Source organism: Cuculus canorus, chromosome Z (genome assembly GCF_017976375.1).
Source record: "Cuculus canorus isolate bCucCan1 chromosome Z, bCucCan1.pri, whole genome shotgun sequence".
In the NCBI taxonomy this organism is placed as follows: Eukaryota; Metazoa; Chordata; class Aves; order Cuculiformes; family Cuculidae; genus Cuculus; species Cuculus canorus.
Genome location: NC_071441.1, coordinates 24,774,187 through 24,897,033, shown reverse-complemented (window position 1 = coordinate 24,897,033; position 122,847 = coordinate 24,774,187). Strand labels below are relative to the sequence as shown.

Sequence of the window (122,847 nt, the reverse complement as noted above, 5' to 3'; positions counted from 1 at the left end):
ATACTGAGGGAGCTTAAGAAAACTCACTGAATTTTGCAACTTAAGGAATTATGTCTTAATTCTGTGACTGCTCTGCATCCTTTCTGGAGGGTGTGGGGTGGAATGGAGAGACTAAATCTTAAATTCATCTCAAGGGTTTTACCATGCTTGCATGGGAGAACATCTCCACAAGTAGTTTAGCGGCTCCCATACAAGTAGTCTGCAGCTATAACAGTACCATATCCCCCAAAATGTCACATTATCGTTCTTTGCATAATTTCTTCACCCTGATCAGAACTGATTGAACGGTTAGTGAGTTTTCATGCTTACCCACACTGCTGCTTTAGTCCTGCTCTGATGTGACTATCCGGTACAGCCTGTCACTGCTCGGTTTCAGCCAAGGAGCACCTCAAGGGCTCAGCGGAGAGGATTTGTATCAAGCTTTCCCATCTCAGGTAAGGGCATGGGAGTGGGAAATACCATATTTTAACTCTTTTAATTAAAAGTTCTCCATTTCTTACCTCAAATTTATGGACAGTCTTCCTAGAGAAACAATTACTCCAAGCTCGGCAAGCAGAAGCAAGGTGATTATGGATGCCCTTTTCCAAATAACCGTACACAGAAAATACAAATAAGAAAATAATCAAACTATTGTTGCTAAATTCCAAGACTTTTTCAGTACTAGTTGTCCCACAGGTTCTTGCAAGTTTGCCTAAATACACTGATAGTGTAGGAATACCAATACCTTCTTTAGAGAGGGAAATCAGTCAACCATCTATTTTTGCAAAACACAGCACAGGCTCTTGCTTGCCAGAGCTGAAAGACATCCACTTATGCCTGCATGTGTGTAGTAACCACTATAGCAACTATTCTAATTTTATTTTCGTTCCTTGGAAATAATGGTAATAAACCACGGAATCATGAAAGGATGGCATGTACTATATTCAGCTATTTTGAAGGCATGTGTGACGATAGAGAGAAATGTCTAGAAAAACACTTAACGAAGCAGACTATTAAGATGTCTTGCCGTTGAATATTAACATTCTAAATGCTGAGGCTTTCACAAGGCTTTACACAAATGAGTTGGAGAAGAAATAGAGCGCAGCTGCTGGAAAAAATAGAATGTGTTTAATTTCAGGGTGCTTTACAAATGCAATTGGTAAATCTTTATTTGTTGAAAAAACCTACAACAGAGGCAAAGCTACTGGTAGAACTCAATTATCCCAATTTCATGTCCATTGCTCTGTGAAGCAGACTACATTATTATGTAGATATCATATCACCACAGCACTGCCGAGAATAACAACTTTTTAATGTATTTTTATGTGTGCGTGTGTGTATATAGATGCACAGACCTATACAAATGCACACGTATATATAGTTTTATTGAAATGAAGCACCATTTTCGATAACCAGAATAGTGCTTTGATGTGCTTTTGGAGTCTGTACAACTAAACTGTATTTCTGTGTCTTTAAAAGACTGGCCAGACACACAGAGTTCCCAAACAATAATAATAAGACTATAACTCTGAAATACAGTATGATAAATAGTACTGTAAATAATGAAAGAAATACAAAGCTACAGACATCAGTACTCTCTTTTAAGGATAATACTCAATTTTCTCTCTCCCTTCAAAGAAAGATTTCACTTAAACACTGAAAACAGGGTAGGCATTCCTTTTCCCATTTTTTCTCCTGCTTCTTACACTCCATCTTCCCATTCCTTCCTCTCCAATGGAGAGTTTGTCTGCCTTTGCAAATACTCCTTGATTTAACTAAACTCTGAACAAATCTGTTAAGCTACCTAAGGGAAAAACACACTTACAAGATAGGAAGGCAAAGCACAAATCTCAGGGTGAAGTATATCCAGAGCCTAATATTTCATATCCACATGTACAAACACAGTCAGCATAAACACATACGCAGAATTAAGGCATGCAGCTTTCTACTGCCCTTGATTGAAACCTGACACATTGACAATAGCACGTTGTGAGAGAATGGGTTCGGAGTGACTGATTCCCAACTCAATCTTCAACAAATGTGCTTTTACAAACACCATAGGAATCCACTTGCTCTGAACGGTGAAGCCCTGGAGACTTGCATGCGTGGCAAAGAAAGGTGTGTGAGTGACAGATGGGTGTAAAGTGTGTGGAAAAGTGTTTAGCAGTGTCTTCTTCAGGAGCGTTCAGTATATTTAAAAGTAGCATTTCAGGTGAGGCGCAGAGCAGAACTATTCAGAATCACACAGTTAATCCAAATTTCACAGCAGTTCAGAGGAAGTCTGATATGCCATTATCTCAATTTTTTTAAGAATTAAAAAATAAAAATTCTATCAGCAAGTTTAAATACAGTATCGCATCCCAGAACGGTGTTAGAATATCGGCTCACAACACACTGATACATCATCTTCATGTGTCGTCAGCTAAAACAATAACACAGCTTCCCAAGATTATGCCCAAATAACTTCAGTCACAAGAAAAAAAAGAAAAAATATATCCCAGCTACTGTACTGCTGGAATTATAGTTTAAACATGAGAGTTAAGTGACAGTTGCTATAGTAGTCCTTTGGAGGTCATTTAAACTTTGTAAAAGATTTTCATGGTAACCCCTTGTAAATCTAAGAACCAGACAATTCAGAGGTAAGTTCATTAAACTAATAAAGAAGTGTATTTAAGTAAATTTAACTTCATTGTTAACCTTGCTTTTAGCAGATAGACCTCCAGTTCAAATTATTTTTTTGAAGCATTAGCAAATAGATGCAGCCCACATGGATTTGCTGTTAAAGAACAGAGAAATTAGCAATTCCCTGAGCATGTGATTACAGAAAAAAAGAAAAAAAGTTTTGTTTGATTCTGTGCAACATCTCTTCTTTCCACTGTCCAAAACTGCAGTGTTTGTGATACGGTTGACAAGACACTCTCCGTGATATTTGAAAAGTCATGGCATTCAGGGGAAGTCCCTGTTGACTGGGAGAAAGGCAACATTATGCCCCTTTTTGAAGAAGAAGGAAAGGAGGACCCTGGGAAATACCGACCTGACAGCGTCACCTCTGTGCCTGGGAAGATCATGGAACTACAAAGAAGTAATGCTAAAGAAGCTTAGAAGCAATGCTGAAGCACATGGAGGATGAGGAGGTGGTGTGAGACAGGCAGCACGGCTGCACAGAGGGCACGTCCTGCCTGACCAGCCTAGTGGCTCGCTGTGATGGGATGCCCACATCAGGGCTCCTGGGAAAGGCAAAGGATGTAGTGATCTATCTGAACTTCTGTAAAGCTGTTGACATGGTCCCCCCGCACAACATCCTTCTCTCTAAATGGGAGAGAGAGAGATTTGGTGGGTGGACTGTTCAGCAGAAAAGGAATAGTTTGGATGGTTGCATCCAGGGAGTAGTGGTCGACAGCTCGACGTCCAGATGGAGATCCATGACAAATAGTGTCCCTCGGGAGTTCTGTAGTGGGACAAATGCTATTTAATATTTTCATCAACTCTGTAGACAGTGAGACTGAGTACACCCTCAGTTTGTTAACTGACCCAGGCTCAGCCCAGCACCTTCTGTGGAGCTCCTGTGTGCTCTCATCAGCCTCAACGGATATTTTTAGGTTTTTTTAATCTAATTGCTGTTAAAGAAGAGAGTTGCCTGGTCATGCAGTCCAGCTGTGATCCAGGGAGGATTCCAATGGGGCTCACCAGCAATCTGTTGTGGGTAAAAGATCTCATTGCTTTGAGGAGCGCCCTTGAGAGGCATCTCAGTGTGAAGGGGAGATCAGTCACCCTGCAGCCACACCGCCCAGCAGGGCAAGCTGAAAGAAGGCTCACTTAGGTTGTCCTATTTATGGGATAAAAGCAGCTGACTTCAGTCAAATAGTAGACCAGGCTCTTTATTGGTGTTCACTGTGTGACCCGGCTGTGGGCGGGCCTTCCTCTGGAGCCTGAACCAAACTGCTGCTGCTGGATTGGTAAAGGGGAGGAAGGAAATGCATCCGTGTAGCTTAAGAAGCAGAGGAAGATGTAGCAAGGAAAGGCACAGTACGGTGCTTGTGTGTTGTGGAATAGAGGGTAGAGATGGATGATTATTGTCACCTGTGTGACATGGAGGGCTTAACTGGGGAGAGGGAAACTGTAAAGGCTGTCTCTGCTTTGAATCTATGGGTTTTAATATCCAACAGAGTTACTAATTTTTTCTGAAGCGATTGTGTACTCCTGGTCCCACTAGAGACCTTGAAGGGACACCACTTGTCACTTACGCATCTTCAGTGAATAAACCAGAGCAGGAAACTAATAAATCTGGTACCGGGTTCTCCTCAACTTTGTGCCTTGCTCGTGAAGTCATTCAGTGGCCACAGGAATGCTGGTTTGGGTTTTGATTATGCTTTTTTTCCACACACAGACTTATGGGGATGCGTATGGTACACTGGATGAAGTATTCTCCATTTTTGGAAGCACTTCCGTAGGTTTTAGTAATAGTGTCAGTTCTGTCTAGAGAGGCGTGATGGGATGGAGATGTGTTGGGACTTTTTGTTTTCTTCTCAGACTTGGTCTAATTTTACTCACTGCATTATAGTTGGGAAAGAGTTTGCTTCCAGCAGCCATCTTTGCGAGGCTGGGAGATGTTAGAAGGTTAGATGGACAGAACGAGTTCAGGAGAGAGATAATTTTTCAGCAGAGAGAGTACTTTTCTCTCAGCAATGTCAAATGCAGCATTCAGCTTGGTATTTTCTGCAAGGCAGCTGAGGGTGCACTCAGTCCCACTGTCACTGCTGAAAATACGAAGTACAGAAAAAGTACTGGTCCCTATAGAGACCGTGAGGGGACACCACTTGTCACTGGTCTCCATCTAGACACTGAGCTGTGTACCACTAGCTTCTAGATGAAAGCATCCTAACAGTGTCTTCTACTCCCTTAACACTTTCTCACCACATGGGAAGAAACAGTGGTGGGGCGTTTTTTTGGGGTGGGACATAACACACAGAGAGCACCAACATTCGCTCCTTGAAGTTGCCCCCTACAAAGGTCAGAGCCAGCAACCCCACCGAACCTTTAGCAACCACCAGAGTGAAGAAACCTGCAGCTCCCACTGCACAGACTGAAAATGGCCTGGGTGCTTCACCATTCTGTCTGTCCCAAAAGCTCCTACTCGTAACATAGGGAACGACGGCAACCCCTGCACCCTGGGGATGCTCTGGAGGGCAAGAGCAGAGGTGATGGGCAGCAATGGCTTCTGTCTGTGTTTCAGGCTCCATCATGGGGTGCCACCCCTATCTGCTCTGGCATCCTATAACCTTCTGCATCCCTGATACCCAGGCACCTTCAGCATCCCCTGTCTCCCTGGCTCAAGAACGGTTCAGCAAGCCTGTGCAACTGTCCCTGCCCTTGCCTGGGTGGTATTTGTTGCATAAACACAACGAACAGAGAATTTTCCAAAGACTTGTGGCCAGCTCTCCTGTTTGACGTCCTGTAAGCGAATCTCCTTTGTGATCGGCAGCCCTGTCCGATGGGCACAGCAGTTCGCTCTGTGCTTGCAGACTTGGGGGAGCACAGCTACGAATGCAGGCTCAGCGTGTGACCATGGAGAGTCCCCTCAGCACAGCACTGTTCCCACTCTGCTCTGCAGGTCTGCAGATGCCTGCATGCCTTTTCATGACCCGGATCAGCTCTAAGCAGGGGATGAGCACTGACATGCCACCACCAGCCACCACCAGGCTCATCCACAGCACAAGGTCTGACCAGGGCCCCCAGCCCGTGCAGTCCTTGCGACACCCCAGGGCCAACCACAGTGCCCACCATAGTGCCCTCTGAAGATACCAGGCATTCCACTCTTCCCAGTGCTCCTGCTGGCCGTTCTGAGTTTCCAGGAGATGCAGAGGCAATTTCCCCAGCTCACCTTCTCCAAAATGACTGTCCCCATGGGGCCATCTCTGGGCTGCAATCTCCCCAGGCAGCAACATTTTCAGCCGCTGTGCTGCAACCCACACCCAAGCCAACACGCACCCAGAATGCAGCAGAAGATCCATCTCTGAGAGTGACATCAAATTGCTCTCCCTATGCATGGAGCTGCTCACCATCAATGACAGCATCCCGCAGAGCTCCAGTGCAGTCCTGAGCTGCAAGCAGTTGGTCAACAATGGGATGGGGGAGATGGGGATGAGGTGGATGGAGTGTGGTGGTAGAGCTTGGCGAGTTAAATTCTTTCATAAGGTCTTTTTGCTTCTGTTCTACAGTTTTGTTTCTCTCTTGGGATTCTAATAATGTTCTATTAATATTGGCTTAAAAGTTGTTTGAAATATTAAAAAACATTAAGAAACTTTGAGTGCATTTTTGGCACAAAGGGGTTCAAGCAATGCTGTGTGAGCATCCTTCCCTTGCCTGGGTGATGCATGCCAAGGAAACAAAATTGACAGAATTTGCCATAGACTTTGGGTCACCTCTCCTGTTTGACTTTCTGATCCCCAGATTAATCTTATCCTGTGGAGGAACACCAACATGCCTCCACCAGCCACCACCACCGGGCTTGTCTGCAGTGCTGGGTCTCACAGAGGAACTGCTCTGCAGGATCCCTGGGTGTCTTTAACCCCCCTTCTGGCATTTAGGGGAAGTCCCTGTTGACTGGGAGAAAGACAACATTGTGCCTGTTTTTGAAAAGGGAAGAAAGGAGGACCTTGGGAAATACTGACAGTACAGCCTCACCTCTGTGAAGATTATTGAACTACAAAGAAGTTATGCTAAAGAAGCTTAGAAGCAATGCTGAAGCACATGGAGGTGGTCTGAGACAGGCAGCAGAGCTTCACAAAGCGCAAGTCCTGCCTGACCAACATAGTGGTTCCTGCTATGGGGTGCCCACATCAGTGCTCCCGGAAAAGGCAAAGGATGTAGTGATCCGTCTGAACCATTTTCTGCCATTGGTGCTTAAAATGAAGAATGATGCAAACATGCATTTTGTGTTAGTTTTTGAAGTGCTCAGAAGTTCATAGATATTTGCCTGACAGAATTGTTACAGATTTGTTGTCTAATTCTGCATTTCATACGTTGTAGAGCTGGCTAGGCAAGTGAACTGCATTTTACAAAGTGTTCAAGAGCATTGTTCTGAGAAGGAATTTCTGAAGACTTTTATAATTATGTCAGGTTGCAGTTATTTGCTTATGTTACCACTCGTTGTGCTTTTACTAGGGCTTTCTTCATAAATTATGATCAGGAGCAATTCATTGCCTCTGCAGTATTCACCATGTTTGCTGTAATAAAACAGAGTGTCAGTGTCTGGTGTAGCTCGTTTAGGCTACTGTTGACATGTGATTTTTTTTGTATACCTGGTAAGTCCCAAATTACAAACCAATTCACTGTTAACACAAAGGACCCTTTGTATATTTCTGACAATGTGAAGGAATAGAAGATTGTGCAGAAAAGTGCTATTTACACTTCACTGCTTCACGGTAGCTTTAGGATAATGATGTGTGGCACGCGGTTGGACTTCCAATGCCTTTTAGACCTTCTGAGGCCAAGATAGATCAGGTCCAGAAATGGGGTAATCTATGCCTCAGTGTTTCAAAAATGTGCAGGAAATATACAGACAAGTTCTGCCTTTATTCACACATTCCCATCTTCAACACAGGTTTGAGGGACTGAGAATCATGTCCAGAGTCTCAGTTTCTCCATCTTTGGTTGGTTTTTTGCTATCACACCTGCAGAAGAACAGATCTAGTCATAGCTGTAGACCCAAACAGCCTAGTAGAACAGGTCATGGGTTTTGCTGCTGAAAATATACCAGCAACTGCACAGGTACAGAAAGAAAAGAATCTCGATGTTAAGAGTGGATAGTAAAGGGCTTTTTTACTCCATTTGTTAGCTAATGACAGTACCTTTGGACACAGCAGAAAAGCTGGGACTCTTTTCATTATTAATCCAGAAGCATGAGGTGTTTGAAATAACTTCTACAAGCAGCAGACCAGCAAAATATATAAAAACATTACACACTACAGTGTGCTTCAACTTACAGTGTTTGTAATGCTTTCTTACTTTTCATTAAATCTTTGGTCTTCCTGCCAATAGAAATCTTGTTTTCCTGTACCTGTCTGCTGGACTTGGTATTTTTATAAGAGGAATGGCACAGTTGAGCTGTAGGCTGGTGTAGTTAGTACTGGGGCTGTAATAAATTATTCTCTCTTGAGCTGCTTATTCGAAGTTTGAATGTTGTAAGCTTCTGACACCTCTCCTCATGCTTGCTAAGCCTGCTAAGCTCCGATCAGTGCCTTAAATATTTATTTCAGCTTGACATCTTCCAGAGGGATGTTGCCTTGTTCTGTGGCATCAGAGATGAGAAATGCAATGACAACAAATAAAGAAAAAGAAATTAAGGTGGAGTTCAGTTAAAGTTCACATTTTAACACAAGTTTATATAATAGATACATATCAAGGCTTTTATGGGCCAAATCTGGGGTGCAGTGCCTTGCTTCATGGCAAAGGCATGTCTTTATGCAACCCACCCTCCTGTCATGCAGGCTTTTATAAAGAAAGTGGAAGTAGATTCTTCCACAGGCCATCTGAAATCCAGAAACAAATGAAACAGGTCTTCCTACTCACAAACAGGAGGACAGGTTATTGGTCAGCCAAAGGAAATATAATTCACCAATGTAACTGGTGGAAGGGTAACAAACCTAAATCCCATGTGATCTCCCCAAGCTAATAAATTAGATTTGTGTACATAATAGAAAAGTTGAAACTCTTCCTGCCTCACTTTATGCAGGAAGACTCTGGCTGTATTTTGAAGTGCTTCTGGAAACTCTCTAGTGCCCCTTTCTGCACCTCTACAATGTTTACAATTTATTTTTCCATTTCTCAACAGCCTTCCTCTTCCATGGCTCCTGTATGCTGTGATTAACAGCTTTGCCCCGGTGACAGTCAGCAGCAATGGTCTGTTCTGTGCAACTGTCCTCCTCTTCATCACGCTGCTCTTTGTCATCCTCTCCATCGCTTTCTGCAAGTGGAAGATGAATAAAATCCTGGGCTTTCTCATGTTTGGTCTTTATTTTGTGTTCCTGATTGTCAGTGTCCTTCTGGAGGACAAAGTGATCCAGTGTCTTGTCTCCATCTAGTGGAAAGTGCTGTTTCTCAAGAGAAAAAAAAAAAAAGAAAACCACAGACATACAGATTCGTTCAGAAGAAGATGTATATCAAAGTGAAACAGCGAAAAACCACAATGCATAACTTCTTGAGAATATACCGTGGATTTGTAAATTTCCTCTTCCTCAATTTTAAATATGAGAAAGAAAGAAAAGGGTACAACGGATGGATCTCGGAGCTCAAAATGACTGCTGCTGGACATGTGAAGGGCTGAGGCCAGTGGTGCAGAGGTTTTCTTTGTCTGCTGCAGTACATCCTCGCTGCTCAGTACTGGAGTTGCTGCACACGCACGGAAACAGAGAAAGTTACTGGATCTCCTATGCCTGCAGTACCTATCCACAGACTTCTTCTCTATAGTAGTATATACAGACACACAGTGCGCTCAGTTCTTAAAGCTCTCATCTTCTAAGGGGAATGCTAATATTAACTTTGTGGAGGCACCACCCCCCACACACCCTGGTATGGGATTTTCTGATAATCTGCTGAAACTCCTGAGTGGAAAGCATACAGCAAGTGCATGAGTCACAGACAGGAAAGAGCTTGCACATGTCCTCGTATAAGTGGATTTGTATGATATGATTTCAGCAAAGCCAGGGATTTCATCAGTGTTTTGATCCTCTGCATCACAGGCCTGTAGAGGCAATCAGCAGGATGTAAATGGTGGTTTATTACATCTTGCAAAACTCTTCAAATTCCAGAAGCTCTGGCGTTAGCACTAAAGTGGCTAAAGCACTTTGTAACTGGTGCAGAATTTTATTGCATTCACATGCAAAGACCAGAATGGGGATACTCCTTCTTCTCTAACAGCACCGCAGCATGCAGAGAGATCATACGACTAGTATGTGAACACACCATTTTTTTCTAATGCAGCAATACGAACAACAGTACCAATGGCTTTCAGATGCTGTTATCATTATGCATTTGCCTCTTCATGCCAGAAGAAAAAGGCTAATTTGCTAATGTGTAGTATTTCATGCAGAAAATAGAATTAGTTTTAAAGTGGCAGCCTAATTGCTGAAATAGATACTTATTTTACAGCCTAACTTTCACTATTACTTGGAGTGTAAGGACCTTCACAGCTACATATAGTCATTGCTGGAAGAGTTCCCCAGTTGATGTACAAAGCCGAGGCTGTTCATATTTGCTCTCATAAGTCTTGAAACTAGGTAGGAGAAACAAACAATTTAAATATAGAGGAGCTGCAGGAAATCTACACGAAAATTTTTCATTGTTCCTGGAAGTGTGAATGTCTAAAGAAGCCCAGGAAGGAGTGAAAACACGATATTCACTTACTGAAATACTGAGAGAAGCAGCTCCAGATCTAGAGCAAAAAGCTAGTGCTTCCTGCTAGTGCAGACTGACTCTCTACGTCTGTATGCCTCTGCTTATTTATTCAATTGATGTGGCTGTCCACATAATCTTCATGAAGCCTAAAGCGCAGTGGGTGACAAAGAAGCTTAATTAGATGTCATTTGATATTCGTAATGGCAATGAACCTACCGTGTAATTTCCACATATGCTACTCTCAAGTAGTTTATGGTCACTGTCACTCATGTTACTGTTGTGTGTGGATATGAAGGTCCACAAAGCAATAGGTTAAACATTTGGTTAATCTAAATAATGTAAAAAATAGGTGCTTAGAAATATTACTAATGTTTGGATGCTTTTAAGGGATTATTTCTCTGCTTGTCTTTTACTTTATTACATATTTTGCAAAAAAGGGGATATGCAATGCTTTTTCTAATTATAGTTCTTTCAGCAGTAGTCCCTTAAAATAGCATCTTGTGGTCAATATAACTTATGTTCTGAGTCAAATATGAGTCTATATCGGATGGATTTATTTAATTTGTAACAAAGAAATAATCCCTTCTCCAACAATTGACCTACTGACATCCAGAAGATTTCTGCTAGTAACTTGGTCAAGATACAGATTTTTATCTTAGGATCCCATATTTCATACACTTGCATAACAAACAGAATTGTCCTGGAAGCTATGTGTAAAGAGAAAAATGTCATTTGCTTGTATTTCTGAAAACCATTTTACCTCTTGTAAATAACAATGGGTAACTGAAACAGAGGCATGGTTATTTCCTTTGAGCAGGTGATACTTGTTTTCCTGCTATTCCTGGAAAGTTTGATGCAAGAACTTGCAGCAGGAAGCATATCTGCAGAAAGTGATTTTGAGATAAGCAAATGGGATAGTTTGCAGTCAACATTGTGCAGAAGAGTCCTACTTATGTAGGTTTCACTCTTGGTTGATGTTAAAATGATCCTTCTTGAATTTCTTGCAGTCAGTTACAGGAATATCAGTATTGAGATATCCATCGTTTCCATTGGGACTGGGGAGAATACCTTCCAGGTGGGAGTTATGCAGTTCAGTGCACCCATCCCATACAGAAGGCGTATATGGGTCACACTCCTGTAGTCCAGATAAGTCATCCTGTAGGTCTGCTGTGTGTTGCTAGCGTATGGCATCTCAGAACTTGTCTGCCTGGATGGGTGCAGCTAGTTTGTGTGTTCTCCTGCCCATGCTCCTTCCTGGCTGGACATAAGCCATGCCTTCTCCAGAAGCCATGTAATCACATCAAGTGTAGCACTGAGCCTGTGCTCCCAGCCAGACAGATGCAGGTCAGCCCCAGCCCAGAAGCCATGTAACCAGTTGGAGCACGGGTAGACCAGACACACAACTGGCCACGTCATTCGTACGTGAGCCATAAGTGGCCCAAGACAAGACTGAGTAAGAAATAATGTAAATTGAGATTAGTAAATAAACTGTACATTCATGTAGATTTATTGTAAATTCGCTGCTCGTCAAACACAAAACCAATCCAGACAATGAAATTGATATGTGTTTTTAAGGATCTAGCACTTTACTATTTTTTATTTTTACTTTTATTTTATGTCACATAGTTGTCTTAATGCAAAAATAAGCCATAAAAAACCCAGAAGACTAGTATGGGGTTTCTAAATAAGGGGATCATTAATTTTAAAGTAAAGAATCCATTTCATGTCTCTGTTTAAGGCATAATATAAATTACTATCAAATAAATGTACAGTAAAGCAAGATCTGGCTTTGCCTTAGTGAAGCTGTGAGTAAGTCAGGGGGTGTTCACTCATACTCTTGAGCTTCCCTGTGGTACTGCACAAAATGCTGCACACTGCCTTTGCAGCAGGGGCTCAGTCCTGCCATCCTTGTTCACCCCAGAAGAAGAAATATAATGCTTGCAGGATCAGGCCCAGTAAAGACATTAAATCAACGTATTACTCCAATGCTTTTTCCCAATGGTACCACAGTAAAGGAAGCCTGTCATATTTTAGAGAGCTTGTAAGAGGAGTGTTGCTTCTGTCACATCTGTTTTACAAAAGAGTTAATGTTTTGGGGTCAGGCTGTCCAATAGAAATGAATCATTTATTTTGAAACACACAAATACACACCCCGATCGAAATTAAGTAATGCCAAAGGGATTTTTCTTGGTTTTGTGTTTATTTCCATTATCAAGACCTTTGTTACACCATTTTACTTGTGCTGACTCTGGGAACTTGATTCACATAAGTAGAAATTATTTCTGTCACTTAAAGGTGACAAGATCAGGCCACTGTCTTGTCATGCAAAATTAATAGTAGCATGTTATAACTGACAATCAGATGCTATTTTTGCAATAAAGCTTTTTTTAGCTTGCTTATCTTTGTAGTTTTCATACTCTTTCATCTTTGATTTTCAACTTACTGCAAGAAAAATCTGAAGAAGTCCCCATCTTACTAATTTCAAAAAAAATAGATTGACATGGAAGCCAGTCCAGGCATGCCCCTGAAAATTCCAGGTTTTCTCCTTTGTCTTTGTTAAAAAGCCTATAGAAATTATACTAAGAAGGAAATTTTACATCTGATTTCTCCTGTTGAGGGTATCTGAAAGGAAACATGCAGAAAGATGACCTTTGTATCTGAATTGCAGGCCTAATACTGATGGATGATGACATTTTTGTAGTCTTCTTTCTTGGAAGGTTGCCTATTGGATTAATACCTAGCCTTCTGATTAACGTACAGCTAAGCCTGTTTTAAGGGATTAAAAAGGATGAATTCTCCCCTTAGGGACTAACTTCGATAGAAGTGCCTGGTCATCTGTCAGGCCCCTTTGTTTTCATAGGGATCTCTGGCAGCAAAGGCTAAAGAATTAGACTCAAAAGACATCTATCACAGCCTGAAGCCCCACACAAGCACAAAAATTATTGCAACAGGTCTTTCCTTTAGCATCCACTGAGCAATGGCCTGATGAATTTGCATGATGTATCTTCATCCATTGATTTTTATTCTTTTATTTTAAAGCCCAGAACCTCTTGCAGCAAGGGATGAGTAATCTAGCTCACAGAGAAACTATCCTGCATGCCATCAACAAGACTGATTTTGACAACAGTGGTAACGTGCCCAATCCACCCCAAATAAAAATAGACTTCCTGTTCCCTAACTTGCCCTGGCAGAGCCTCACAGAATTTCTATATTCTTCCCCATGTTTCTAACTGTAAATTTGATGTCATGGGTACATGCTGACAATGGGGTAAAGGTAAGAACATCAGTAACACTTAAAACAAGACATCTTCAACCCTTTAAGATAAAAATGACCTCCATCTAAAATAAACAAAATAGTCTCAGTGGTGCTCAGGACTCAGCACCTCACAAACTACATCTTAATAGTTCACTCTTTTTCTAGAAGCGAGCCCATCCCATTGAAACCTTTCTTAAGTATCCATTCAGCCAGTTAGGCATGAATATACTGCTGGGTCTCCTTATGGTTTTCACAAAATATTACTGTCAAATATTACTTTCCTGGATCACAAAATAAAGATGAATCATTTGCAGGCTGTACCAACCAAACCTTTCTCAAAGTGGGAGGAGGGTCTTTGCCCAGGAGCTTTCAGGGCTCATAGATAGGGCTTTAAACTAGATGTGAAGGGGAAGAGGGATGATATCAGACTAGTCTGCGACAAGCGGTGAGAGGACAGACAGCAGTTGGAGGGATGGGGTGCTGGTATGGGCACTCCACCTGCTGTCCAGGGTCATGCTGGGGATGCTGTGGCATGGCTGAAGTCTTGTGGAGATAAGTGTCAGGGAGGAAACTTCTCCAAAACACCTTAAAGATAATAAAGCGTCCACTAAGAAGGTGGTGCGACCAGCAGCCCAACTGAAGTGCCTCTATACAAACACACGAAGCTTGGGTAACAAGCACAAAGAGCTGGAAGCTACCATGCTACTAGAAAGCTGTGATCTAGTTGCCATCACTGAAATTTGATGGGACAAATCCCATGACTGGAGTATGGCTATCGATGGCTACAGTTTGGTCAGAAGGGACAGAACAGGAAGGAGGGGTGGAGGCATTGCCCTCTGTGTCAGGAAAGGGGTGGAATGTGAAGAGCTGTCATTGAAGAATAGCTACAAACATGTTGAAAGCTTGTGAGTCAAAACAAAAGACCGAGGAACCAATGGGAACCTTGTAGTAGGTGTATACTACAGGCCACCCAATTAGCAAGAGCCAACCAATGAAGCCTTCTTCCTCCAGCTACAGAAGACTTCACGCTTGCAAGCTCTCATGCTACTCGTGTACTTCAACTACCCTGACATATGCTGGAAAAGTGGCAGGGCAAGCTGTAGGCAATCCAGGAGACTCCTGGAGTACACTGAGGATAATTTCTTAGTCCCTCTGACAGAGACTCCTACCCGAGGCTATTACTGGACCCGATGGTCACTTATACAAGTGAGGTCACCAATGACATTAGGAGTGGAGACAGCCTGGGTTGCAGCGATCACACACTGGTGAAGTTTACGGTCCTGGGGGATATGGAGCAAGTGAGGAGTATAGTCAGGACCCTAAATTTCAAGAAAGCAGACTTCCAGCTCTTCAAGATGTTACTCGGTAGGACCCCCTAGGACATGGTCCTTGGGGACAAGAGAGTGGAACAGAGATGGAAAATATTTAAGGATGCTTTCCATGAAGCACAAGAGAGCTCAGTCCCCAGATGTAGGAAATCAGGCAGGAAAGGAAGAGGCCAGGGTGGCTGGGTCGAGACCTGCTGGTCAAACTGAAGAACAAGATGTAACTGCGCAGATGGTGCAAGCAGGGACTGGGAACCTGGGAAGAGTCTAGGGATGCTGCCCGGTTGTGTAGAGATGGTGTCAGGAAGGCCAAGGTGCAGCTGGAGCTGAACTGGGCAAGAGAAGTGAAGACTAGCAAGAAGGGCTTCTACAGGTACCTCAATCAGAAGAGGAAGGTTGAGGAGAACGTACCCCCACTGATGGTTGAAAATAGTGACCTTATACCAACAGACAAGGAGAAGACTGAGGTACTTAGCAACTTTTTTTGCCTCAGTCTTCACTGACAGATGCTCTCCTCACCCCTCCTGCATCATGGGACAACATGATGATGACCAGTGGGGTAAACCCCTCCCACTGTAGAGGAGGATCAGGTTCATGACCACCTGAGGAACCTGAACATACATAAGTCTATGGGACCTGATGAGATGCATCCCAGGGTCACAAGGGAATTGGCCGATGTGGTTGCCAACCACCCTTCATGATATTTGAAAAGTCATGGCAGTCAGGAGAAGTCCCTGGTGACTGGAAGAAGGGTAATGTTGTGCCCATTTTTAAAAGGGTAGAAAAGATGACCCTGGGATCTACAAACCTGTCAGTCTCACCTCTGTGCCTGGGAAGATCATGGAACAGATCCTCCTAGAAGCTGTGCTAAAGCACACGGAGTCCAGGGAGGTCATAAATGGCAGCCAGCACAGCTTGACCAGGGGCAAATCCTATATGACCAACTTGGTGGCTTTCTATGATGGGGTAACCGCAGCAGTACCGATGGATGTGATCTATCTAGACTTTTGTAAAGCCTTTGACACAGTCCCCCACAACATTCTTCTCTCTAAATTGCAGAGATATGGATTTGATGGGTGGACGGTACAGTGGATAAGAAATGGTTTGGACAGCCGCATTCAGAGAGTAGTGGTCAATGGCTCAATGTCCAGAGGGAGGTCCATGAGAAGTGGTGTCCCTCGGGGGTCCGTACTGGGACCAGTGCTCTTTAATATCTTCATCAATGACACAGACAGAGAGATCAAGTGCACTCTCAGCAAGTTTGCAGACAGCACTGAGCTGAGCGGTACAGTTGCCACACCGGAAGGATGGGATATCGTCCAGAGGGATCTGGACAAGCTGGAGAACTGGGCCTTTGTGAACCTCATGAGGTTCAACAAGGCCAAGTGCAAGGTCCTACACCTGGGTTGGGACAATCCCTGATTTCAATACAGGATGGGGGATGATGTGATTGAGAGCGAGCCTGCAGAGAAGGACTTGTGGTGCTGACATTAGCTGGCAATTTGCGCTCACAGCCCAGAAGGCCAACTGTATCCTGGACTCCAGTTCTCCAGAAAACGGAGAGAGCCTGATGTGAGCTGTCCTGCAGCACCTAAGCTGGCATTCAGCTGCAAATCTCTGTCAGTGATTTCAAGGCTGTTTCCACAGTCTAGGATTATTTTCTATGTACTTTTTTCATACTACTAAGATGCCATCACCCACCTGTTCAAGTTAAATGATAAGAAAATTGACAGTTCTTACTGCATTTCTGTCCCTTCCTTTTCTGGATCCAGCTGAGGTATTAAATGGGCTGAAATCTCCAGGGTTGCAAATGCTTCATAAGGCAGTTTAGATCCAACAAACAACTCCAGTAATGAAGCATACAGGGTCTTTTCTGTATTCTGTAAAATATTTTCAATATTTTGATCTACCATAAATTCTAGTCAGGTGGCAGGTGAAACTCTGTGACACATTTGCCATTGCCTTGCCTGTGCTATAGTTTTGATTGCTGCAGTAATCAGTGAGATATACAGACAATTTATTGTTTTACAAATGCCATATCTAAGCTTCCCAAAGGGAAGTAGTGGTAATAACAGATAACTTTCTCTAGGGGTAAATAAGCAATAAATAAGCTGTGATTAATTAAAATGGTAAGAATTATTTGCTTACCACTAAGGGTCAGCTTTATTAGAAAAAAGCCATAGAGCCTTGCAGCAAAACTTTATCCTTGCATCTAATTACTGACCAGGATAAAACATACATTTTTAAGATATCTTCATTATTCCTCACAATGGTAGATAATTTTCAGCTACAAAACAGCTCTTGTTACAGACTGAGGATAGACAGATACCCAGTTTAGTCCTCATTTTTCCCCCAGTATAAAAATAATTAATCAAAATATTTGTCACTTGTAAAAAGTAACAAAATCTTACATTTTACAACTGAACTGCGGTGTTCACAGCTACAAGGTGTATTCAAAGGCAGGCATTCATCATGGCTCAGTGGAAGACCAGCCTTTCGTATTTATGTCAGTAATGCCCAGCATTAAGATAACACACTCCTTAGGCAAAAGCAGATCCCTCTTGCAAAAGATGTAACACCTTTCACTTCAGGCAAAGCAGAGCACTCCCTGTGGATAGGTCTTTATATTATGAATTACAGTAAAATCTCTTATGCTTTGTATACTCGGGTCCAAGGTATGTTAGTGTACATAAGCATTTTTACGCTTCTGAGCACTGTGGCTACAAATCACCACCAGTATTAACAATTCAGAAGATATCATGTAGCTCTCTTGTATATATATTAGTTTTCAGCACCACAATCACTGGCAGTGGTTGCACAGAGAAAGAATTAAAGATTGAATAACCGTTAGTGCAAGTGCTAGCTGGAAGCAAAGCACAGCAATTTTATTCACTGCAGAGAGCAAAAGAGAAAGTAAAAGAGGAAAAATGCCAAGAAATGTGTAATTGGACAACCCCACATCAGGGTTACAAGAAAAAATACTGAGCAGCAAGGCCAAAGGGCAAGGCTGTTTGGCCACGTGGTCTCTGACTGCAAAAAGCCACAAGTGCTCTCACCAGCATGAGTTACAATACTGTGGGGGGTTTTGTTTCTTATGGTTTTTGTTCTTGCAGCACTTCTCTGTTCCTGTAGATGAGCTGAAACTGGTATTGGTATCACATATCACAGCTCTTTTCTGGCGCATTAGGCTTACCCTTTTCCTCAATTGAAGTACATAGTGTCATCCATCACAGTTTGGAAAGTGACACAACACAAACACAGAGCATGAAGTAAGAAGTGAGCGTTTATTAGACAGATAGCAGATATTGCCTCTTCTTTGCTGCATGTCTCACATTGTTCTTTATGAGGCATTGCTCTGTATCACTAACTCTCTCTCACTCTCTTGTGCCTTTGGAGAAAACATGTGCCACTTACTCAGTCTCCTCCTCATAATCTCAGCTGAGCAAATGCTTCCCGGTGCCAGGTTTGCTATTTGTCTTTAAACCTTTCATAAATGTACCTCATTTTGACAAGGGCACAACCCTACATGCAGTCTCTGGGAACTGACATCATGCTGCAGGTCAGAAACCAGGAGACTGGAGCCAGGGGGGACTTTTTTTTTCTCCTGAATGGATAAATCACTTCTAAACTTCTTGATGATCTGCCTCAGTTCTGTGCACGGATTGTGGTATCTGCTTCCATAGAAATAACAAAGACTCTTGACTTCTGGCTCAAAGGCGTAGCTCTTATTTCAAAACAGGGAATGGAATCATTGCACGTGTGTGAGCTAACACCAGAATGCCTCACTTTCGTACAGTTTAAAATGGTGTAGCATTTTGACACAAACTTCTTCACCATCTTGTGGAAAGCCTCACAATAACATATCGGGAGCCTGCCTGCCTGCCTTGCCTTCATAACTGGTCCTCAGATTTCTAATGCGCAGAACAACATCACTGAACTTGATGGGGATTTCCCTAATCAACTGCAAGCAGTGAGCCAGAACCTCATTTGAGAGGAGCATATAAGCAAGACCCTGCAGATATGGAATATGGTTACAACGGCATTTCAGGGGATTCACACAAGACACTGATGAATATACTAGAGCATTGGTGGTATGCTTTTAAACACGTCAGAACTCTGCCTCTTTACATGCCACCAGAGGCAGTAATTACACTGACTTTCAAAGGTGCAGCTGTACTTTAAAAACAGTCACAAAATCAATTCAGCTCCTCATGAGACTGCAGATTCATGAATACCAGGAAAACCACAAGTTAGTGAAACTGCAGACTGAGAAAGAACTTGGGACACATTGTATTGGCACTGCAAGTTACAGGGCAGAAGATATCTAAAAATATTCAGCTAAACACAAGCCAGCACTGTGCTCAGGTAGCCAAGAAAGCCAACAGCATCCTGGCCTGTGTCAGGAATGTTGTGGCCAGCAGGAGTAGGGAAGTGATTGCGCCCCTATACTCAGCATTGGTGAGGCCACACCTCAGATACTATGTTTGGTTTTGGGCCCCTCGGTACAGGAAGGACACTGAGGTGCTGGCTGGAGTGTGTCCAGAAAAGGGCAACGAAGCTGGTGAAGGAACAGGAGCATGAGCCTTATGAGGAGTGGCTGAGGGAACCGGGCTGTTTAGTCTGGAGAAGGCTGAGGGGAGACCTTATCACCCTCTACAACTACCTGAAATGTACTTCTCCGACATAACTAGTAATAGGATGAGATTAAATAGCCTCAAGTTGTGCAAGAGGAGGTTTAGATTGGGTATTAGGAAAAGATTCTTTACTGAACAAGTGGTGAAGCATCGGAACAGGCTGCCCATGGAAGTGGTGGAGTCACCACCCCTGGAGGCATTAAAAAAAACGTGTAGGTGTGGTACTGTGGGACATGATCTTCTAGTCATGGTGGTGTTGGTCTGACGATTGGTCTTGATCTTAAAAGTCTCTTCCATGATTCCATGAAAAAGGCATTCAGAGAAGGAATTCCTCCACCTCTGAACACAAGCCTGTGGAACTCTTTCCACGTGTAACTGCTCCAGATGCTGTAGCTGGTACGAGCCTGAATCAAAGTCCATTCACAACTTGAGCGTTCCTTTGCTTTCCTTCCTAAGCCCTCTGTTATTTGAACAAGACGGTTCTTGAGACAGCTTGTCTCAGAGGCCTGGCTTCTCCACCTGACTGTCTATCTTAGACAGCTTGCAGGTAATTATCTTCAAGGCTCTTTCCTCCATCAGGTTTGGTGAAAATAAGACAGAAGCTCTGAAGTTATCAGAGAAATGCAGTGGTAGGATAACATTCCCTTTGTTTCCATAGGAAACCATGTCTATAATCTCCAGATAGAGCGGACTGTGAGTGACAGGACACATGAGCCAATCCACTAGCTGTTTTTAACATCATGTCAACTACAGATAGTAACTCCAAGTGAGCAACATTCTTGAATTATAGCAATGCTTTCACACAACAGTTATTTCAAGTTCGATCACACCATCTTATGCAGATCTGTACATGCCTCAAAGGGGATATTTTAGGTGGAGTGGGAACAACTATGGAAAAAGGGAAGTAGGAGGGGAGGGGCAGGTGCAAGGCTACTATTATACAGCCATTATCTCCCTCCCTAAGTTGGGAGCACAGTCTTGGCTAATGAATGCTGAAGATTCACATTTGATTCTCCAGACATACTCACTCTGACAGTTTTCTGCATGTGTAAATACAGGCCACTTAGTTTTGGCCATTTCTTTTGCTCTACTTGCAAAAAATCAGTTTGCCAAGCAAAGTAATCTATCTCATTAAGTAATGGTCTTCTATCTACTGTAGTCTCCCTCCTCCTCTAAGAGTCAGAACTGTTGTTACTTGTGTGAGGGAGAAGTTACCCTTACTATACTTCAAGAATTTATACTGACAGCTGTATTCTTACCCAAAAACATAACATATGAAAAGGCAAATAGCATTTATTCCAAATGCAATTTAATGTTGCAAAATATTACACACTTTCCACAAACATTCTGTTACATTCTTCAATGGAGATGGAAAAACAAAAAAAAGAACACACCACGCCTTACACACTGTTTATTGAGATTTTAGTGACTGTGAATTGGGCAAGTGTTTGCTATCATTGAGAGCAAAACATACTTTCTTAAATAACATAGTTTAACATTGAACAAATTATGGATATTATATGCCAATATATGCAATCTTCATTATGTAATTGAACCTAAGGACTAGGAAACCCCTCACTTGCTGCTGGCAAGGTAAGATAGCATTCTGGGTCTTCAATGCATATGTATTAAAGACCTGAGGGTGCATATTCATCACTTTATAATCCAATCTAATACAGCTATTTGTGCGCATGTTGATTCATCTGTATGGAATTTGCACTGTGGGCAGTTCACAAACCTCTTTGTATGCCAGTCACCCACTACTTTGGGTACTAATGTTATCATTAACTGGAGCCTTAGTCCTAAGTGCAGTCTGTAAAGCTGTCAACCCGGTGAAAACTGCATTTTTTTTCTTTTTTGAAAAAAAATGTAGCTTTTGTCAGAACATATACGTTAATACTAATTTAATGTAAAGTGCAGTGGTTACCCCTAAAAGTGGTGGGCTGCTGCTACAGTGGAGTACTCCAACCCAGTTCTATATTGGAGCTTTGACTATCAGATAGTGATCTTTGTTCACAGAATCTCCCATGAAGAGTATGAAAGCTAGAGGTTAATTAATAAAAATGCAAGAGATTGTTCTTGGCCTGTACCTGCCACCTCTACAGTATTTGAATGCACTGCTGACATTTTTTTAAACTATAAAATTAATTCTTTGGGAGCAGTCAGAGGACAGCAGTTGACAGCAGCTTGATTGGAGCCCTCTGAGCTAGAGAGTTTGCTTTCAAACAAATATTAAGTAGGAGAGCTCCAGTTATTTTGAATAGCATATTACATTGCAGTTATTAATTTCCCAAGCTACTGAAAATAACTTACTTAACATAATAAAATAATTTAGCAAACAATATAAAAAAACCTCTTAATCAAAGTTGTGCCATGTCAGGCATCACCAACCTTAGCTGAGCTGTTTCCCACCAGCAAGCCTATCTTGATAAGGATCTAATCATGACTTTTTAATACCTTAGATGTGTTTGAAACTAAGTATTTCATAACCGGGGAGAGACGAAGGAAAAGGAAAAAGCAGCTGTGCTTCAAAGCATTACTGCACAAATTTTTTACAAACAAGTTCCATACAAAAACTATATGACTGTGTATCTAAAAATATATTTCTCTCAGCAAAACCTACTAGCAAGTGGTACCAATCTTTATTGTTCCACTGAACAGATTTTGCCGCCTTGTCAGTCTGACCATAGGTTACTTACCCACTTTGAAGTTCTCGAGAAGACAATCATATCTCCCAATAACAACTTCCCTTTAAGTGTAACAGCATACACCTTAGCTCTTGTTTTCTAAGCATACGTTTTCATACAAAAGTTATCTGAAAGGCTTTAAAATGCATGATAGTTAATTCATCCCAAAGTTCTTGCTAAAAGCCACTTTCCTAAATAAGATACTGTATAGATTACATTTTTCACATTGATAAAAACCAAGAACAATGTAAGACTTCTTATCAAGCAGAGAGGAAATTTCCTGGTCTATTACAAAGAAAAAGGAAATATCATTTGTATTAATAAAGGTGTACATCCTAATCCTTAACCCACTTACAACTGATATTAGGTGGAATCTAAGCAGACCCTATTTTCTCCAATATTGCATCCATTAGCAGCTACAATCACTAATATTTGAAAAACATGCCTGCATTTTGCATCATTTTTTAAACAGACTTTGCATAAATTGCTTGCAAGAACCATAGCCATTCCTGAACCTCAACCCTAAAAGTACAACCTTAGAATTAACTGCATCCAGATATATCTGATCTTTATAAAATATGTTGAAAGCAAACAGAAAATTTCTATCTACTATCCTTTGTAAGTATCGTAGACTCAGTGTCACATTTCATTGCTCACTGAAATCTAAGTCTTCAGACAGGTTTTTAAGTGGTTGTCTACTTTTTTCTAAGTATAACTTGCAGAGCACTGAAATACTGTTTATGTCACTTTGCAATGCATTGGTTAGAAGTAATGTCTCAACTTCAACATATAGCTAGGCATCTATGCGTTTTTATAGTTTAATCAAACTGTCAATCCATGCTGACCTGAGCTCCTACAGAAGTTAATGCTTGCACTTCTGTGTGAGCTCAAAGGCCAAATTCAAGACAAAATATGTCTGCAGAGGTAGAGAGGGATTCCTGTAACTTTTCTGTAAGAGAGAAATATGCAGCATACAAATGTCCACAAGTCAGCAGAAATACAGAAAAAAAAATCAACCCCCTGAAGTTGTATTTAGTTTTAGGGACTGAATCTTCTGTCAGCTGTTCCTGCATTTACACTGCCTAACTGCACTGATGCAGTTATACCGCTACAAACACTTGGCACTGGTTGTCTGTTGTACCAGGGGAAGTAACCACATACTCTGTGATTAATGAGAAGCACTGCCAGCCACCATGAAACACACTACGCTGAGAGAAGACTATGCACTGAGCACACCCTTGTGGCCATGTGCAACTACATCAAAATGAGTTGAGAAGGACACAGGATGGCATGTAGGCATCTTGGACAGGATTGTTTTGCAAAAAAAAGCCTTATGCCAAAAGTTACAAAATAAGTGAATCAAACACCAGAGGTGACCTACTGCAGAAATATCATTCCTTGACCCTGGTATCTGGAAAGGGCTTTTATCAAGAGAAATGCTATATTAAAAACAGTGCAAAACAGTCAACCAGAGAAGCTAGTGGTTACTTTAGTGTCCAAGAGCCTCCACCTTCCTGCTTTCTCCCTCTTTTCCAGATAAGGAAAGAACACACTTGCCTCTTCTTCCTATGACACCTGTAGTGCTGCATATCTTAGAAAGATCATAAAATATAACCCTATTCATTCATCATTATTTAAATACTGTCTGTGCTGTAATGTAAATCAAAACTCCATCCCACGGTCAACTTCATGCAATCTTCACAGGTGACTTCTTGTGTGCGTAGAGGAGGATGACGTAGGGAACCCCAATGAATGCCCATCTTTCACTGGGCCAGAACTTTATGACAGGACCCTGCTCAGGGATCTCAGAGGCAGCATCGAAGTAAGCAAAGCAGACACAGCCCAGGTATGCCGCAAGGCAAATCAAAATGTGCCTGAGAATAGACACCCACCCACCCCACAAAAAGAGAAAAAAATTAGTAACATGACTCCAGTAAAGCAATCAAATACATGACTATGCTTTAAAATCAGTCCGTCCTTCACTTTCTTCCTGAGTCTCCAATAGGGTTGCTGTGTGCCCTTTGCATGCAGGCAAAGAATACAGAGAAAAGTACAAAACTGTAGCTTATCCTTGGACTAAACTGGCTGCAGCTTCTTGGCCTCTCTGCATCTGACAGGTTTGTATAGTAATACTGAGATATGGCTCCTTGAGTCAGACAGCACAATTTGCTGGGTAGTAAAAGAGAAAAGGCATCAAATCTCTTCACTGCTCCCCCACTTCACCCTCTGTTGTTACCAGTGGAAGTTCAAGCTTCCATGATCACAGCTTCAGTTGAACAGTGCTGTGGGATATTTAGTAACCAGTAGGGTAATTAATTCAGTTACAGTTAATAAACTTACTGTCTAAGGAACCTTATCAAGCTAAAGACTCTCCTAAATCTGCCACCTTGGACAGTGTGAGACTTGCTCTGGGCTTACCAGGAGTTCTCGTGGACACCGGGCAGCATAGAAGGGTAAAGTGGCAGGGACGTACGATATTTCAATAAAACTGTGTCACTTGTACACACTTACCACACACAGTGCAAATAGGGGAAGTTAAACGAGGACCATATCTCACAAAACGCTTTGTCACTGATCCAGCAGAAAAGTGCTAGCATCCACCAAAGACCTAAAAAGAGACCGAGTTTGTACACACGCAGGTTTTCACACCTAAGGAGAAAAACACAAGAAAAGATGTTATAAAAAAAACAAAACTCGCTTTACAATGGCAGCTTGATGCTTTTTAGCTGTTTACATTTTAGGATAGGATTCATAGTGTCAAGCATGCATCTTTAAAATGGCTCCAACATAAATATCCTTAACAAAGGAACTTTACTTACAGTTAATACGGGTCTGGTGCAAAGCAGCAGAGAAGTGACAAAACAAACCTTCTGATCAGTAGCTGTGGTTTGGGTGTTGTCTTAAATACCAATGTGCAAATTGTGGGCATTCCCATATCTAGGGAGGGGTATCTAGGACAACTAGTGACTAGTTACACATGCTGTCTGGTAACTACCACGAGGCAGCAAGTGCTCGGATTTGTTTGTATTTATCACTATATAAAGTGTGGTATAAAAAGAACTGGTGGAGGTTTTCTTAATTGGTCAGTTGATTTCCACTCCCTTCAACAAATCAGTATTGTGCAGTGTAACACTTCCAGAGAACTAAGGTAAGAGCATCTACCCACAGGGCCCAAAGCAGCATGCTTTAGTAGATGGCACAGGCATCCACATCTCAGCCAGAATTCCTCATGTTGACTAAGCTAGAGTTCTCTCCTGCCACAATCCTGACTTGTTCATAGAGGTACACCAAAGAGAAAGAGAGCACAAAATTTTTGCTGTAGTTAGATGCGGTGTGATCTGCAGTTGACCATCACTGAATATAACAGCAGATGCCAGGATACGTGCATAGTATTCCCAGTGTTGCAGGTCACTCCAAAGCTGACAATTTTATTTCCATATATGATGCTTTGCTCTTTACCCACATCTCGGAACTATCCTAATAACTATGAAGATTTGCTTAAAAGAATAAAATCAGGAAAAAGGAGGCATTAATATAATCTTCAGGTCCCAAAAAGCTATTAAGTCAACATTTGCTGTTTACTTACACTTGCTGTTTTGGGGTTAGGCCTCTTGGTGCCAGTAAATGGAGCTCTGCTGTTACTGACACCGATAAAGTAAAGCTAGACTGAGATGTGACAGCCTGTGTGGACAAGGGAAGGCACGGCTCAGCTCTCCTGCCTTCTGCAATAACGAAGCTATGGTTTGCAATTTTGCCTCTTGACTTTTTTTTGTTCTTGTTGTCATTAAATCTTTGTGAATTTCCCAGGGATCCAAGAACCATTCAGTGCTCTTCAACAATTCTTGTTGCAACGAACTGCTCTTCTCAGATTACTGATGAGACCTCCCAAAGCACTTCCAAGCCTACTAGTGAGATGACAGAATAATTTGTTTAAAGTGACTTGTTTGAGCTACATCTCAACAGTAAACCAATCAGTCACATCTCTAGCCAGTATAACAAGAAATACTCAGCCTTCATCAGGGTTACACGCCCCTATCTTCTTTCACGTCCTAGAAAAAAAAAGCATCCCACAATCCCTTCCTCTGTCCCAAGGTCCTCAAGAGGAGTTCCTCTAATCCACACTCATTTTCCGTGTCTTACACCTCTGCCAAGAAGTTATTTGGAATGTTTCTATGCCTCTTCCTCTCCAGCAGAAGAATCAGATCACCAGCCAACCTTTCTCTCTGCTCCAACCCAGTCACTCCAAAAGACTTGACACTGAATCATCAGTTGTCTTCCACACAATTCTTGGCCTTATTCAGTGTATCTGGAATTTGAGCAATGCCTGGCAAATAGGTCCTTTAAAGGGACATCTTGTAACAGTCAGAAGCAATTAAAACGTGTATTCATGGGGGAGGGAGCTAGCGTAGGCAAATGTCTTTATTGTGTGCACTGCAGTAGTATTTATGTTCTCTGATCTTTATTGTATGACTGTCCTTGACAACTGACTAATACAGTATAACAGACCAAAAAGCTCTTTGTTCCTTCTGTCTTCCACACAAAATACTTGTCAGCCTGAAACTTGTTATTCTCATTTTACACTTTTACAGATTTCTAATTATTATAACATTTACCACTAAATGTCTCCATTGGCCACACACAGCCTACAAGCCACAGGCTACCTGCATTCGCTGTCAGAGAAGTAGTAAAGCCAGCTCTGCTCCCAAGCTAGAAATGTCACTACACCACCCTTCTTCAAATGTGAGATGATCTCAATCTACTTGCTTGGAGGAGGACAACCAGAGAGATTGACTGGAGTGATGGAAAAGCAGAACCGCCACTGGTACTGGAACTTTGCTACGACAGCCTAGCTAAGCATTCAGAAAAATTAAAAACACACAGAGAATGCACTGTTCAGGAAAACTTTTCTGAAAGTATGGCAGGAGCAGCAGTATACCTGGCTCTGGTGTACTACAAGCTAAAGAATTACTGCTTTTTCCACTGTAGGATAACTTTTTCACTCTTGAAACGCTACTTCAGTCAACATTTTAACAGGCATTTGGGACTAAGAAGCTCCTAGGGCTGAGCAGAAGGCACTTTTGTAGCTACTGGATTAATGACAGAAAAGCTATGAACTGCCTAATCTTGTTGACAGAGGATTTTCTCCAGTGTCCTTTGCACAAGTTGGTTTAAAGATCTGGCATTTCTTTTTTAAGCCATCTATAAATATCGACACATTCAGAATCATCTCATCTACCTTTATTATTCAAAAAGTGCTTCAACTGTGGGCTAAACTGTAATCTCCTCCACAGGAAAGCTATCACAATAGCGGTCTTCATTACAAAAGCACCTATATGAGTGCCACAAAAAATACTACTCCACATAGCATATAAAGCAAAATGGCTTTTTCTTAAGCCTGGATCATCTAATCCTTTTGGCAACCCCCCAAGACACGGTTAGAAAAGACAGGGCTTGCCCAGGATGGCTTCAGCACTGTCTGTGCTGCATACTGTAAAAAAAAAATGCTTGTTTCTTTGAAACAGTGTCTTTATCTTTAAAAATGCTAGAAGGAGCACAAAGTAAAGAAAGGCTATGGAGAGCTTTTAGTTCCCTATCAAGTTCCAGAGCACAGCTTCATGAACTCTTCCTTACACTCTTACAAAACACCCCAGTAAGAAATACAACCAAGATTTGGCACAGCTTCATCAGTAAAACTCTACTGGTAAATCCTCTTTACTTTGGAGGATTCATGCTTCTACCAAATGGCTAGGCAGCATGGACTCCTTCATAAAAGAAGAAAGAAAATCATTATTGGTCAAAAAACACCACTGTCTTAAGCATACTGGGTTTAATTCTCTCTCATTAATGCTACAGCAGATTTAGTCTTCAGCGAGACACAAAACTCATCTCAAGTGCAAGATGCTAAATTGCGTACTTAAACAAATATATGCATGGATCAATTCCGTACATTTGATAGGTAAAACTAATCTGCTGCTCTGGGTATTTGTGCATTCTGACAGAGGAAAGGGGGTGTGCATTGAGAACACTAAGGCTTTCCTGGACTTGTCTGAACGACATAAACAAACATATACAACTGCACCCCATTTAAGGCAGGAGGCTTGGCCTCAAACATCCAGCTCCTTTATTCGGTGTGCATGCCTGTTAATATCTGACTAGTTTGAATAGCAAAAGGGAAGAAGAGTTAATAGGCATGGTTCGAAGAGTTCAAGGCTGCAAAGGAAAACTGTAAGCTTACTTTAAGACACTTTCCCAACGCAAGATCAGGCACAGAAATTGTTTAGATTGTAATGACAGATTTGCTCAGTACCACTATCAGGTACTGCAAATTATTTTTATAAACTTAAGACTAGATGCTGCCAGGTGTACTGCAAAAGACTACTCTAAGGCAGAAAGAGGCAAGTACAATGAGGAGTGCACAGCCTGCTGATCTGTGCAATAATACTAGGTTTTCTGCCATCACCCATCATAGAGTCTTCAGTTCCTGCAGAGACTGTGCCTTGGATGGGCTGAGGAGACGCTTGATGAGGAGACAGGGAACTGCAAACCTCCCTGCCAGCCACTCCTTTTACCACAGTGAGGAGACATAAATGAAAAAAAAACAAACCAGTGCAACATGCAAGAGGTTCCCTGTAGATAGCTCCTTTGATAGTACTATTTGGAAGTGAGTGGGGAAATGCTCACAGGCACGTAAAACGCTAGGCTTTGAGATTTCTGATGCTGTTATTGTGACATGGCAGTTCTTACACTCCACATGGGCATGGGAACATCAATTCATCAGGATATGCTAACAGGCACAGCACAATATATAACTGCATAGGCACAAATAACCCTGGATAGACAGGTTTTTGAACAAGCCTCACATACCGCTATAGCTGCAGGGTGACAAGTGCCTGACTCAGGGCAACGTACAGGGTCTTTTGCAAAAATAAGACAAGGTTCTCAGGAGCCCTATGTGACATTTATAGATAGATTGCAAGGGGTGAGTAGATAACTCTGAAGCTGCTGAAGCTTTGCTATTTTGTTTAGCTTTTGAAAATGCTGTCACTGCCAAACAGCGCTATTACCATTGAAAGGAAAGGCAACCGACATAGGAGAATATATTAAAGTATGTCAAAACATTGGAACCAAAACTTGCAGTGTCACTTCTTGTTGCTGCATTATTTCAATTGCAAATTAATCAGAACACTGTTAAACGTTGTAAATGTAGAAAACAAGGACACATAAGCAGGGAATGTCCTGAAAAGCAGCAGATACCTAAAAATAAAAAACCTATACAGCTTTGCCCCCGACGACAGAAAGGATATCATTGGAGTAATCAATGCAAATCTAAATTTGACAAAACTGGGCCACCTCTCTCAGGAAATGGGAAGAGGGGCGTGCAATCTGGTGCCCCTTAAACCAACAGGGTGCGGAATGCTCCTGTACAATATACCCATACCCCACCTTTCAATGCCACAAGAGGCAGTGCCAGACTGGACCTGGCAACTGTCTCAGAAGTAATTCTTTTAGAAACAAATTTCGAACTGTAGGAACTAATACATGTGGGCCTTTACCAACGGCTGAAGCACCTCCCATATGAGGACAGGCTGAGAGAGTTGGGGTTGTTCAGCCTGGAGAAAGGAAGGCTCTGAGAAGACCTTATAGTGCCCTTCTGGTACCTGAAGAGGGCTACAAGAAAGCTGGGGAAGAGATTGCTTATAAAGGCATGTAGTGATTGGACTAGGGGGAATGGCTTTAAATTGGAGAGGGGCTAATTTACACTAGACATAAGGAGGAATTTCTTCACAATGACGGTGGTGAGGCACTGGTACAGGTTGCCCAGGGAAGTTGTGGATGCCCCATCCCTGGAAGTGTTCAAGGCCAGGTTGGATGGGGCCTTGGTAACATATCCCTCCCCCTCTTGAAGGTGCTGAAGAGAGCTGCTGCCTTGCTGAATCATGGGGTGGAGAGGGGCCACACGGAGGTCTGGTGGGTACTCCACATCAGCGTCCATATCAAAGCCCACCTGTGCAGCAAGGATGAGTAGGGGAGAATGAGCCATTATGACTCTGCCACTCGTTTGCCTGTCAGAATGACTAAACTGGCACCTGGTCATCCCCTCCCTTACCAGATTTCAGAACAAAGACTCAGAGGTTATCCTCAAAAGTATTAATAAGATTTGTGAATAGAAATCTACGTATGTTGCACTTGGGTGATTTAGACTATGAGTTTTTTGTGATGGAAACATCCTGATCTACGACCCTGGATTTTCTGGATTCCTACACATTGGTGGGGATTGCACTGATAGGAAGCAATCCACTGTATCCCTTGCCATCGGACAGCCACTGACAAAAGTAAAGGAGATGGGACCACTGGTACCCCAGATGTTATCACTCCAGAATGGACTATAAAAGAATGAGAGGACCAAGGCTTAATCAGAGCTCCCCCTCAGATGGTCTGAGATCCCCCACTGACATCAACAATCTATGAATACCGGATCATTTGCAGAAGCTTCACTCGCAGCAAATTCTTCAGGGAAACATCTGAAGACTTTATCACTGAACTCCATACCAGTCATATAGTCCCTCACAAATCCTTACAGGATGCTAATATTGGTCTATACCTAAGCTGATATTCCTGACTCAGAATTGTAACATTATAGGTAATAAACTAAATGTTTAAATACAGTTCTGGATCCTACTCTGTCTCCCTCAGGGTGTGACACTTGGGCAGCCTGGTCTAGTGGGACGTGTCCCTGCCCATGGAAGAGGGGTTGGAATTAGATGACCTTTAAGGTCCCTATCAACTCAAACCATTCAATGAATCTGTTCTATGATTCTATGTAGGACTGATAATAATGCCAATAACGATTTTGTGCAAGCTCCTGCAGAATCTGTAACACTCCCATCCTCAGCCCTGTTGCAAGATCTAATCTCATACTAGCATGGTGTCCAATGTTGGTATCAACAGACTTGTTACGGTGCCCAGAAGTAAAGCTCCCCAACACCCCCCTAGATGGAGGGTGTCTCCCGGAGGAGACAGCAAGGAGGCAGGGCATGCTAACATCCCTTAACCAACGTAGAGACACATGCACACGTCTAGTATTATGGGTCTGAGAGAATGGATTTGTGCGCCAACTTTGCTGAGTTGCAGAGGGGGCCCACAGCCAGAAGAAAAGAGGCAGCTTGACTGGAACATCACAGTATTAGCTGCTGCACAGACAGTGTGTGAAGAATACTTCAAGGTTTGGAAACAGGTAAAGGTGTAACTGGCCAAGAGTTCCTTTATCCCATGTCCCCCCACCCTTTGGAGACACCCCAAATCTAGGGTTTAGCTTAGATGGGACACTAGAAATATATCTCTGAAGTCTTTCAGCTCAAATGTCCACCAAGCAGGCAAACCATGAAAAAACCATGAAAACTTATGAAACACTAACTATTCAGTTAAGTTTCTCACAAGTTCATGCCTGGAAAATTGATATGTAGAGAGTTCATGTAAATTATTCAGTACCACAACCAGATCTCCATTTGCCCTGCCACTAGTTCCCTCTGCTTTCATCAAAATGAGATACCTCCACCGAGATTCTTCAGCTACTGACCATCTTGCCTACAACTAACTTGTGTGGTGTTTCCTGAGTTTCTTTGACCACAAAAACGAATGCTGCTCAGCAGGATGTCTAAGGAGAAAAGACTCAGGAACACCTTCCAAAGCATTTCTAGAATGGAGAAGTGACATGTATGGAGAAGCAGTGGTAGAACAGGGGTAAGGCATCAAACAGAACAATCTCTGTTCTAACAGGTGCAGTCACGATGCAGACATTTTGTACTACTCTTGCTTCTTCTGATGGATATTTACATATGCAATACCTAAGAGCCAATAGAAGATGTAAAATCCTTCTCAGACACTGGAAAAGATGGGGAAAGGACAAGTTCGTACGTACGCTGGTACCCATCTGGTCCTTTTCACAGCAGACAAAGATTAAAAAAAAAAAAAAAAAAAAAAAAGGCTCTGGACAGCTGCTGGTATCCATGGTAGGACTCATTAAAATGTTCAGGTAAGTGTCAGGTTTTTCTCTATTTGCACTCCGGTTTTATAGTTTCTAAGGCCCCGATAGAGCCATCCATTACAACGTAGTGATTAATCTTTATCTTTGTCAGTATGACTCTTATTATATTATCCACATCAGATGACAAAGTGGCTGAAGACTCACAGTACAACTTCGAGGGCTGAAACATCTTCCATGCAACTTGGACCTTGCTCCACACTTCCTCTATGACCACGCAATCACCTCACCCTTATGCAGACCATGCAGCAGAAATTATGTTAATAGAGCAAAACCCTTGCCGTGATTCCACAGTAAACAAATACATTTGAGTTAGATTAGGTTGTGTCAAAAGATATGTCACAAGAAGACAGATAATATCTGACCGAGTATAATGACCTGGCAAAAAAAAAAAAAAAAAAAATCCTTGCTAAAAATGTCTGAACTGGCAAAGTGAGTTTATGTTAAATCTGTACCTGCTCATGGGAGAAGCATTTCTGATCTGCTACCACCGGCACTGAACTCAAATCTAGTGTATAGATGTAGTGTATAGGCCACACAGTGCTCTAACAATCTCAGAAGGCAATGCTGCAGTCAGAAGAAATTCACTCACCTCTTCAACTCAGCAATGAGCAAAGCTGTGCAGGAAAAACCCAGAGTCATCAGTGAGATGTTGTTGATGGCGGGCTTAATGAAAGCAAGGCAGATAGTAACTCCAGACAAGACACCAACAGCTTTAAATTGGCTCCTGAATAGAATTTTTTGTGGCAGAAAAACTTTTAATTTCTAAACACAGAAATCTTAACACTGTTTTAATAATGTAACAAAATTTAGTTTCTCCAGCTGTGTTCAGGAGGTGCAATGACAATGTGCATGACATGTATGTGCATTTTGCACGCAGCTGTATGTATACAGAGTTAAACATATACATAAATCTTTGCTGTACTCTGGTCTTCTGAAGCAGCTGTGTGTATATGTAAACATTTATGCACACACATACTAAACAATGGTTTCAAAACCCAAAGGCCACACTTTGACCTTCCTACTCCCTCAGTAGCAAGTCTGTCTCGGCACACAGCACTGTACATGGTAGAAGCAGTGTTGTGTCAGCATTCTTCATGCTTTTAACATGGATTTTTAGGATATTTTGTTACCCAAATACCCAAATTTCCAGTCATGTTACAGTCTGGTTTATTTTCCTTCATCTCTTCTAAGCATTAATGATAATGAAAACTACAAGGTAAGTAACAACATTTCTTTTAACCAAATTCAACAGTCAGTGAGGGATTCCCTCACTTCATGAAGAATACAGTTTGGTGTATTCTCAGCATAAATGAAATCACAAGTGGGCCTTTACAGGGACAGCCTGACATCTTTTAAATTAAATACATGATAACTGTTGTTTGAACTTCAAGTCTGGCCTTTAAATCACACATTTCCAGTCTGTGGCAGGACTATAGCATACAGAGGATCATCACATTGCCCTTCAACTACTGGTCCTTAGCTTTATAAAACTAGATGCAGTCCAAGGACGGCTGTTCTGTCCTTAATTCTAAGTCTGAAGTAGGGTCTCAGTATACTTGTGCTGCATCACTCCCTGGCCACCAGTATCATCACTTGCATCTACCTCATTCCACTTGCCTTTTGCTATAAAGTTTTTCTTTCTGCTGGATTGCAACAAGTTACCTAAATAGGAAGTTCTGATCTGACATGAATGCCTTAATGACTAAAGATACCACAAATTGCTCATGGTAGAAAATAAACAATTTGCAGCACTGAAAATTCAGAGTGTGATGAGGATGAAGAAAGTGAAGACCACAGTGGTGACCACAGAATAGATAGAATATTAGAGGATTAGCTAGGCAAAGAAAAGAAAAAACAAGCCAAAAATATAAACCAAACCTGTTCTGAGTTAGTTTTTGTTGCCTAGAATGCCTTATTTCTGTGCACTTCAGAAATGCATCAAGACCTTAATATATAACTGGCTTGACAGGTTCTCAAGAGCATTCTGAGAAATTTAGGATAGGGAGCATCCTTCACCTCATCTTACTACCTTTATGAATCAGTTACAACCTGAGAGATTATTATTTATAGTTTTAATACCGAGTTAAATAGAAACAAGATTTCACCAAGAAAGTGTTACTATTCCTTTCAATACAGTTCAACCTCTTGGCCTATACTATGAACCTACCCAACACACTATCAGAAGGCAGTGATAAATGACATATAACAATCTCCTTCAACTTCTGAAGAATAATTTATGTGCAGTCACAGAAATTCTTCAAGATTCTGAACTCTTCCTCACTTGAACTAAATGTAAAGAAGTCATGCCATCACCCAAAACACTCCAGTAAAACCTGTTTGCTTGTTAAGCTGATGTCCTGTAACAGCGCTGTGTTGCAATACGCAGAATTACTGAATTCACACCAACATGACAAAGCCATTAGACTGCATAGACTGTACATGGTAACTCAAGAAACATGTTTCTCAGAGTAAGCTATCCTGAGGAATGGTCAATGTAGACACCATTCTCCCCACTACCATCTCACTCATCAACCTCAAATCATCCATCTCAAGGGAAAAAAAAACACAAAAAACTCCCAGATAATAACAATATAAGAAGGCAAGAAGCAGAAGTCTTAACAATTTTCAGAGGGAACAATATCGGTGCCGGCATTCAAGCCTGCCCATTACCTCAACTTCTCTACTGCATAAAATAACACGTACAAGATTATAGCAAAATCTTTTAGGGGGGGCAAACCACAGATTCTTTAAACTGGCTACAGCATGCTTTTTCTAATCCTCCATTAAAAATAAAAAAATACTCTTTTACAACAACAGGCTCTATAACAAAAACTTCACCTTTAATACTTAAACACCATCTTAGCATGAGCTGTCACTGTAGTGATCACTTGGTTCTCCCTGGAAGAAGCTGCCAGTGCTGAGGGCCAGCCGTGGCACTAAAACTGACAGTTATGGAAAGACACTTAAATACTTAAACACCATCCTTAACCACTGCCTTAAATATCTGGATGAAAATTCAGCTGACTTCCCTAAGTCCACTTATACATACACTTAAGAATATAGAACAGGAAGAGGGAAGAGGTTTTCTCTTACTTTACCTCAGCTGTGACTTACATAAAGTACTCATGTAAAGGTCTCCCTAGAAGCAACAAGACCCATCGAGAGCCAAGTCACCTCATCCCAAGATCTGAAGTTACAGGGCATAAACACCACCATCAGCAACTGCAGACTCAGGAATTCAGAACAAAATGGTCTGAGATACAAGCAACAGGAAGAGAATGGAGTGAGAAAAGATAGAGGCAACGGCGTTAAGGTTGGATGATAACTCAGTGACATTACGTGCAGATTCAGGTGTCAGCATTAAGAAGTTTCAAGAAACATGAAAATGTATATGTATGATCGTACAATTGATTACCTGTCATTTCGAAAAACTCTGGGCAGGTATCTCCTAGGGAACCACATGGCAAGAGCACACATCAGGACCCAGAGAATAGCCAGCTCATCCAGCATCTGTCCCAGGAAACTGAGAGTGGCATGAAAGTAAACAGATCCAATTCCTGAAAGAATCAACCAAAAGGCAGTAAGTATAGCTGCAGTATGGTACATACTGAAACACACTGCTTATGTTCAGAACTTCATAGCAAACATTGGATACCATTTGGTCTAGAAAAACGTTAAAAAAAAGGAAAATCAGAAAACAAATGACAGCTTCCTTAAGAAGGCAATCCAAATTATCAGCACCTCAAAAATTATGAAGCAAATACACTACCAAAGCAATAGCTAAATTGCCAGCTCCTACTAGAAGAGTAGATCTACGTAAAAAAAAAAAATCAGGTCGTAAATTTAAATGCAAAACTAATTAAGAAATAGAATCCAAATGCTCCTTCTGAATTTTCTCAATAGGACAAGAACGAGTAAGATAAAGATTAAAAGCAGCATCTGACGACTACTTTGCAGCATAGGTTTACAGGTGGAAAGAATCACACAGGGCTCTGATAATATCTTTAAAGTTCCCAGTGCCTCCAGGAATAAAAAACCTTAAGCATTTCACATCTAGAAGACAGCAGAGTCTTTGGGCCTCCTCACGACAGTGCAAAACTTGTCATCCTCTTCAGTTGTGCAGCGCACTTTCAGCTCTCATTTAAGCAACAACAGAGGAAGGAGATAGCACTGCTGTAGAGTAAGTCCAGGTATAAACAAAAGAAATTATGCAGAGGAAGGACAGGAAAGGAACAGGCCTAGGGTCAAAGTTCCCACCAACCTCAAACTGTAAAATGCATTTTCCTTTCAGAAACTGAAAGGCTGCTTCAGCTTCAAGCAAATACAAGCAAACTCCACTGTAGACATCAGGCTTGGTTTGTTTTGCAACAATCAATAGCAAGCAGGAAAAACCGATTTACTCTCTCAGTTCACAAAGAAGCAGGCAAAAACAGACTAAACAACTTACCAACCACAACCAGCAGAGTCCATATTAAATATATGCCACTGTTGAAGCAGGTTGCATACTGACGGAACAAGTACATACATATGGGTGGTAAAATAAAAAACAAAACGTTGCTTATCTAGGAGGAAAAGAAAAAAGCAGTAACAAAAGGACAGAAAATAAACAAACTGTAAATATTCATAGGATGTCTCAGACACATATAGGAAGCGTCACCTAGTGAAGACCCAGCTCAACAAATTATGCCCCTCAGCTTCTGCCACAGCTGAGCTGTTTTTGCAAAGCATTAACTTATTTTGTTTAACATCATTAAACTAAAGCTATGATAAACCGCATAAAAACTTTAAGCAGCAGAAAATGTGACTAGTCACATCTTTGAAATACCTTTCAATTCTAATCCCAGAGGAATTTTATTGAGAGCTTACAAATACTCCAGACTTGCAATTCAGGAACGCAAGCAGCTGAGAATCAGGACATCCTAGCGAGTGACCTGTCCTCTCAATGGCTGTCAAGACTAGCATGCAAACAGCACTGTAAGTATTGGCACTAGACAGGGCTAGTCAAGCTTTGTGGAAGTCAAATCATTGAGCAATAGCTGGAAGGTCTGAAACACAAAACTAAGCTAAAAGAGCTAAACCCCTTTCTCTGCAAGGTAAAGAAAGACTGAAGCTGTAAATCCTCTTACGCTTCATTTCTTCTCTTAGCTCTCCACTACAGAAACAACTGAATGTGATTGAAAACTAGTTATGGGAAAATGAAAAGGCTGGTAATTCAGACTATTGCTAGGTTGGGTTTTTTTCATTTAATAAGTCAGAGGTGAACAAAGACATATTTCCTCTTGTTTACTAACAATCCAATGTAAGATTCTCTAGTTAAAAGCTGAAAACGCTTTACTGGCAATTAGCAGGAGCTGTCATTGTAGTGATCACTTGGTTCTCCCTGGAAGGAGCTGCCAGTGCTGAGGGCCAGCCGTGGCACTAAAACTGACAGTTATGGAAAGACACTACTGCTGCTTCACAATGGGGCAGGCAACAGGATGAGTTCCCCAGTCTCAGCTTCCTCTTGTTTTCCTGTCCAGCCCAAGCACAAGACAAAAACATCCCTAGCAACAGTGGGATAAGAGCACTCCCTTGGGGCAGATTCTCTCTTTGCAGAGACTTAACCTTTTCGTGACACTAATGAAAATCTAGTGGAGAAAGGATTCACGACCAGTATATGAAGACAGAATTTGTTTGTTCAGCTACTGTTCGTTGTCCACCACTCAACAAGGCCTGAGAACAGAGCTTATGATGATTAAAATGAACACACCTCACTTAACATTTGCAGGGCTCATCAAAACATACTCCTAGGCTGGCATTGAAAATTACAATAATCACAGAAGCAGTTTCTCAGCACCATCCCTCATGCTAAAGGTACATCCCCACAGACAAGCTGAACTTCTTTCCAAAGTCCTGGCTTTTACATTGCATCAAAATATTTAGAAAGAGCTATCACCCACACAGTTAATAGCTTCAAATACTATGAACATCTCCAACAGCACTGTGGTAACAGCACACAGCACAAGCAAAGACTTGCTAACAAAGAGAGATCCTTGCAGTCATGCCACAACACTGACCAGTCACACCAGACAACAGTGTCACAGCAACCTCCCACTGGACTGTCCTTTCTAAACTGATGCAAGGGTTCAATCCTTTCCATGAGTTTTGCCATGTAGGATATCAGTCTCATAAAAAAAAATGAAAAACCTGTAGGGGCACCAACTGATGAGCAATGCTGTAGACCAAGCACCTCTTCAGTAGGAATAAAAGGACTCTTCTTATGGAAATCTTTCACCTCACCAAGGTGGCAAATACTGACTTGGACATTCACACATAAAGATGATGGAAGCTTGACAATAGGGGTACCTGGCAATGTCAGGATATCGCACAACCCTGGGGATACAAGGCAAAGACCAAAGAGTTTATTAATAAAGTAATATCCTATTTTAGCAGATTTTAAGAGACAGATCAATTTGCTTGATCCATGTAAAATAACCTACACATACAAACAAACAGGCCCACTCCAGCATCTTCCATTCATAAAAAAAACCAACCAGCTCCCTGCTGCACAGACCGTTACCAATACTGGGAATACAGCCATGGACCAGGATCCCAGTGTGCAAGATGCTAATACAAGCACAGACCAGGAAGGCTCCTTTCACCCCAAAACAGGCAAGAAGCATACACAGTCACTGGCAGCAGGGATGAGAGAATATGAACAAGTCCTTTGGGGACCTGGGAATGCTCTACACACTTTGGGCTTTCAGTGACAGTTAAGCCAAAGAACGGTGTCAACGGGGAAAAATAGATGATTATAAACAAAGTGGTGTGGAAGAAAACCTTTACATTTCTACAGCTAGAACTGAACAATGAAGAAAATCAGACTAGGTAGTCACAGTCAATTAAAATTTGGCCAGAAAGTCATTATTTTGCCTAAGAACAAGATGACAAAGGAAACACACCTACTCACTATACTAGTAGCAACACAGAGTTATACCAGTGATTAGACAACAGGGATAAGGTCCTGCCTGCAAATGCATAAAAACTGTTGCAACCTGGAGCTTGGCCATGACTTGTACCCTTTGCAACCACTAGAGTTTCGTAATATCTTAAAAGTTGAAATAATTTCAGTAATGAAATGCTTTTCTATTGAGTTATTGAAAAAAATGTTATACTCATGTATCTTTTTCATGCAACAGCTTAGTTCTGTTTCTTATACTCCACAAACAGTATTTTCAACAAGTATTTTCAAAGCAGGACTCTGGAACATTTTTTGAGACATGGTGCTTAAGTTCTCTTATTTTCAAGTACAATGTCAACTAGATCAACACTAGAACTGAATTGCTGGTTTTCAGCCTCTCAAATCAACCTGGCCCCCTATAAAGATCACATCCTTAAGATACACTGCAACTACTGACACTACCCTTTCCAAATAAGTGAGTGCAGCTATGCATTTGGCTCTTGTTTCAGAAAGTATGTTGCATGTGCAATTTTTTATATAATACACAATTGGCCTGCACAGTTTGATAATGTACAATTCAACTGCTGATACAGTTAAGACAAAAATTAATAACAGGAGTACAGCGAATTTCCTTTGGGATCTGCAAAGGGCAACGACTAAGAGGTACAGTTCTGGAAAAAGGTAAGCAGCCTATCAATAACAGTCCATCCTCTGGCTTTACACAGTTCTGGACCCTTAGTTTTAATTTCCAGCTACTTAACTGTGTGAAAGGAACAGGACATGGACCACAGGGAGTGCCGGCGGTTTGCTCAGATTCTGACCACATAACTTCATCCACACCTGGCCACAGTCATGACACAGGATGTTTCCTGCAGTCCTACCAAAGCTCAAGTACTTTTTACCATCTGGTGGGTTTCCCAGACAGGAGCTGCAGCATTCAACCAGCATCACAACACTTATTGCACTACCACTTTTTGAGGAGAAAGCAAAAATGGACTAAACAGCTGTTGGTGGGTTCAGACGCTTTGCATTGCTATATCCTGATCCATGAGCATGCCACTCACATATGCTAAAGGACTTCCGCAGCAAAAAAGATGATGTAAAGAGAGTATGAGCATTCTCTCACACTCTTTAAGTGTATTTGCTAGCTTTTAAAAACTTTCTTTTAAATTTGTAAGCCACTAAGGAACAGAGGAAGAGGAATAAAAATACTGACAATTCCCTCTTTAAATGGAAATTTGTTAAGAAACACTTATTATATGCACAACTGAACTCAATATACTGAACTGCGAAGTACTGACTTTGTAGCAATAGGAAAAAAACTTACCATTTTCAGATGTTCAAAACACAAACAACAGCTTTTTTGTAAACACCTCTGCACAGGATAAATTCTTTTGATCACATGGAGGCATGTGGTTCTGGAGTAGGGTTACACTGCATCAGGACACATTACTACATTTATTTCAGGAAAAAATATTCAAAACCAAAGGAAAAGCTAGTTTTCCTATGAATATCCTTTCAATTAGATTACAAAGTGCTTCATGGCTTCTTTACTGAAACAGTGTAAGACCTGAACACAAAATCACATTAATCTAGTTCATGTGTGTTTTAAAAAATTAGTCTGATCCATTTGTGCAAGACCTCTGCACAGATATTCCTCTGCTGATTTAATCCTGTTGAGCACTTTGGTTTGCTTTTTAACCAAAACAAGTTAAAATTATGATGAAGACAAACTCCCACCAGAATAAATAGAGGACTTTTTTAAAAGAAACTATTCTTCGGATAAGCTGTTCCAGCTTTGTGCTTACATGAATGTTGCGTGAGACCTCAACCACAACTCTGACCTCAGCCATGACACTTCAAAATGCGGATTAGCAAGGTTTTAATCTACGGTTTAAAGACCCAGATGCCAGATTCAGGTCTGCTGAAGAGTCCTTTCTGAAACTTCAAGACAGTTTGAGTCAGAGTCAGAACTGAACCATCTTAAAAGAGATAAGATGCAGACTCCACTTAAGGTGCCTGCTAGAGTAGGGCCAAAATTTCCCAGCTGTACTGTGAGCATCTGGCTTTTTGGAGACACAGTCGCAGAAGCTCAATCTACTGCAACCTATTTAATTTTCTGTGACTGTCTTAATTTTCAGAAGCTGCTAACAAAGAAGTCAAACCCCTACAATGATTTGATGCTGCTGAAGAGAAGCTAAGCATGACTACCTTCCACACAGCCACTTCTTTCTCCCCTTTTGGTGTGCGGATAACTGATTTGCACACAGTTGCTGCAATACAGTAGGTTTCAGGACAAACGTTTTGCTTTGCTTCTCTGTTAACCTGTCTGGAACCTGTTATTCACGCAGACATACCAGCAGCTCCAAGCACTTTGCAAGCTTCCTTACTACTGCTTATAAGCTCAGTCCAGTCAGAAGAATATCCATCCCCCAGCATGACTGGCTCCAAAACACACTTGCTGTCTTCAAGCAACTTGTTTATCCTGGCCTTTTCCTCCCTTTGTTTTTGTCACAGTGACATCAGACACAAAGAAAACAGTTTCCCAGACACACCCTCAAAGTTCTCCAACGACACAGACCAGCCACCACCCAGACGCTACAAGTGAAAACAACAGGTTAGTAAAGTACACCGGGTGGCATGGAATTACTCGCTCTATAGGTGCAGCATCCTCCATGATACAGCCCAGTGTATCATGAAGCCAGGCACCTTCTTCCACCGGACATTAGCAGTCAAAGAAACACTGCTTGAAAGGGAAAGATAGCTCAGACAAGGATGGAATTGGGGAGGAAAAAAAAAATAAAAGGCCATTTTAAAGTACAAAGAGGCAAAGCAGAAGCCCCGGCACCTCATTCATGCACACACCACCCACTGCAGAACAGAAAATAGACATGGTATTTCCAGCGTTCATTCCTGGCCGTGTTTTTCATGGAAAGGCAAACTACCAGAAAGCCTGATGCATTATCTCACTGTGGCGGATCTGTCTGTTGCTGCGATTCTTTACATAAAGAGGATGCAAGGAGCACTGCTACCCTTCCAGGGCGCCCGGTACGGGGCAGTCAGGCTCTGTTGCTGGGGCTATGTTATCACAACTTCTCTCCAGCTCCCCAGAGGTACTGGCGTGGCATGACAGGACTCGGGCATGAATCACATCTTACTGCAAAGAAGCAACAAATTGTTGCTTCTTCCACCTCCTCTCTGTAGATACCTTCTTAAGCGGATGTCTCTTCTCCCAAAACTACATTGGTGACTTCATCCTGCAACCTCGAGGCAAATCGTTCTCAAAAGCTTTGCCTCCTTGGAGCCAAACCTACCAGGAGGAAACCCAGCTTTGCCTCCAAACACTAAGGTGTTTATTCCCGCGTTCCATTACCGCCTCGCACGCCTTGGAGCGGGTGACACCTGTGCAGCCCCTTGCCAGGAGGGGGGACCGACCGCCTCCCGACGCCGGGAGAAGCAGCTGCTCCAGCAGTTCGATAGAAACGAGCGGGAGCTCCCCGGGCAGCGGGGAGAGCTCCCCCGCGAGAGGCAAAGGGTTAACGCAGTCCGCGTTCCGCCTCGGGGGTTCCTCCCCGCAGAGGCGAGAAGCAGCTGCTGTTACAAGAAGTGGAGTTGTTTGATCTAAGCTAAAGTAGACTGAAGAGCATGGAAAAGGTCCTCCTAGAAGCTATGCTGAAGCACAGGGAAGACAGGGAGGTGATTAGTGGCAGCCAGCACGGCTTCACCAGGGGCAAGTCCTGTACGACCAACCTGGTGGCTTTCCATGAAGGGGTAACCTCATCACCAACACGGGAAACTCTATGAGTGTAATATACCTGGCCTACTGTAAAGCCTTTGATACGGTCCCTCACAACATCCTTCTCTCTAAATTGGAGAGATATGGATTTGATGAGTGGATCGTTCAGTGGTTAAGAGACTGGTTGGATGGTCACAGAATGTAGTGGTGAATGGCGCGAAGTTCAGGTGGAGATTCATGACAAGTGTTGTCCCTCAGGGGTCCATATTGGAACCAGTGCTCTTTAATATCTTCATCAATGATACAGACAGTGAGATCGAGTGCACCCTCAGCAAGTCTGCAGATGACATCAAGCTGAGTGGTGCAGTTGCCACAAAGGATAGGATGTCATCCAGAGGGACCTGGACAGGCTGGAAAGGTGGGGCTGTGTGAACTTCATGAGGTTCAACAAAGCCAAGTGTAAGGTCCTACACCTGGATCAGGACAATCTGCAGTTTCAATACACAATGGGGGGTGACGTGATTGAGAGCAGCTCTGTGGAGATGGACCTGGGGTGCCGGTTGATGAGAAGCTCGACATGAGCCAGCAACGTGTGCGCTCGCAGCCCAGGAGCCCAACCATATCCTGGGCTGCATCAAAAGAAGCATGCCCAGCAGGGCAAGGGAGGTGATTCTACCTCTCTATTCCTCGTGAGAGACCTCATCTGGAGTATTGTGTCCAGTTCTGGAATCCTCAACATAAGGTGGCTATGGAGCTGTTGGAACAGGTCCAGAGGAGGGCTACAAACATGATCAGAGGGCCAGACTACCTCTGCTGTACGGACAGGCTGAGAGGGTTGGGTTTGCTCAGCCTGGAGAAGAGAAGGCTCAGAGGAGACCTTGGAGCGACCCCCCGGTACCTGAAGGGGCTACAAGAAAGCTGGGGAGGAACTGTTTATAAAGGCTTGTAAGGATAGGACCAGGGGAAATGGGTATAAACTGGAGAGGGGCAGATTTAGACTAGACATAAGGAGGAATTTCTGCACGAGGAGGGTGGTGAGGCACTGGCAGAGGTTGCCCAGGGAAGCTGTGGATGCCTCATCCCTGAGAGGTTCAAGGCCAGGTTGGATGGGCTCTTGGGCAGCCTGGTCTAGTGGGATGTCCCTGCCCATGGCAGGGGGGTTGGAACTGGATGGGCTTTAAGGTCCCTTCCAACCCAAACTATTCTATGATTCTATGAATTTTCATTTAAGTAATTGTATTTTTTGAAAGTTAGACAGAATGTCCCTCTGAATTTTTTTTTCAGGCAGCGTTTTTCCAGGCACTGTTCATTCTTTGGAGATGGCAACACCTTGTGTGAAGCACGACCCATGCTGAGATCTCTGTCCTCCTGTACTCCCGTTTGCAGTCTTTCCCCAGCTCCAGTGCAAGGTCAGGCAGAGCTGGCTCCAAACCTCCAAATCAGCAAGTTTTGACTGTTGTCACCTTCATGACAACATTAATATCAGACCCCGGAAAGTCACAGAATATACATAAGATTTCTGGGAAAACTTATACCCGCGGGTGTAAGCGGGGAATACACCCTGGAACCGCCCCTCGCCTCGCTGCACACGACGGACGGCGATCGCTTCTCGCGTCGCCCGGGCTTCGTGAAGGATGGTCGCTTTGTACAACTCCGAGACGGTCCTCAGCGAGTTCACCTGTCCGCATTTCGGTCGCAACCCACGCCCACCGTCCCTCCCACCCCGCCTCGGGCAGAGCCCCGAGACCCCGCCCGAGCCCTGCCCGTGCTGACGGCCACTCCCGTCTCGGCTTTCAGCCCTAGGACCAGCGTCCCCGCCCAGCTCGTCTCCATGACTGCTTCTCCTGGGAGCAAAGAGCACCGCCCCACCGCCAGCGCCGCCGCGGCCCTGCCGCATGCGCAGGGTCTCTTTTCTGCGGCCACATCACAGGCGGTAGAAGCGCGTACCCATCCGCCGGCCTTCGGGAGGGAGGGAGCCGGAGCCGCCCCGCCCCCCTGCTGGGGAAGCCTCTCGCCATTGGGCGCGGCGGTCACGTGGGGCGGGGCGCACGGCTCTCGCGGGAGCTCGCGGGTGTATGTGCGCGCTGAGGGCGGAAGTGCGGCCTTTTCCTGTGGCGGCGCGGATCGGCCAGGATGAAGGTGGGGCTGCCGGCGGGGGGGGACGACAGGGTCGCGCCCGGGAGGCGTCGGGCTCCCCGGCCGCAAATGGCCCCGGCGCTACATGTGGGGCCGCTGGCGAGGGGTGATGGGCCCTGGTGGGGGAGCTGGAGCGCAGCGGTGGCGCGGATGGGAGCGGATTGCTGGCGGGGCGACATGGCGGCCGCGCGAGCCCCGTCCCTTTAGTGGGGCCTTCTCTGCCCCCGGCCTATGGGGCTCCAGGTTCCGATCGCTCCTTCACTTAGAAGGCCTTTTGTGAACGCCGGTGCTGCCGGTTGCGGGGGCTTAGCGGGGAGGCACCGGCTGGGCCTGCGTTGGTCACAGAATCATAGAATAGTTTGGGTTGAAAGGGAGAGATCGTCTACTTCCAACTCCCCGTGTCCTGGGCAGGGACATGCCACTAAATCACACTGCCCAAGGCCCCATCCAACCTGACCTTGGAACACTTCCAGGGATGAGGCAGCCACAGTGTCTCACTATTCATACTGAAGAAATCCTTTGTGATGTCCAGTGTAAATCTGATATCAGGCCATGCGTGAGAGGGAAGTGCCAGAAGGCATCTTCGAGGCTCTGGGCTTTGCAGCGACCTCCAGAAAAACACGAGTAATAAGCTGCAGTAAGCGTTGGTCCTTTTGGGTTATTTGTGTAGTTATCTAAACCAGCATGTGTTGCAAAGGGCTTGCAGAAGAACAGGGATGCGGTTTCTGCTGTGCTTGCCTTGATTTGGTTGCCTGCAGTCTCTTTGAAAGTAATGGAGTTTCAGCGGGGATTGAGTCAGTTTTCTGTGTCCTGTAGCCCCGTGTGGCCAAGGACAGACCTGCCTGGCGTTCTGAGCTAAGGTAGAGACAAGTTATGGCTAGTGAGCATTTCATCATCAGATGAGGAATTTCAGCTTTGAAATGCTGAGGTGCAACTAGCACGTAAATGCTAATTTTCTGTTAAAACTTCTCATGGGAACTTCAGCCGAATCTAGTAACTTCTTGCGTTTTTTTTCTTCCCCTTCATTAGCTCAACATCTCTTTCCCAGCCACTGGCTGCCAGAAACTCATTGAAGTGGATGATGAACGCAAGTTGAGAACTTTCTATGAGAAACGGATGGCCACGGAGGTCGCAGCTGATTCTCTTGGCGAGGAGTGGAAGGTAAAAAATGTAGGAAGATGTGTCAGAGCTCTATTCAAGGAGCTTAAATTACACAATGTATCTACTATGCGGCTGTTGCCCTGGAGTTGGTTGTATAGTACACGTGTGGTAGGTATGTTGAACGTGGTTCATGCTAGGTAGAACTTGGTGGTTAGGGTAGCCTGTCCTACTTTTATTTGTCTAAATTCTTTCGATTTTTTTTTAAGCCTTGTGTCTACAGTTTGTTGCTGCTCCCTGCAGCATTTTTTTGTTTTTCATTTGGATGCCATCTTGATATTCAGGATAAGTGAATTGTGTACCATAGTACAGCTGATTCTTTGTTTACTGGGTGAGTCAGATTTGTTCAAATTGTGTTTAAACTGCTGCTAGAGCATAGGAAATAGCATGTAGGGCTTGGAATAGTTGTTGTGAACAGTCCAGCTGAATTTGGGAATATATGTCTTCTCTGCTGCCCCCTCCACAAGGAAGGTGATAAAAGACTTTACTTTTCCTTTTTTGCCCTCATATCTCTAGCCTAGTCTCTCGTGTTTATGCAGATTTCCAGTTTGGAATGATAACAGGCTCTTTTTTTCACATCTGTTAAGTAAAATTGGGACCAACACCATTTAGTGGCATTGGTTAAATAAGTTATTTGCATTGACAGTAACAGTGACTTTTCCCAAATCATGTGCACAGTACCTCATTGATTTAAACAGTGTGATGTGATATGTACTGCTTCTCCTTGAAGTAATGAACGCATGTGAGCAAGTAAGAAGTGGTATTTCTGTGTTTTCTTAGGGCTATGTTGTCCGGATCAGTGGTGGCAATGACAAACAAGGCTTCCCCATGAAGCAAGGTGTTCTGACTCATGGTCGTGTCCGCCTTCTGCTCAGTAAGGGCCACTCCTGCTATCGCCCCAGAAGAACTGGAGAGAGAAAACGCAAATCTGTTCGCGGTTGCATCGTTGATGCCAACCTGAGCGTTCTGAACCTGGTCATAGTGAAAAAGGGTAAGAGTCTGGGGGGAGCAAGCAATAGGTGGAAGGTGGGCATCTAGGAGGAGCCTACTTCTAGTGGCTGAGAAGTTTGGTAGAATGCAAAAGCAGTCATTAACTTCAGAGCATGAATGTGTCTTGAAATTCCCTCTTGAGAATTACATCTGTCACATTAAAACTGCACTGTCATTTTAAAATAGTCACTGCAGCACTTCTGTTGGTGCCAGCAATTGACCCATAATAAATCAGCAAAGTGCATCTAGCAAGTAGTGATGCTATTGCCAGGTGAACCCCGAGTTTTATCTAGTACTATCTTGAGGGTTTTTGCATTTTGAACTTAAAACTGAAATTCAATAACGAAGGAATTGTTAAGTAGGAGCAGGATTAATTGGCTTGTTTAAACTTATATTCTCAAAGGTGAAAAGGATATTCCTGGGCTGACAGACACAACTGTGCCTCGTCGTCTTGGTCCGAAGAGGGCTAGCAGAATCCGCAAGCTCTTCAACCTGTCGAAGGAGGATGATGTCCGCCAGTATGTTGTGAGGAAGCCTCTGAACAAAGAGGGTAAGTAAGTAAGGTCTCAGATTTTACAACTCTGGTTTCTTGTCATTGTCTGTGAAGAGGTGTCCAGTCTACTACAGTGAATGAAGCACGCTGTAATAGTAGATCCATGAGTTGACTGTCATGATATTTAAGCTTTGTCAGCTGTAACTGATGGATAAGAAGTGGTGTGTCTTCTTTTGCTTTTACCCCTCTCTTCCCTTTCCATCTGCTTTGGCACAGTTTATTTTTAAAAGTTTGATAGAATCTAGAGTGATGCTTACTGGTGGTTCTAAGAATAATCAAAAAATAATTGTTAATAGAAGAAGGTTAAGTATAAAGTGGAATATTTAAAAAACCACATTTTTGAGGTGGAGGAAAAAAGCAGTATATAGAGAACCTATTAAGACTTTCTTTTTCCTTGTTTTATTTGACAGTCTACAAAAAAAGCTGTTATTGGGAGAGCTCTTATTTTGCTTAACACCTGTCTCTAGCAGTGGGAGATTTTAGTTTTGGGATGTTCTGCATTTTATCAATGAACAGAAAGCATGAGGAATTGCAGCAGAAAGGCCATGATAAAGCTTGGGCATTAAAAACTCGTAGGGTTAAAGACTGCTGTTTTCTGCATCATAGGAACTATTCTGTCTATTAAAGAATGTGATCCTGGTAGACGTCATCCTGTTGCTTGTGACTGCTGAAGTTGGGATGATTGAGTAATGAAATTTCACAGATGTCTGTGGTGTCAAGTTCTGTTTGCTTACTATGGGCTGTATAGGTCTGGGTTTTGGCCTGATGTGTATCAGGCCTTTGCAGAGAGCTTTTCTAATACTGAAGGCATAATGCCTTGTTCTGAAAGCTAGATGATGACTTTCTGTATTCTTTAAACCTTTTAGGTCTAGGGAAGACAGGCATGCTGGGAAGCTAGGAATTTTCATGAAAATGCAGGGAGTTTAGAGAGGCATTGCACACATTGCTGGTAACAAGTCATATTAAGACACTAACTTGTTAATGGTACATCTGCCAGTAGCTGATAATTTTCCCTGCAAAAAGAGGTTGAACTCTAGAAATTGCTATACTATGTAGAACAGTAAATAACGGTAGTGTAACAGTAACTTAAGTTTGCCAGGTATTAGGCCTGAGACCTCTTTGGAAGATAATCTGCCACCTCTGCTGATGCCCAATGCTTTTTAGGCAAGAAACCCAGAACCAAGGCTCCTAAGATCCAGCGTCTAGTGACACCTCGAGTTCTGCAACATAAACGGAGACGTATTGCTCTGAAGAAGCAGCGCACTCAAAAGAATAAGGAGGAAGCAGCAGAATATGCAAAGCTCTTGGCCAAGAGAATGAAGGTGTGTTTGCCTTTGTAACTCAGCTTTATGGAGTAGCTCAGGCCCCCGAATCAAGGGATTTGATAAACTTGACTGTACACTTAAAGCTTTTCTGTACCTAGCTCATTCTGAATAGGAATGCATTTTTGCCAGTCTTAGATTAGTAGAAATGAACCAATCCAATTAATTTAACTGATTGTTGATTTCTTCAAAATCAGCTGTTGTGGCCTGTCAAGGCAAGCTTTTCAGTAGCAATTTAGTTCAGGTGAATTGTAGTTTAACTCATATGCCCCAAGCATTTGAGTGATTGCCTGAGAAAACAGGATTGCAGCATTGGACCTGGATGGAAGATAACATGGCAAGAAGCTATGTGTTTGGATGCATATACCTGAAACAGCAGCGGCTGCTGAAGCAGCACTCTTGGAATTCATTGCACAGTACTTGTATTTCATGACTTCAGACTTTTGAAACTGAGAATAGGTAGACTTCTAGTATGTTGCAAATTCTGCGTTGTATTTTTACTGTGATTCTGGATTAATCCTAATTTAAAGATATAGGTCTGTACAGGTTTGGATACTTACAGAATTGTGGTGATGTGGGAAGAAGGGACAATGTGTTTTGCTTAATTGACTCGGGGAATCCGTTGTTTCTGGTAGCTTCCTTGAAGTTGCATTTTCCTAGTTTGTTCCTTTGTAGAGTCTTTCAAGTGCTTGATGATGCATAACGTCTCAGTACTCACTTCATACTGATTTGTTTTTCAGGAAGCCAAGGAGAAACGCCAGGAGCAGATTGCAAAGAGGCGCCGTCTTTCTTCGTTGAGAGCATCTACATCTAAGTCTGAGTCAAGTCAGAAGTAAAGATCTGCTCAATACTAAAAATAAAACCCTTTTTGTGGTTAACTTTCAGTATGAGATTTCCTGGTGCGTATTGTTACTGGCCATCTCTCAGAATGCATAGTAGTTTAGACTGACTGTGTCTTGCAAAGCAAACGGGAATCACAAACACCGGACTTCATTCCGTTCTCTTTTGAGAAATATATATTCGTGTCTTTAGAGAGGAGTTCCAATTTATAATAACATTGTGTATGTATGTTGGGTTTTCAACAAGCAGGAGTTACTGTCCACAGGAACTAAACTTGAGCTAATCTTTAGGATCTGTGAGTAGAACTTACTAGGTACTGTTCAGTGGTTTGGTTTTTCCGAGTATGGGATAATGTTCCTGGACAAGGAATCATGTCACTTGTTTTTGATACTAATTGCAGGATTGGTAGAATGTAGTCTTCAGCTGGTTCTTTGCAGAATTGAGTGCAGTTAAGTCACTGCAACAGGGTCTCCACAGAAGCTTTCGTGGTGCCAAACCTGTGAGGAGTTCAGCGAGTGCCTGGATGATGCTTTTACGCATGTGGTTTAGTTTTACATAGTCAGACTTGATGATCCTTATGGGTTCCTTCAACTTGAGATATTGTATGATTCTATAAATATTTTGGCATTCTGTTCTTTCAAGTAGTACTTAATTCTGAGCATGAGTAAGACAGGCATTCAGATGTTTGATGTAGAAATTTCACTCAAGGATAAAAAACCTTACAATAGCCTTTATGTATTCAGACTGTAGTTTGTACAGATAGAGTACCAGATAAGGGTGATGTGAGTTCTGCTCCGGCATAGGAATACTTATCAGATGTTTAGTGGTCTGCAACTAAATAGATGTTGTAGTTGTTCTTCAGATCTATCTCAGTCTTTGAGATAAGTGCTTCCAGTATAAAAACTTTTTTATACAGTATAAAAACTATTTCCAGTATAAAAACTTCAATACTTTAAACTTTGTCAGAAGGTTAGAAGCTGCCTTTTTTTTTTTTCCTTCCTTCCTTCCCGTGTGCAGTGGGAGGGCTTTTTGAATCGGGACCCCATCTGACTGCCTAGAAGCAATTTTTTAACATACAGAATTTGGAATCTGGACTCTAGAAAATCAGGAATTGGGGAATATGGGATTTTCTGGCTGTAAATTGTGGGCAGAGAACTTTGGGATTGTGTTAGGGTGAAAGAATACTAATCTCTGGCAAGTGTAGAATTTGCTATGAAGGATACGTGTGCACTAGAAGCCTCAGACCAAGAGAACTGGCCAAAGCTACTACTCCAAGCTTCCTTTTAAGCTCTTTCACAGCATAACTGTTGAGGTAGAAGAACATTAGATTGATTTTTGAATGATAAATCAACTACGTAATGTGATAAGGCAAAGAGTTAGAAATAGTGAAGTGTGATGTTAGTTTTTTTCTCTTAGTAGCGAAGACAACTATATAGGCCCTAATTAGCCTGAGCTTCACTAAAATAAAAAGTGTACCTTTCACAAATCCATATATAATTTAATGTTAGTCTCTCAGCTGCAAAAAGTTATATGGAGAAAATATAGATATCATCATCTGGCAGTCAGTGTGCCTCATATGACATAAGCGCTTCACATGAGGGTGTTGGTTGACAGCTGGCTGCATGTGAGCCAGCACTGTGCTCAGGTGGTGAAGAACACAAACAGCATCCTGGTTTGTATCAGAAACGGTGTGGCCAGCAGGAGTAGAGAAGTCATTGTGCCGCTGTACTTGTTACTGTTGAGGCTGCACTGCAAATACTGTTCATTTTGGGGCATCTCACTAGAAGACATTGAGGTCCTGGAGCGTGTGCAATGAAGAGCAACAAAGCTGGTAAAGAGTCTGGAGCACAAGTCTTATGAGGAGCAGCTGAGGAAACTAGGGTTCTGATCTGGAGAAGAGGCTGAGGGGAGACCTTATTGCTCCACAAATACCTGAAAGGAGGTTGTAGGGAGGTGGGTGTTGATCTCTTCTCCCAAATGACAGATGGTAGGATCAGAGTAAATAGCCTCAAATTGTGCAAGGGGAGGTTTAGATTGGATGTTAGTAAAAATGTCTTTACTGTAAGAGTGGTGAAGCACTGGAACAGGCCGCCCAGAGACACAGAGGAGACACCATCCCTGGAGGTGTTAAAAAAATGTGTAGATGTGGCACTTTGTGACATGGTTTACTAGTCGTGGTGGTGGGTTGATGATTAAGTAGACTTCTTAATCTTAAGTCTTTTTCTAACCTTTATGGTATACCTGTGATCTATGATCTTTACGGTATACCTGCTTACTAAAAAACAACTTGCGTGCACGCAAAAGATGTAAATCTTTATTGTAAAGAACAGGTGGTGTCAAAAGGGTCTCATCGTTGAGCATGAGCTTAGCACTCACTAAATTCATGATACTGAGAATTTTTACAATAATCTGTGGTAAAGAAATACACACTACCAACGTATTCACACTGTCTAACTTTCTCTTGGATCTTAGTGACGGGTACTGGTGTGCAATTAAGAGGCGCTTTGCCTGGTCAAAGTAACAAGAGTCACTGCGATCAGCGTGTCGTGCATGAGACCTGTGTTCTTAAAAGGGTGCCCTACTGTATAGGCTGCTAATAAGTCTTTCTCTAAAGCAGTGCAACTAACATCCATTTCTGTTTATAGGTAAAAAAGGTGAGTTGTTTTTGCCAAGCTGTCAGTGAGGGTGTGTGGCCTTGTGTGAGCCAAGAAATATACAGCCCAATACACAGAAACAAAACTTCCCTGCACTGTTTTCCACCACTTGTTTGGTTCAGTCTTCCTTTGTTTCCTCTGCTATTTCCTTCTCCAGTCCTGTGTTTGTAAGTGCAAATTGGGGATGTTGTGAGTTGGAATCATGGATTGCAGAGCAGTCCAGGTTGGAAGGAGCCTTGGAAGATCATCTGCTTCAGCCTTTCAGAGAAAAAGTCTGGATGAGATTGTCCAGTCATGACTTGTAAACCTCCAGTGATGGGCAATCTACCACATCTCTGGGGAGGTTGTTCCAGCGAGTGATTGTTCTCACTGTAAAAAAATTTATATTGAAATTAAACTTATCCAGGTACAACTTGTACCCAGTATCCCTTGACTTCTCCATGTGGCTCTTTGTGAAGACAAGGCCTCCATTTTCTTTATATCTGCTGTTTTAAGTATGTGATGCAGTCTCCCAGGACTTCTTGGTGGTGAAAATTCTTACGTCCTTCACACTTTCCTCATTGGGCACTGTGTTCAGCCCTTTTGATTATCTTGTGGCCCTTCTTTAGACCTTTTCCAGTGTGTCCGTGTTTTTGGTTTTTTTTGAACTGTAGGGGCAGAGCTGGACCCAGTACTCCAGGTTTGATCTGGCGAGTGCTGAGTAAAGAGAGATAATGGCGTCCCTATCTCCACGAGTAATGCCCCTGCAGATGCCTCTCACGATCCAATTTGCCTTGGTTGCTGCAGTGGCACGCTGCTGCCTCTTGGCTCAGCTTGTCTGCCAGCCCCCCCCCCCCTCCCCCTCCCCCCCCCAGTGCCCTTTCAGCAAGGTGGCTCCCCAGCCCTCAGATCCTGTGCTGGGCTTTTTGGATATGTCATCCCAGCTGTATGACTTAGACATCATTGAACTTCATACAGTTCTTGCTCACCTACTTTTCCAGCCTGTCCAGGTCTTTCTGAAAGACATCGCTCCTTTCTGATGTGTCCATCTCGCTGCCTAGCTTAGTGACATCAGCAAGCTTGCTGAGGATGTTTTCAGTCCCATTGTCCAGCAATGACCTGTGTTGGAAGGTTCCCACAAGGATCATCATGTCCAACTCCTGTCCCGGCATAGGACAACCTCTGAATTCACACCGTGTGTCTGAGGGTGTTGCTCAAATGCTTCTTGTACATGGTCAGGCTTGATGCCATGACGGCTTCTCTGGGGAGCTTGTTCCAGTGCTCCACCACCCTCTGCATGAAGAGCCTTTTCCTAATTTCCAACCTAAGCCTCTCCTGGCAAATCTTCCTGCCATTCACTAGGACCTGTCATTGGTCACCAAGAGAAGAGACCAGCTCATCCTTCTGTTGAGAGGAAGCAGTAAGCTATGAGGTCTCCCCTCAAGTGTCTAGGCTGAAAAGACCAAGTGACTTCAGCTGCTCCTTCTATGGCTTCCCCTCTAGATCCTTTAAAAACACTGGCCCTCCTCTGGATACTCTCCAGTAGCTTGATATTCTTTTTACGCTGTGGTGCCCAGAACTGCACACAGTACTCAAGGAGGAGCCACACCACTACCACAGTAGAGCAGGACAATCACCTCCCTTGAGCAGCTAGCGACACCACAGAGACAATTGGCCCTCTTGGCTGCTTGGGCACACTGCTGGCTCATGTTCAACTTGCCATCAACCAGAATGCCCAGATCCCTTTCCATAGGGCTGCTCTCCAGCCTCTCGCTCCTTAGTCTCTATGTACATCTGGGGTGGTTGTGTCCCAGGTGCAAGAACTAGCACTTGCCCTTGTTAAACTTAATGTGGCTGGTGATTGCCCAGCTCTCCAATTTGTCCTTCCCCTCTGTTTTCATGTCAGCAGCAGTGAATTTGGTCAGTAAACCTTGAAGTCCTGCATCCAGGTCATTTATGAAGATGTTTTATTATGAAGATATATTATGAAGAGAACTGGTCCTAAGATGGATCCCTGTAGAACCCTGCTTGTGACGGGCTGCCCACCCAGTGTAACCCCATTCACCATGACCCCTTGAGCCCATCCCATCAGCCAGTTGTTCACCCACTGCATTATGTGTTTATCCAGCCAAATGCCAGACATTTAGTTTAGGAGGACAATGTAAGCAACAGTATCAAAGGCTTTGCTGAAATCCAAAAAGATTACACCCGCTGGCTTCTCTTGTTCAGCTAGGTGGGTAAACTTATCATATAAAGATACTAAGTTTTTCAGGCAGGACCTTCTCTTTATAAACCCGTCCTGGCTGGGAGCAATGACTGTGTTCAGGAGGTCCACCAGTGTCTTTTGTAAGCAAGGATGCATCACTGGAGGCCTCACTTTGTGTCCCCATTACAAAGACACTGAGAAACCTGTACACCCGCGAAGCATTCAGCGAAGTACAGCCACCAACTGTTCCCACCTACTAATTAATGATGCTTTTCCTGGTCAGCAGAGGGCAGTATCTCTATGATCAGAAAGCCAATGTCCACGACTTTGCAAGATTTTCATGGATTCTGTCTCCCTCAGCCCGCTTTTCTAATCTTCTGACATCTGCCCGTCCTTATGTTTTGATTAAGGTGACACAGAACCATCTTCTCTCATGGACCAAATCTCTACAAGCGACTCCCATCGTTTCTCTTCCTGCCCCGACTGCTCCCGCTCTTTCCCACCATTCAGAAGTCGCTGGGGTACTAAGAAACTATTCCCCCAAACGAGGCAGCTGTAAGCCTCTGCTTTTGACCAACTATAGGCTAAATTTGCATTTAAGGTTAAATTCTGTCAACCAGGTAAGTTCCAAAGGCTAAAAAACCTGCAGCAACTGAAATTTTATACAGGATGCATACATATTTTATTTTGGGAAATACATTAAAAATCATTTCTTAGTCTAGGATATCTATACAGAATTCAGAATATGCAGAGTGCCCTTTTAAACTCAAGAAACATTTGTCAAATGTACAAAAACATTACAGAGAAACACTTGTTAATCAAAGCACAGTAAATGGATGCCACTTTTTTCAACAGTTCAAAACAGTCTCTAAACCAGTGCAAATTTTATTGCATTAAAGAAAAATTCCCAGCTCACTTAATAAATTCATAATTTACTCACACTACATCCTTTCATCCTCATTACAATACAGTTTCGTTTAAGCTCCTAAAAGGAGTTTAGTGTGCTTCTAAAACCAGCAAACAATCCCTTTTATGTGCACCATTGATTGATGCAGACTGAAAGAACAAATAAGAACCCCATCCGTTTCTCTCTTTGCATGCATCACAATATACAGCACAGTAGAATATAGAATTAGAGTCCAATTCAACTGTTCAGTTTCAAGACTTAAAAGTTACAAGGGTGTTTGTTTTTTAAAAAGGTCCATAATGAAAAGCTGATATACAGAAGGCACCTTAAGATCTTTATTAGTTGAAAGGAAAAAACAACTTTGTTTAAACTGTACAGTTATGTGAATTAAGACAATCTGCTTACCATTTTTTTGAAATAAAATTATCTGCATTGAAATAATTGTCAAATTAAAAGTTTTTAAAAGAGAAAACTACTGAGTGAATTCTTTAGTTACTTATATTTTAACAATTTGTTTTAAAAATATAATTTCTATTATCTAATTTAATATACATTTTGTAAATATCCCCTATGTTGCAGTTATTCAAGGAAAGCAGTAAACTCAGTGAAAAGTATATTCTTCTAGCTGCAGCAATACAAAAAGCCACTAATTCACAGTTGAAATGGAATAAAATTACTCACTCACAAGTGCAATGTAGGTTGATCTTAACCAATGTGAAATTCCACTAGGAACAAGACTAAGTTACTTGCAAAACAAATGAATTTAGTTTGAAACATATATACTAAATAAAATATTTTCCATTAAAATTGTATTGTCTAAACTTGAGTTACATAAATGTGAAGAGGGGACATGAGTAACATACAGATGCTTCTAGTAACATGTAAAAGCTGGTACCTAGTACTGTGCCAGTACTGCACATCACTCTCTTATACCTATAGGGTTTTAAGAGTTGTTATGTCTTGGTAATGTGCCAGAATATACTTATAATGACTAAAGAAAAACTTTTTCACTTTAAAAATCCTGATTTAAAACACTTAGGACCCCATTTGTTAATTCTACAAAAAATACGTATTTTGCTATGGGCACACAAGCTGTACGTAACTTTCATAGCCAAGTGAAAGGTATTTTCTCAGCATAACTGACTGCAGTTCAACATCCTTAGGGCAACAATTTTGGGAAGCTTCTCTGTGATAATTGTTATTACAACACAAACTTTTTAAGTTCTTAGGCTTACCTGAAATTCATTAACAGTTCGCATGCACGTATGTAATCAGTTTGGTTTACATCCTTGCTTTGTGCACATATTGCAGGTTTTGAAGTTAATAGTGATTTATAACCATTTTCTTCACATTTATAAGTGAAAATTCCAAAATAGACACAGAAGAGCCATCTGCTCCTGAACACCAGCTGTGGCACTACATGCAGCTCTTTCATACATTATGGATTCAGTTAATTTGATTTACTAGGAGGTGTCAAATTAGAAGCATTTGTATGTAACTAAGTCACTCCTATGTAGCCCAAGAAGTTCATACTCATGTGAGTGACTCATGTGCAAAGAACTTATTATGCCTTTAGTTAACAGTTTTTAGAAAGACAGAAGTGTTTGCAATGCACTCAAAAAACTTTTGAAGACTTTTCTGTGTTTACTTTTCACCAGATTTTCAACCATAGGAGTATTGAGCCATGTTAAGCCATTTTATGCAATGCCCTTTTATTATGCACGTTCTCAGTTCTTTCAGCATTCAAATTAGGGAAGCCAATGTCTCAGAAAGTTTGTGTAGGATACCCTGCAGTCTCTTTGTAGGAGGAGATCAGGAAGTGTCATAATGTATTTTAAAGGAGAGAAAGCAACTAGGAAAAAAGCTAAATTCTTAATTCCTTTCAAATTTTTGTGAACTTTTTCCTTTCCAAAAAACTATCTCCTTAAGATGAAAACTTAATAAACAAATTGCTTTCAAAGATCTCCCTTTTTATTTGAACTATAGATTTCATCCAAGAACCAGCTGATTAGTTATCTACTAAAAACAAGGCATCAAAAAAAATCCATACGAATAGCGAGTGCTCACTTTTGTCATTCTATATTAAAGAACTAATGTCAAGAGGCAGATTCAAGATTTCAAGTAATCACATGCAGACTTCATAGTGACTGAAGTGTACAGAAATGCCAATATGCTGGCGCAAATGAAAGCAAATTGGATGTCACCAACTATTTAAAACAGCCCTCACTGGATAGATTTCCTTTATAATTCAACAAGCTGGGACAATTTAAAGATTATTAAAACTGGATTCCTTGGCAAGCCGCATCACATAATCATATGGTTTGTCCATTTAATACTCAAAAATTGTCCTTGTATAGCTGTATATTTAAGATCAGTATAGAATTACACAAAAAAATTTGTAGAAGTAATAAGTTGTTTGGACACATACTTCAGAGAGATTCTTACTTTAAAAGGATGGAACCACACATGTAAATTATGTAATAGGAGAAGAGAAGAAAATGCAAAGAAACAAGCTCTACTCTTCTATTGTGATGTAGGTCAGATATTTGCAAGCACCCATAAATAACCCCAAAAGAATAAAGAATGGAAAAAAAAAGTCTGTGTGTGCTTTCTTGCTTTTAAGTGTTGAGAAAGCACAGTATTTTCATCAGGAGAGAATCTGTCCAGACAATATCCCCATATTAACTTAGGATCAGAACTTTTAGACAAAATACAAGGCATCAGTCTATAATATAAATGTATTTTGTCACAAACAGTGCAAATCCTGTGTTTTAGCCTCATGAAAAAACAAAAGTTTTGTTGTCTCATGTAGAAGCTGTTCCAGACAGATCTTCATCCCTTATCATTTTCAAGAACAAAAAATTTTAAGAGAGAGTAGTATGAAGTAAATACATCCATACTCAGATGCAAATATAGTTTTAGCTATGCTTCATTAAAATCCTATACTCTTATTCTCTTTTCTTTAGGAATAATTCCTTTGGAAAAGCCACACCATTAAATTTCAGGAAAAAAAAATGGAATACATCTTATTGTACTCCTCAAGTCACAGAAATATTTGAACTGTTGAACAGTATCCAGGCTCTTCTTGCCACGACTATGACTACTGTAGTCAATTAGACACATGAGGTGAGGAAGTGTCTTACCTACTAGAAGCAATCCAGCTTTTCAGATCATATGCTCAAGCACTTGTGCGAATATACACCTTGAAAACCACATTTATAAATACACTGTCATTGAAATATTGAATTTGGACTATCAGTGCAACATAATTAACCCACAGGCTAGTGTGAAACCATGGGAGAGGGAATTTAAGGAAGAGACCTTCTTAGGCATACATGCACAGAGTATAAAGCATATTTTTTTTTACAGTTATCTGTTTGGTAAAACTTGTATGTATGCTAATGCCATTTAGGCCTCTTGTCTAACTTTTAGAAAGCCATCCATTTCTGAACTGTTTAGTGTAGAAGCCTATCACTCTTCTGGAGAAAGCAGCAGAATATTCAAAGGATCTTTAATTTGTCAGATAAAGAATACAGAAAAAACAAGTGTAAGTTTCTAGTTTTTACAACTGTAGGTATTCACTATGAAAAGGTCAGACCAAGATAATTTAGAATACCGGGGATCAGGAGAAGTGCAGCAACTTTAGGTACTATGATCTGCCAAAAGCAACTGCATTGCAACTTCCAATCCAAGGACTCAGATATTTACATCCCTACATACGTACTGTGCACCAGCAAAAAGATCCCTCTTTCGGTAAAGGTCATTTTAAAGAAGTGTGAAGAATCTAAGTATTCTGTGACAATACAAGTATTGGTGGCTCTTAAGGAAGTCAACAACTTTAAATTGCTGTTTAATCATCACCTTTTTGAACTACTTGATATTGTGGGGGAAAGATTTGAGCAAGGAAAAGGGAAAACATAGGAAAAAAACCCAGATCAATCACTGAAACCAACTCACTCTACTAATATAGTTCTAAAACACTTCAACATATTTTACACTGTGTCTCATGAGATGAAAGACAAGACTATATATTGCAGTTCAATGAAATTGCTTTGACAAATTGCTTAATTATTGCCTTTTGGGATTCAAAGTGTATATACCACCATGCTCCTGGTTTGTTCACCTCCACCTTTGTCTCAGGGAAGTTTATCATGTGTTATCCTCATTTTTATATTAAAGGTGCTCCAAAGCACTTCCTACAACACTCAACTCTGCTGCTTGGTGGAGCATCTATTTTCTGCATCTTTTCAAGAACATCCTTCGGTAGCTTTTTATGCGCAAGCCTGTATTCACTATCAAAGACCTCTGAAACAGAAGAAGCATAGTTTGAAGTTATTGAAGAAACCCTGTACAGTGCACACTACTGTTCCTATAAAATACTTCCAGGAAAAGCCACAGATTTTTATTTTTTTTATTCAAAACATATCCTCTCAGAGGACTTGAAAAGCATCTTAGCACTGGAGCATCACAATGTATCACAGTTGGATGCCCGTGACTCAGACCACCGTGGAGTTTGCCTATTCTCAGGGTATTTCCCCTGTCACATCCTGTAAGGGGATCACTTTGCCCGCACAATACCAAACAGAAATCAGACTAGAGATCAGGAAGGAGTGGGCAATTAGGTGGTTAGATGACATAGGTCTAATATGGGGATCAGAGAAAGATGGACAAGACTGGGAACAAGTCATAAAGAATTAAAGCTTCCAGCTAATAAACTTTGTTTAAAATAACTGACTATTGGCTTCAAGCAAAGTCTAAATTAATGGCCCTATCTGAATTATGTTTTCATAAAAGCAACATCTACTTGAAGGGGGACAGCACAGTAATCTTCACTAAAACACAGCAACTTAAGAGTTACTTAGAAACTCATGGATGGAAGGTCAATTTTATACACTAGTTTTCATATAAATTATTCATATTTCATACACAAGCAATATGCATTTCACAGTATTTTTTACTCACCAATGTCAATATTCTCTCTTCCAAGAGACACCAGAGACAGGAAAAGAATTTCTCTGTAAAAACTCCTAGGAAATATTTTGAAGGGCAAGTTAATGAAAGTACCAACTATTACAAGTTCAGAAAGTCAGAGTTGAAAATGCTAATCTTCCATTATGTAGTTTCTGCAGCTGTTCTGTTAATCTTCCATGTGAATAAAATGACTGATCTACATGATAACTAGCTTAAGGTTTTCTCGTGACTCTAGTTTCTCAAAAATATTTTTCCTCAACACATGAAGTTACAGTATTGCCAAATCCCAGCTGTTATATTTTCTATGAAAAATCTCTCTGCTAAATATGCCATAAAAACTCTAGAAAAACAATAAGTATAAAATTAAGCACCACTTATTTATTAACTCATTCCTGCTTGAGGTGAAGTATAGGGAGCAGACTTATTTCAGATCACCCATAACTGTTTTTTGTTTGTTTAAGAATGTGATAATCTGTCTCAGAACTGGGTATCACAACACAATGAGATTTTTTCCTTGTGGAACTCCTAACGATTCTTCTCTAGGCAGATTAGTTCTTGTTTCTTTTTAGTAATTACAAACCATAGAAGCAAAGATGACTTAGCATGGTTGACCTCAAACGCTTCTTTTACCTGCTGTAATTTACTTCAGAGGCTGTACCTTTGTACAATGCCCTCTTTGAATTGTAGTGCAGACAGCAAAACGTACTGAAAAAGTGCTATTTACACGTCTCCCTTTGTTTGTGTACCCACTTTTCTTTGCCAGTACTCCAGGTTGGTAGAATTTCAGTAGACATAACTAGGCAGTTCGGATGACATTCAGACACTGAAACGCAATGCTGCACGCTTATATTAACCAAGTTGCTAGATCTGAAGCAACACCAAAATCTGTGTAGTCAGTATCTGCAATTTCCTTATTAACTTTTAAAGTGTTCATTTTGATTGAAGAATTACATTTTTCCATTTTATTTGGATTAATTACACATCTGGATACCAATGTATCTGTGTGTAAACATGCACATAAGCAAATATACACAGTGTTTGGTAGACACAAATGAAACTAAAAATTCCAGAGAGATTTATGGAATTATCATTAGGAAGTGTATACGGTTTGATTTTGTTTTAATTTGAGTGGGGGGAAAGTAAGAAATTATCCCTTTACCTCTGTCGTTTCACATCTGGTTTAACTTTCTGTAGGAGGAGGCTGATTGGTTTATCAACATCATTGTGTTGAATACTTAGTTTGATGTTCTCCAACAAAGCGTGTATTGCCTGCTGATCTTCTGTTAACGTTGAGGGTCTCTTCTCAGATGAATCTAGGAAATGCAAGAGTATAGATTATTAAAACAGGAATTTTTTTTTCACTTTAGTAAGCAGAGTTATTTCAGAAAGTAATATATATATGCACATATCTATATATATATATATATGGACAGAAATTCTACTCGATCTACAGAAATTGGTTACAATGGAAAAGCTTTGTTTGCTTTACTTTGTCTGTCTTTGCTCCACCAAGAAAGTGACAGGATGCATCAACAGCTCCCACATGACAGAGAGATAAATACAAGAGATTGAAGAGTATCCAGCACCAGATGCTACCTGTGATGGTTTGTTAGATCAGATTTATTGCTGTACTTAAGTTTCAAAAACTAAGTTTATTCCAAGAAGGCTATTTTTACACAAAGGAAAAGAAATAAAAGGGAACAGTCATGCCTCTTATCAAAGAAACTGCTCTTATCAAAGCCCTTCTGAAAAGCCATTCATTGATATCTTTCAACATATTGAAATAGAAAATACACAGTTGCGTCACAGAGGAAAGAAACTTATCAAGACGTTTATCATCATGATTTGTTGCTTGCATTGCCTCTTCTAGAACAACACCAAACTACTGTTCTTTAGAAAACAGTAACTTGCAAGGGAATAGTAAGTTAATTTATTGACAAAAAAATAAGGCTACAGATTGGGCAGCAGGCAAGTGGCATGTAGATGAAATGTAGACCAAGGCTAGTAATCATAATCACACCAACCTAAGATTTTCCTAAAACTGACATATATGATGGTTTACGACTGTAATTTCCTGTTTTTCAAATAATTTCTAACACTGCTGTGGAGCCTATAAACAGTACTACTACTTTTCCTCCACATTTAAAACAGGCCTTTTCCTCCTTTATTTACATTAATACATATCTTCATGCATCTTCATGCATGTCTGAATCTCTGGGGATGCTTTTCATGCATTATGCTCAAAACAATATGCTTTTGTAGAAGCTGAGAGAAATATTCTTCTGTGCTCTTTGCTGTCATTTTCTGATCAGTCTATTTTTAGGACACTTCCCAAGAAACCTTTTATCCTTCCTTAAAACCAGAATTAGCATGCTAAGTTTTTAGTCTAGTTTTTAAAAGTTAAAGCCCAGACTGAGACGCTTAGGTCAACAATGGGTTTTTTTGCTGATCAGAATGAAATCCCAAAGTAGTCATATTCAGCCTGCCCATTTTTGTTTCCTTTCAAATCAAGTTACGGCAGACAAAGGCTTTCTTGGATATTACTTTTTGACAGTTAAATAGGCTGCCAAATGCACATATTAATGGGACATGTGACATTTCATTCACTTATAGAAACAGAAGATACCTTTTGTAATACAGTCTTTTTTTTCATGCCAACATAGATAAAACCAGAAAATACAGCATCAAATCTAAAGCAAATCCTCTCACCCTGTTTATAAGTGCAGGACTACAAAGAACAGACAACATACCTTTTCATACAGATCAGTAAGACATTTTTACAAATAATTTCACACTGAGACTATGATAAGTACCTAAGGGACTGCAGATGCTTCACACACTAGAAAAGCTTTCCAATTCGATGGGCTGTGTACATTTTAGACACTACAAAACAACTGCTTCTTTCCATACATAGCCTCTGCTTCCTCTGCATTTCGTAACGTTTGTTTTACTTACTGAGATTTCTCCAAGACATATACAAGGGCTCTCCTGGCTCTTGGTGGAGGTTGATATTGTCCCACAGAAGATGGATGTACACTAGCTTGCTATCTTGAGCAAGAGATGACAAGGGAAGCTAAAAATCATGAGGAAAAGGAAAAAGTTTGAAAAACATCAGTACAGCGTAATTACTTTAAAAACCTGCTCTTTTACGCCTTCTGCAAACAAAAAAAGTTTATTTTCAATTCAACAAGCAGCAACAATGACATCTTCTACAGAAAACTGAATTCAGTCACAGCAAAGTCACAACTACTACAATAATAAATAGCATTTTCTAGCCTAATGGATGAAGACCATTCAGTTTTCTAGACATATCAGGAAAAAAAATTATGAGTACGTGTCTGAAAATATTTTCTGTGTGCCAAACACATTATTTGATTTATAATACTTATCATGCCATCCATTAGCGTTTTCTGACCTGATAAATATTTGGTATGCATTTCTAGGTGGTGGCCTTCCCAACAAACAGAAAGAATCTGCATTCATACGCAAACATAAACCATTTATTTCTATTAAAATATATGGCATTCAAAACAATAATCATTTTATAAAGCCACGTGCCTCTGGAATCAGTAATATAATGAGAATTAAGAGGCGAGAAAAAATTACCACTAGTGTGTCAATTTAAAGTAGTAATTACAAAATATTATGTCCCATCTTGTGGTCTTCCCTGCTAATGCACTTTATTTTTCAGGCATGTTTTAGATTTCATTAGTATTGGTTTTCAACTACATCTCTTGGAAAATTATTCTTGATTCTAGGTGTTTTGTTGTTTTTTTTAAATTGAGGGACAGAATTTTAATATTAAAATGCATACAAGTAGACAGGAAAGTACTACTTTCACATGTGCATCATACAGAAATACCTGTTGAATTTGGCACATACATACACAAATCATGTAGTTTTCAAAAAAAAACCCTGCTTCCTAAAATGGGAAAAGCAAAATACTCAAAAGGCTGCATCCATCCTATGTCCTTTTGTTCTATTCATATAGTAATGAAACTCAGTGGAGTTTCAAAAACTATTCACAGAAAAGAACAAAAAATATTGAATAATAAAAGACTTACACACTGGAGTATGTAACCCACACTATGTGGATTACAATGTATAGCAATCCGTGAGCTCTCCACAGACACATCTTGTTTCCTCCTACGTACCACCCTTTTCTTTATTAAATCTTACTCTCTGTCTTTTTAAAGAGAACAGCTTGACTAGAATTTGACTGTTTTCACTCATGTTCCTTCAAAATTCCTTGTGGAAAACAAACCTATCTACTTGTATTACAAAAAATAGGAACCTAGATCCAAGCTACTCAGAAATGACTCCACTAAAATCTCAAATTCAGCTTACTCCTATATCTGCAGTTATAATATGAGGAAGCCACTCACCTGCACTCCATCATTACAGTGTTCAGATGTTAAAATGAGGCCAGGTAAATTGCTAGGTAGATCCAGCCGTCGGAAATACCAGACTAGGTTCCAGAAAATTATAGGGTGTTGATTAATGAATTTGGATGTATGAATTACTTGCTCTCCTTCATTTTCCAATAGCGACTCAAGTTCCTTACGCAGTACCAAAGGGCTCAAGTAGGGTACAGATACAGGGAGAGGGTTAGGTCTTTTTATTATAGGATCCTAAAAAAAAAAAAAAAAAAAAAAAAAAAAAAAATTTAAACCAACACACACAAAATAAAAATTAGTTTTTTGAAAGGTCTATGATTTTTCTTCCTGAAATACTCTTCAGGATTACCTGTCCTGAAAATCCCCCATTTCACAGTTTCTTTTGATATTTGGAAGAAGGCTCTGAAGGTACTGAATGCACAATAACTGTAATAGCATTAGCACTTTTGACTGTTGAGGTGTTTCTTAACTTTAGAGAGCTTAGGTGACTGTTCTTTACTACATGAAAAAGAGAAGATGGTAATTTGTTATAACTTGTTTCTGATTGTGCAGCTTCAAGCTATCTAAAGCCAGTTCTAAGCCAGTGGTGATGGATAATGCAAAAAAATGTCAGTAATTACATCAGCTGTGGAACTGAATCATGAGTTCCTGTGTTAAGACAGTTTCTTGCCAATAATAAGCACCAGCAGAGAGCAGAAGTACTTTGCCTCAAATGCAAGAACACTGCAGTAGTCTCAATACTCCCTCTTAGCTTCTCCCACACACTCAACAAGTAGGCCTAATAGAATATAGAGGAGAGTAAGTAAATGCATGGAAAAGGAACAAACTTCCACTCTTGCACCACTGTGTTGTTTGCACTATTGTGTTCAGTCTGCTGGAGTAGTCGGGTTATTTTGCAAACAAACCTCCAGTTTTAGAAAGACAAAAGACTAGTTTCATCCTGCTGCAGTGAACATTTCAAATCAAGCAACACCTCTTGTACAACGTACTGAAAAAGCAATTTTTGAATAACTGAACCAAGAGTTTTTTCATCGTGAGAACATGAAAATATGGTTGGCCATTCTCATTTCCCAAGTGGACAAGAATGCTAGTAGTAGAATACTACCCATTGTAGTTCTTGGTGTTCAATATTTTGCTGTCAACTGAATGTGCAGCTTCTAGACTTACCACAACTTCTTGCAAGCTATTTGGAAGACTAACTGTTGAAATGCCATGAGACGGTCTCTGGGAAAGATCAATGTTTTGCAGCGGACCTCCAACACTGTGACTTCGAGTCAAGGACACACCCCTTTTTGGTGGATTACTGGCAGATGTCTTCATGGTTCTAGGATCTTTAATCTGTTCTTCTGCCACATCACTGTTTGGATTTTAGAAGAAAGTATGCGAATGTGAATCTATTCAGCATTCCTATGGCAACAGGAAAGAAGCAGAGAAAGGCTGCCAAGCAAGTATTCTGAACCAAGCTTCTCTATTAATAAGGAACCACATTTGTCCAGTTAGTTCCACAACTTAAGGGAAAAAAAAAAAAACAAACCCCAACAAAACCCAAAATGCTACTCAGAACAGTATAACCATCCCTCTAGAAAAGCAGCTACATATAACCTAAGACATTAATCTGAAAGCACTGCAGTTCTGTACAGTTACCATCGTTCTGGTACAACTTTAACTTGCTTAGAAAAACAGCAATGTACAGTTTTGTTAACACACTAAGATTATCTTGTTCAGACTATGCTAATCTTTACTTCTTCTTCCCTTTATGCTTACTTTCTCTGAATGTTATAAACAGAGCAAAAATATTACAGAAAACAATAAGTTGCATGCCAAAATAACTGAAAAAGTAAAATTGTACATGTCAAAACCATCTAAAAAGATAATTTAAACAAACTCCTAATACAGGCTTACCAAATTTAACCAATCCATCTGCTTGCAAATCTGGGAATATCCATTCTGTGGCCCTTATAACTGAAACAATGGCTAAAACAATACAACTACAACCCAGAAGAAAAAAACATCAAGTGAAACAGAAAGTGCCTGCTTCAAAGTAATTTGCAAAGAGATGGAAGAGATTAAATTAGAGGTGACCTTCCTTCACTCCTAAGTTTGACTTTAGTTAAAAAAATGACATCCGAGTTAACATAAGCAATATCATCTTTCGTTCTTATAAGACTAACTCCTATCACACCAATTTAAGTTTTAATAGTTTGACACAGGCATTAGCTCACAGGCATTGATGCTCAAGAATTTCAAAATAAATAATGATTAATACACGTACTCGCTGCCATTACAACAAAATAGCAACAAATACCAGCAAAAAGGTCACAATTCATAGCAGCACTATTTGAGCTCTTCTCTCTTCCAGCATGATACCTACTCCTTAGTGTTCTTTAAACAAACTGTTTCAAAATGGTTGGACTTGAATCATAGAATCAATAAGGTTGGAAAAGACCACTAAGTTCATCAATAAATGTGGTGGGTTTTTTTCTGAATTTCAGTGTTACATTGATATTATTTGTCATAGAATGGATGCTTAGTAGAAGTGTTCAGTGCTCCTGAGAGCTTTCTCTCAAAAAAAGAGTATTCAAGCAAAGATTTATTTTTCCCAATAATGCAGTGTCCTTGTAAATTCCAAACACGAGGAAAGGAGAAGGAATGCTCAAATTTCTGTGTGATTTTAAAAAATAAGGGTATTCTGACAATATTAGTAGAAGTTTTGGCTGTTACTCAATAACAGATGAACCTTAAGATTTATTTCTGCAGTAGTATCTCTAAACCCAATTCATTTGGTTCCACCACTAGGTGGAATCAGCCTAGTTCATACTCGGGCAAAAAAATGTGGAATCATCTTAGTTCATACTTAGGCAAAAAAATGAGAGGAAACAGATGATCGTCAAGTTAGAACTGTACTTCTCCACCGTATTTGGTACCAAAGCCAACCTTCACTTTAGAAGTAGAGGAGAAATACTGGAAGCATTGATAGATTTCTGACAGATCTAACAACCTTGCTTTACCTACCGTTGCTCAGCTGCAGAGCTAGTTTCTTCAGCTATGGTGTGGCTGGACTGTGGGTGATCAGAAAAACTGATCAAGTCAGCAACAGCTGGACTGGACAACAGTTTCTGCTCCAGGGGATCCGTAGTTAATGGAAGGGTACCACTCTGTAAGCTGTCTCCTGAGGTACTTTGCTTCAGGAAAAAGCTAAGTTACAATATTAATAGGAGGAGAGAGAAATACCAAGGTTAAGATGTAAACACAAAGTCTCTTAAAAAGTTATTATTATATTTACTTTGTCCACATTTACTTTCAAAAAGTAGCAAAAATAAGGCACAACATTAAGAAGCTTGACAACAGGACACAGACTTCATTCTACTCTCTCCACTGCAACTTGCATAGCAGAGTGAAAACACACACATATAGATTTGATCTGCAAAATAAGAAATCCTATAATGGACATAAGTCACTAAAGCATCAGCAATGATATATCTACAGGTGACACACCATTGAAAATGCTTGCTATTGTCATGTGGCCTTACAGACCAGAAGACCATACGCTATCACAGGCACAAGATAACAGGAATGCGTCTTGTTTTGTTAAGGTTTTTTTAAGTACACACTCTACAGATGTGGTTTCAGCTTTAGAGAACGCTAGTTGGAATCTGTTTCACAGCCACAACCACTACAGTGAGAATACATTTTCAAATACCTCAAAAGAAGTTCTAGCCCTCACAGTGCAATTAAAAGAGGAAAAAATAGTAAGTGGAGAAGCTTAAACTGGGGAGCCACTAGAGAAACGATAAGCTGGAGCATCTGTAACTAAAAGCTGTTAGCAAAATGAATCTGGGAGAAATTCTCTGCTGGCAGATTTAAAAATGGCTTGATAAGCTTTTTAAAAGTTTATCATTTAATAGCTTTCTTTTAAAAGCTAAGCTAAATGAACACAGACCTACCTTCTGTCCAGTTACAAAGAAAATATGGAAGGAATGAGTAGTAAAAAGGCAACCAGTTCTTTGCTTTTGGCTGTTTTACAATAAAACTATATAGTTTACATGACTAAAGTTCCTCCAGTAGAATAATGACTGCCAAACAGGCAGTAGCATTCTTGCAAATATCTAGACAAAAATACTGAGAGATACAACTAAGATCCTTTTGTCAAACAACACAACTATGTACAAGCACAAAGGCAGAAGGCAAGTATCTATAAAACCCACTAACCTTGCAGAGCCACGTAGGTCTTTAAATTCAACATTAAGTAGAGGTAGGAAGGTACTTTTGCAGAAAGGACAGGTAGTGTTCAAGTTTGAATCATCTGCTGTCCATCCAGCCATAATTTCTTCATCATAAACCAAAGCACCACAAGCTCTACATTGAGAGCAGCTTGACATCAATACCTAGAACAGTGAAGAATTATCATCAGTCTTGCTTTAGTCTTCTCAGTGTTCTCTTGTAATTGGCTTTATTGGTTAGTATCCACAAGATTTTAACAGGTATGAAAATGCCAGTTGGGAGGCATGAGTTAATGGCTACTTACTCACCATACTCAGAGTAATCTTGTCCACGTAACTCTTACCAATAGAATGCAAACACTAATATAATTTACTCTTGTTAAGTATTTGGAGACCCGGAAGAAGCACTACCCTGAAATGCTACTAATTTAGTGTTTGCAATGGTTGCTGCTATGAAGCCTCCAGCATATATGATTTTTTTTTTTAATTGTATAAGTAAATGCATTCCTACTTCTTGAAAAATGAAAATAAAAAAAACTAAACAAACACAAAAGAAGTCTTTATAGTGGCGTGGTTGACTGACCTCCCCGTTATCAAAACCTTGTCATGTAAACTGGGTAGAAGTGGAAAAGCCAAAAAGCTGGTTCTCAACTAATCAAAGTCTCATTACTAAACTACACTGAGAACTGGAGAAAAGATGATAAAAGATGATCCTGTACTAGCTGAAGAACGGTTTATAATCCTTATTTTTTAGACTTCCTTTTACTTCATTGTTTTACTCTCAAGGAAAACAAAATTAAAAACCACCACCAAACAAAACATCATAGTATATATCAGATCAACACAGTATATATATTTTAAATCTAATATATTTTAGATATTTATCCAAAGACAACATTATTCCTTTAACATGCTATGCCCCTTATATAATGCAGTGCAGAAGTCTGACAAGCCTACACCTCCAGAAGATCAAATAAAGCAAATGACATGGAACCTAGCAAAATAATTTAAAAAAAAAAGTGATCAAGGCAAACACAGTGACCATTACCTATTCTGAAAGGGTCTGCAAGTGATAACTCAAACAGAGAGGCATACTAAATCATTACTGTGCTGGGTTTGGCTGAGATAGCATTAGTTTTCTTCATAGCAGTCTTTATGGTGCTGTATTTTAAACTGGTGATAACACACCAATGTTTTAGCTATTGCTGCACAGTCCTTACACACCATCATGGCTTTTTCTTACTCACCCTGTCTCTGCCTCAGCAAGGAGGCTAGGGATGAACAAGAGGTTAGGAGGGGACAAAGCCAGGACAGCTGACCCCCGCTGACCAAAGAGATACCATACAACATCACACTCAGCCATAGAACTGGTGGTGTGTTCCAAGGTAGTTGTTGCTTGGGCTGTCATAGTGCTGACCGATTGCCTTTGCATTACTTGGTTTTTTTTAATCTCCCCTCCTCTTTTTTTTTTTCCCCTCACCTCACTTATTAAACTGTCTTTATCTTCACCTTCAAGCATTTTTCTTGCTTCTAGCCTTCTGATTCTCTCTACTATCCCAATAAGGCAGGAGTAAGCAAGTGCCTTGGAGAGGCATGAGCAGCTGGCTGCAGTCAACCCGCCCCAGTTATTTACTGACAAAGTAACAACACATTATTTTCATACAGGGAAAAAACCAAAAAATAATAATAAATTGTCTCCTCTCTAATTTCTGTCTCATTTCAAGTTGTGACCTTTCCCTCAATTGTCTCTTCTCTCATACACAGAGAGATACATAAAAGCATTTAACACACTTTTCTTTTTTTAAAGCTACTATCACAGCCTGAGCTAAAAGTATCAAACAACTTTGCAGCAGAAACACTAAAGAAAAATTGTTTTGAAAAATCCAACCACAGTCCAACTAAGCAGGTAATTAAAGCACATTAAATAATTATATCTTGCATCTATGAGTTTATTAATCTTACCTCCATGGCATAGTTCTGGAAAATGCTGGATAAACTAGTATTATGTGAAGAGCTTTGCTCAGACTTCTCAGAATCTGCAACTTTCATACTTCTTGGGAATGAAACTTCACCTGTACAGAAAGAGTAATTTGCGTCTTGTATTCGAGGAACGAGCAAACAACTTCTGTTTGAACAAAACAGAAAATTGTACCAGAAGATCTCCAAAGAATTGTTTAGGTCTGTGACTTCACTGATATTATAATTACAATCTAGGTAAACAGAACTTTTGTAATTAACATCTCAAAGTTATTTTTCTCTATCACAGAGTGGTAAAAGAAAAAAAGCATCAGTGAATAAAACTTGAAAATACAAGTAAAGAAACCCAAACAGCAGTGGGATTGCTCAAGATATATGCTCTAAAAATTGTTCAAGATTTCTTGAATGACACATCTATATGTGTAGCTAACAAAAGGATACTACCAGGCCAGACACATGATACCTGATATGCCATTACCGTGCTTAAGTTTTCCTTGACTAACACTGCAGCAAAACAAATAATCTTTCTTTAGCAGGTCTGGGTTTTAGTGTTATGAGCTTTGCCCAGAAGAAGGGGAAAGAAATTGGAACAAATTTACCAGAAGAAAATGGTCAGAATTAGTTTTAGGAAGCGAAACTACCAGCATTACTTCCTCTGACATGCCCAATCAAACTTTCTTATTCAAAAAATCACTACCAGAGCTCCCTTCTCATAAAGAAGACTACTCCACTTCTTCAGGTGAAGTTTCTTTGTGAACAAATTTTACATATCCTATTAATAGCTGACACTTTTATAGTTAGTTCCTATAGCCGTCCTAAGAAACTGGAAGATATCTAATAAAGATTTTCTAGACAGAGCCAGCTTTTGTCCAGTCTGCAAAATAGTTCCTCCTCTCTTGATGCAGAAGCCTTATAATATTCACATCAATAAAGTACTTCAAAGAGAGCTAAACCAACACCCCCAAGCTCACTCAGCGACACATCTTTTTCTCAAAAAATAAGGATCAAATCTTACTGAACTGAACTGAAATCTTACTGTACTGAAATTGATTAGATGTAATTCACTCACTTTTAGAACTGAGTAGGACAGTCCTGGGAAGGAAAATTTAGTAATAGGCATACAGTCATCCATTGTTTACCTTCACAACTTCAAATCAAGTATGCATCCAATACATCCTATTTCACAGTAAAGCTGATGCATTTTTTGCATGTGTTGCTTTGGATTTTTCTGTCAGCTTGGGGCTGTGGGGTTGGATTTGTCTGCTTGTCTTCAGTTTGGTTTTCTCCTTTTTTTTTGCTCCAAAAAATCTGCCTCTGCTAGTTCTGCAACTATTTGGAGTTCTTGAATGCTGGTCTGCTTTTCTGTATTAATTTCTCAAGAACTTTCAGGGTATTGGCTTTACATAAATGAGCAGGTGTTCCTGGCTATGAATAGTTAGGAATCTTCCTATCACATACAGAGAGGAAGTATTTTAAATTTCTGTATTTTGTATCAACTTTCTACACATTCAGGGAGAGGCAGTAGCTATTTGCTACTACGGAAGAGTATAGAATGGAAGTACAAATTTGTTTGTACTTAGAATCATAGAATCGCTCAGATGGAAAAGAACTTTGAGATCATAAGAGTCCAACTGTGCCTGTCCGCAACTAAGCCATATCCATAAGCACTTCATCTACCCATCTTTTAAATACGTTCAATCACCTCCCTGGGCAGCCTGTTCCAGTGCCCAATAACCCTTTTCGTAAATAATTTTTTCCTAATGTCTAATCTGAACCTCCCCTGGCACAACTTGATGCCATTCCCTCTCATTGTATCGCCTATCACTTGCAACATGAGAACAACACCCACCTCATTACAAGCTCAAAGCTGGTGAAGAGGCTGAAGAAAAAGTCTTATGGGAAGTAGCTGAAGGAACTGGGGTTGTCATGTTCCAAGTGCAGGACTCAGCACTTGGCCTTGTTAAATCTCATCCCGTTGGCCTCAGCCCATTGACTCAGCCTGTTCAGATCCCTCTGCAGAGCCCTCCTACCCTCAAGCAGATTGACTTTTCCTGCCAGCTTAGTGTCATCTGCGAACTTACCTTAAGGCCTTGAAATAATTTCAGATTACTACAGCTTCCACTGTTCTGAATAATTTCACACACAACAGTTTTCCTTGTTTGCTATATCATAAACAAACTGTTTATAATTTTGGGGCAGGAATCTCACCTGCATTGTAATGCTGTCTTCCTGTATCTCCACTGCTACTACTACTGCCAAGACTAGTAGTGCTTTGTGCAAGCTCATTTGTAATTAACCCTGGGACTCCAGTTCTTGATGACATAGTATCTCCTAAAATATTATCTTCAAAACCAGTCGGGAAGTGGAAGTCTAGACGATTGTTTTCTTCCTTTAATAAAAAGAAAAAAAATAGCATTTTTGCACATTTCCAGATCCATTATTTGACTTCCATCTCTATCCTAATAAACAAACTATTAAAGCAGCAGCTTAAGATGAAATCCTGATGTATAAAATGTATTAGATGTAAGACAAATCTATGTAACCCCAGAAAGGGTGGATGTTGGACAAACTGTAAAGATACTGGATAAATGAAAGGCTTTAGTAGTGAAAATACTCAGCTGAGGATCAAAGTGAGTGAAAAAGAAATGGGGATATAAACTTCTTCAATACAGGTGAAACAGGAAAATGACAGATAAATTGTGATTTGGCAGATATTACACAAAATGAAGGTTTTATGTTTAATAGAAAGAACTTGTATTAGTAACACCAGTTAAATTTGTTTCATGTAGAAATAAAGCTAGACAGCTATTTTCCCCTTTCCCACCTTTTATGTAGGCTGGAGAAAGGAGGGAGAAGTTGGAAAAGGAAACAAGAAGCTCTCTTAACAGCCTGAAGAGAGTATACAAAGGATCCTTAAAGCCAAACACCAAATTGAAGGGTTAACTGGATCAAGCAGAGGCCTTTCTAAGAGACAAAACTATGTTTGGAGGGACAATAACGAGATGTATATAGAAAAGAGGAAGTTATAATATTCATCCTTCCATTTCCTCTTTCATTTGTGTCATTGTACTCTGAAATGTTTTACTCTGAAAAAGACTGTTAATCAAGTGTAGTCATACAAGAATTGTAACATTTGATTCCCAAATTCCAGATGAATGAATTTACTAGATCTCATGTTATCTTTTACCAAGTTCAACTCCGATCCTCACCAACCTGATTTCTTAGGTTTGTTATTTGTTTTCACAACCTTTTATTATTTTTTAAAAATAAGACAGGAAGTATATCTCACACAAAGAATTATGATGACAATTTTCTTTCTTAGTAGGGTTTTTTGATGCAGTTTCTTTACATATAAGTAAAATGATAAATGGGAGGGGAATGCTGGGAACAAGATGTTGAAGTTTAAGTTTACTGCATCAAGACCATTTAATTTGCTTTTGTCTGAAATGTATTTTTTTAATGACAGAGGAAAACTCCATCACACATGAAATATATTTGTTGTTAGCTAGTAAAAGTTAATACTTCATAAATACCACTGTCTTGTGAAGCAATCTTTCGGACATAGAAGTTACCCCTCCAACTTTGTCTCCCCAAATTTTTCATACTAAAAAACACTTGCCTCATCATCTGAGTAACTATATGCTGAAGTTACAACTCCCCACATCTTACTGGCCACATTGGCAGCCTGTTTCATGCCTGATTTCAGAACGTCCATTTTTGGTCCAGAAAGTATGTTGTCTAACTTCAGATTGGATAAAGTTGTTACAACAGATCCTAATGAGCCATGTGGAGAAGAGCGACCGAGTCCTGTCAAAGATGAAGACCGCTCCTTTTGAACTCGTGGATGGGTTTGTTGCTTTTGTCGTCCAGTGAATGTTTTGGATCTGGAGACAGAAGGACTTCTCCGATTTTCATAAGACTCAGAAGGTGGAAGAACAGGATCCAAAGGCAGACTTGACCTTCTTTCTTGGGAATGACCAAATATACCAGAGGCTTCTGCTTCCCTGTTTGGCTCGTGAAGTTCCATGCTGGGAAACTTACTACCCAAGGGGTTCTTTAGATTCATATAGCTCTCTATTTCATCTGCCAAATTGCGTGCTGCAACTGGTGACACCAACTTTTCCTCAGGTTCTGGATGCCTTGGTTGCATGCTGTCAGTAGCCAGCAGAGATAAAGGGTCCAAGCCTACTTCAACATCTTCCCTTTCAATAGGCTTAACCACTCCATAAAAGCTATTCCTTTTAGCAGTTGCATCTTTGGATTGTGGTTTCTTGATTTGGGACTCAGCTGATTGTTCAAGGTTCACATCTTCCACTGTCGTCATGTTTTCATCTCTTCCATTCTCAAGATGTTCCTGCCCTTCCCCAGGTTCTTCCAGCACTGGTGAAGACCTATGCTCCAATTCCCAACTACTCTCAGTCACACAACTCCAAGTGCCACTTATGCCAGAAACCTGCTGGTCAACAGTACTTTCAAAGCTGTGGGACTTATTGGTACGACAGGGTGAAGTCTTGGCCCCAGATAAAGCTGCTGTTAAGATCTTGGCATCTGCTCCCATCATTACGGCCATTTCTTTAGAATGTAGGTCCAAGCTGCCCTTTTTTAGCAGCATTCCTGCTCTGCCTTCACTGCTGAAACTGCAGCTTCTCTCTGAAAACAGTTTCTGCCTCTTCTGTCCTTTTTCACTTGTTTTCTTTGGAGAAACATCACCAAAGACTACATCTTCAACTGAATCCTGAGTTATGAACAGTGGGCTAGAACCAGTTTCTAAAAGAGAAAAGGCATTAATATGGTATCCATAGGCACCAAAAGTGTTAATTCCCAAAATGATGTGAAATCTCCTACTCTCCTTACTGGTGAGAAGACTGGGAGCATCACAACCTCAAGATATCCATTAAGAAGTTACACTGCCATTAATAAGCTATTTTACTGCCTGCAAAGGCATCCTGCAGATCAAAAGTCATCTACTGTTCCAGTCCTTGATGTCAAAGCCTTTTATGGCTTCTACCTCCTTTCACTGTGCCAAGAGTAAGCAGACAGTAGATACTACATTCCATGAACTAAAGGAATGTACAATTATAAGCACAGATTGCTCTGTTGTTTGGTTTTTTTTCCCCACAGAGCTTTACTCACAGATCTATACATCAGACTCTGCAGGTCATTCTGGTTTTGAAAAAAAATAACCCTACCATCTGTGTCTGCACAACACAGAAGCATTACTTCATGTATGACACAGAGCTAATCAAGTTTAGCATGTATAAGATATAAACTAATTTTAACAATATTCCCATTTTCTTGAAGGAATTGGGAATAATTGTTGCCTAGAAAGCTGTGTTAGCTAGGCCAAAATATAAATAAGTCATTGGCTCTCATAATTCCCACAAAGGTTCTGGTTAATTCGTTGCCTGAGACTCAGTCCTTTGCTATCAACCTATAGTCAAGCTGACCACGCTGCCTTCGTCAAGAATAGGCATGAAGGCAGAAAAAAAAAGATCCCAAAGATTTGGCTTTTATATACCAATAACTATTCCTCACATCCTCACATCCTAAAGTTCCAGATATGTAAATAAATCTTGTATGGCATGTATTGTCCCCTAATCAGTCATTGGCAATGTAAGCCATAGGAATAAGGAAACTCATCCAAGGTCAGCAAGGCTGAGGTGACAAAACCAAGACCAAGACTCTAATTCTCTTGGGTTGCTAGTACACTCCTGAAATAGTCTCAGTGTGTGATGGAAAGTCTTGATCACTATCTACTGAACAGTGATTTTCAAACTTAAAATCCACAGGTTCCTTTTAAGTCACCTGCAAAGGATAATGGTTGCAGGAGTTGCAGGAGGTATCTGCACCTCAAACAGAATGTTTTATTTCTTTTCAAAGCATGAAAATGTTTGTAAAACACTATAGCACAAGATAAGGACTTTTGCAAGCTCTGTTTCACCTAGTGACTCACCATCACTGCTTCTCCTTCCACTGCTATCAAAGATGCCAGATGGAACCTTCACAATACTGTTACCCCAAGAAGGTAGGTCTGTTGGATTATGAGTTTCTATATTCAGCTGTTGCTTTTCATCAGATTTCTCAGTACAAACCTCTGCAAGAAAGAGAAGATGAACTTTATAGTTAATTTAACTAAATAATTTCATTTGCACTGTTATAGAAAATATAACCTCAAATACTGTTCCCTTATGTAATTACAACCTGAACGATCAGTCCTACTAGGTATTGAGCATATCCACAGAGATGATGGCAGACAGTATTATGAAGAGAGTTCTTGATGTTCACATAGAGTATATGCCAATTTCCTCCACTGGTATTATTTCAACTAGCCAAAGTAAAGTAGGAAAAGCAGTTCTCAGATTTTCATGCAAGGCTATTTAGAAGCCCTGACTCACATTAAGTATCTACAATAGTAACACACATACAAAACAGATTCAGTAATGATAAAAGTACAGAAAAACTAAGCACAAAATCTGGATAGAAGCAGATGACCATATTTTCTACAGCTGGGAAGAGTTTGTAGGAAAAAGAGTTTGTAGTGCCTTTTATTAATTCAACTGGTACAGCTAAAAAAAATGGTCAAGTTTCCAAATACACAAATGAGAGGAATTGAATACAAAATACTATTTCCACCAGAACTTGTCCAATTTTAGCATTTGAATTAAATTAGTCTAGTAAAAGGCTATTTCTTCCTATATGAATTCCATTGCTACTATCTAGGGCATAGAAGTAGTCCACCAGATTTCACACAGTCGTATTTTCACTTTGGCAACATTACGAAACCACTACATTGAGTATCTACGGTAGTCTAATGCATGAAGCTGACCTATCACTATCTTCATCAATGCATACTTAACCTCCTATTAGGCCTTCAGCTGTAGTAGTATCTTTCTCTACTTGTGTTTCAGTTGCATGAAGACTATCCCCATCTCTTAGAAGTTCATCCTTGGATCCATAGCCCTGGTCTGACTGGCCACCTGTTTGAAGGAATACAAAAACACGCCTCAGATTGTTTTTACTTTCCTACTGTTGTTTTTCAATTAGAAAATAAAGGAACTGAAATTAATTTGTTGCACATTTTGTTTCACCATCAGAAGTTTGTAGTAAGATTATGAAATTGCCTAATCTATGCACAGATATACATGGTGATGGTGACAGCAGAGATAATTAGGCTACACAATCCAAATTTACTTTTCTAATGATTATATTTAATATAAGTTATTTCCCCAGGAACACTATAGTGACTAACTACTTTTGATACACTGGATCTCCTTTCATTCCTTTCTCTTCTCATTACCATGAAATATTTTATTACTGGGCAAGCTAAGTTCTTAGGTGCATCTACAAAAGAAATTTAGAGAAGCACAACAGTAATAAAGCAAGCTTCTAACAATTAATAAATACATCCTTGAAAAGAACTGCACCATAAACTGTGCTATATCTTTGGGCTATAGTGCAAAGTCTGGAATGTAATAGAAAAAAAGTAAAAGTCAACATTTTGAAAAGTCTGTTCTTCCACGATAGCACTTAAACTTGACAGCTGTAACTCATTCTTAAAAGAAAAAAAAATAGTTTACAGTAGTCCAAAAGTCTGCCATAGGAAATAACTCAGAAAGACTCTCTTTCATTTATTATTTTTATCTGAAGTCCTGCTGTGTATACCAGAAAACTATGTGGGGTATATTCCATTGCAACATGTTAAACAGGATTCACAACCCTTAGAGCACCTATTAGAATAACTGACGGGATTTAAAAATATCAAAGTGTAAGTAATTTACTGAGTGTGAAAGGTATTAGTTAGCTCCATAAAACTTGAGCAACATAAATAATTTATCTACAATGCATATTTCTGCTGTTTATTTTACCAACAGAGAGCAAACACACAAAGAATAACTTAATTTCAAGTTTGAACTGCCATCAATCATTATATTTGGCTACTGTATTAAAACCCTTTTATATAGAAATGTAAGTTCTAAAATTTTTTGGTCCTTTTTTCTATTATTATTTCAATGATGTTAGTATCCCTTCTTTGCACAAAAGTGAAAAAACCTATCAATAAATGGGTGAATTACCTGCAGAAGTAACATTCAAGGGTAGAAATAATGCACGCGTGCATGCAAGGCTTCACACCATATAAGTCTGCACCCCACACCGTGATAGCCAAGGACAAATGTGGCACTCAAGAGACAGCAAAGAGTAGAAAGCAGAGCAACAAAGAGCAAAGAGAAGGAAAGTTCAGTAATCTAGGCAGGCACATTGGATGAAGCACAGGAATCAGACTCAAAGTTCTCTTTACAGAAGGGCTCAAGGTATTAAAAACACAAAGAGTATACAAGAACCACCTGCATAGTAAGTTTTGAAGTACACACAAAGAGGAAGTTTAGTTGAGACTGTGCACGGGTAAGATGTAATCAATACTAAAGTGAATATGAAAGACTACGAATTTTGCCTTGCAATCTCAAGTAATTAACATCCTGTGCATTCTTTTTACTCCAGTTTGTCTGGAAGAATGCACACTACATGTAAGATAGAGCTTTGCTCCAACTGATCACTCATTTTTTCCATTCCCAGGTTTATACAGACTGTATGACAAAATTCTGGTAATTTTTATATTTATTTCCCAGTTTAGCAACTATTGTTAAGAAATCTGAATATGGCCTTTAAAAGCATAACTTATTATAACCAAACATAACATAATAATTCCAGGAATGCTCTTTAGGCCTTTCTGAATTACCATCACTGAGCAAAATTTTTAAGTAGTCAGCCTCTAATCAGCTCAGCAGCTTTCCCTCCTTTCCTTTAGCACAGAGAAAAGTTTAACTCATGCAAACTATAACTGCTATGAATGACGATTTACAGAAGTTAAACAGACTCATGTCAGAAACTTCATACCTTTTCTGAAGATTAGCACAAAAAGCAAGCTTTATGAAACCACAGCAAGGTATTTTAAACATTATAATATTTCTACTCCAGTTCACTCTAAACGAAAGAAACAGTATGATCTGCTATAAAGGCATAATATTGGAGAACAGTGTCTTTCTCTTTACATAGTTTAACTCCATTCTTCATTCTCTACAGCCTCAAGAGGGTAAGGTGGTGGTGGTGAAGGGGAAATCAACAGGATACTAGAAAATTTAGCTTTTTGGGGGACTGTTAGTAGTGAAACCCAGCAGAATCTAGTACCTGTGCTAGAGTGATTATCAATGGAATCAAGCCTGACTAAGTCACTGACGAAGAGAGTGTGCTCCCCACTGTTAGCATCATTAGAACTATCCACGCTACCATGGCTCACCATGTCCCCATCACTTCCACCCGTGGTACTCCGCAGAACTAAAGACATGAAAATAAGAGCTGGTTAGCAAGACAGGACTTAACTTTTCAGATTTTTAAACAAACTCTTCAGACAGCAGTAAATACTTTTGCTTGAACATTTAAAACAAGAATATGAAATTCGAGCAACAGAATCCAGATAGTTAATTTTTTCAGTGTGCAAAGAACATTCTAGGACTGTTTTAAGCATCATTGTCAATTATCGATTTTTATGCATTGAAGGAAAGATATTCCATTTGTAAAGGCCACAATGTTAGCTGAAGTCCCTCAGAAAGCATGCAAATGCTCTTGTTCATCAGAAATAAATCAACTTCAACTAACTTATTACCTGATATCACAGGTACTCGTGGGCTCTGCGCTGACTTCTTTAAGCACTGTCTAAATTGTGCTGTGCCACGGACTACATTTCGTACCTTTGTCCACAGGAATATGCCACTGCGGTTACTGCTTGGCCAAGGAGACTCTAAAACTGCCTACAGAAAGAGAAAATGCAGTAACAAAAACAGTGAGAAAGTTACACTATGAAACAGACAATTGAACATGAGCAAGCAGCATGCCCAGGTGGCCAAGAAGGCCAATGGCATCTGGGCTTATATCAGAAACAGCGTGACCAGCAGGTCCAGGAAGGTTATCCTCCCTCTGTACTCGGCACTGGTGAGACCACACCTCGAGTACTGTGTTCAGTTCTGGGCCCCTCACCACAATAAGGATGTTGAGGCTCTGGAGCGTGTCCAGAGAAGAGCAACGAAGCTGCTGAAGGGGCTGGAGAACAAGTCTTACGCGGATCGGCTGAGAGAGCTGCGGTTATTTAGCCTGGAGAAGACGAGGCTGAGGGGAGATCTTACTGCTCTCTACAACTACCTGAAAGGAGGTTGTGGAGAGGAGGGAGCTGGCCTCTTCTCCCAAGTGACTGAGGACTGAATGGGGAATGGCCTGAAGCTCCGCCAGGGGAGGTTCAGGCTGGACATCAGGAAAAAATATTTCACAGAAAGGGTCATTGGGCACTGGAACAGGCTGCCCAGGGAGGTGGTTGAATCATCTTCCCTGGAGGTGTTTAAAGGATGGGTGGATGAGGTGCTGAGGAGCATGGTTTAGGGATTGTTAGGAATGGTTGGACTCGATGATCCAGTGGGTCCTTTCCAACCTAATGATACTGTGAGTCTTTGAAACTTAGTACAGAGACAAGCTTTTCTTTCCATACTAAAAAACAGGCATTTCAGAGAATCACAGAATAGATTAGAATCATTTCCTGTTGGTTATGTGAAGAAGGGCATATTTGAGCTGTTCCTTTTGTCTCACAGTTCTGGATAAAATAGCTGAGTAACAATGGACAATGGATCAATATTTCTTTAAGTAAACAAAGGGGTGTTTGTTTTTATTTATGTATCTCCATAGCAACAAAAGAGCATAGTAGCACCTCTTTCTCACAACTTTACATGATTTACTTTAACAAGAAGTTTCATCAGCATATTATAGGAACTTGGAAGCAAGGAAAAGAGGGGAAGCTACTTCAGCTAGCCTAATTTGAGCCTTCATCCACCTTGGATCTTGTTAAGGATACACCTAGGAAGAAAAGACTTTGACATGGAAACACTAGACAGGTTCCAAAACTTGGAACAGAAACACTATAAAAGTATATTTCAACAGAATTTCTGTTATAAAAACAGCACAGGAATCTAAATTTAGCAGTGTAAACCCACACACTGTAGATCCAGTGAACTGTAAGAATGTCTGAAATTATTGCTTGCCCAAAAGAAAAAGCAAATCCAAGTGAAGAGCCGAAAGACACAATCTTCAAAATGTGCTATAAGACAAGAGGAGTGACAAAAGCAAGAGAGACATCAGTCTAGTAGTCCTCACCAAGACTTCTCTTACCTTATTGTAATAACCATAGGTGATGGCATTTGGCTGTATTCCAGCATTTTTCATCTCAAAGAGGACTCTCACCGCCTGAACAGGCTGACCCCACAGTCCACAGAGCTGCATTACAACTCTGTAGCAGACCTGACAATATAAAAAAAACATAAATGGACTGATAACAAGGATTTTGCAAGTGTTTAAGCTCTTCACTGATTTCCAGCTTTTACACATGTAAAAAGAGAAAGCCAAGCTACTCAGTACATAGTACTCAACAGCCAGAAGAGGGAGCAAAAATTAACAGGAAATCACATCAGCTGAAATAACATCAGCAGTTACATTGTTGAGAATGCTGAACTTTCTTCCACTCAGCCCTTCTGCTTGCCAAATAAAGGAGGGAAGGAAACACCCACGCAAAAAGCAGGATATCTTGCTGCTGTGTGCTTGTGGATACTACTGAAAGAATGGTATGGTAAACCCATTTTCCCTTCAGTTCAGTAAGGCTGCAAAGCTCATTCAAAGCTCATTTAAAAAATAGGGATATTGAAGAACTTCCTTCTTGAACAAGTCTGGGAGGAGAGCAACACTAAGTTGGAGTACTCGGCCCAGTTAACACTATGCTAGTGATAAAAAAGAAAATTAATTTCCAGCTGCCCTAGTTAAGCAGACTTTAAGACCAATCTAAGCTGGCTTTAAAACAGGTCAAACTGTAAGTATACTTAACCTGGTGGAGGTGGGGAAACACACAATATTTGCACTTCGTCTTCTATAACATGTTTATGGTAACATTTGTTGATTTGCACTTGCCTCATCTAGTGGTTCCACATCAGTTTTCCTCATTTTAATTAGAACATCGTATGCCTGCTGAAGTGCTTTGGCCTTGGGATGTGCAACTCTGATGTAGGCTGGCAGACAAATAAACCATAGGCTGTAACTATGACTGAAGAGACACTTAGCCCACTGTGGGGGGCTTACATAACACTTCTTGGCTAGTTTATGAGCTGTTTTTATCTCCTGTTAAGATGAAACAAACAAAAATCAGACAAAAGACGTAACATTCTGAATCTAGAAGCCATTAGTAATTCCGATACTGGCTCCTTAAAAGCAAGAATTTAATAATACTGGACAAACATTCAACTGAAGCTCCCTTCTTAACACTCTCATATTAATGCTCTCTGCAAGCAAAAACTAGCACGAGATTAATCCTCTTTTTTTTTTGTTCCCCAAACATTAATTTTAATTTTTCTTTTGTTTTATACGACAGTGTAAAGCTCAGAAATGAGTTTAATAATAAACTGTAACCTCAGATGATAGTTTGTTATTTGTTGCTTTCTGTTTCTTTCTTTCCCAAGTACTGATTCTGGATAGTTACACAGACCATACCTCTAACAACACTAACTTCTAGCATAAATACGTAGTGGCAATTTTACCAAAATAACTCATGTCTTTCAATGGTAACACAGTGATTACAGTAAGACTCATCTGACCTGTTTTGTCCTCTTTGCCATGAGCGCTGGACTATTTGAAATGCTGCTTCCAGCTGGGTGTCTGCTGAATGAAAGCTTGAGCTCCTGTGGCCTGTCAAAGAGCTTGAAATCTAGTCGTGGGAAGCTTTTGTAACTACATAGATGATTGGGGGGAAAAAAAAGAAAAGTTTTTCATGTACCTGCTGATAGCAGGAAAGCCATACAAAGACAACTTGCGTGCAAAGAACTGACAAACAGGAGAATAAAGAGGTGGGGAGGACAGACACAAAAAAAGAAAACAAAACAAGATAGCAAGCTCCTTTTATTCACAAAGATATCACAAGAAGATGCCTTGGACATTACATCTCCATACACAATGGAAACAAGAACCAGACTACCATCCATACCATGAAGGTCAGGGAAGTACAGATGACCATTAACAATGACAACAGTTGGAAACAGAACCTTTGTGACCTTCAAGAGAGACAGGAAGAAAAAAATCATACCCGGAGTGTCTGAAACTCCACACTTCCTGCACAGGGCTGAAAAACACTCAGTGAAAGAACTCAGAAAAGTTGAGTGCATGTTTTGTTCTTTTGGTTCATCAGCTGCAGATCAATAGCAATAGACAGATCCATCACCCACCCACCGTCATTCCCACTGTGAAACAAAGTACACTGCTATTACTACAAAATATATATAGATGGCTGAAACAGGAAGACACTGAATACATGTAGAAAAGTACTACTGTAAGGTTAGCAGGAAGTTACGTAAAGTTGAACTCCAAATCCACACGCCATCAATATTGGTGTCTAGATGTTCAGAAACTTACCAGAATCCAGGCAGTTCGTATCTTATTAAAGATTCTTCTGAACATTATATTAAAGCAAGTCTTGCACCAAGACAGAATATCTGCCCTGCGAATCTTCACAAGCATCCTTAGTTTCATTACATGAGCTTATTTAACTCTTACCTGTATTTTGGCACTCGGTCCTGTCCATCATCAGCAGAAGGTTCTGGTGGCATTATGAACACTGTGTGTTCACTTTTTTGAGACTCATCAAGTTCAATCAACCGTACATCTTCAACAGAATCTACATCAACCTGAAAAGAGAAGTTGTACTTTAAAGTACAGAGTCTGGCTTTGGAATAAAATGTCTTTTTTAACATTAATAATGTGAGCATATGTTAAGATACATTTAGTATATGCTGCATTTCATTAAATATTTAAAATAAATTATATTTGTTCCAATTACTCAAATATCAAGTCCACAGCCTTGTCCCTCCATTTTTATTTCACAATTAGATATTCCTAAACATTCTAAAGAACAACATACCTTCTCTCCTCTTTCTGTTCCTTTATCTGAGAAGAGCTGGGAAAAGAGAAAAAATAATAGAGTTCCTGGTCAACTCAAAAAAAAATCCAAATAATGCTATTAAAGCCGTACGATTTACTGAAAAGTTAAATAAAAAGCACTAAATTTTCATATTACTGTAGAAACAATTAAGCTCTTTTCAAATACATTCTTTGCTGAAAGTAAGAAAGTGCAGTAATTGGCATGCTTTCTATCTGTTGGCATTATCTACTAAATACAAAATTCTATCAAAGGAAAGTGCTTTTTTTTAGTTTAACTGAAAGAAACTGCTGTTTTGCAGAATTTTTCAATATGAGAATTTAAGTATGAAACACATTAAAACCCTGCAATAATATCCAATTATTAACACCATTAAATAGAGAATGTTCTGGATGCATCCACCATACTCAGCAGAAAAAAAAAAAAAAAAGACAAAGAAACTTTCAAACACTTTAGTGGCTTGTTTACAAGCATTAATTCGGTTGGAATCGATATCGAATCAAAGAACTTGGTATGACAATGAAGGTTCTGTCCAGAAAGAATTATACATACACATCTTAAAAAAAATACATATAATTCTCCAGCTCCTAGTCTTTATATTGTGAACTTGGCATCTTATAGATGTAGCTATAAACTCAATAACCCACCTTGACCAGAACCACACAGAAGTTACTTTTTTAAAAAAATAAAAAATGGGTTACAGCAATCTTTCTCATATAAAATACAAGCAATGAAAGGGGATGTTATCTACATAAATAAATTTTGAACACGAATGGAGCGCTAGGCATGTTTTTTGTTTTAAGTTTAAATTGTGTGAAAAAGAGATATAACACAGATGACCACTGGTAGATAATTCCACATAACAGGGAGGGTGATTAACAAGTGCTTAAGTGTCAGCCACTGGTATTTCTCACATTATCTTATAGCTTGACATCCTATAAGGCTTTAATGAAAGTTTCCCATATCACACAGAAAACGATGACCACGCAAGATGAAGGAAGAAAATGACTCAGCACTACCAACCAAGAATTCAAATCCCTCAAAACACTTGCTGCAGAGGGTACTTACCTTTAAAAATGAAGAGCAGGACAATAATAGAAAATAAACAGAAGCATATAATCTAATAGCATTGCTGCATGTTTTTTACCTTTTCTATGCAGTCATCAAAAAATGCCAAGCCAGTATCCTTGTCACTCACAAAACTGCACTCCTCGATAAAGCGGCTGAATATCTGTGTTTTGGTGAGATGTGTGTAGAACTTCATATAGGCACGGTCTCTGCTCTTTAAAAATCCTGGTTATAAAATGGAACACACAACTAAATACCAGTTATGAGTTCCATAAGAAATTAACTTATAAAATATCAACAGAAAATATTTGAAATGCTCGTACATAAAGCATCAGCTTTATAAACAAAACCAACCACTTACCACTACTTGCATTTAAAAGATTAAAACAACAGGGTTTTTTCTTTAATAATTATTTTTACTATAGTTAACAGTACTCGGAAAACAATCACTACCATATAACCTGTATTTGTTGACTTACTGTGCAAGGAAAAGGAGGTAGTGATCTCTTACAAAAGCAGAAGTATATAACAGTTACAACAATACTATATAAATATTACATTATCATAAGAGGTGATGGGCTTGAAAATATTTAAGACTTCCCAAGCCTTTGACTAAAAACCTCTTCTTAAACCTCTCATCCAGTAATTAAAAAATAATGAAAAAAGCCAAACTAAAAAGGAACCCCAAAAAAACACCACCACATACCAAAAAAACACCTCCGACATTTTATCTAGTATTCAACTCATGGACACATCTGTAAATTTAAGACAATAAGCAAAATAAGATGAACTTTGCCAACTATCACTCTGTTATTTTTCTCATCTCTGCCCCATTCTCAATTATCTTCCCATTATAGTGAGAATATTACTTTGCTCATAATTACCAGGCTTCTGGTATTTTTCCTCTGTACAAATTGATAAATATTCTTTCAGAGGTTGCCCTTATGGAATATGTCATGCAGGGAGGGTATCTTGCTGCTGAAAGGGAACTTTTCTAATACAAGAGCTATTGCAACATTGCAGTTCTACACGCATGTATATCCACATTCTAATCAACTTTGAATTGTTTAACCTTATTCAATTGCAATTTTAAATATTGACAAGAACTGTACAAAAGGTGACCTTTAAAGCTAAGTACCTTCTCACCCCTAACATTTTAACACTGCATTAGCACATGGTTTGCCTCATGCTCACCTTGATGATCAAACAAGGAATCAGCAGCCGTTGCTTTATTTGAAGGCGCCTGTGTGATTGGCTTGAGGAATGTTCTGTAACCCTTTAAAATAGATGCCATGAAACGCAGAAAAGCTTCTTGTATCTCCATTTCAAGTTCTATCATCTTTTTTTGCCAGGAGAAATCTGCCTCAATAGGAGTCATCTCCACTGCAGAGCCTTCTTGAGTTTTCCTGTGAACTAGCAATGAGAAACACATACAAGTCTGCATTAAAATGTGGGGCATTCAAACAGATAACTTTTGCAAGACGTTGAAGATGCATTTTTCTTTTTTTCTACTTGCCCATATTTAAAAGTGACCAACACTAGAAATACTGTGCATCTTTCAGTTGATATGTCCCATGTAAAAGGCAGGCTATTTCAAGAGTTAAGTATTTTACCGGCTGCCAACTGTGGGTGCAGTTTCTTCAAGGTGCTGAGCAGACTTTTACATGGCTTCTTAGGAAACTGCTTCCAACTGGTGCTCTTCTTATCATCTGATCTAAAACAAAAGGAAAGGAAAAAAAACATATAACAATACAGAACACATAGAAACGAATAGCTTCCACAGCCCTAAGGTGCTATATTTTCAGAATGAAGTAACTTAAAAAAAGAAATTATTTTGAAAAGAAGTCTTGTCAGTGTCCCAAATTTTCAAAAATAAAAAAAAATGGGAGTGACAAAAATCAGAATTTCATTTCCTTACAATCAGAATAGTATAAAATGAGTTATGAGTAGAGTTTTCTCCAGTCTATAAGGAGGATCTGCATTAAGATTTGATTTAGACTTTTAGTTGAAGTTTCACTTAGCTGATTTCCCTCTCAGAACTTTTATCAGTCTTGGTAACATAATTTAGACATATTAATCTGTATGTGATTATCATGCAAAGTTTATACTACCACCAACCTCCCCTACTGCTACTGACAACAATAAAGACAGTCTGGAATACAACAAGAACTTGTTACTGTAAAATGCCGGAAGACCAGTCTCATAGGTTTATGGTCATATGGTATACTCTAACACGTTAAAACATCTATGGCAACTCAGTTCCAGCTTCAACCACAGGCTTGCAGCGACTAGGAAAACTGGGAATTCAGCTCACCAGTTAAAAGTTATATGGTTGATGAAGCAATGGGATAAACCGGTCTAAAGGGACGCCCATCCTTGTTAGAAGGACAATGGCTACAATGCTTGACCTTGTTTAAGCAGCTGGATATAAACAGAGAGAGAAAAAGAGAGAGGAGGAAGTAAATCCTCAGAACTCCTGAGCTTCTTTCTGGAAGGCAGAAGGTGGGGAAGAATTGCTGTAACAGGAAGTACAGCACACACTGTGGCCACAAGAACTAATCAGTTATTACTATCCAAGCCAATGCTGTTACTGCTGGTTTTCCCTGCTATTATGGCATGCCTACGAACAATATAAATGGTACTCTTCCAAAAATGCAAGGAAAAAAGTCCTCCTATAAGAATTAAACACACTTTCAAATCTTTGCCCTAGAATCACTACTTTCCTTAACCAACTTTCAATGTTACCTTCACAGAGACAGTTGAAGTCATCCAAAAAAAGATTGTGAGTAAATAAAACACAGAATTTTTTTGGCAGTAAATACACTTTCAGTGTATCACAAGTAAGACAGCAGCAAACTTGCTCTGAAAAGACACTAGAGAGACAGACAGACTGATGTACTAGAAAACACTGCCTTTTTAAAATGTTATTCCTCTCTGTTATGTGTCTTCCAAAGTTAGCAGCCTCACCACAGAAATAAACAGTGGCAGAAACAGTCGTAGTTTTGAATTCTGAATGATCTTCAACACAAACTGCTTTATGGAAATTTGCTTTTACATCTCCGAAATTGAAAAACATCCTCATTTCCAAGCTAGAAGTTTTATAATGCAGGTATGAACATCTCACACTCATATAAGTCAAATGTTAGAAATGTCAAATTCCTCTGAAAGGCAAATAAGTGGTACAAACGAGACATATGTAAAATGGGCAGAAAAAAAAGAAAAAATGAGTTCACTATTGTATGAGAAATGGACTTGCAAGACAGTAAAAGTAAAGGTGCGAAAATCTTTCCAGCTGAGTGCCACATAAGAAGTGAGGCACTGGTAGATTTTTAGTTCAGTAACCAATCCAAATAAGGCTGGTACTGGGTATTTCCAGCAGTCATCTCAAAAGAATCTTGACATCCTTATCTCCCTGCTAAATCCCCTGTTTCTACCTCCTTCATTTTTTTTCAACTCAGTCTTCAACTTCCACTCTACTTATGAACAAAAATATTATTTTTCACTGCAATTATCTTCATATAAACAAATTATCTTCCTTGAGATTCTTCAATACATTCTCCTTTCAAAATACGTATTGTAAATATTCTTTCGTGGCAGAATATTTTGATAAACAGTGACGAACATGCCTTTTGCATCTTTTTTTTAATTGGGATCAAGGTGAAGATGGGAAAAAAAACACCCAAATAATAAAATAAACACAATATGCTCCATTGTTTACTATTTCCTTTGATGCTACTAATACAACAAAACATTTCATTAATGTAAAGGAAACACTTGTTTCAGTAGAGGAAGGGTCCTTTTGACACAATGAAAATCAAGAAAGCACTCAACTAACCCACAGACCAAATGACTAATTCTAACTCAAGTTAGTAAAAACAAAAGTAAGGAGTTAAAGAGACACAAGATGAAGTGAAACTATATTTTCACAGAAAAAAAAATGTGTACTTTATTTAGTGATGTTCATCTTCATTTCTAACTTGCTTAGATGCCTCTTTCTATTTCTGATATAATTAACTTAAAATCGAAGGTAACTTATAAAGTTACAAAATTAAACACCAGAAACAAGGGCTAGCTCTATTTAGTTATTTGTACTATCACTTAGATACATTACAGAAAAACAAAAGAGTTACAATGAATTAGCCTCTCCTTGAGAAGGCACAAAAACGCATTGATGCAACACCTTCAGTTTAACATAAGTGTTAAAAACATAACAATTAACTGGAAATAATTTAGATTCAAATGTAGTCAAGACATCAAATTTTGTTTCATTGATCTCACCAAAATTTTGTCCCTTGTAACTTGAGAAAAATTCTTAATTAACAATAGCATAAAGTGCCTCAAGTGCAAGACACCATGAAAAGCTGTGATGAAGGGTCAGTGTGCTTCAGAAGCACTCATGTTCATATGAACACTGGCAAACTAAATTCAAAAGTGGAAGGTCAAAGTGAAAACATAAGAAATGGTGGGGCAGAAAAAAAACCTCTCATTCCTCTTCTTTAGCTTTTGTCCCATTTCCCTAATAAGCAATATATAAGTGGAAAAACAAACCAGAACACATTACCATTGTTACTAAATTTATAGCAACATCTGCATCACATTTTTATAGGCAGTGCCAAGTGTTGACCCTTGATGTAGTAATTTTTATTCTGCTATGAAGCATTAGAAATGAGAAAAAGAACAGAGCACAGTAAGAAATTGGATAAAACAGGGTTTAATAGTTTAATCTCCTGAGCATTTCAGCAATCTCTCTAGAAATAAATGCAAAAACTCCATAGAACTTACATGTACACCATATTTGTGTCTAAGTCAACGCACACAATATCCTGTGGTGGATCGTACAAATCAAAGTATCGTGAATCAACTCCAACAATAAATGGAACAGGTGCACTGAGTACGGTGGCCAGAGACAAAGGACAGAGGGGGATATATGGACATTGCCACTGAAATGGAAATATCATCTAAAGGAAAAATTAAATTAAATCAATACATTAAAACAAGACAACAGATACTGTGCAATAAAAGCCAAAAAGTTACACGCATCAAGTTGAAATGAAGTTGCTAAAAGCCTTGTAACAGTCAGATAATTCGTATCTGACCCCGCATTCACAGTACATCTTTCAGTTATCTATGTAAAATACATTGATCATTCTAACAGTTACAAGAGACACTACAGCACTTTAAATACTACTGCTGGGAAAAATGATCATTTAGTGCACAGATCATTTTGTGCATCAATCATTTTAACTTAAAAAAAGGCCTCATAACAACCGTGCAGTTTGAACTGATTTCTCTTACTGCTGTGCAGAATACTTCATACTTACAGCTGCTACAGCTTCAGCAACTCCTGTCAACACAGCTGGTCTAAGAGAATGGAGGAGGATCTTGCCTTCTAGCAACACAAACAGTAATAGAGTGGCACAGTTTTCTGGTCCAAGATTCATGAGCAGAGTGCTGAAGTTCGCTCCGCTAAGGCGTGCGTGGGAAAGGGGAAGAGAATAAGAATGTTACATACGTTCCATACAGTTTCATACAATGGGTTACCTCAGGAAAAACATGAACTGGAGTATCCATTTGATCTTAGAATGACAGTATCAAATTCTAATACCAGTCAAGTAAAATCAATCCATTCTTATAGCAGAAAAGACTATCCTTAGAAAGTGCTTACATGTACTTTGCTGTTTAGTGGCTGGCTACATGTTTTCACTTAAGAGGCTGAGTAACAGCTGTTATTAAGCTTGGGATTCCTCTGCATACAGAATATTATACGATAATGTTTAATGGGGTGAGGGTACAATATTTTGGGGTTTTTTCTTAAAAACAAACAAATAAAATCAACAAAACCATACAAACAAAACCCCACACACAATCATAGAGAGCTCCAGTCCAAAAGATGCAGGCAGTGCCCATAAAAACTGCATCAACATTCAAGCACAAATACCTTTTTTAGGTATAATTTTGGATTTCCAAAATACTTGCATGCTTGTGCATTGACTGATTTTACATAACTGATTGACATAAAGGTCTTTCCTGGATCCATAAAGGAAAAAAAAAAAAACCAAGACAACACACAGTCTATCTATGTTAACAACAACAAAAAATTTGCTTACTACTGAAGTTCTGAAAATACAAGACATTTAAGAAAAAATTTTTCCCCCCCTCACAGCCTGCTTCTTCTTTCTTCAGAGTTCCTACAATAATCTGCCAATTCATCTTTATTTCAGGATAATTAGTGATATTATTATTCCTCAAGGTACAGGCCTATGTCAAAAAGTCAACTCTGTATAATATTATAAATGCATATTGAGCTTTCTGTTTACAAGATCTAAAAATACTGCAGTAAAGTTTGGATTCATTCCTACATGCCTCTGAAGTTTTTAAGCAGCATTCATTTAAAGCATTAATTACAATACCTTAATGGCAATGGTGTGGAAACTGGCTGAGACAATATTAATGCATCATGGGCAGAAAGCTGAAACATATAAAGTAGTATGCAATTGATATGGACAACTCTGAAGTTAATGCTGTATAATATTCCAATATAAATGTATATCCAGAGCCCCACAAACTGCCTGGCAGACAGAATCACAATGTCATGCAAGAGACACAAACCAGAGACAGTCTTCAGAAGTTCTGTTTACTAGGTCAACAGAACTTGTATTGATCACTGGAACAATTCTCAGAAGTTACAGGAAATTTTCTGTGACTCAGTGCTGAACATGTAACTGCTGCTAGGTGATTAAACAGAGCAGCACAAGAGGCACTGCCCCAGGGACTAACCTTTGACCCACATGAATGGATAGACAAGTGAGAGAAAGACAGAAAACAAACAACCCCTCCACTGATGCAATTCAAATGTTGCTTATAAAATGAAAGGCAATACACAGCAGAAATTTCAAAATTACAAGTAGGATGATGCTGTGATCCACACCTGGACCCTGAAACAGTTTTCTTTGCTAAGTTACCCCATGTTTACATCAACAAAAGAGAAGGCCAACCCATCCACCTCCTCCCCTCTCCATTCCAACAGATGGGTATTCAGAGCTGAGTAAAAAGCCTACAAGAAGAAATCAGACCTCAAAAAGCAAGAAAGAGCTCTTGCCATCATTGCAACTGAAAAATGGAAGCAAATGTTTTGCTTACCTGCACAAGAATTCTTGGCCTTTGTGGTGAAGGGAAAGGTATATTGTGCATAAAATGTGATATGTACCTGAAAAGACAAAAACATGTTAAAAAGCCAGCACCAGGGACTAATCAGGGACTGAAAACAATCTTGATCACATTCTGGATTATGACAGTACCATGTTTTGGAAAGGCTGTTTAACTGTATTTACTGTTTCAATAAATTTAAGAGCTTATTTATGCAAACTGAAACAAAGAAGCTCCATTCACTCACACTTCACATGTGAAAATTAATACTGGCAGCTTCAGATATGTATGCAACAGATAAGAACACACTGGCATTTAGGCAAGGCATTTAAAATCCTAGGCAGTCTAGCCCCTCTCTACAGAGCTTCTAATGCAGCTTACCTAAAGAGAAACTATATGCTTCACTGCCAGATGTCTAACATAGTTTTGAACGTAACATCATATTTCACACACATAAAATTTTCATTAGTTGCAGCGCTTGAAAACATACGCACATATTGCTAATGCACAGAGTTCCTGAGCTTATATTTACTAACCTAAAATGCAGGACAGCAAACATTAGCATGTATCTTTTGAATCCATTTTCTGTGTTTGATGTAGTTAAAGAAAAAGGTAAACAAGCTTGATATAGTCTAACAGAAAAGCTACAGGAAAACCTAGTTTGCTTTCCTGGCACTACAAGAGCCACTACTATCAAACAGAAGCTGGAAGAATTTCTATCAGTACAACATAAGCTACATAACTCAAGTAAGAGGATGCCAGCTAAGTAAGTGTGGCATGTATAAACCATGTGACTTCTTACACTGCTACAACTACCTTTCCACATTAATTTGAAAATGTTTTACATACTTTTCAATGGGAAGAGGGTGAGGTCCAGAGACAGAGAGTTTGTAGATGAACATAAGAAATTTTCGAAATGCTTCAAAGAAAGGCCAGTGTGAAAGAAGGCAGATGCATTTGTTGGAATTGATGGACTTAGAAGTAACCACTTTCCTCTCCACAGGTGTCAAGAGACCCAGCTGCGACTGTTGTTTTTCTGTTAGCAGCTCCCGGGGATAAGGTTCATAAAACTGAATAGCAGCACCATAAACCTAAAAGATGAAGAAAAACAGTTGAGTGGGCCTGGTATTTAACACGAGGGTTAGAACTTTCGATGCATCCTCAAGTCTTTGGTGTTTGCACACACACCACAGTGCTTTTGCTGGTAGCTTGTGAAATGACTTTTTGTTTATGTAACATACACAAAGAATCTTTATGAACAAAATACTTTATTTTAGCTTTGACTTCACTCATTTTGTCCAGCTAAACAGCTACCGACCTTTTTCAATATTCCTTCCCTATTTGTCAGAGTTTCATAATTAACTGAATTATTCTGGCAAACTTAGCAAAAGGAGAACTGGGAAGGATGGATACCACAGAGCACAATCTCTCCAAGAAAAATACTGGTATCTGATACTGCATTCCTTTTTGCAAAAGAGGTTACTAACATACTGAAGAAAGACTTTTTTTGTTCTTTGGAAACAGTGAAATACATAAATTTCCGTGATCGGAGACTGAAGCAGAGTGGAAGTTGAGCTGCTATCACTAATAGAGCTGAACTGCTGTTTATTAGTCACAGAGAGCTAATTACACATTACAGTAATTTATTCCCTCATGCAGCTCAAACACACAGAGTTGGCAAGCTGAAGCAACAGCTGGGAGACTAACTCCAAGCAAGCATTCCCTTGCTTCATCAGGTGTACCTATAATCCTGCAGTCTGTCTGCGCAGAGCAGACACTGCCTTCTCACATGTGGGCTGAGTCATGCAACACATTTTTGGTGCCCATGTGTGCTGGTGGCCTTATATAGATTCAGCAGATGGATAGTGTTCCGAATCTATCACTTCATGTAAATTCAACAGGACCACTTGTCTGGGAGGCTCATCAGTTTTACAGGGACTTTCACATGCTACCTCACAAGACACTTCTTCTTTCTCACCCTGCTGTTTTATGGTAACTGTTTTCCTATTCACACATATTGCGTGCTGCAGAGCCAACCACAAAAATTGATACAGAAGTGGCTTTTAAGGTAATCATAGGAAAACTGTAAAAACTTAAGAGGTTGCTAACACATGTGGTAAGTGAACATCTCTTTAATAGGCAGGCTATGTTTCATTCCCAGAAATTTCTTACTTGAAAGAACAGGGTAATCCCTGACTCTTAAGTTTTAGTTTTGCTAAGTGTATGGCTCATCTTACAAGGGACTAAACAGCACATAATGTTCCATCTACTTCCTGTTTTGGTTTACTTCCGTCTTATATGAAGGCTTAAGAAATACCATTTTATAAGGAATGTATTTAACAGTTTACTCTGTAGAATTTCTCAAATACAAAAGAAACAATATCTATTTATCTTCACAGCAGCCATGTGAACTAAAAGCAAAAGCTAGTCCCAGAGTGGAGCCATACCTTTTCTGCAGAAGAGCAGGTTAGTACAAAAGTTGAGAACACCGGGAGTGGATATTTGGTTTGAGAGTCCCAGCACTCAATAGTAGCTCCCATAGGAAGGCAGAAGAGAGGTACAGATTCCGACAGTGGGAATGACTCATAGTTCTCTTGAGGATATCTGAAAATTAACCCTTCAAGAACGGGAGAAGGAAAAGTAAGCACATTCGCTCCAAATCATGTAAGCAATGTATTTTCCAAAATATACAGCAAAGCCTGTGGTTGTATGGACTTCATAACGGCAAACTACATCTGCAAAGAAGAAAGTCTCTCATTTGACACTAAACCATCCAAGTAGCAATCATTCAAAAACTGTGTATGAATACCAAAGCACTCCTTCTTGTTAACTGCTCAAAAAAACAGTACGTAGTAAGAACTAGTTAGAGATGATTTTTACCTTCAACCAGTCGGGAATTACCTGTGCTATTACATGTGCCGTTGGAATGGGTTTTATTACAAACATATTCCTGCAAAGAAAGTGATAATTTATACACTGTAAAAAGAGCAGCAATACCTGCACTGAAAATAGGACGACTAGCTGAACATACACATTTTCTGCTAAGCAGTAAATATGTTCAATTTACTCAGTTTTCTTTGCCTCCAGTCTTGCATAACTTTTGCTGGTAGAAAATAGGCACACAAGCACTGGTTTACTATTGCTGCTCATCTAGCTTATTTTTATGGTACGCTATCTTCATTATCTATGCTTTCCAGTTCTGCTTTGTAGTTTACTCTTTTCAATGGAATTTGGTGCACCTAGTGCTCAGCAGAAACTCTTTCGAAAGCATTTATTTTTTACATATTTGGAAAAAAAAATGTGTAGCAGTGCATTAAAAAAACTTATAAAAGCTAGACTTAAAAGGAAAGACTTTTTGCCATTTATTGTTCAGAATTTTTTTTGCTCTTGTCAAAAAAAAAGCGAATAGTTGTAGAACTGAAGGAAAGAAACATATTTAACTTTCAAATAAAACAAAGGATGCTGCATTAGCTGTGAGACACAAAAAGAGATACGAAGAAGGTTGAATGGAATTTTTAAGTACTCCCTCTCCATCATTACAAACATAAGAAATATGAAAGCTTTTGTTACATCTGAAATGCTTGCTAAACTTTCCACTAAAGCCCCTAAGCTACTAAGCCTGTCATGCTGTCATGATTTTGCCAGGGAAAAAGCAAGGAGAGTAAAGAAGACATTATAGCATGCTCTAGGAACAGGAGTCTGACAGGCAGCACTTAAGCTTTTAAAAATATTATTTGATTTCAACAAGGAATTTGAATCCTTCTGTTAGCATGTTTAGACAGTCTACTTTTAAAATGACTTACCAGCTTTATATGCTAAAGAGTTAGAAGCTGGCACAGACTTCTTGTAACAAAGGTATACACTGGAGCCCCACTGGAAGACACAAATTTCATCTTAGAACCAGCAAAGATGACAACGGGCAGCAGAAAAATTGACTACAAGCATTTGCACTTACTCCCACTTACAAACAAAGCTGACATTTAAACAAAAAGCATTACAGAAGAAAATGACTGGCTGGCTGCTGAGTGCATGTAAATAATAAAATTGAAAATTCACCCTTTTCATATTTTTTAGAGATTACAAGATTTACGTAAAACAAGCACACCACTACACTTCTCTCTAACTCATTCCAATAGAAGAACAAGTAAATGTAAACCAGATTTGCAGCTTCCCATTTTCTTAGTTATTTAAAAGGAGACTTCTGTGGGATAGTGGAGGTGAAATTCTAAACATCATCACTCAAAGCTTTTATCATACTTCCATAAACTGGTTATTTACATAGTGGTTTTGCAGTATTTCTAAATATAGCCTACGTTCAAAAAAAAATAACTTATTTCAGCCTGAATAAACTAAATGCAAATCAGATTAAATAAAAGCAAACTGAATGGAAAAAAAAAAAGTACATGAAGACACTGTAAGCAGTAATTATCATTCTTACATGTCTTAGTAACATCGGCATTATTAATAACTATGAAAAAAGCATTTGTGATTCATCCTGAGTGTTAGCATTACCAAGGGCAGGGGTGCGGGGAAGGCAGTTACAAAAAAGTAAAATCCATTGCACTACTTCCAAATAGCACCTGGAGATGAACGCAAACTGAAGTAGTGAATAATCAGAATGAAGAAGCAACTTCTAACACCAAAGGAGATAAGAGCAACAAAATCTAAAATACTTAAGTCTCACACATCATGTATAAAACTAAATAATTATGATGTGGGTTTAAAAAAGAAAAAAAAAAAGAACTCAAGCTTTTAAATACTCACCATACCACAATTTAAATTCTTATCTACTTTGCAGAATGTATGAGGAGGGGTTTCTCCTTTGCTGGTAACAATAACACAGATATCTGTCACTGCCAATGAATTTTGAGGTCGTACTGGAGGTGCCCTTCGATATGTGATAAAGATCCGTTGAGAGGAAGCTGAACTGTTGTTAACATTAGCGCAACGACCATAGGGAGTAGCTTGAATGACCTCGCAGCCTGAAATGATGCGTTCCTTCCCTTCATATAGAACTCTGCAGACAGGAAGGAAACAAAATATTATGTGCATTCAGATATGCATGAAGTTACTCAGACAAATTCACAGTAATTGTCCATCTGTTAGCACTCTATGCCATCACTGCAACGTTTTAATGTGCATTTTATGTATTGTCTTCTGTTATGCAAGACTGGAGGCAAAGAAACTGTTCAGGAATACTTAAGATACTACAAAGAAATCTCTGTAAGAATGAACCATAGTTCTAGAAAAATAAAATCAAGCCACGCTTAAAAGGATTTAGTCATAAAATTAGGAGGAATACTGTGTTACCAAGACAATTAAATACAAAGGAAGATTTACAATTGCTTGCACATGCGATAGCTGATAATTTCTTAGAAATTACTGCCATCACATATGTCTGTAAAGTAATTTCAAGCTCACATTTTTTTTTTCTTTTAAGGATGTTGCTGGAAAAGAACAACATAAGACAGAAGTCTGCTTCCTATATGAATTTTTACAGAAAAAAATTCCAAACACAATAATGATTTACATTTGTAGTTTGAATATATTCCTTAAGGGAGGGCGGAAGACAAAACGATACTCTATTCCACAGAAAAGAAATAATAGCCACAGTTGACTGTACTCCTAGGAAGTAGAATGTACCTTACAAGGCTGTACTGCAACATTCACATGGTACCTGGATTTTTTTTAAAAATCTAGCTAAATCACTAGTTCATGTCACCATATTCTTAGCGAAAAAGGAAATATTCTTCAGAGCAGCTTAGTGACCTAAACTTCAAACTACCATGAAGAATTTCTCAATTGTGCCAACACTTCTAAGAGGTAAGAGCCTGACCAGTGTACAAGACTGTAACAATGAGGTCACGTCTCATCAAAAGCAAAAATAAAATGAAAGCAACTCTCACCCTTACATATATACCATCAGAAGTATTATTAAAACTATGCTATTTCCTGACCTCATTGAATTTAAGAAAACAAGCAAACGGAAGAAAGCTAACACCCATGGGTCACTCAAATTAAACAATTATTTAAGTGATTCAGAGAAAGCATTCAGAAGTGATGCATGAAATATTTAATAAGACACCCTCCGTATACAAACTCCTTCCTAAACGAATGCGTTTACTCCTGCTTGTTTCAGCTTCCCAGTGTCTGCCTTTGACTAATTAGTACTGATCAGCATAACACTTGTTTCCTCCTTCTCTGAGCTTACACTTTGGCCTCAATCCTAAATATACCTGATTTGCTACATTATTCTATCAGCCTCAAAAAAGCTTCATTTCCAGCAAAATGTAACCCACAATTTCTTCTAGACGTTAGGTCCTTTCTTTGTGAGAGAGACCAAATAAATCTTGTTCTTTCTTCATACGGTTGTTTCACATTATACATGGAGGTTCTCTCATGACCAGTTTTACCAGTTTATAGGTATACTTCAATACATCAGATAACAAATACAAGAAAAGATAAATATCACCTTCTTGCAGCTGTGGAGTTAAAAACCTTAAATCAGCTGCAATTGTCACACTGGTGGGATTTAAGGAACAATGGAAGATGCTGCCTGTTAAGAACATCTTCCAGTTTCTATTATGCTTCTTGAAATTTGAGTTCACTTTCATTTTTTAATTACATCTCTAGTAAAGAAAAACGTGTTCAATCGGTACCCCCACAGATATTTTCAGAAACCAGGTATGCAGAATGAGATTGGTTCTTGGCACAGAATCACTAATCAAACTAAAGCTTCCCATACCAGTTAAAAAAAAAAATAAAAAATCAGTATTTCTTTACTTGCACAATGCAAGTTACCTAACTTTTGGATTACCCAGTAATATAAATACCTCTGCTTCAGCCAAGATGTCTGATATTCCTTCCTTGGTCCTTTCTACAGCAAGCATTATACATTGCAAAACCAATTACACATACAGAGCAGGTTCTCTTCCATTTAAGAAACAAATGCTGGAACTCTCCCATAGTCCTAACTCAAGTGTAAAACAGAGAGGTGAGATCTTATTACAAAGTCTCACAGCACTTAAACCAAAACAAATCTCACCTCAGTTCTTGCCTATTTCTAGAACATCAGCAAAAATATTGATTAGGAGAGCAACATAATGATTAGCAGAGGATTTTTCTCATAGACATATAAGCTTAAGATACTGTATTTTACAGCTGTATGTAGGAAAAGGACCTTAGAGATCTCCTGTCCTAGGATCAAACCTCTATTCTTCTCATTAAATATTCTAAATCTACACAGCCACGTATATAGGAAAACACAATTTTAAAAATCATAGTTTCACTGAAGATTAGTGGAATGTAATTTAGGTGACCAACACAAATTGAATTTAGAACATACCAGCTTAATTATACAACTTGAACCATAATCTTTAGTGCAGAGATCCTGCCATACAACTAATTTATTTACTAAGATTTCACTATCAGTTTCTTCATCACTGAACTCTACTTGTCAGCTGGCACTCAAACTGTAGGTCAAAATGGGGGTATGTGGTCATTGTGTAGGATATGCTTAAACTTATAATTGAAATTAACTAAACTTATTATAGCTTACATATAGATGAATATTTTTCACTTTACTATTTATTTAGCTATTAAATAAGGAAAACCACACTGATTCCTTATTTTGTCACCATTGTATTCTCCCCGCCCATGATGCATTTTCTCTTTCTCACTACATCCTCAATAATTCTACAGTGATCTTACACAAACTAGAGAAGTACAAGTGCTATTTACACAATACTATAGCGCTGGATGAATTACTACAGACCAAGTATTACCTCAGTATGCTGGTAGAACAGACTATAATATTCACCACCTCAAGATCTTGGAGGATTTTGTGATCATAGTCATGAATACTTATATTAAACTCAGTATCCTATAAGTAATGAAACCAGTTCAGAGCTTCCCTGTCCAGGCTGACCCCTGCATTTGTTAAGTACTTAACATAATTCACTGACTACATAGGGTTTTCAAACACAGTACCAGGAACTCTTTAGGAACTTATGCCTCAGACATTAATAAGCGCAGCTTTGAAACACAAGTGTAATTAGAGTTACAAAGAGACTACACAACCCAGTGCTTGCAGCCAACCACATCAGAACTTCACAACATCACAAATATTCTGATCTAACAGTAAGGCAAGCTACAAGACTTTAGATAGGTGGATAATTTTAAGATCTTTGTTTCAGATTTTTAACTAACACCTTTTTACCCTAAGCATTAAAGTGAATTCCACAAAGCAATATCTTTTGTCTTCTTATCACTTTCAGATTAAGCATGTCATATTTTTGGATTTGAACTATACCATTTCTATACACGAATTTTGTACTGTTCTCACACCTTTAATAAAACTGCAGAAAATTTTATTTCTCATATTTGATTTGCTATACCTTTCTCACTTTTCAGTTAAAACATTATCATTAATTTTATTTAAAGAGACAAGTTCACTAGAAGACGGACACTTTTTTCAACTTATTTCAGAAAGAAAATACTACACAGATATCCACAATAAGCAACATAAATTCAAAGACAGTATGTTTGTAAAAGTTTTCTTGTATCTGTTTTCATCATCATCTATGAAAAGTAAGATATGATCATTATTGGAGGAACTGACTTGTTACAGAAATCTCACCCAATGTCAGTAAGAGGTGGTTTGTCCCGGCCTCTCTTGTAGCAAAGAAAAAGCTCAGGACTTTTTAGACTTCCATAATTTAAGTTGGCTTGAAGGGCTGTAGGGGTGGCTTCAACACAAGTGTATCCCTCTGGGACAGTTTCACCAGCTGATTTAATTATCACAGCAATGTCGGTAATTGGAGCCTTTGGACCAGCTGACTTTGTCTCATGTCGGCTTATTTCTTGGTCCGGGAGCGTTGCAGTATCTGTATCAGTGAGCCCTGCCACTACAAAATAGTCAGCCACTCGTGGACCTTTATCTTCTATCATTGTCACGTCAGTACTGCCTGGGGAAAATAAAGAGAGAGAAATCAATACTCTGCTTTCAAGCTAAACACCTTCCCTCAACAAGTACGAGGAGTTAAGCCCTTTAAAGAAATATTTGCAAATAAATTCCTATACAGAGATTTCATGAAAATTCTAGGGAACCTTTGGTTTCTGCTGCTCAAAAATATAGTATTGTTGGTAATTGGATTTCAGTTCTACCACCATAACTGTCATGTTTTAGCACAACAAAGTTAGTGAGATAACAAAGAACTCAAAGCTCCTAACACAGCAGCTACATAGACAATTGCTTGGCATTAGCTATCAGACCACTCAAACACTTTACGGGCTATAAATTAATGCAGGTACTCCTAACTAAAAGCATCTATATTTTTCTGCCATTGCTTACTGAGTAACTTGACTACAGAATTATGCTGCCCCTTTTCTTCTTTTTTTTTGAGAGAACAATTTCAAGCATAGGCTCACTAGTTTATCTCCTGCATACTTCATCCATTCTGTTTCATAATCTAGACCGAACAGTACAGTCTTGAGATACTCAGCTGGCAACTGTAACATCTGGAAGTCATTTTCAAAAATCACACATCCAAACCCATATTTCATCAGCTGATCAGGCAGTACACATCACTGCTCAGCTGCACATTCCAGATCTGGAAACAGTTCTTCTCTGAACACCAGCAATGTTCACCAAGCATATGATTTTAGAGCAATAAAACACAAGTTTCTATTAAGAGTAAAACTACCCGACAGACAATGTCGAAATATGACAACTGGAAATTCAACTACCTGATCTTATGAAATACCTTTTTTTAGAAGTTGATTGCAAAATATTTAAAGAGTAGTTACCAAGCCATAAGCCATAAGCCTGAATACTGTTACACCCCTTCAAAGAGCTAGGAACCACATTCTTTTAGATCTTCATGTTTCCATCATCATATTTCTGGGGATCCCACCTGGAAAGCTAAGTAAGAACAGAAGTCTGGTTTCTATCTTTGAAAACAAGACTGCCCCAGCTGCCAAGGTCCCACCTACGAAGGAATGATGGCCCACGAGTATTTCCAAATAATAAGTGCACCAAAACTGATAAGTTTCTTGTATGTGGAATGTCTAGTTTGATAAGTGCTGATTTGTGATAAGTGATAAGTGATAAGTTTGATTGGGTTCTGCTAACAGACAGGTGGTTTGATGGAGACAGTATAATCCCATTCCCTGCAATCTGATTTGTCCGCCTGTTCTTAACCTTCTATTTCTTCCTGAAAGTATACTGAAAAGGTATTTTCCATCACCACAATTCACAAGACTTCTACAAAATTGTTATCAAAAGTGTTCTGAGTTCTCATATGAAGGAAAAATCAGCTATTCATCCTGCATGCTTATTAAGAATCTTAGCACAAGATTATGCAACTAAGGTGTCAACCACTATATTGTAAGGTATTGTAGCATGAGAAGAAAGGGAAATAACTTCATGCAAATTTGTAGTACATCTATACTCCACCTAACTCCATTTTATATTTTCTAACACTGAAATGACAACTCTTCAAATCCTTTCAAACCTGAAAGAGTACCTACACCCTTTAAAATACTCTTCTGGAACGTATTTCCACAATGCTGTTTACAACATCACTTCGGAGTTCTCAAAACACTTTGGCTAACAGCTTTTGTAGTGCAATCCAGAAACAGAGATCCTGGAAAGAGACAGAAGTGGAAAGCTGTGAGACAGGTACTCACATGACTGAGTTTAAGCCTAAAATATGTGCATGCTGTATCAACAAGAGCAATAAAAAGTTTATTCAATTTGTCAGGTGTTCAGTGCCTAGGTCTCCTGAAGAACAAGAAAGTTACTCCAAAGCCATAGTTAATTGTGAAGCTTCTGAATCACCTGCAGCAGTTTACCCTTTTAACAGTCATAAACAACAAGAAATTAGTGATATAGCCCTTTACAGTTAAGCAAATCAGCATGAAATGTGGGCGTTATGGCTTCAACTTAACCTCATATAAATTTGTACACCATTAAAAGGTCTTTCCTCATACTGCCACTGCTCATTCCTTCCTTCACTTTTGTCCAGAATTACAGTTTGTGCAACCACATAATGAACTGAAGCAAGGAGACTGGCAGACACTGTTTAGTGTTCAACCAGAGCAGCTCTCCAATAATTCACTGTGTCAGCACAAAAGCAGCAGCAGCATGCCCCTTTCAGCAGCAACACTGACTTGCTCTGGATTAATCATAAGACTGTGAAGTCCAAAATGTTTCAGTTGCCTCTTAGATGCTTGGACTTGTTCACAGAATCATAAAAAGAAAGAAAGAAACAAACCAGCCTCTCCCTACTCCTGAGCCAGAATATCTTGTAATCTGGAAATCTGTTTGCACTTGATATACCTGAAACGAAATTACTGGAACAAGCTGCTAAAAGCAGCAAAATGGTTGGTATCATATAGATTTTTTTAAAAACAAAACCTTCATTAAAGGTTTATTATACGGCCTTTTATTACCCAGTGAATGCCCACACAGCTCAATATCATGTTCTCTCGATGCAACACTAAAATCATCACTCACATTTACTTTTAGCACACAGAGCAGGAACTAAAACAGAAAAGAAAACATCACAAAATGTCAAAAATTTCATATTAGTTTGTACTTTTAACCACAGCTGCAGTTCCTGTAATTGCACTAGTGTTATCCTGACATCTTTTTTAAAGTGCAAATTTAACTTTCGTGGGTAAACAGAGGGGAAAAAAATTCTAAAGGACCTGAAAAATTAAATACTAAGATTTGGAAATGTAATGCAAATGACAAGAATCCATTCCCAAACTTTTACCAGTGGGGATTAATAAAACCGTAGCAATTTGTAGCTACGGATCATACACTTCAATCTATGATTTTATAGTTTTCTCTTAGCCACAGCCATGATTTACTTCACAGAAACTCTGTGTCATATGTGGCAGGAAAAGTCACCAGACTATTCAGCTGAGAAACCTGGCACACAAGCCTTATATGTCAGCACAACATTTAGTGAGTTTTTCAAAATGTTCTGAGTGTCTCAAAACAGTTCCCTTCCTTTTCCACAAGGATAAAAAAGGTTTCAAAAAAGCACTACAACTCAGCTCTTCAAGAATGTACTCTCCAATTTCAGAAAGATTTAAAGCAACAGGACCTCTCAAAAGAGACCTTAAAATAGTAGCCAGTGTTTAAGCCATTATCTTCTTTAACGCAATAGCTTTAAATATAAATAGGTACTAAACAACAAATTAGCAGTTAGCAACCTAAAAAAGAGAAGCAGCAGAATTCAGTTAATCCAAGGCTATTTTGTCTTGAACTGCATGAAAAAATAAATATATTACTTTGGTGGGAACAAGAACAATCCACTGCCATTTTCCACAACTTTTTTGATACCTCAAGCAAGAATACGTATGCACACTGCTTCTTTTAACATACAAGGAAACAAACATTCCTCTAAGACACCTTCTATCATAACTTTTATCCTTACAACTTTTCCCCATCATAATTCCAAGAGATAATGTACTCTCAGTTTTCTATGAGTAGGTGCCTATGCATTTCAAGAGTAGTGGAAAAACTCAACATTTAGAAAACACTGGGATTTTTATTGTAACATCCCCATTCCCTTGCAGAACAAAACACAAATTAAAAAAAATTCTAAACCCAAAACCTGTTACCTGGTGTTGGATGATTAAAATATTTTTAATTAAAATATTAAAATTAATTAAATTTAATTAAATTTAATTAAAATTAAAATTTTTAATTAAAATTTAATTTAATTAAAAATTATTATATATATTGATATATCAATATATCAAGGATATATTGATAAAAAAGCTAACATACAAGTCCCATAAAAGCTGGGGTATTTTTTAAAGTCTATAAAGATACTTCAGTTTCAGTCAGATACACTGAAAACAAAAATTGGGAATTAGAGAACAATGTTGTTCGTGGAATTACAAACCTCCAAGTCCACGTGGGGTTATGAATAAATTATTTAAGTGATGTTAGTTTTCCAATATATTCATAGGCTACAACAGGAAAGTATGCTATGAGCTAGTTACGACCAAATTTATTTCTTAAATAAAAAAAGAATTTTAAAAGGTCTTTAGAATAAAAGATATACTTTTAAAATCCCCATGCTTTTCTAAATGGAATTCCCACTGGAAGTAATTAGTTTTGTAGAGGAAAAACAAAACCAGTCTGTACAGATAACACTTACAGGCACTTTGTATGACTAGTCTAAGCCAAGAGATCCATTTAGAAAAAATATGCAGGAAAGAAAATAAAATTCTTTTCTCTGCTAAATGCCAGAAATATGGCAAAGTGTTCTGCTCTCCCACAGTCCATTTAAGACTGATGTCTCTAAAAAGACAACAGCTTTTTTCACAACCACTATGTGATTTTATAATTGTTTCATAACGTTTTATCAAAAATATAGCAACTCCAATATTAGCTTCATATAGGCGACAGCCCTTTCTTATGGAGATTTCAAGCTGAAATTGACTTTGAGGAGAGGTTTCCATTCTAAAGATGACTTCTATGAATATTGAACAATTATGAAAAAATACTACATTATTAAAAATTGCTTCAGTTTATTGACTGCTGCCTAAAACACGTTAGATTTTTCCTTCAATATAGCTAGGCTGCAATTTCCTCTATTTATGGTTAGCTGAACCACAACAATGAGATTTTCCTGCAAAGATATAAAAATTCGTGAAAGCAAGTGACAAGCAGCCACAATGAAGTACAGATGACAATGTAAGTATTAGATTTGTATTTTATTTCAGTTATGTTGCTTTTATCACAGCTACAATCTTTCCAACTCCAAAACCGATGTCACTACTTTAAAGTTCTCAGTCTTCATTTACAGCTATTGCTACAGGTGAGGTATTTTATTCTTTAGATACTAAAAAAAAAAAAGTTTTCTTCTGCACTACCTGCAAAACACAGAAAAAGGAGACTTCTCTAACATATTAATTTGTGGAAGTGTGCTTCAGATACCTGTCATACACTGAGTAATAGTAAATATTTATCTTGACATTGTCAGATCCACAACTACTTTACACAAACTCCTGCATTTAAAATCATTAATGACATCATTTGCTTTACCACTGCAGGAGTTGTTTGTGGTCAACTAACATTTGCTTAGAATTCTCCATAACGTAAGTATGGTGAGCAGTTCTTCCATTTCTTAAGTTTGGAATTACACGGAAGTGCTTGTCTGCTCATCTAAAGTAAATACAGATGTAGCAGAAAGGAATAACAGCAAAATTAGAATGCTAAAAATTTAATATCCTATGATTTTTCATTTATTTTCTAATACTATTAAGTGTTAGAAAGTTGCTATGAGAAAACATGAATGACACATGATTTATTTATATCTTTTTAGAAAGTCAGAGAGTACTATTTAAGCCTTTCATTTCAATGCTTTATTTGAAGGTAGTTTTCATTGAAAGAAAAATCTGTTCTGAAAATAGTATCCGAGACGTAAGACCCATTGATCTTATCAAATGTTTAGGCCACCTCCTTCATCCTCAAAAAGGATTTTGAAGATGGTGCTAGGAGGGTGATCAATGTGTAAAGTTTTCAAGTATCTCAGAAAGCATTTTAAACACACTAATATGCCAAATAATGTTGTGCAGAGAAAGTTCAGCAACAATTCAGAAACCACAAGCAATGCAGTCATGTAAGTCAAATATGTTATGCCAACTATAGTCCCCTTTTTTGCCCCATAAACAGAACTTTTGCAGCCATCTTATTTTCTATTATTATTATCTGCTATTACTACACCACACTGTCCCAATACCATGTGGGTCTACAATCTTGGATCAAAGAAACTTGGGCAATTTTGAAACAACCTCTAATGCACGTTTAGACCTGCTCAAAAAAATGTGGCAGAGAAAAAACACTGTCCTCTGTTTTCCAGGAATTTTCATCCTAGTAGAGAAAACAAGCCATTTTTGCAGAAGAGATTTCATTAAAGTCCTCCATTCCTAAAAAGCCATGGCATAATTTATACTATCACCCTTTGAGCCCATGATAAAATTACAGAAGTCTAGAAGTCTAATTAAAGGTCTGTCCCAATTCTAAAAATATGTTAAGTGTTGAATTATCCTCTAAAATTGGATGGGAAAGCTAGCATAGGTCTAGAAATAAATGGTACAGGTAAACACAGTTTTTGGCAAGTGGACTTAAACAAATGGAAACAAAAGCTTTATAAAACTGCATACAGCAGCAACCAGGGGAAGGGATGGTCACAGATGCAATACACCTGACAATACTAAGGAGAAGGTATTGCTGGAAACCTGTGTGTATGAATTTACTCCTGAGTGAGAACAATGACCCATAGAACGGGCTCAAGAGGTAGTTGTTTTTAAGGGCTTATGTGCAGGCAAATCCTTGAGTAATTGCTTGTTCCTTTCAATTTCTGGAAAGATACCAAATGCTGGCATCTCAATGCACACAAAGAATTAAATAGATTTATGCCAAGAGTGTGTGCAGACATCAAAGGTTTTTCAACTCACTCCCAACTGGAGTGCTCATCTTGCATCCTCTCCAAAAAGAAACAGCAAAAGGCTCAGGAGGCCAACTAGCGTAACTTACCCAGAAAAATCAAGTTGACCTCGAAGGCCTCTTATTTCCTGATCTGAGCATTCTACTATCTGCAAAGAAAACTCACTACGTACTGTACACCAGCTGAATGTAAAACATTCTTCTCAAGTTTCTTTTTTAGATAGCAGAAGTCTACATAATAGAGTTGAACTTTGCTTTATAGAAATCTCACTAGTTTCTAAATTCTTCTCTAAGCAAGCGTCCATGAGATAGAATTGAAATCAAATCAGTAAAAGCCTGACGTCAGAGAAAGGGCAGCCAGTTTTATAGACAAAACACAATCTTCCCACAAATGAAGAAATACACACTGCAGTATGTAGCATTAGTACTGAACTGGATTAAAACAGAAATAAAAAAAAAAAATAGTAGTCCATAGATAATTTGCCACAGTCAGTAACAAAAAGAAAAATAATTCCTAGATGTGCATTTTAAGACTTTTATTTTTTTGAATGCATATCACATTGTTGTGAATTATGAAAATACAGATACAGTCACTTGACTAAATCACAGGAGTATTAGAAAAATTAAGAGTCACAAACTGCACAGACATGCAATGCCCACCTTCTACCTGTCTTAACACAATCAATTGTGGAATAAGAATGGTTGGATGTCACCCATGATTGCATATGAATATGCACATTTGAAAATACAGCACCATTCAGCACTGCGGAGAAGGACTTGAGGTGCTGATTGATGCAAAGCTCAACATGAGCAAGCAATGTGGACTCACAGTCCAAAAGGCCAACTATACCCTCAGCCGCATCAAAAGAAGTGTGGCCAGCAAGTCAAGGGAGGTGATTCTTCCCCTCTGCTTTGCTCTCTTGAGATCCTACCTGGAGTATTGTGTCCAGTTCTGGAGTCTCCAACATAAGAAGGATGTGGAACTGTTGGAATGGGTCCAGAGGAGGGCCGCGAAGATGATCAGAGGGCTGGAGCATCTCCTATACAAGGGCAGGCTGAGAGGGTTTGGGTTGTTCAGCCTGGAGAAGAGCAGGCTCCAAGGAGATCTTGTAGAAGCCTTCCAGTATCTGAAGGGGGTCTATGAAAAAGCTGTGGTAGGACTGTTCACAAAGGCATGTAGTGATAGGATGAGGGGGAACGGCTTTAAATTGGAAGGGGGAAGATTTATATTAGGCATTAGGAAGAAATTCTTCACGATGAGGGTGGTGAGGCATTGGCACAGGTTGCCCAGGAAAGCTGTGGATGCCCCATCCCTGGAGGCGCTCAAGGCCAGGTTGGATGGGGCTTTGAGCAGCCAGGTCTAGCGGGAGGTGTCCCTGCCCATGGTGGGGGGGGTTGGAACTAGAGGATCTTTAAGGTTCCTTCCAACTCCAACTATTCTATGATTCCGTGACTGATTCCTTAGTAGTTTTCAAGTAAACATTTGAGAATGTAATGGATGCACAATGGAAATAGGTTACAAGCTACAACCTGAGCATTTTAGAGAGGTCTGTAACATTGAGAAACAAACGTGCCGATTACATTTCATGAAATATTCCTAGGGAAGCAAGGGCACCAAGACTAGAAACAATTCTATGAAACAGCTGCCTTTTTTAAAATCCCTTTAGAAAATACAGTTCTCAGAGCACCTGGGTTCTACAAGCTGTGAATGTTTGAGAACAAACACATTTGTGCTTTGAGGTCCTGAAATGTCAAACACTGCTCTACAGCTAACGCTGAAAAACAAACTGTATTTTGTAAACTAATTAAATAAAAACATCTCAACATCAAATTAGCGGACATACTTAAAACACAAAGACCAAAGGCAATGGAAAACAGAAAGATCTTTTTCACACTTTTAACTATAACTTCTACAATGGCTAAAGATGTCCATCATTCTTTAAAACTTGACTAAGACAAATATTTGGTATCTCTCTTTGGGCATTTCTAACCGACATTTTCATGACAGCCACTAACAAATACCTCATTCATATAATAGGAAGCAGGTGCCTGTATTGTTCCACCACAGATTTCCTTTACAGTTTCAAACTGTGGGCTTTGAAATAATGTAATACTGTGCTTCATATGTAGAAAGAGTACTGGGGAAATAAACTGACTTTTGCAAATCCAATATCTTAATAAGCAGTAATTACACAACAATAATTGTTTAGTTTTGTAGGCACATACACTTTGCCACTTAAGCATCATTTTGGTTATTGAGAAGTCTTACAGCTTTTCAGACCTGCTCTAGAAACAAACAGAAAACATTTTAAAATAATTTTGCCCTTAAACAAAACACATTCTTGTTCCCTATTACCCTGAATTTTCTTCGCATCTTCTGTCTTTACCTGTCCTGTACATGATTCTTTTGATTGCTGGAGCAAAAACGATCAAAGCAAAGGAGAAAACTAGTCACAAGTTTTCAGCTTTATAGTTAATAAATTGGAATTAGTCAGAAAAGACAAAAGCAAATTACTAACAATTTAAGGTTCTGTCTTAAGAAGCAGAACTGTCCTTCTAGTCTGACTTTTTTCTTATGGTCAGAAAAATCACTTATTGCTACAAAATGGTAGGACAATGATGTTATAATAGAAATGCTTGTATCATACATAAAGCAAATTTTTATGATAGCAACTTATGAATTACGACCTCAAATATCACTACATTAATGGACCCTGTGATCTAGGATGCTCAGGAGTATGAAAATGTCCCTCAGAAAAAAAACTGAGTGGAGGGGGGTGGGGAAAAAAAGGAAAAAAAATTACTCCATACTATTCAGACTCTCTATCATATTCAACAGTTCAAGTTTCCCTACTGTACAGTAATGTCAAGTCATCCAATGGTATTAAAACTGGAGTGGTTACAGACATGTGAGGCAAAAAAACAAATTCTGGAGTGACCTACAGGTCTAGAGAAGAAGCATCTGGAATCAATGATGGCAAGTTTGGTACCAGTAAATTAAGTCCTATTGCCAAGGACAGAAAACAGAAATGGAAAAGATGTGAGATGGGAAGAACGGTAATCAGCAAGCAGTCCAGTTACACTCATTTAATAAACCAGTTTAATCTTGCCTCAACAGTTTTGAGCCTGAACTGTTCTTTCCGTAAGAGAAGATGGCAACTATTCCAGAAGCTGAAGAGAAGACAGTCCATAATAATGAAAGTAAATAGTTCTCAGAGCAAGAGAAGTGCTTAATAAAATGCATTTACTGCCCCAGTTGCAAGCTTTAAAGGTCAGCCATGCTCAGCATTATGTAATGAGTGAAACACCTGCAGCCCTGGAAACATTCTTTGCTAGAGAGCTCTTTCTGTATTTGGAAACTCCGTTGGAACAAAGCCAAACATGGTAGAGTGAAACAAAAATAAAACAGTGAAAAAAAGAGTCCAGAGACAATAGTCCAGAGGTTAAGTGCCTTCTGGGACCTCAAATCTCCTAGATTGCTTTTCACAGGTTTTTTGGTGCTCTTTTTTTTGGTTGGTGTAATGCCAGATTATATTATGGTTTTGTGAGGTTAAAGGAGAGAAAATAAGATGTTCTGTTTCAAATCCACCTGAGCAGTTACTCGAAGTAAGCTGTAAGAGTTTGAGATATTCTCTTTCTTGTTCATTGTAGCTGCCTACAATACTATCAGCCATATGCCGCTTCAAATCATTTCATAAAGGCTCCACAAATCCAGAGTAGAAAACCCATTCACTGGTTTTGAGGAACACGTTTTTCTTCATTTTAACTTTTGAGAGCAAAACTGCTGCAGGAAGATGTCACTCTCCTCTGTAGGTCTCTCCATTGTCAGCTTTATCACACCAAACACAGGGCCGCTTCACCAGCGCTTTCAGAACCTCACAGCTTATCTCCACCCACTGAACACCTTTCCTGCCTATCGAGAGGATGACTCCCACTTCTGGTTGGCCTACTACACCAGACTCAAATCCCTCAGTTTCATGTCAGCATCTTCATTCTTTCTCTGCTGCTTTTCAAGCTTGGCAGGAGCTTATTAACACTTCAGAAGTCTGTCTTTCAGTCCTCTTGCCAACTCCTCATTAAGGAACTTTCTCTTGCCAAGATGGCTTTAAAAAATCCAGACCACAAGCTTGACAGCCGTTAAAATATTCATACTTTTGGTCTTATGCTGCAGCAGTGAGAATCTTACAGGAGGAGCTGTCATTTTGCTCTTTGTATTGCACCAGACACACTACATTCTTAATCTGCAACCCCATTTTTTCATTAGCACATTTGCAGAAAATACAGAGTATTGGCTAGGCCTCCCAGTAACCCCTTTAAATCAGTCATTTCACAGGTCACCTCACCATGAAGTTACTACAAACATAAACCACATGTAAGATGTTTCGACAGGAGTATAGTTATTGAAAATTATGCCCTCAACTTTCCTAAGTATTTTCTTTATTGTCAAATGTTTTAGCAAAGCTTTCTAAAGGCAAGTTCTCTGCCTAATATGTAAGCTATTCTTCTCATTCCCAGACGAAAGCTAATAGAGAAAAGGATCATAGCAATCAGAGAAAGTGCAGTAACTGTCAATGATTGCCTCCCATATCTCTTCTTATTTATTTATAAGAATATCTACAAGAGGAACCATTCAATCACACTCCAGTCTGGTCACAACGCCAAAAGCCAGAACCAAACAAACCAAAGCCACCAAAAGGACAGTACAGCTACCTTCATGTTAGAAGTGTGGAAACAGAAAAGCATTCGCAAATGAAAGTCTTGAAATGGATGTTATATCTGCAAAAGCATATATGTAAAGTGATTCAAACTCTTCATTCGAAGACTACAACTCTAGCTACAGAATAAACATAAAAATATCATTTTTACTGACAAAGTTAAATTTTATTCATAGACAAGAAAATTTTGTCTTTCTGTGGAAAATCCAACTTTTATTTTCTTATTTCTACTCTGTAAAAATTTTCAGTCGCTTCTGAGACAACCATAACATCTGATTTTTACATAGAAACTCATCACAAAATAAAGAATTTTTTTCCCCTCTGAATTCTGTAATATGTGTAAAGAAACTTATGTTTTTGCCCCTTAAAGGCCCTTCGCTATCAACCTTAGCTTCTTGCCGTGCTCACTTACATTCCCGAATATATATATATATATATATATATATTTTTAGGACAACTGAGTATCTGAGTACATTAAAGCCTATATGTGAGCCTTCTGAATGTATGTCAAATGTCAGATCATTAGCATATTAAAACGATGTTGTATATTATATGAATTTCTAAATAAAATAATCACTACAGATAACATATTACAAAGGAACTAATATATTGATAATAAATATCAATAAATATTTTCCTCAAACTGAGAAAAGCTGTCCAAGGATAACAAGCCTGAGATTCTCTATAAAGAAGCCTTATTACTCCACATTTCCTTGCCACCTGCCAATTTTGACATTACATATATTTTGATCCTTCCTGCAATATTATCATCTAACACTGAAAATAACTATTATTCAACACACTGGTGGAGTTCTCAGACAAAACACTTAGACAAAACTTGATTTTCTCAGATGAATTATACAGATTTTAAACAGTAAAAGAAGTGCTAAAGACAGATGACTGCTAAGAGCATATTTACTTAGTTACAATACAAATGGAGAGAAGGGAAGAAAGGCTATCTTTTTTAAAATTTCAGCCAATGTTACTAGCAGCTTCAAACATACTTGCTTAAAAACCTGGAGAAATATTCCCTCAGAAAGCCTAAAACCTGCAAATGGAAAGATTCTGAAAGCAAATTTAGGTAGCAAGTGAGACAACAGCTATACAGACAGAGGATTTACTCAGGAAGTGGGCTACCAAAATTCCAGTCCCTTCTCAAAAGAAATGGCATCACACAGCCTTCTACACCACAGTTTTAATGCTTTACACTTTTTTTTTTTCCCTTCTTCGTCATTTTTTAACAGGCCTATTGCAGCATCAGAGACAAAAAGGGTAGGGATACAAATGGAGTGACAGAAGATAATTTTGCACTTACCAACTCAGACTACCCAAATGCACAGTATGTCAATTCAGAAATTCAATACAGCAAGCATATCAGTTAAGGATGAGATTTTTAAAAAGGTAAAAGAGATAATTAGACACTCAGGGCTCAAAGCAATTTCCCTTCTCAGTTTTGTGCATCATGTGGCTACTAATATAGCCAGGAAAACACTTTAAAATTAGAGGAGTGACTTTTTTAGTAAGATTTTTTTACCCTAGCACACGTTTTTATATTAACAGTGTATAGACTGTAAATCTGAATCTCAGAGTTCTGTTTTCCTTAAAATAAACTGAAATGTTGCATTAGTCATTACATTCACAGTGAATGAGTCATCATAACCCAAAGGAACTTAAGGCTTTCACATTTAACTATTTTAAAAGAAGATGCCTTAAAAAAAAAAAAATTCAAAGCAAAAGTAACAAAGTATATAAAGTATATACACTAGAGTTTTAAATGACACTACCTTTTTAAGAAAGCTTGGGTCACACCCTGTGCCTTTTTTCAAAGCTAAACTTTCTACTTGGTCTACCCAATCCTGAACAACATACTCTTCCTTTTATTATGCATTATGTAGGTTTTATTTATCCCTAGAACTGTACCACCATAGCCAGGAATGCACAGAATTCTGCTCTTCAGAGATATACAGGTACTCTAGTATGAGCCTTTGTGTAAGTACACCACCATCGACAAACCAAATATTTCGTTTGCAAAGTCTGTTCTGTTCATAACTTCTGATTTTTTTTATACAACTTCAAGTTGCGTGCATGATTTATTAGTATTGGAAAAATTCAGTGACACGCTTGTACTTTATCCATGTAACAAAAAATAACAGTCCTATACAGGGAGAATTATCACTTATAGCCTAAGGCATGATAAACAAACAAAACGTAACAAAAAAACAACCAAAAAACCAAAAGCACAAGATAAAAAACAGTTAAGCAAGGATGCATCTCCAAGGTTTTGCAAGGATTTAAGGTCAGCTGATATTCATGTCCTTCATCGAGTATTATAACTGCAAGCATTCACTTCGAGTCAAGGAAATATTGTACAGGAGATACATACTTACTTCTTCTGGTTTCATCACAACTTTGAGAAAACTAACATGTTTATGTAGTTAGGAAACTTTCTGTTTTACTTCCTTCTTAGCCTTCAATAGTCAGAACTGAAAACAAACCTGGATGTGACCAATAAGGGGCACTCTGTTCCCATTCATTAGCAAGCCACATCTATACATTGCAGTGGTTCATTTCTTGGAAAGCTTACAAGAGAATGACTTGTACTCTTCCTCCTCGCCCCCCCCAAATCCAAATTTTATTCTTAGATGTTCGTGGGACCTATTCAGAAAACTAAACTTAACCTCACATGGTTAGCATTCCTCAGTTCCTTCTACAGGAAGTGGAAAAGGAGCTTCCAATGACAACTGAGGGCAGCTAAAGTCAGGCTTTCGTTGGGAATTACTTCCTAAAAAGTGGTGGATAACAAGGGAAGACAGCAGCCAAAAAATACCTGTTTTCCTAGGCTGAAATTAGCTTCTGAAAATATCCCTCTTCAGTCACATCTTTGATGCTTTCAGAAGCTTAACAGGTACAAGACACAAATGTTTTACATACATTACACATTTCTCAGGCTATCCACGTCCTTGGAAGTTATCTGCTCTGTCAAACACACAACTTATTTTACATGATTTCTTTTAAGAAAACCTGCAATAGATACCATCTATGCCTTCAAAAAAGAAAACCATCTCAGTTTACTTAAGTTCATATTACCTTCAAACACAATTTTCTGCCACTTACACCTAGATACCAAGCAGTTTATATCGTCATTAGAGTCATCCATTACTTAAATCCTCACTGGGAATGCTCAAGCGTGAAGAAAACAATAAAGGGATAGGTACAAATGACTCCCCAGTCTAGGCAAGCTGCTGCTGTTACTTCCAAGGATGGGTGGCTGATCACTGGTTGAGAACTGGCCAGAGCAGTTTTAATATTTTGCAATAGTCCCATGCAATGTTTAGAGTAACCGACTGAATAACCTGTTGCTGTGAGTCAGCAGTTTACCTTCTTTCTCCTTTCTTTAACTTTCTCTTAGACTGAGACTGACACACTAAACGTTTCAGGGCTTAACTAGATAGCTGTAGATATCTTGTTTTTCCTGAGACATTAATTAAGTGCTTGAACTCTTTTTTCTGCATATGCTGCTCCTAGGTGGCTGCTCTCTGGCTCTGTTGTTCTGTTTCTCCCAACTTCAACCACACTTCTATCCCTTCTTAAAACAGAAATATATAGTTTACACATTATATAGACATGGCTGGAGGATATCTTACTCACAAGACTCCTACCTATGTCCGGGTTCTTATCTGGATGAGAGTATAGTTTCTTCCCAGAGAATAACAAATAAGTCTGGAGCCATGTTATGTGACACCAGGAATAGCAGCACTGTGTTGTCCAACAGGGGAAGTTAAAAAAAAAGTTTTGCTTTCACCAGTCACACAATGCCTCAATATGAAAGACTTGCAAAAGGGAAGAGGCGCGCTGAAGAATGCATCAGTGGCTAGACTTCAGTTTAAGCCTGAGTGATCAAAGGCTGTAATTAATTATAAAGGCAAACGCTATCACCGAAACGTGTAGGTTCAGAGAGAATGCAAAAACATGGACTTCTTCGCATTTCTAGTGAAAAATGGACATATTTTGTAGTGGAGTTGCAATTCATTCACAACTGGTAACCACCTTCATTTCAAGAGGAAGAAAGCTTCTACTACTTTGGAGATGTAAACTTAGCTTTTTCTGCCAGGACTGAACAACTTAATTTGCAAGTCAATCCTCGATTTACATTTTTAACATATTTTAGACAGGAAAACACAGGCTCTTGGTTGATATTTAAAAAGCATCAATTCTCTTCAGAGAAGTTTCTGACGGTAAAGGAAACAAACGGAAGTGTCACAAAACGCGAAGATGAGAGCAGAATAATGCAAAATTCACTCATTGCATTTATCTGAAACAAAGCAAATGGAATACTTAATGATGTGCAAGCCAACATTCAGGCAAGAAATCATGGGTACATTTTTACTGTTCCCTATATCAATAACCTTGAGTTCGCTGCTCAAACCTCCCAAAAGAATGAAAATGGTCAAGATGCATAAACAGAGAATGTCATTATTATCTCTGCTATTCTGAAAACTGTAAGTTTCCTGTCTACCAAAGCAAACAATAAATATCAGGACAACATTTATAACCTTCAAGAACCTGTAAGCAGAAAAGAAGGACTAGAGCAAGATAACCAAGATAATGCTTTCTATTCTATTGCAGCTTGGAATGCACAGTACTGTGCAAATGTATTCCTGAAACGTATGTCTGTACGCTCACATTTAGTGACAGAGGTAGTTACAAAAATCACCGAACATGGAACAGTCTTACTTCACCAGAACCTATGTTGTAGTCCAGAAACAGTCTTGAACCAGCTCACTTCACTTCTAGCAATCATTTGCACAGAGGTCTGAGTTGTGAGCCATTATCTCCACAAATTAGCAGAAAGCAAGCACTCTCATTGTCATCAGGGGTATGGACTACTTCCAACAACACTACTTTTTTATCCAATGGAAAAGAGCAGCACCACATTTCTGCATAACTAGGGGCAACAATTTTGAGAGGAGTGATTTTTGTAGCAAGACAGAATCTTAAAAGTAGATAAAAAATCCAGTTTATAGTCTGAAGCACTACAGGAGGAAAGCAGGTCTCGTGCTGCACAGGGCAGCAAACTGATTCTCATTTTACAGATCTGAATAAGCAATAATGGACAACTATATGGCAAGTCACATGGGAAGCAATTTAATAACTATGACTGTGATCCCCAAGAACTATCTTAGAGGTCATCTACACCAATATCTTGCAAATTATTCAAGAAAGTTTCATGTTGAAGGTTGGTAATCCAAGCCCTGGAATGACCAGCAAGCACAAAGGAAAGAAAAATGCTCTACCATATAGGTTTCTATGGTGCAACCTACTTTAAACCTTAAAAAAGATGCCAGATTAGAGGTTACAGGTGCTTTTCATTCTTATTTTGGTCAGAAGGCTAAGTCAGTCAGAAAAGGAGACGGTGTTACGTATAACCAGTAAGAAGTCTACCAAATGTATTAGTCTCTATGCCATTGAAATTTACCTGAAATCTTAACAAATAAGGCATCTGATCTTACACAACAATCAAAAGACTACCTTACCTTCCTCTTACAACTTTGGCAATATACCTTTCCTACCTCATTCTACCAAAACTTTCTTCCTATTGTATTTTTAGGCAACTCTAAATACGTGTATCAAGGCTAACACTAGAATTTATTTGTCCTTAAAGCATGTAGAGGCTGAATTCCAAATTCAATTCTCCACTGGTCAAAGCCAGACCTAAGAAACAAACAAGCTTTAAAAGATACCTTTTCAAGCTCTGTATTTCCACACTATACAGCACTGCTACTCCAAATGAGAATTCTTACATGTTGAGTCAGAGGCATGTTATCCATTCCACTACTTTGATATTCCAGTTTTGATCCAATTAGATGGTATTCATTTAAAAAAATACAAAAGTTGACCAGAAACAAATCCACAAACAATCTTCAAACAATAAAACAAACACTTAGGACGTGGTCCAAGAAGATGTCATTACATTTACTCTGGGCTATAGAGAGCCCAACTTTAAGCTGAGAAGGAACACCCAAATGTAACACTATGCTTACCTGTAAGATTTTAAGAAAACACCCATCTTAATTTGTTTGGGTTTGTTTGTTTGTTTGTTTTAAATGAAATTTTTGAGATTTTAGAAGTACTAAAAATTTCTACGTGTGATAGTAACCATTTTAACACATAACTCATAAGTCATGTAGAGGAGCCAATTTTTATATTTCTGGTTTCTATTGAATTCTTTCAGTGCACTACTCAGACAGAACACATTATCAGGATTTCATACCCGCTGCTGCCTGTCAGCCAATTATTAAAAAAAAGAAAATCTTAAAAAAGACTTACAGTCACATTTATAATAAAAGCATTCTCAAGCTGTTGAACAGCTTTGGTTTTTTTTCATTTGTGTCCTTTGTGCCAAGCACATGAAATATCTATGCTAGTCTGGTTAGCAGTCTGGTTAGTCACTTAAGTTGGGTCATGACTGGTTTTCACAAAAAAATATAAATAAAACCCCTTTCATTGTCCGAAGAGGTATAAGCTAATTCACATTCCATCATTATTTCTTCCCCAAAAGCACAGAGAGTGTTTACTACCTTAACTTCTAACACGCTACCTTAAAAAGAGTCATGCAAAAACTTTCACTAACTTTGTGTTTAGTCTACACAAGAAAATAGCCAAAAAAGGTAACTAAAAGGAAATAATTTTCTTTTTACTAACATGTCCATGTATAGGCTTGAATTTAGCTTTCTTAGAAACATAAAAAGCCAAGCAAATAACTACAGAATCACCAGAAATCAGACTATCACAGCTTACAGAAGAAAAAAGAAAGATCATAACATATCCTGTGTCTTTACAACCTCAGCCCTTATTCAGATCTAAAAATGTAACCACAGGCATTAAGTTTGACATTAGCAAAGCAGAATCTTGATTGATCTTACTAGCAGAAGAAGAAATTGGATCAAAAAATACTGGTATAGAATAGGCATTTCATTTAGACTTTAATACAATTTTCTTCAGTTTTTGCATGATTTCTGAGACTGCAGCATCAACGATAAGTTCTGCTCAGGCACTTCAGAAGATAACGTTTGGCATTAACAACACAGTTAAATCAGCTTAGAATCATAGGTTTAGGTTGGAAGGGACCTTAAAGATCATCTAGTTCCAACTCCCCTTTCATGGGCTAGAAACATCCCACTAGATCAGGCTGCCCAAGGGCCCATCCAGCCTGGCCTTGAACACCTCCAGGGATGGGGCATCCGCAGCTTCCCTGGGCAACCTGTGCCAGTGCCACACTCATCCTGAAGAAATTCTTCGTTATGTCTAGTCTAAATCTGCCCCTTTCCAGATTATAGCCATTTCCCCTGGTCCTGTCACTACAAGCCTTTGTAAAAAGTTCCTCTCCAGCTTTCCTGTAGCCCCTTCAGATACTGGAAGGCTGCTACGAGGTCTCCTCAGAGCCTTCTCTTCTCCAGGCTGAACAACCCCAACCCTCTCAGCCTGTCCTTGTATGGAAGGTGCTCCAGCCCTCTGAGCATCTTTGTAGCCCTCCTCTGGACCCGTTCCAACAGTGCCACATCCTTCTTATATTGAGGATTCCAGAACTGGACACAGTACTCCAGATAAGGTCTCACAAGAGAGGAATAGAGGGGCAGAATCACCTCCCTCGACCTGCTGACCACGCTGTTTTTGATGCAGCCCAGGATATGGTTGGCCTTCTGGGCTGCGAGTGCATATTGCCAACTCATGTTGAGGTGTTCATCAACCAGCACCCCCGAGTCCTTCTCCACAGGGCTGCTCTCAACCACATCATCCTCCGTCCAGTATTGAAATCGGGACCTTGCACTTGGCCTTGTTGAACCTCATGGGGCTCACACATGCTCACTTCTCCTGCCTGTCCAGGTCCCTCTGGATGACATCCCATCCTTACTTCACATTTAAAGCTTCTGACAGCTTCAGTAAACATTTTTTTCCCCTATTTGACATACAAATGCCCTGGCCCACCACCAGGTCCTGCTGCTACACAGCCTATCTGGTCGCGAAGCAAGGCCACATCAGATATCCTCAGCGCGGGCTGGTTTATAAAGTCTTGCTGATACCATCGGCTTCCAAAACACAGGGTGACGACTAGCGACGGTGCCTCCCACCGGGCTGGGGGCGGGGAGGGGCAAAATCCCTTCCGGCAGCCGTGACGCTCCTCGCCATCCCCGTTCCCATCCCTTCCCCTCCCCAACAGCATCCCCATCCCTGTCCTCGTCCCCGTCCCCTTTCCCATCCCCCTCTCTGTCCCGGTTCCTTTCTCCATTCCCTTCTTCGTCCCCGTCCCCTTTCCCGTTCCGGTCCACTTCCAACTCCGTCCCCATTCCCGTCTCCGTCCCCGTTCCTTCCCCCATCCCCACCCCCATCTCCGTCTCCGTTCCCGTCATCATCCCCCTCCCTTTCCCCTTTCCCATACCCGTCCTCATCCCTTTCACCATTCCCATCCCTTTCCCCATTCCCATTCCCATTCCCCGCCCCAGCCCCGGCCGCCCCGTCCTCGCCTCCCGCCCCCGCGAGGGTTAACCGCGCTGACGCCGGACCCGGGGGCGGAGCCGGAGCGTGGAAAGGGGAGAGAGGAGAAAAAAAAAATGGAGAAATAAAGGCAGGATCTGTGCAGGGACTCACCTGCGGCGCCCGCCACCTGCGCCGCGCGGGGACGCGGGCGCTGCACAGGAACGGTGGGAGCGACTGCAATTAAAGGAGCAGGGAGAGGGGCGCGGGCGCGGCGGGCAGGATCAGCCGCTGCGGGACCGCCCGGGCGGCTCCGCGCCCCGCTCCGCGCCGCTCACCTGCCGCCCCCGCCGCTCAGCGGCCGCCGGACACGCCGCCGCTCCCGTGCGGGGAGGAACCGGCCACCATGTTACTTTCTCTTCCCCCCCCCCACCCTCGAAAACGCCTACGGGAGCGTCCGGGACCCGCCCAGAAAGGAGGCGGCGGCGGCCGGGCAGGGCAGCGCCCGCAGTGGCGGCGGCGGCCGGCGGGGGGCGCCCGCGGGCGGAAGGCAGAGGGGCGCTGGGAGCCAATGCTGGGGTGGCGCGCTGCCACTGGGTTTTGCGGATCCCTGGGTGCGTTCCCACTGCGGCTGCTGCGGGGCGATGGTTTGTGAC

General features: G+C 39.7%; 4 protein-coding genes across 12 annotated transcripts in view; 2 read left to right on the top strand and 2 right to left on the bottom strand.

The window, feature by feature from the left end:
• SLC24A2 (solute carrier family 24 member 2) overlaps positions 1 to 10,363 on the top strand; it is a 275,076-nt gene extending 264,713 nt beyond the window's left edge. For all 4 annotated transcript variants that reach the window (XM_054055016.1, XM_054055014.1, XM_054055015.1 and 1 more), the window contains one exon: positions 8,813 to 10,363. In XM_054055016.1, the coding sequence (XP_053910991.1) occupies positions 8,813 to 9,062 (250 nt within the window). In that variant the 3' untranslated portion in view covers positions 9,063 to 10,363. The remainder of the gene's footprint in view (positions 1 to 8,812) is intronic.
• Positions 10,364 to 21,078: 10,715 nt separating this feature from the next.
• On the bottom strand, positions 21,079 to 42,422 carry ACER2 (alkaline ceramidase 2). Of its 2 annotated transcripts, XM_054054521.1 has the most exons (6): positions 42,207 to 42,422; positions 36,769 to 36,883; positions 35,737 to 35,878; positions 32,911 to 33,045; positions 24,788 to 24,925; positions 21,079 to 24,150 (listed from the first exon to the last, which is right to left on the bottom strand). In XM_054054521.1, the coding sequence occupies exons 2-6, from the start codon at positions 36,842 to 36,844 to the stop codon at positions 23,964 to 23,966; spliced, it is 678 nt and encodes a 225-aa protein (XP_053910496.1). In that variant the 5' UTR covers positions 36,845 to 36,883; positions 42,207 to 42,422; the 3' UTR covers positions 21,079 to 23,963. The 2 variants fall into 2 exon arrangements, with proteins under 2 accessions (XP_053910496.1, XP_053910495.1); XM_054054520.1 differs by lacking the exon at positions 42,207 to 42,422 and having other exon boundaries at positions 36,769 to 38,105.
• Positions 42,423 to 44,979: 2,557 nt separating this feature from the next.
• RPS6 (ribosomal protein S6) lies at positions 44,980 to 50,040 on the top strand. Its single transcript, XM_054054519.1, has 6 exons — positions 44,980 to 45,136; positions 46,163 to 46,294; positions 47,072 to 47,282; positions 47,685 to 47,831; positions 48,999 to 49,156; positions 49,897 to 50,040. The coding sequence occupies exons 1-6, from the start codon at positions 45,131 to 45,133 to the stop codon at positions 49,990 to 49,992; spliced, it is 750 nt and encodes a 249-aa protein (XP_053910494.1). The 5' UTR covers positions 44,980 to 45,130; the 3' UTR covers positions 49,993 to 50,040.
• A 3,456-nt stretch (positions 50,041 to 53,496) lies between these two features.
• On the bottom strand, positions 53,497 to 122,610 carry DENND4C (DENN domain containing 4C). 5 transcript variants are annotated; one of them, XM_054054514.1, is made up of 33 exons: positions 122,366 to 122,610; positions 102,168 to 102,495; positions 98,294 to 98,546; positions 97,333 to 97,402; positions 95,977 to 96,146; positions 94,379 to 94,620; positions 93,524 to 93,590; positions 92,794 to 92,852; positions 91,705 to 91,849; positions 91,166 to 91,341; positions 87,997 to 88,097; positions 87,578 to 87,796; positions 86,463 to 86,608; positions 85,298 to 85,333; positions 84,934 to 85,064; positions 83,982 to 84,114; positions 83,302 to 83,508; positions 82,513 to 82,641; positions 80,966 to 81,110; positions 80,491 to 80,637; positions 78,165 to 78,284; positions 77,261 to 77,401; positions 74,923 to 76,074; positions 73,516 to 73,692; positions 71,293 to 71,402; positions 69,320 to 69,495; positions 68,123 to 68,305; positions 66,278 to 66,467; positions 65,099 to 65,344; positions 63,669 to 63,786; positions 61,873 to 62,026; positions 60,705 to 60,769; positions 53,497 to 60,047 (listed from the first exon to the last, which is right to left on the bottom strand). In XM_054054514.1, exons 2-33 carry the CDS (start codon positions 102,476 to 102,478, stop codon positions 59,911 to 59,913), a joined length of 5,856 nt encoding a protein of 1,951 aa, XP_053910489.1. In that variant the 5' UTR covers positions 102,479 to 102,495; positions 122,366 to 122,610; the 3' UTR covers positions 53,497 to 59,910. The 5 variants fall into 5 exon arrangements, with proteins under 5 accessions (XP_053910489.1, XP_053910491.1, XP_053910490.1 ...); XM_054054516.1 differs by having other exon boundaries at positions 80,590 to 80,637; XM_054054515.1 differs by having other exon boundaries at positions 122,530 to 122,548.
• Positions 122,611 to 122,847: the final 237 nt, after the last annotated feature.

Coding starts and splice junctions, on each gene's coding strand:
- ACER2 (XM_054054521.1), bottom strand. CDS start 36,844: ATGTACTTGTTCCGTCAGTATGCAACCTGCTTCAACAGTGGCATATAT. Junction 33,046..35,736: donor AGAGTTTTTCGAAATGACAG/GTAATCAATTGT, acceptor AATTCTATTCAG/GAGCCAATTTAAAGCTGTTG. Junction 24,926..32,910: donor CTCATTGCTGAGTTGAAGAG/GTGAGTGAATTT, acceptor TTTTCTCCTTAG/GTGTGAAAACCTGCGTGTGT.
- RPS6 (XM_054054519.1), top strand. Junction 47,832..48,998: donor GAAGCCTCTGAACAAAGAGG/GTAAGTAAGTAA, acceptor AATGCTTTTTAG/GCAAGAAACCCAGAACCAAG. Junction 49,157..49,896: donor TCTTGGCCAAGAGAATGAAG/GTGTGTTTGCCT, acceptor TTTGTTTTTCAG/GAAGCCAAGGAGAAACGCCA.
- DENND4C (XM_054054514.1), bottom strand. CDS start 102,478: ATGATAGAAGATAAAGGTCCACGAGTGGCTGACTATTTTGTAGTGGCA. Junction 94,621..95,976: donor CCTGCTCTTCTGCAGAAAAG/GTATGGCTCCAC, acceptor TTCATCTTTTAG/GTTTATGGTGCTGCTATTCA. Junction 66,468..68,122: donor AGCTCTGCAGCTGAGCAACG/GTAGGTAAAGCA, acceptor AAATCCAAACAG/TGATGTGGCAGAAGAACAGA.